Below are 144,179 nucleotides of genomic sequence, written 5' to 3' on the forward strand. Positions count from 1 at the left end.
GTGTGTGTATATATATGTTTTTTTACACACATACATGTATAAAGTTAGTTTTGCCATCACATGCCCACCTTCCAGCTGCCTATGACAGAATGCTACCTGCCTTAGTGACAAAAATCAGCAGCCAGCATGCTTCTCCCTCCACTTCAGTGTTAATGAGCCATCCTGCTCCTTCCCTATTTGGAAATCATGGCCAGATGCCTCTAACATGCCAAAGGGAAGGGTGTAGGAACTTTGGCACCCTAATTTTAAAAGGGTGCCAGTCCATGATGTGAAAAGAAGACTACATTCTCCTCCAAGTGTGGGCGCTGCCTATTTCCTTTGTTGCAGTCATGAGTTGTCTTTGGCAGAGAACAAATCAAGTAAGCTTTTCCAGGACGGGCTTGTATCTTGGAAATACATCTTCCAAAACAAAAAGTCAAACTTCTAATTGTTTCTCACACATTCACCAACTCACCTCATTTTTTTAAAATTTGTTAAGGTTTCTTTGAAGTATAGTTGATTTACAATGTTGTTTTGTTTCAGGTGTACAGCAAAGTGATCCAGTTATACATACGTTAAAATATTTTTGAGCAAAGCAAACCAATGGAGTTCCCTGGTAGCCTAAGGGATAAGGATCCAGCGTTGTCACTACTGTGGCTCTGGTCTCCGCCAAAGTGTAGTTCCATCCCTGGCCCAGGAACTTCCACATGGCATACTCCCTTTTGCCCTTTACAAATGGCAAATCATTCAGATTTTTCTTTTCTTTCTGGACTATTTCCTTTCCCTTCTCAATTAAAACAAAAAGAAAAACTTGTTTTGTCACCAGTCACTATTACATTACCCATTTTCCCTTTTCTCTTCTCTGGCTTCATTTTTCCTGTCGTCCTCATGAACAGAAATTTTTAAAACTCAGCTGAATTGTAGGCAATCTATAATTGAGATTTTAAGGTCACCACATTAAAACTGGGTATGAATAGGATTTGACTCAAGAGATAATTTATTTCTTTATGAATCTGAATGCAGATTATTTAGTATTATTATAAAGTGCTTTTAAGGAGAAATGTAAAATTTTTTCCTCAGGAAACCTTGATTTTGGAAGGTTGCATCTTTGCGTTGTGCCTGCCAATAGCATGTAATGATGAACAAAAAGAAGCATGAGGTACTATAAACTCTGCTGGATTCAGTGACATAAGTTTATCAGGCAATCCAGAGTCCCGACTTCATCGTTAATCAATTCCAATGTCAAATGTCTGATTATCATATGATCTATTTAATGAGTAACTAGCTAGAGAGTAAGATCTCAGCTTGATTGCAGCATGCTATGTACAAACCATATCACTGGATTTTCTATTTTTAACACAGTTAAAGAGTAACAAATATGTTTTTAAAGGCCTTGGAAAAATACCACATAGCTGGGAGAATTGAAAAACTAAAGGCTTTTAATTACAGGTTAAATTACCTCCATAGCCTGGGCTTGATTTTTCCTTAATATCTCAGGAAGATTTGATATATTGGGCCACAGAAACAATAACTGTCTTCCACCAACGTCTACATTATTTAAGCCATGTTTGTCTTGTGTAAGGACTGAGCCAGACAGATTCAAGCATACCCGTGATTTTTATTAAGATGTTCCTCAGAATTCATCAACTTCTACCCCTCAAGAGCCATGTGACACTTAGATTGTGATTAGCTTTTCTGGGTCTCAGTTTTCTTATTTGTAAAACAGAGGTACTTCACAGGGCTGTTGTAGGAATTAATGAGAGAATATATATGATGGATTTAGTTGTGTCTCGAATGTAGTCAATTTCCCCAAAACCTCTCCCCATCTCTAAGCATTCTTACTATTGTGAACCAGTAGGAATGGACATGAGCATCTTTTCTCTTCCTCCACAGCAATGAGTTGAATGAGCATCTTTTTGTTCATAAATGTTCTGGCAAAAACAGTAATTTGTGTGAATGTAATTTTAATTTCTATAGTCTTCTGTGATATATCTCATTTTATTTTTTTATTCTTTTTTTTTGGTTCCAGCTTGAAGGAGTTCTTTACTTCTCATTACTATGGATTGGGAAAAGCATAAAATCTGTTAAATATTAGTCCTTCACAGCTCCTTTTCAAGGGCAAATTCAAGAGCCAGATTTTCTAAGTTAGGTATGCCCAAACTTGCTTGGAACAACTTTATCTGAAGAGATTAGATATACATGCAAAGCAAATACATGATGAAAGTCTGCAGGGTTTGTTTGGGTTTTTTTTTTAATGTAGGTCTTTGTTTTTTTTCTTTTTTTGCAGCGGTGGGAGGGTGGGGTGGATGCCCCAGGTACACAGGGTTGAGTTAATCATATTCTTCACTTCATGGCCCATTATCATCATTGGTTTTGCAAAACCTCGCCTTTATATTTTATTTATTTATTTCCTTTAAACACCAATTCTCAGACCATTCTCCTTTATCCTCCCACAGGCAGCCATGCCAATAAGTTGAATTGGGTTATCTTTTGCTCATTAAGTATACTTAAAAAATATATTATTTTGTATAAACATAATTTTAATTTAGTTAAATAATGTTTTACTCTCCTATATTTTTTTTCACTTGACACTCTGCTTTTTTGTTTTGTTTTGCCTTTTTTTTTTTTTTTTTTTTTAGGGCCATGCCTGTGGCATATAGAAGTTCCCAGGCTAGGAGTCAAATCAGAGCTGCAGCTGCCAGCCTGCACCACAGCCACAGCAACACTGGATCCTTAACCCACTGATGGAGGCCAGTATCCTCATGGATACTAGTTGGATTCTTTTCCACTGCGCCACAATGGAAACACTGACACTATGCTTTTAATTAAGTTCCTCTATCCTGCCATGTGTAAATCTGCTTGACTATTTCTAATTTTTGCCTTGTTCTATGATGGGCAACCACCACACCCAGCCACTTTCCTAGTAATGGACACTCAAGAGAGCATCTACCCAACTACCACTATAAGTAATATTGAAATTAAAACTCTGAGTTCCCCCTTTTACCTATGTGGCATTTCCTTAGCATACATAGCCAAGAGCAGAGTTGCTATATGTGAAGGTATAGAAACTTAATTTTATCAAGTACTGATGGATTATACCTGTCTACTGATACCAGTAGCACCTGAGAGTTCCTGTAACGCCAAACTTGGCATGATATAGCCTTCTAATAAGTGGAAACATATCTCATTGTTTTAATTTGCATTTCTCTAATTATTGATACAGTTCAGCATTTCTTCATTTGCTTATTGGAGTTTCCTATATTGTAAGTTAGACAATTCATGTTCACATCCTTTGCACATTTTCTAATTAGAATTGTTGTCTTAAGAGTTCCTGCTGTGGCACAGTGGATTAAGAACCTGACTCTAGCAGCTTGGTTTACTGCGGGGCAAGGGTTCTATCCCCAGCCTGGCACAGTGGGTTAAAGGATGCAGCACTGCTACAGCTGCAGCTTGTATTTAATCCCTGGCCTGGGAACTTCCATATGCCACAGGTACAACCATTAAAAAAGAAAGGAAGAATTGTTGTCTTAGTTTTCAGAGCATTATCTGTTGTAGAAACTTGTCAAATTGTTCATGCCATGGGAACCTAAGGGTCATTTTCAATTAAAGTAAGCCAAATACGCACATGATCTCTCTAGTAAGCCAAATATGCACAAAATAATGCTTCCCATCTTTTTTCTTTTTAGGGCCGCCCCTGCAGCATATGGAAGTTCCCAGGCCAGGAGTTGAATCGGAGCTCCAGCTGCTAGCCTCTGCCACAGCCACAGCCACAGTCACACAAGATCCGAGCTGCATCTGCAACCTACACCACAGCCCCTCAGCAACGCCAGATCCTTAACTCACTGAGCAAGGCCACAGATCGAATCTGCACCCTTATGGATCCTAGCCAGTTTCATTAACTGCTGAGCCATGACGGGAACACCCCCAGCTTTAAATTGCCCCCAGCTTTAAATTGGAGCATTTGGGTTGCTAAAGGCAAAAAAGAGGACAAAATCAAAGACATGTCATTCAAAATTTCATCCCTTGTTGTAAAAACAGGTATAGGTTATAGTATTAGTAAAAAGTTTGTACTCAGAGCATATCAATAAAATTGATATTTTTAGAAAGAAAGCATTAAGCAAAATTTATTCATCAGAAAACAGTATTGAAATCCGAGTATCTGGAATATAGCTGTGGAAGGCAATTACTGTCTCATAACCAGGTTAGAAGATACTTCACTCTACAGTTGCTCAAAACCACTGAAATTATGAGTTACTTCAAAATTCTATATACATTATACAGGCAATTGATGGCTTTATGTGTTTATCACCGGAAATACCCGCTACGAGGGGGAGAGGCTAGAGTTAGCCATAAGTCTATGAATCTGTGATGTGAAATGGAAAATGTATGGTGGATTTAGCAGTGATGGTATACCAGCTATCTATCAAAGCAAGGGATGTGCTGCTACGTAAATAAAAGAGGCAGTGTTTAAACGCAGGTAAACTACATATAATTCCCAGTCTTCACTCATTGTTACAGAAAATAGTGACAATTGTGACTATGATAAAGAGCAACTAACGAATACTTTGCAATGAGAAGACGTGTGTGCGCGCGCTCGCGTGTGTGTGTGTGTGTGTGTGTGTGTGTGTGTGTGTGTGTGTGTGTGTGTGTTTAGGGCCACACCTACAGCAGATGCAAGTTTCCAGGCTAGGGGTTGAATCAGAGCTGCATCATATGCCACAGCCAAGCAACACAAGATACCAGCGCATCAGCGACCTACACCACAGCTCACAACGCCAGATCCTTAACCCACTGAGCAAGGTCGAGGATGGAACACTTGTTCTCATGGATACCAGTCAGGTTCATTATCACTGAGCCACAATGGGAACTTCGAGAAGACATTTTTCAAAGCATAAAACTTTTTCATGATGAAGTATGCCAGCTGATCACACAAGCACTTAAAATGAAGGCTGAGGAAAAAAAAAATTGGTCTAGATTCTAATAATGCTAGCAAAGACCACTTTAAAGATTTCAAACTCTTTCCTTAAGCTGCACATCTCAGAAATATACCTAGCATCTTGACTAGCCAGAACTTTTCATTTTTAAAGTAAAACTGTCATAATGTTTATAACACTGAAGTTAAAGTACCAAGATTTCATAAGAAAACTGAATTATAATGGCAATGACTCAAAGTCAAGATTTTCACTCTGCCAATACTTGATTCTCTTTACTTTTCAAGAAAAGAAATCTATGGCCTATTAGTAAGCATATTTTAACTACGACCAGATGCTGCAACAGAATATCAAGAAATATTTCTCAGAGCCACATACAACCCAGGAGTGTGTTATTAGACATCCAAATGTTTGAAATGTTTGAAACATTAGCATCTGACCGAGAAGAGAACCAAATGTGCTATTCAGAGGAAAGTCTCTCCTAGATTTTTGCATCTGTGTTCAATCCAAAAATCCAAAACTATCTGACAAAGTCAGCAAACATTTGTTCCTGCTGATGATGACTTAAAATTGTGAAGTAGCATTTTCTAACTCAGAGGAAAATAAAAAGTAAGAAAAGAGAATATTTGCATAAAACCCGACCTACCACCCATGATCAAACAAATCAGAGGTTGTTATTAATAATTTTAATATGCTTTATTTTTAATGCTAATAGATTTTTAAGGCCAAATTTGATTATTTGCATATGCCCTAAAAATCCATTAAGTTGTCCGTGGACATCAAAAATTAGAGAAACACAGATTGATGCTAAGCTTTGATAAGGTAGTGTTTTACTGTGTGCCTCTAGGTACCACTGATTCACAAGCAGTATTCAGGGTTTCAGGTCGGAATCCATAGAAGAGACTCCTTCTTTTTCTAGGTATGGGTCCTGGGAATGCGTGTTATTATTATACTATTCTATTTTTATAAACAGAAAACTGGAATTTGGATAAGGAAAATGAGCAGAGTCATATAGATTGTATATACCAGAAACAGACCTAACTCAGGTCTTCTCCTAACTCAGATTCTGCTTTTACACCATTCCTTCTCAGAACTGGGGCTTTGGGGTGCATAATGCTTTAGTTATTTAAACCATCAATTTAAGGGAACTTAATATTCATCCAGGAACTCTAACTGGGTTTATGACTACTAACTAACTGAACTTCCTACATCACAACTAGGTGCTACTTGTTCAGCTTTCATTGCAAAATTTCCTGCTATTCTGCAAAATGTTTCTCTTCCTGCTACCTTGAAAGAGAGTTCAACACAGCTGAAGGAAGCATATATTTGAGTCCGGAGCTCTCTCTATTCTAAGGGTACTCTATTCCCTGGACCGTGTACAAAGTGCCAATTTCTCTCTCTACCCCACAACTTCCCCCCCTTCACTTTTAGACCTGAGCATAAGATTAGGAAGCATCTGAATACTTTTTTAATATTTCTTTTTAAGCCTTAAACCAACATTGCATTTTGCAATTGGGCTAAAGGTTCATATTCATTCTATTTGCCAGTCTTTGAGTATAGCTTCTTCCACTAGATGGCTGTCTTTACCAAGAACTGTAAGAGCCATGACAGCTTGCAGCAATTTGCACATTTTAAAACTTCCCATTTATAGAGCTAAGTAGATATGCAGTCATTTAGTAGACTTACTAATACAAAGCTTCTATCTATGATTCCATTTTTTAGCCTTCATTTTTTTTGGTGGGGTTGTGACGGGGGCGGGGGGGGGGGGGGGCTTTTTATTGCCACACCTGCAGCACATGGAATTTCCCAGGCTAGTGTCCGAATCAGAGCTACAGCTGCCAGCCTACACCACAGCTTAAGCAACACAGGATCCAAGCTGAAAATGCAACCTACACCATAGCTTATGGCAACGCAGGATACTTAACCTTCACTGAGTGAGGCCAGGGATGAAAACTACATCTTTATGGATACTAGTCGGTTTTATCACCGCTGAGCCACTACAGGAGCTCCTTAGCCTTCACTTTGGAGGAAAAAATGAATACATGTTTAAAATGTAACGTAGAGTTCCCGTTGTGGCACAGTGGTTAACGAATCCGACTAGGAATCATGAGGATGCGAGTTCGATCCCTGCCCTTGCTCAGTGGGTTAATGATCCAGCGTTGCCGTGAGCTGTGGTGTAGGTTGCAGACGCGGCTCGGATCCCGCGTTGCTGTTGGCCCTGGTGTAGGCCAGCAGCTACAGCTCCGATTCGACCCCTAGCCTGGGAACCTCCATATGCCGAGAGAGCGGCCCAAGAAATGGCAAAAAGACAAAAAAAAAAAAGTAACGAACTTTTTTTTTTTTTTTTTTTTTCTTTTTTGGCTGCCCCACAGCATATGGAATTCCCAGGTCAGGAATCAGATCTGAACCACAGTTGCTAGCTACGCTGCAGCTGCAGCAACACCAGATCCTTATTTAACTCACTGTGCCGGGCTGGGGATCAAACCCGTATCCTGGTGCTGCAGAGGTGCCTCTGATTCCATTGCACCACAACGGGAACTCCAAAAATGTAATGTACTTTTTAAAAAAACAAGATAAATTTTATTTCTGGTTGAAACTGTTTTCTTTTTTAAAAATTGTACCTATAATGTTGTGTAAATTTAAAGTATACAACATGTGGATTTCCTGTTGTGGCACAGTGGAAGCAAATCCGACTAGTATCTGTGAGGATGCAGGTTCGATCCCTGGCCTCGCTCAGTAGGTCAGGCTTCCGGCTTTGCTGTGAGCTGTGGTGTAGGTCACAGACACAGCTCAGACCCCAGGTTGCTGCGGCTGTGGTGTAGATTGGCGGTTGCAGCTCTGGTTCAACCTCTAGACCGGGAATTTTCATATGCCTCTGTGTTGCCCACCCCCCAAAAAAAAGTTAATTTGTTATATTTATATATTTTAATATGATTACCATCATAGCAATAATTAGCACTGCTATTACCTTACATAATTACATAATTATCATTTCTTTTTAGTGATTGGATCAATCCAATTCTAGTCTCTTAGCAAGTTTGATATTAATGAACAATATTGTCAATACTCACTACACTGTGCTAATGTGCAGTGCTAATACACACATTTCTAGGACTTATTTCCCAGTCACTGCAAGTTTGTAGTCTTACACAACATCTGAAAATTTTCTTAAAGAAATAAAGAGTTTGGGGAGTTCTCATCATGGTATATCCCTAAAAGGGCAAAGAAAGAAAGAAAGAGAGTGAGTTTGGTGTTCCCATTGTGGCTCAGCAGTAACAAATCCGACTGGTATCCTTGAGAATGAGAATTGGATCCCTGGCCTCACTCAGTGGGTTAAGGATTCAACATTGCTGTGAGCTGCAGTGTAGGTCGCAGATGCGGCTGGGATCCCAAGTTGCTGCGGCTGTGGTATAGGCTGGCAGCTGAAGCTCCTATTTCACCCCTAGCCTGGGAAATTCCATATGCCCCATGTTCAACCCTAAAATGCAAAAAAAAAAAGGTAAAAAAAAAAAAGAATTTCACCCAGAAGAAAGACTGAAAGATATATAGAAAAAGCCTCTCTGTAATTATTGTTCATATTCTCAGATCAAAAAGTACTTGTTGGTTATATAATTAAGTATATTATATCTGGAAGAAGAGATTTGCTATTACCCTTCACTGTCAATGTTTGTTTTGCATTTTCCCCCAGGTGATAAAACTATTTTTAAGTTAAAATATAATCTACTGAGTAGCATTTATCACATGCCACAACTTCTACTCCAATCATAAATGAGATTGTTTCTTCCTCTTAACATGTTTTGTCATTTATTAGTATTTGGTGAGTTGTTATTTGATTAGTAGAAAAACTGCACACCTTATAACTTCTTATTGAAGTATAACTAAAGAAAAGTATAAACTGAAAGCATATAACTTGATAAATTTTCACAGAATGAAATGAATGTAAATGTTTTGTACAATTATAGATTTTATATTTTAAATTATATTTGCTATTTGTTTGATGACACCCAAGTGATGAGCACCTAGATCAAGAATTAGAACACTACAGCTACCCAGAAGCCCATTCAATCTCCCTCCTGGTCACCTCCCAATAGTTGTGATCGTTACCCTGACTTCCAATACTGTAGGTGACTTTTGCCTGTTTTTGAAGCTCATATGAATCTTCTTGATACTTTTAATTTTTTTAATTGAAGTATAGTTGATTTACAATCTTCTTGATTCTTTTGCTTCCCACTGTGTTTGTGGATCTCATCCATGTTGTTTTCACTGCTATATATCACAACTTTTTATTCTATTCTATTATTAGTGGGCATGTGAGGTTTCCAGTTTGGAACTATATGAATAGTGCTTCTATGAAGTTCTTGAATCAAAATGTGTATGCATTTCTTGGGGTGGGTATATATCTAGAAGTGAGATTGTTGGGTCATGGAATTTGTACATATTCCACTTGGGTAGACAATGCCAGTTTTCTGAAATGGTTGTACCAATCTACACTCCCACCAGGAGGATGTAAGTGTGCCATTGTTCTAGATCCTCCCAGCATTTGGTATTGTCATTCCTTTTTCTTTTTTTTTTTTTTTTTTTTTGTGTGTGTGTGTGTGTGTATTTTTAAGGCCACACACGTGGCATATGGAAGTTCCCAGGCTAGGTGTCAAATCAGAGCCACAGCTACCAGCCTGTGCCACAGCCACAGCAATGGAGGATCCCAGCTAAGTCTGAGACCTACACCACAGCTCACAGCAATGCCAGATCCTTAACCCATTGAGCAGGGGCCAGGGATCAATGGATACTATTCAGGTTCATTACCATTGAGCTGCAATGATAATCCCTTGTCAGTCATTTTATATTGCAGCCATTCTGATGGATAAGTAGTGATATCTCATTGTGGTTTTACATTGCACTTCTTAATGAAATTTGTTTGCATTTTTGTTCAGTAAAAATGTTTCAATGTTTTGTTCATTTTTCTATTGTCTTTTGTATCATTTTAAAGTTAATCTATAGGAGTTATTTTTATGTATGTCTGAGACTTGTCAGATAAGTAATCAGACATAAATATATTCTCATTAATGCCTTCCACTATGGGACTTGACTTTTTGCTCTCTTAATGGTATCTTTGATGAACAAAGTTCAGTTTATCCTTTGTTCTTTATAGCTAACATCTTCTTTGGTTCTATTTTTAAAACTCTTTGCTTATGGAATTACTGCTGTGCCTCAGCAGGTTAAGAACCCAACACAGTGTTCTTGAGGATGCAGATTTGATCCCTGGCCTCACTCATTGGATTAAGAATCTGGCATTGCCACAAACTGCAGCATAGTTCACAGATGCATCTTGTATCTGGTGGTGTTATGGCTGTGGCGTAGGCTGGCAGCTGCAGCTCTGATTCAATCCCTAGCCTGAGAACTTCCATATGCTGCAGATGGGGTTGTAAAAAGAAAAAAGGAATCTTTCCCTATTCCAAATTCATGGATATATTTACTGTATGATTTCTTCTTGGAGATTTATTATTTAGCCATTTATATTTAGATATAATCCATCTGCAATTGCTTTTTGTGTATGGTGTGACATGGGAAAAAACTCATTTTTTCATATGGATATCATGTCCCAATACCATTTATTAAATAGGCCATTGCTACTATATACAGTTTCACCTTTGTCACAAATACATTCATTTGGTTCTTTCTGGACTTTCTATTCTTTTTAATTTTTCCATTTTTCTATACTTGTACCCATTATTTTCATTATTGTAACAACTAACAAGTCTTCATATCCCATAGTGTTGGTCCTTAAGCCTTGCTCTTTTTCAAGGTTCTATGGACCACACTTGGTCTTTAGCACTTCCAGATAAACTTTAGAATCAACTTGTCAGTTTCTACAGGGAGAATAAAAGCAACTGCTGGGATTGTTGTTGGAAGTGGATTAAATCAAGAACTGAATTGGGGGAAAATTGCTATCTATGGTGGCTTTATAATATGTCAACTTAGGCAAGCAAAACTTTATCTCACAATATTCCCTTCCCTGTTTGCTTTTTAGTTAGAGTGAGCCATGGGAGACTTTTTTCTCATGAGATTTAAAGGGCAGAAGTGAAGCAATGGTTGTAATTTTCATGTTCAGAATTCCAGAGCAGGTATTGCTAGACCTCCCCCACAATGCCACTTATCTCTTGGCTCCCCTTGCTGGTGTGGGAACAGCAGTCAGGCCTATAATTGCCCCAACTTCCTCTGAATCCTCTTTCAGCTTCTCTCATTCCTGGGCACCAGTATATTCTACAGGATGCCCACAACATCAGGGTTGGAGGCAGTGAGAGCTGAGCTCACTCAAGTGTCCTTGTGTGTTGCAGCTTGGCCTTGTTCTACCCATTTGATATCCATCCTCCCTTCTCCACTGCCTGCCAAAAGGATTCCAAGCTCCATCATGAGATACTAAGACAACAGCTTTACAGAGACTGTTTAACCAGCTCCTGCATTGTGTAATATCAAATTCCTATTAAAAAATCTCATGTATATACACACATATATTATACATACATGCACATGTATGTATATATATTATACATATATAACATTGTGTTATTTCTTTTTTTAATTTTATTGGAGTATCGTTGACTTACAATGTTGTATTAGTTTCAGGTATACAGCAAAGTGAATCAGATAGATAGATAGATAGGATAGATAGATTCTTTTTTCCCATATAAGTTATTACAAACTATTGAATAGATTTCCCTGTGCTATACAGGAGGTTCTTGTTAATTATCTGTTTTCAGTTTCTTTCCCTTTTTTTTTTTTTTTTTCTTGGCTGCCCCACGGCATATGGAGTTCCTAGGCCAGGGGTCAGATATGAGCTGCTGTTGCCACCTAAGCCACAGCTGCAGCAACTCCAGATCCTTAACCCACTGTGCCCACGCCAGGTATCAAACCTGCATCCCAATGCTCCAAAGATGCTGCCAATCCTGTTGTGCCACAGTGGGAGCTCTGTTAATTATCTATTTTATACAGTAGTGTGTATATGTTATTTTCATCCTCCTAATTCCTCCCTCCCCCCAGTGATTTCCCCTATGGTAACCATGAGACTGGTTTTGAAATCTTTGAGTGTCTCTGTTTGGTTTTGTTGTTGTTTTTGTTGTTGTTGTTACTGCTGCTGCTGCTGCTTTTTTGGCTTTTCAGGGCCACACCCTCAGTACATGGATGTTCCCAGGCTAGGGTTCGAATCAGAGCTGTACCCTCCAGCCGACGCCACAGCAACAACAAACCAAATCCGAGCCTACAACCTACACCACAGCTCACAGCAGTGCCGGATCCTTAACCCACTGAGCGAGGCCAGGAATAGAACCTGCAAGCTCATGGTTATTAGTCAGAATTTTTTCCGCTGTGCCATAACAGGAACTCCGTTTCTGTTTATAAATAAGTTCTTTTGCATGATTTTTATTAGGGTCCACATATTAAGTAATGTGATATAATATTTGTCTTTCTCTGTCTGACTTAGTATCATAAGCTCTAGGGCTATCCATGTTGCTGGAAATGGCATTATTTCATTCTTCTTATGGCTAAGTAATATTCCATACACACATACACACACACACACACACCCCATCTCTTCTTTATTCTTCTGTGTTTTTCGTTTGTTTGTTTGTTTTTAGGGCCACACCCACAGCATATGGAAGTTCCCAGGCTACAGGATCCAACACGGACTGCAGCTGCCAGCCTACGCCACAGCAAGAGCAATGCCAAATTCCAGCTATGTCTGTGACCTACACTGCAACTCACTACAATGCCAGATCCTTAACCTACTGAGCAAGGCCAGGGATTGGATCAGCGTCCTCATGGATACTAGTCAGGTTTTTAACGCACTGAGCCACAGGGAACTCAAATCTTTTCTTCAGTTGATGGACATTTAGGTTGATTTCATGTCTTGGCTGTTGTCAGTAATGTTTCAATGAACATTGGGGTGCATATATCTTTTCAAATTTGGGTTTTCTCTGGATAGATGTCCAGCAGTCCCACTCCTAGGCATATATTTGGAGAAAAACCATAATTCAAAAAAATATATTTAACTATTTATCTTGTCTTAGTGGTTCTGCTTTTCTGATTCATCCCTGATTGACACAACATCTTCACAAATTGGGTCTTCCAACTCAAGAACATGATGTAGTTTTATATTACTCTGATCATTTCTCTCAATAATGATTTATAGTGTTTTCATCCCCCCCCCCTTTTTTTTTTTTTTGGCTGTCCTGTGGCACGTGGAGTTCCTGGGCCAGGAATCAGATCTGAGCCACAGCTGCAACCTAAGCCACAACTGTGGCAATGCCAGATCCTCAATCCATTGTGCCAGGCTGGGGATCAAACCCACGTTCCAGCACTCCCAAGATGCCACCAATCCCATTGCACCACAGCAGGAACTCCGTGATTTAGTTTTTTGATGTGATGGTCTTGCCCATCTTTCTTTATATTTATTGCTAGAAATTTAATATTTTTGATGCATTTATAGATTTTGTTTTTTAAATTATATTTGCTATTGTTTCTAAATGGCGTACAGAAATACAAATTGACTTTTATATTTTGATCATGTATCCTGCAACCATGGTTAAATTCAGTTATTCGTTTGTTTTTTTTGTTTTTTTTTTTTTTTGTCTTTTTGCTATTTCTTGGGCCGCTCCCGCAGCATATGGAGGTTCCCAGGCTAGGGGTCCAATCGGAGCTGTAGCCACTGCCCTACGCCAGAGCCACAGCAACGCAGGATCCAAGCCACGTCTGCAACCTACACCACAGCTCATGGCAACGCCGGATCGTTAACCCACTGAGCAAGGGCAGGGATCGAACCCGCAACTTCATGGTTCCTAGTCGGATTTGTTAACCACTGCGCCACGATGGGAACTCCCAGTTATTCGTTTTAATTGTACATGGACCCTTTTGGATTTTCTACATACAAAACCATGTCGTCTGAGATTAATATGTTTCCTTCTTCCTTTTATTGCCTCTTTTGGACTGGCTAGGACCTTCATTACAGTGCTGGGTAGAAACAGTGATAGAGGAGTTCCCATTATGGTTCAACAGAAATAAATCTGACTAGCATCCATGAGGACACAGGTTCCATCCCTGGCCTCACTCAGCAGGTTAAGGATCCAGCGTTGCCATGAGCTGTTGTATAGGTGACATATGCAGCCCAGATTTGGCATTGCTATGGCTGTGGTGTAGGCCGGTTGCTACAGCTCAAATTCAACCCCTAGCCTGGAAGCCTCTTTATGCCACAGATGCAGCCCTAAAAAACAAAAAAAGAAAAAAAAGAAAAAGAAGAAGAAGAAGAAGAAGTAGAAGAAGACAAACAAACAGTGATAGAAGGTACCCTTGTCTCATTGCCCATCTGAAGAGGGTGTTTTTAAATACTCACTCTTATATATTATGTTTATTATATTTTCTTCAGGTGTTTTGGTAAATATTCTTTATCAGATAAGATAAATTTCTTCTTTTGCTAAGAGTTTTTCATCATGAATGATTGCTGCATGTTCAAATGCTTTTTTTATGTTTACTAACATGATCATATGAGTTTTTTGTTAATATGTTGACTTACAGTGATTAAATTTTATTTAAAGCCAATTTGGTCATGATTTATCGTCCTTTTTATATATTGATGGGTTCAATTTGCTAATATTTTGCCCAGACTATTTATACATCTGTTCTTCAAAGAAATTGGCTTATAATTTTCATTTCTTAAATGTCTTTTTCAAGCTCTGATACCAAAACTTATGTTAGCTTCTCAAAATAAGTTGTAAGTGTTCCATCTTTTTCTATTGGAGTTGTATAAAATTAATATTTCTTCTGTAAATATTTGGAAGAATTCACCCATAAGGCCATGTGACTGGAATACTTCTTTATGGGAAAGTTTTTAATTACACAATCAACTTATTTAGCTGGTATGAGACTATGCAACATGTTCTGTATATATCATCTTATTGTATTTTTAATATCAGATCTGTGGGAATGTCTTCTTTTTATTTATTTATTTATTTTTTGTCTTTTAGGGCCACACCTACAGCACATGGAGGTTCCCAGGTTAGGGGTCCAACTGGAGCTGTGGCCTCCCTCCTACGCCAGAGCCACAGCAACACCAAATCCAAGCCACATCTGCAACAGCTTGTGGCAATGCCAGATCCTTATCCAACTGAGAGAGGCCAGGGATCGAACCCACGTCCTCATAGATGCTCGTCGGGATTGTTAACCACTGAGCCACAACTGGAACTCCTTCTTTTTATTTCTAATACTGGAATTTTGTGCTTTCTTTCTTATTTCCCTTGACTTATCTTGCTGGAGGCCTGTAAATTTAGTCTTTTCAAAGATCCAACTTTTTGTTCTGTTTTTCTATTGAGCATTTGTTATATTTTTAATTAATTTCTGCTCTCGTTTATTTCCTTCTACTTTTATAGATTTATTTTGCTGATTTTTCCCTAATTTTTCAAGATAAATATTTATTTATTTATTTATTGGGTATAATACTATTTTATTAACACTTAAAATTTCACAGACAATGCTGGATTCTTGAAATAGACATAGGAACAGAGCTTTAATGGTGCAATGTTAAACACAGCATATATACTAACAAAATTTAAGCGATGGTATAACTATACCTCTGTACACAAGATGGGGACACGTTCTGCAAGGGGAAGAAAAACTCCGGACTCAACAGAGGTCCTTGGCTGCTGACAGAATCTCCCCTTGACTTCAGACACAAGACACACCAAAGAGTCTGTCATTTTATGAAAACCACTGACTTCAGGACCAACAGTAACAGGATTGGAAAGAACTAATTCAAGACTGTGGGAGGGCAGTATGAAATGAGCTAGGTTAGCTGGGGGCTGTTGTAGATAGAATGGTTCATGAATTCTGAAATCGCTGGTTCCCAAACGAGTTCCTGAGATGCTTTTCCCAAACAGAGAAGATGAATATTTAGATTCTTCATTTTCATCTTCCTTCTTTTTTTAACTTTTTAAAATTTTTGTTTATTTATTGTCTTTTTAGGGCCACACCCATGGCATATGGAGGTTCCCAGGCTAAGGGTCGAATCAGAGCTACAGCTGCTGGCCTACACCACAGCCACGGCAATGCCAGATCCAAGCCGAGTCTTCGACCTACTACCATAGCTCATGGCAATGCCAGATCCTTAACCCACTGAGTGAGGCCAGGGACCAAACCTGCATCTTCATGGATCCTAATTGGGTTCAATAACTGCTGAGCCACCATGACAACTCCAAGGCATGCTTTATGACCTAGCATTTGGTCAATTTTGATAAGTGTGCCACATGTACTTGAAACAAATGTGTATTATGTTGTCATGTGTAATGTTCTATGTATGGCAATTAAGTTGTTTTGTTAATCATGTTCAAACCTTCTTTATATTATTGATATTTTGTTTACTTGTTCTAACAGATATTGAGAGATCCCTGTTAAAGTGTTTCCCTATGACTGTGGATTTCCCTATTTTGCCTTTTAGTTCTGTCAAATGTTTGCTTTCTGCGCTTTGAAGCTATCTTATTGAATATATATGGATCTAAAATTGTTATATCTTCCTGAAGGAGTCATATCTTTAAAATTATTCTCTCTTTATTCCTAGTAATGTTTCTTGCCCAAAGCGTTCTTTTCTAATATTAATATAGGTACATCAGTTTTCTTTCATTAATTCTTTTGTCTCAAATTTTCTGTGTTCTTATATTAAGGTGGTTTTTGTTTGGTTGTTTGGTTTTGGGTTTTTTTGCTTGTTTCTTTTGGTTTTTTGCTTTTTTAGAGCTGCTCTCATGGCATATGGAAATTCCCAGACTAGGGATCAAATTGGAGCTACAGCTGCCAGCCTACACCACAGTCACAGCAACCCAGATCCGAGCCATGTCTGTGACCTACATCACAGCTCACAGATCCCCCACTCACTGAGCAAGGCCAGGGTGCGAACCCTCATCCTCATTGATCCTAGTCAGGTTTGTTATCACTGAGCCATGACAGGAACACCAAGGTATGTTTTTATAAGAAGCTATTGGAGGATTTTGTTTTATGTCCGAAATGATAATCTTCTCATTGTCATATTTAGTTAATTTATATTTAATATAATTAAATGTACAGTTAATGTAATGATTAGCATGTAATATAATGGTAATATGTCTACTGTCTTATTTCTTGTTTTACATATACTCAGATGGTTTTTACTTTTCTTATCTTCTTTTGGATTGGTTAAATAATGCTATATTATTCTGTATTTTTTATCTATTATTTATACTTTTTAAGAGATTCTTTTAGTGGTTAGTCTAAATATTATAATTTATTACAGTGTTACTAGTTTTCTAGGGCTGCCATAACAAAATGCTATAGCCTGGATGGCTTAAAACAACAGAAATGTATTCTGTCATAGTAGAGACTACAAATCCAAAAATCAAGGTGTCAGAAGGGCTGATTCTTTTTTTTTTTTTTTTTTTGTCTTTTGCCATTTCTTGGGCCGCTCCCGCGGCATATGGAGGTTCCCAGGCTAGGGGTCGAATCGGAGCTGTAGCTGCTGGCCTACACCAGGGCCAACAGCAACGCGGGATCCGAGCCAAGTCTGCAACCTACACCACAGCTCATGGCAACGCTGGATCCATAACCCACTGAGCAAGGGCAGGGACCGAACCCGCAACCTCATGGTTCCTAGTCGGATTCGTTAACCACTGCACCACGACGGGAACTCCCAGGGCTGATTCTTTTTGAAGGCTCTGAGGAAAATTATCCCGTGCCTTTCTTCTAGCCTCTGGTGATAGCCAGCAGCTATTTGTAGATACATGATTCTAATCTCTGCCTACATTTTCATGTGGCATTCTGCCTATGTCTCTGTGTCTTTACATTACTGTTTTCTGATAAAGACATCCTATTGGATTATGGTCCCACTCTGCTCCAGTATGACCTTCTCTCTGCTTCCTAACTATCATTTGGAAACGACCGTATTTCCAAATAAGATCACATTCTGAGTACTGAGGGTTAGCATTTCAATATACTTTTTGGAGGAACACAAGTTAACCCACAACACAGCCCAAAATTATTGCTTTTACTACTTCCTTGACAGTATGAAGATTTTGGAACACTTTAATCCATTTACCATTTCCTATCCGTTGTGTTATTGTCATTATGGACTTCATTCCACATATTTTAAATTGCAAGGAACATTACCTTTGTTTTTTTTACACTCAAAATCCTTCATATTTAGCTTTTTCATTGTCTTTCACTTCATCCACATTTCTTTTTTCCATCTTGGAGCATTTGCTTTCCCTTTTTCTTCTCATCTGCTTGTACTCCAATAACATATGCCTTAGATCTGTTTGCTATGTCCTATTTGTCTCAGATGAAATTCTCTTTTTCTCAGTCTAGTTCTTCCACCTTTTTCTCTCCTTTCTTTCTTGGATATACTTATCATAATTTATTAAAATTTTTGGTTGAGATCAATAATTCTGAATTGCCTGTCTGATGTTTCCCTTTTGTTTTAGGCCATTTTGTCCTGTTTCTTGGTATGCCTAATACTATGGTTGGCAACCAGATATTGTGTGGAAAAGCTGTAGAAACTCTCAATGGTGAGGGACTCTCCAGAGAAAGTTCACCATTTCCTCTGCTAGGCAGGCAGATATAGGGCTAATCACCTTAATCCAGTCACAGACTGAACTGACTAGAGATTATGATGCAGTTTTACTACAGTTCTTTCTACCTCTCATCACTCGCATCCTACAGCATAGCCTGCAGAGTACCAACCAAAAGCCCAGGTAGTTAATTCCCCAGGGCCCCTCCTGCATGACTTGCCTTGAACTCCAATCCTTGACTGCTCACTAGCCTGGGTTAGCCAGAAACTCTACTCTGCTTTTCAGAAACTTTCTGCCTCATTTCTTAGCCTCCTGTATTTTACAGCTTCAGGATTCAGCAAAATGCTCTTTAAAAACCTAACCAGTTGGGTTCAGTTTTCTGCCCCTCCAGGCTCTAATGTGTGTTCCTTTAGACCCACAGATTACCAAATGCTCTGATAGTTTCTCTGCCTTCCAGCAACAGTCCTTTGCTCAAGACTTTTATTGCATTTTCAGCCAAATTCCTTGAGCCCAGAATTGTGAAATAGCCCTTGGAAAAACATGTTTGCAGAATGTTAGTTCAGCTCTCCATGGTATTCCCCCTCTAGAATCTTGACCTCTCAAGTTCTAAGTTGCCTTAGCTTTCCAGTACCCTTAAAGAGATTTTACTTTTTGTTGTGGTTTTATCCAGCTTCTCTAGCTATTCTTAAAGGATGCATTTTTCTGCCCTAAGTTACTCTATCATACTAAAATTAGAAGTCTCAACAAGAATTTAACAGCTTCCCCCTCAGTGAAGCTATTGATTATGCATCAGGAAATTAGATGGCTGAATAAGAGTTTTTCTCTCTTTTTTAAAATCAGGTATATATGATCTCTACCAGCTGCACAGTAATTAGTGTGCCCTTTGGCAAAAATATAAATTTAAATTAATTATGAAAACTTGTCATTGGAATATTTTTTCAAGAAACAAATGAGGAAAATAAGTGTACAAAAAACAAACATGCAATTAATAAAGCACATTGAAAACAAATTTTATTCAAGATTGAAGCAAAAACAAACTTGATAAAGTTTTCATAGAAATATTCTTATTATGTAAACATATGCTATAGTAACCCAATAAAGTAATTTGCAATTTTTAAAAAAGATGGAAGCAAGATGTTAATTTTACTTCATTTATTTCATATGGGTATAAATGACCTAACTAGAATATTTACAAAATAAAAATAGACTCCTTTCAAAAAGGGTTATATCTTAGTGAACTATTAGCAGAGGCTTTTTTTTAACCTCAGATGTATAAAACTAAATTGATAATATTAATTTAATGGCTTCAGGCTCTAATTTGTGTTCTTTCAGACCCACAGATTGCCCAATGCTCTGATGGTTTCTCTGCCTTCCAGCAACAGTCCAAGTTAAGCCCCCTTAAAATTTTAAAAATATATTTATTGTCTTTTTCTCTTATCTCTATCCCTAGTCCCCAATTCCATTTTCTTTTTTTATTTTATTTTTTTAATTTTTATTTTATTTTATTTTATTTTTCCCACTGTACAGCATGGGGATCAAGTTACTCTTACATGTATACTCCATTTTCTTTCTACATCCCATCGTAAGCTCTGTCTCTTATGTATTTAATGTATGTTCTTCCAGGCTACCTTTCATTCATGTACTTGTCCTTGAAAATATGTGGCCTTTTTTTGTATATTTCTTAATTTACATACATGCAATGATGCTATCAGTTGCATTCTTTCTCAGTTTTGTGCAATCTTGTTTATGAGATCTATCCATGTTGCTCTATGAAAATCCAGTTCATTTCTTCTTATCACTGCATCATATTCAATAATATGCTTATATATTTTCCTTATCCATTCCTTTATGAAGGGCATGTAAGTTGTCTTCAATGCTTGGCTACCATAAGCAACTACCAGGATGCAATAAACATCCTACGTGGTTCTCCTTGTGCAAGAGTTTCTCTGGGTAAAAACTCCTCAGAGGGTTTACTACATCATAGCATATATACATACATTTTATTAAACGTTAGCAGACTGCTCTCCAGAATGGCAACACCATATCATTCAAGCATAAATAATTTCCCAATATCCCCACCTTCACCTAATATAATCTAATAATCTTATGGGTGTAAAGGGGTCTCTCATTCTTTTTTTTTTTTTTTTTTTTTTTTGTCTTTTGCCATTTCTTGGGCCATTCCCGCAGCATATGGAGGTTCCCAGGCTAGGGGTCGAATCGGAGCTGTGGCCGCCAGCCTATGCCAGAGCCACAGCAACGCAGGATCCGAGCCGCGTCTGCAACCTACACCACAGCTCACGGCAACGCCGGATCCTTAACCCACTGAGCAAGGGCAGGGACCGAACCCGCAACCTCATGGTTCCTATTCGGATTCGTTAACCACTGCGCCACGACGGGAACTCCAGGGGTCTCTCATTCTAATTCACACTGTAAATATGTCAGTCTTTCCCTCAGTTAATCAATAAAAGGAACACTGTAAACTAGCTATGATGGAAAAAATAAAAATCATTTCAAAAAATAAAAATTAAAAAAGAATTCTATATATGTATGACTGAGTCACTTTGCTGCACAGCAGAAATTGGCACATTGTAAATAACTATATTTTAATAATAATAATAATAAAGACACTGTCTAAAACAGCATTGAAAAAAAGAAAAAGAAAAAGGCATGGACCTGAATTTGTATTAACAAACATAACCTTGTTCACTACCCTTTTTCTGGCTCCCCTACCCACCCCACCCTCCCCAACAACAACTTCTTTTACCTTGAGCTGTAGATGGTATTTAATGGGGTAGCTTGGACCATTTGGGGGGAATTAGTGTTCCTGGATATCTACCACATATACAAGGGATATATATGTTATTAAATTTCTGGGTTTTTTTAAGCAATTCTAATTGGAATTCCAGGATTTTTGTGGACATAAGATTTTTTCTAATATTTTTTTTTTTTTGTCTTTTGTCTTTTGTTGTTGTTGTTGTTGTTGTTGTTATTGTTGCTATTTCTTGGGCCGCTCCCGCGGCATATGGAGGTTCCCAGGCCAGGGGTCGAATTGGAGCTGTAGCCCCCCGCCTACGCCAGAGCCACAGCAACGCGGGATCCGAGCCGTGTCTGCAACCTACACCACAGCTCACGGCAACGCCGGATCCTTAACCCACTGAGCAAGGGCAGGGACCGAACCCGCAACCTCATGGTTCTTAGTCGGGTTCATTAACCACTGCGCCACGACGGGAACTCCTCTAATATTTATATAGAAAAATAAAGTCCACATATAGGAAAGTCAATCTCATTGAAGAGCGAAGAGGAGGAAACCCATCCTACAAGATATGAAAGTGTATTACAGAGTTATAATAATAAAAACGTGTGTATCACAGGAATAGGTGTATAGACCACAGAAAAGTAAAAATTCAAAAACAGATGATGGATATATGGGAATTTTGAAAATAATACAAAAACAATAATAATGTGGAAAATGACACTGTCACAATTCTTCCTTTCTTTCGGCCACCACCATAGTTTCGCTATGGACAGATATCCTTACCCCCACTGATTTGGAGTTTGGCCTTAGGACTTACTTCGATCAATGCAGTATTAGTGAATGTGACATGAAGAGAGACTTTACATGTGTTTCGTGGCTTGACTTTTCTTGTATATCTGCCAACTGCCATCAAAAAAAAAAAAGATAATTTAATTTAAATTTATTTCATTATATTAAAATTTGGGGTTGCTATCTATAATTCTGAATCACCTGTCTGATTTTTCCCTTATGTTTTTGGTCATTTTGTCCCATTTCTTGGTATGCCTAATACTCTTTGGTTAACAGTAAGATATTGTGTTGAAAAGTTGTAGAAACTCTGGATAATGAGGGAATCTCCAGAGAAGTTTCAACATTTCTTCTTCTAGGCAGGTAGATATAGGGTTGATCACCTTAATCCAATCACATATTGAGCCTATTAAAGGTTATGTTGCAGTTTTACTACAATTCTTTCTATCTCCTCATCACGTCTATCCTACAGCATAGCCTACACAATTAAGGATATACACCAAACATATCAGGGGGGGAAGAATAGGTCTAGGGATTAATTAAAGGGAAAAAATAAAATAAAAGCAAATATTGCCAAAATGGATGGTGATAAATGGCACCACCTTAGTCAGCTTGGACTACCACAAAAATACCAGAGATAGGTGGTTTGAACAACAAACTTTTATTTCTCACAGTTATGGAGGCTGGAGAGTCCAAGATCAAGGACTAGAAGATTCCATGCCTGGTGATATCCCTCTTCCTGGTTTGCAGAGGCTACCTTGTTGCTGTATCCTCAGGTAGTAGAAAGAGAGAGATCCTCTCTTGTCTCTTCTAAAGGCACTAATCCCATTATGAGGACTCCACCCTCATGACCTAATTACCTCCCAAAGGCCCCACATCCAGAAAGCATCACATTAGGGATTCAACCTATGAATTTGGCATGAGGGACACAAACATTCAGTCTATAGCAGCCATGAATGGCAGAACATGAATAACTAAATTTTCTGCACCTATACGTGGTAGATACTGCAATGTGCCACCTGGATGCTTCTTTTGCAACGGAGGACTTATTCCCCTAAGCACTGGAAGTGCTTCAGGAAGACAGCTGCAACTCTCAGCCCTCTTTGGGAATTGCTTTGCCTGCATAAAACTGGCCCAAGATCATACCTCCTTCCAACAGTAGCCTGTATTCAATGACCGATCAAGCAGGAGGTATAAGGGTCTGTTCCCCTTGCCCACATTTAGGCCACTTTTGAAGGGCCATCTGAGAGCCAGAGTTTGTCATCAGGTTGGTTGATTGGGACTGCATCTCAGATCAGTTTCTCCCATTACCCAATCCTGCTTCCTTCTCTTCCCTTTCACAATAACTGATCCCAAGACCATACCTTAGTAAGTGTCCTACATGCTATTCTCCATCTCAGTCAGAGTCAGCTTCCCAAAGAACACAAGCTGTGACATGAACATTAATATGTGTGTGTTTTAACCTTTGTTAACAAATGTTTCCTTCTTCAAACCATTTTTCAAACTTTCAACAACAAATGTTTTATGAAAAAAAAAGGTTTTTTTTAGTAAAATAAGATGAGAATGTATTTCTGTCAGCTTTAGCAATAACAAAACATGCCAGATTTTCTGTGTTGAATATAAAATAGCTGAAAATACCATAGATATTGAATATCAAAAACACCATCCCTATTTATCTAGAGAAATTCAAAGGAATACAAAAGATGAAAAGTAAATAGGCATATACCAGTTTCCATTGGGTAGTGAGTGAAATCATTTTGCAGTTGCTATCTCCTTCCCAAGCTCCTGCAACATAACACTTGAGCAAAAGTCAATTAGTAACCCTTTTTACTCCCTCATAACGCCACAGCCATAGCAACACCAGATCTGAGCCACATCGGTGACCTATACCACAGCTCACAGCAACACCAGAGCCTTGTAACCCGCTGAGAGAGGCCAGGGATTGAACCCACATCCTTATAGATACTAGTTGGGTTCATTACCATTGAGCCACAACAGGAACTCCCATACTTTTAGGTATTTGCTACAACAGCACCCCACTTTCTGGTACCATAACCTGTTGAGTTTCCTATGACTGCCATAACAGTACCACAAACTGGATGTCTTATAACAACTGAAATTTATTCTCAGAATTTTGGAGGCTAGGAGTCTGAAATTAAGGTATTAGCAGGGCTGTGCTCTGAAGGCTCTGGGGAAGATCCTTCCTTCCCTTTTCTAGCTTCTGGTTGTTGCCTAAAATCCCTAGCTTTCCTTGGCTTGTATATGCACCACTCTAGTCTCTGCCTCCATCCCCATATGGTCACATTCTGAGGTTCTGGATGGATATGAATTTGGGGGACACTACTCAACCCTGGCATAAGCTTTTTCTGCACTTTCTTACTTCTGTTTTAACTCACTATCTCCAAATCTAATGTGATTGCTTCCCTTTTAATGAAGAGACAAATAAAGGTTGACAAGGAAAAGCATCTTGCTTAAAATTAAGAAACATGTCAAATTTTGTCCCACGCCTAATTTAGTTATACGTATAAATACCTCTGGAGTTATTTTTTGTGTGCACATTTGTTTTGAGTTTGTTTGCTTGTTCTTCAAGCACCAGCTGATAATACATCACCTTTTTGGATTCCGTTAGCTTATTTTCTATTTAGGAGTTTTACATTTGTGCATCATTGAAAGTGGCCTGTAATTTCACTTTCTTTTCCTTACTTGCTTTGGTGTCAAGGTTATAACAACTTCATAGAATGAATTAGGGAGTATTTTCTCTTTATCTAGTCTCTGGAAAGAATTTGAACAAAATTGAAATTGTCTATTCCATAAAAAATTGACTTTAGAATTTGACTAAACAACTCTCTGGACTTGATGTTTACTTTGTGGGAAATTTTTAAACTATTGATTGGTTTGATATCAGGAAATCCATTAATATAACTGATTACTGAACAGATTAAAGAAGAAAAAAAATGCAACTCAGAGTTCCCATCATGGGTCAGCAGTAACAAATCTGACTAGTATCCATGAGGTTGCAGGTTCAATCCCTAGCTTCACTCAGTGGGTTAAGGATCCAGCATTGCCATGAGCTGTGGTGTAGGTTGCAGACACAGCCAAGAACTGGCATTGCTGTGGCCGTGGCGTATGTCAGCAGCCCTAGCTCTGTTTCGACCCCTAGCCTGGGAACCTCCATATGCCATGGGTGCAGCCCTAAAAAGACAAAAAAAAAAAAAAAAATGCAACTCAATAGGTTTAGGGAAAAAAAGCATTTGATAAAATTCAACATCTTATTATGATAAAAACTTAACAAATAAGGAAGCATTTCATAAAAATTCAATGTTATTCATGATAACAATTCTGAGCACAGTGCACATAGAAGGAAACCTCTTTTACCTGAAAAATGTATAACTACCAAAACACTACTGAAACACTTCTAAACACTGAAACACACTGAAAACATTTATAAACCATTTCAACACACTGAAAACTTTTATAGAAACATCATTCTGTACAGTAAAGGGTTAGATGCTTTTTAAAAACTCAAACAAGACAATATCAATACTTGTATTCAACATCACATTGCATTAGAGGTCATAGTCAACACAGTGAGGCCTAACTCTTACAATGGAAACAGGAGAAACTTTTTCATACATTCACATTCACAAATGACAAGGCTGTCTAGGAAACTCCCCAAACACACTATTAGAAATAGTTTGGCACAGTTCAGTACTGTTGAGTATATTCGAACTGTTGTGCAACAAATCTCCAGAACTTTTTATCTTGCAAAACCGAACTTCTTTTCCCACTCAACAACTCCTCATTTCTTCCTTACCCCAGTCCCTGGTAACCACAACTCTACTTTCTGTGTCTATCTGCACTGGATACCTCATGTTATGGGTTAAATTGTCGCGGTCACCAAAATTTGTATCAGTTCTAAATGTGACTACAGTTGGAGATAAGACCTTTAAAGAGGAAATTAAGGTTAAATGAGGCCATGTGGGTGGCGTCTAATTTAATCTGACAGGTGTCTTTGTATAAAATGAGGAAGCTTGGCCACTTGGACACTGGGGATACCCATGAACAGAGGAGAGGCCAGTGGGATAATGGCTATCTGCAAGTCAAGGAGAGAGACTGAAAGAGAAATCAAACCTGCCAACACCTTGACTTTGGACTTCCAGCCTCAAAAACTGTGGAAAATAAATTTCTGTGGTTTAAGCCACCCACTCTGTTGTATTTTATTACGGCAGCCCTGAGAAATTAATACACCTCATCTAAGTGGAATCATACAGTATTTGTCTTTTTGTGACTGCCTTATTTCACTTAATGTCCTCTAGGTTCATCCATGTTGTAGCATATGACAGGTATCCTTTTTTAAAACTGAATAATAGTCTATTGTATGTATATACCACATTTTGTTGATCAGTTCATCTGATCATGGACATTTGGGTTACTTCTACCGCTTGGCTATTGTGAATAATGCTGCTATGAATGTGGGTGTGCAAATATCTCTTCAAGGCCCTGCTTTCAATTCTTTTGTGCATAGGTCCAAAAGAAGAATGACTGGATCATGTGGTAGTTCTATTTTAAATTTTTTGAGGAAATGTCACATTGCTTTTCTCAGCAGTTGCACCATTTTACAATCCCACCAGGAATGCTCGTTTCCAATTTCTCCATAAATTTCACCAACACTTCTTATTTTCTGTCCTTTTGATAGTCGTCATCCTTATGAGTGTGTGGTATTATCCCACTGTGGTTTTAATTTGCATTTTTCCACTGAGAAATTTAGAAATTTGATACTTTTTAAAATGAGGACTAAGACCTCCTTGAGATACCATTTACACTCCATATGTTGGAAAAAATTAATCAGACAGTATCCAGCATTGATGAGGACAGAGTTTTTTTTAAGACTCCTAAACTCAGCTAGTGTGTCTATTTTAAACAATCTCTTTGAAAAACAATTTGGCTTTACCTTGTAAAGTGAACATTCATTCCTTGTGACTCAGTGATCCCACCCCTGGATAGTCCATTTCCTCAGTGTTTTTCAAAACTTGTGTTACCACTCATTTGTGAGTTCTGTAATCCATTAACTGAAAGTCATAACTAGCATTTTTCTAAACATTGAAGAAATGAATATTGTTTTATTATTTGATGACACTTTTGTTTTATGTATAAGTATGTTTACTGGCTGAAGACACAAAATGCATTTCTTTTTTTTTTTTTTTTTTTTTTTGTCTTTCTTTTGTTGTTGTTGCTATTTCTTGGGCCGCTCCCGCGGCATATGGAGGTTCCCAGGCTAGGGGTTGAATCGGAGCTGTAGCCACCGGCCTACGCCAGAGCCACAGCAACGCGGGATCCGAGCCGCGTCTGCAACCTACACCACAGCTCCCGGCAACGCCGGATCGCTAACCCACTGAGCAAGGGCAGGGACCGAACCCGCAACCTCATGGTTCCTAGTGGGATTCATTAACCACTGCGCCACGACGGGAACTCCACAAAATGCATTTCTTATACTATAGGCAGTGGTCAAAATGTCTGCCTCTCATTTTAAATACTTGTACATGTGCACCAGAAGAATGCATAGGAATATTCATAGCACTCTTGTTCATAACAAAAAATTGGAAAGAAACCAAATGGCAGCATTGTAAATTTGAGCACATTCCCAAGCAAAAACTGAATTTGCCGAAAAAGAGGTTAAGAAATTCAGGGGAGGGGGAATATGCTTGCCTGCATTGCAAAGGTCAATATGTATCCCTTTACGTTTGCATTATCTTTCTTTTTTTTTTTTTTTTTTTTTGTCTTTTTGCTATTTCTTTGGGCCACTCCCGCGGCATATGGAGGTTCCCAGGCTAGGGGTCGAATTGGAGCTGCAGCCACTGGCCTACGCCAGAGCCACAGCAACACAGGATCCGAGCCGCGTCTGCAACCCACACCACAGCTCACGGCAACGCCGGATCGTTAACCCACTGAGCAAGGGCAGGGACCGAACCGCAACCTCATGGTTCCTAGTCGGATTTGTTAACCACTGCGCCACGACGGGAACTCCTATCTTTCTTTTAAAAGTTTCCTAAGACTAAGGTATAGAGTACGGGATGATCATGAACAGCTGCATCAGTACCTTAGGCGTGAGAATTAATAATGTGCTTTTCTTGCTTCCATAGTAAAAAAAAAAAAAAAAAAATCACAATTCATTAAACTGTCAGCAATGTGTATACCCAGGATAAGCACACCTCAGCCAAATCAACATAATATTGATTTATGATGGGCCCTTCAATTAGTCCCGAGCTAATAACTAAGGGAAAAGTAATTAATCTGAGCAATGCCTCTCCGTTATTAATTTATACTTGGAACAAACTTTCATCGCTTTCCTAATTTCCTAAACGATCTGGGGGCGGTTCATCCAAACTTCCCATCAAGCAAGTCATTCATTTCCGAGAAGTGGCTCACAAAAAACAACAAAATAGCAGTTGCCGGGGCAGGGAGAAGGTTGGGGAGGTGGGGGTTGGGGGAGCACAAAAACAAACCAAACCAGAAAAGAAACCCTCAAGGAGAAAGTGATTGTGGAAGCTGAAAAAAATGGAACATTTCCTCATAACAAGTCCAAAATAATATGTAAGATCGGAGAGAAAACTTTCGAGAGTTCTTTCCAGTGTTGTAGCAGTAAGGAAATTCAGACCAGGAAATCCATTCTTTAAACAGAGACAATAAGCAGAATTGTTCGACTCCATCAAAAGCCACCACAAAGATGGCGGTGGGACGAAGCCCCTTCTTCTCCCGCGGCCGGAGGCTCTCGCCTCACATTTCCCACAAGCCCCTCCGCGCGGCCTGGCTCTCCGAAACCCAGCCGGCCGCTCTGCCGCCACTGCGCACGCGCGGCACGACGTCACGTGCGCTCCCGGGCTCAGCAGAGCTGGCAGGAGGGGCCTTGCCAGCTTCCGCCGTCGCGTCGCTTAGTGTCTCAAACGGCGGGTTCGCTGTGCCTCCGCCGTCTCAGGGCAGCCAGGGGTCGTGGGGCTGGGCGAGGGGTGCGCGGCAGCGCGGCCATGGGACTGAGTCGAGCCCGGTGACAGCAGGGAGTCAAGCGGCCCGGGCCCTGAGCTCCTCTCCTCCCGGGGCCCTCGCCCTCCTGCTCGCGGGGCCGGGGCTCCTGCTGCCGCTGCTGGCGCTGCTGCTGGTGGCGGCGGCGGCCAGGATCATGTCGGGCCGCCGCTGCGCCGGCGGGGGCGCGGCCTGCGCGGGCGCGGCGACCGAGGCGGTGGAGCCGGCCGCCCGCGAGCTGTTCGAAGCGTGCCGCAACGGGGACGTGGAGCGAGTCAAGAGACTAGTTACGCCCGAGAAGGTGAACAGCCGCGACACGGCGGGCAGGAAGTCCACGCCGCTCCACTTCGCCGCAGGTAACCCAGGCCATTGCCGCCTCGACTCGCCCCAGACCCCACCTGCGCACCCAGGCTCGCAGGCCCCAAAGCAGACATAATGCTCCTCTGACCCCGGCCTTTCCCATAGGACCCCGGTCCCATTCATCTCGATGTTGTCGAATGGGAACTGAGGAAATGGGGGTAGGGGAGTAGGGGCGAGCGTGCTGAACTCACTGGAAGTTTTGTTTTTGTTTTTGCTTTGTTTTGTTTTGTATCGACAATACCTGTACCAACTTCCGGTCTTACTAACCTGAAAGGCCTTGTACACACAGAGTAAGAGATGTAATAGACCTTGTGATTTTAAAGGCCAGTTAACTGTAAAATCTATCGTTCTTGCACGTTCCACTGTAACACTTAACAATCCTTTGATATACAATCTTAAAGGCTTTTATAAAACGCAGGAGTGTAATTCAAGAAGAGTAGCTTAATTGACCATTGACACATTACCCTTAATGAGTTTATCAGGGTAGCAAGTTTCTAGAGAGACTAGAACTGGAAATAGTCAAGTTTGGGAGAACTGAGATCTGACTTAGGCTGGGTGCGATTGGGTAGTCCCTGCCAGACTCAACTTAGGGTGGAAAGTAGAATGAGAGGAAAGACGGTGCAGGTTCTCTAGCTTGGATTTAGAATTTAAATTGGTACTAGCCTCGCCTCATTCTGAGATTTAGATTGTTTGAAGTACTTTATTTTAATTTTTGCTAGGTTCACTTTGTAATATAAGCTTTTTAAATTTAATTGAAAAATTAAAAAATTAAAGATGAAACAGCTCATTTCTACAAGGCATTTATGCTTTTCTTTTTGAGGAAAGATCGTGATTATCCTCAAGGGAGCCATGCACGATTAAAAGTGGGAATAGAGTGTCATACTTCCGTTAGTCCTGGTTTTTCATTTTGGGTATTACATGCTTGTTTAAAATAATTTTTTGAAAAAGCAGAACTATATGTTTTAAAGCACTGTTTTTTGGAGTAGGAATGATGTGCAGAGAAGGAAAGATTTCCGTATTCACAGACATTGTTGGGCTCCCACTGAGAAGCCTTTTAAGGGAGAAGATTTAGGAGGCCATTGGTGGGAGAAGTAGAAACAAGACTGTAGGCAGCAGAAAGGGAATGGGGAAGAATTCTAAAATCAAATCTCCTTTTTCACCATTTTGCCTAAAATTTTGGTGATCAGTGCTGCCTTTCCTCAGCTAATTTGGATTGTCGTTTTTGTCCATGTAGTCAACATTTAAACAACTGATTTGGCAAACTTTCATACCCAACTGATACGTAATCCAAAGGGTAGTGTTACTTAGATTCTGTTCACTTGATCTGTGGGATAAAAATAACCAAGGAAGATCTTAGTTGCTACCTTTCAAGAATTTGTTGTATTAGTGAGTTCATCTCTGAAAATAGTAATATTTGGAGGTTTAAGGTTATGGATTAGCTTCTGATTGACCTTGTTCCTCCCAACCTTCCCACCCTCAGTTCTGTCCCAGCATTTCAAAGTACTTTTTAATGTAGATTTCATGTAGTTTGGTCAGACTGAAAAGGAGAATTTTATTTTAGGAACCAACTCACCCATCATAATTTACCACATACAGGTTAAAAGATTAAGAATTTATGGTATAGGAGTTCCCGTTGTGGCTCAGTGGTTAACGAATACGACCAGGAACCATGAGGTTGCAGGTTCAATCCCTGGCCTTGCTCAGTGGGTTGGGGATCCGTCATTGCCTTGAGCTGTGGTGTAGGTTACAGACGCAGCTCAGATCTGCCATTGCTGTGGTTGTGGTGTAGGCCGGAGGCTACAGCTCTGAGTCGATCCCTAGCCTGGGAACCTCCATATGCCACAGGTGCAGCCCCAGAAAAGACAAAAAGACAAAAAGACAAAAAAAAAAAAAAAAAAAAAATTAAAAGAATTTAAGGTATGAAAGTAACAAAATAAAAAAATTACTGATGGCCTGCATTAAACCTGAGCTTTAAAGCCTTGCATTTAAATCTAGATAGATACTTTTTTAAAAAATTAGTCTTATAAATTTAAGTTAGTAGTTCGATTAATGAGAAAGAACCTGTTTTAATTTTTAAGTAAAATTAAAGGAGTTCCCTAGAGGCCTAGCCGTTAAAGATTCAGCGTTGTCACTGCTGCAGCTTGGGTCATTGCTGTGGTGCAGGTTCCATCCCTGTCCCCAGGAACTCCCACATGCCATGGGCACAGCAAATAAATACGTACATACATCCAGCTGCATTTTCTCTTAATATATGGAGAATACATTTTATAAACTCTTTGTAGGTGGTGAGTTATCAGTCATGCTAATGTGCAGCATGTCTTTGGAAGCTCAGTGTAGGTGGGACTGCGTAGCTGCCTGACCAAGCAGTTTTTTATGTTTGTACATTATAGGGTAAGTGTGGGAGTGGGAAACTCTTTTTCTTTTTTTTTTTTTTTCTGCTAATTAAATTTGTAGGTTTTATGGGGGTAGGCTAGACATGATTTTGTTTTAAGTTTGGTTTTAGTGAAGCAAGTAAAGCATTTATTAGGAGAGAATGTATGTGCAGAGAAAGCACAGGTGGGCTCAAAGAGAGGCAGGGAGGGATAGCCTTGGGCTTTGGGGGTTTAAATCACTTATATGGGGTTTTTGCGTTGATTTCTAAGGAATAGAAATGAGAGATCTGTGCAGACCAAGGAAAATGAATTGTGATATAACAGTTTAGAAAAAAACTTGGTTTGTCCTTTCATCTAAAATATTTAGTTCAGCAAGTTTCTGCTGTGGTGCAGTGGGTTAAGAATCCGACTGCAGCAGCTTGGGTGGCTGCAGAGGTGCAGGTTCAATCCCTGGCCTAGAGCAGTGGGTTAAAGGATTCCAAGTTGCAGCAGCTGTGGCTCAGATTCAGTACCTTGCCTGCCAACTTACATATGCCATGAGGGTGGCTAAAAAAACAAACAAACAAATACTAAGTTCAGTAAAAGGAGTAATCAGTTGCCAGCCCTAAAGGAGTTAAGGTCTTCTGATAATTAAAAAAGTAATCAATATAAACAGGAACTTTTCTCCTATTAGGTGCTTTGTATTATTGTATTAGATTACATTTCTTAGATAAGCATGCTTTCAGAAGTCACTTCTTATGAGAAAAATTGTTTCCTCTTCAGTCCTCCTGCCACCAGCCCCCTGCCTACCCACCCCCACACACACTGAGGGTATGAGTGATTTTTTTGCGACACATCACAAAACTTGTAGAGGCAAGTTGGTGGTGGGGAGACTGCAGCTCCAATTTGCCAAAAGCAGTAGCATCTGAAATTCTTGACAGTATAATCCCTTAGAAAACAGCAGAGTTCAGTAAAGGAGATGGCTTCTCTGAACTTATTTCTGAAAAATGAAGAAAAGGGACGGAAACTTCAGGAGAAAGTCATCTTATTGTCCATCATGGCCAAAGAAAGAAATGCAGAGCATTCTTTAGAATCTTAGAACTTAAGGGGACAGGAGTGAGGGATATAGAATGCCCTGGCTTAAGAATCTTAAATATTCTTTGGGGTGTGCAGAAAGGTGTCATTCTATAGAAAAATAGGCAAAATAATTTATTAGGTTCAAGAAATTCAGGTCCAGAGATGGTGGAAAGATGGTGTGTGTGTGTGTGTGTGTGTGTGTAAAATTGGAGAATGACAGGTTGAAAAAGGATTTGCATTGTTAAGAGTTTAGTGAAACAAGGTAATACTTCTTTTGTATATGTAGTATGTTTTGTTACTGTTCTGTATTTGTAGTATGCTACTCTGCCATGAACTTTGGACTAGTCAAACTTAATTTTGATTACTAAGCATCTGGAATTTATTATACAAGCAGCTGATTTGAAAACTAGAGCTGCTTATTCTCGAGATGAAAGAAGACTAAAGTTAAACAGTGTTGCTGTCTTCACATGTATGTAAGATAGGTAGAAAAGTGAGTGGATACCACTTGTGTGGGCTTGGCAGTCAAAACTAGGGCTAATAGGTGAAAGGTTACGAGAAGTCAGACTGCCTTTAATCTGCTCAACCATGGAATTACCTGGAAATCTCCAACAGTGGCTGGATTGGCATCTTTCAGAGATGTTGTAGGGAGTTCCTGTTGTGGCTCAGTGGGTTGAGAATCCAGTTAATATGCATGAGGATGCAGGTTTGATCCCTGGCCTCGCTCATTGGGTTAAGGATCTGGCGTTGGCTGTGAGCCATGGGGTGGGCCGCAGACATGGCTCAGATCCCGCGGTGGCTGTGGCTATGGTGTAGGCTGGCAGCTGCAGCTCCGATTTGACCCCTAGTCTGGGAACTTCCATATGCTGTGGGTGTGGCCCTAAAAAGACATACCCACACACACACCAAAAAAGAGAGAGAGAGAGATGTTGTAGAAATGATTTCTCTAAAATGTAGGCCATTGGACCAATGCGTCAGAATCTGACTGGTGTAAGAAAGTGGCATGATTCCTCCAGTTGAAGATTTTAACAACTGAGCTACCAAAGGTGTTATAACTTTTGTGATTATCATTGATATCCTTTTCCAGAGTGGTGCTACTGAGGTACCCAATAATGTTTCAAAAGCATTTCCTTCTTTTGTCTGTAGGCCAACGTCATAATTATGGGAGATGTACAAAATGTACCAATATTTTTTACCTAGGACAAAAATTAGAGACTCCTGTTTCCAGGATTGGTTTTTGTTTTGGGGATAATTAAATCCTATATCAGTAGAAAACCCCAATATCAAATAAAGACCAGTCTATTTAGGAATTCACAATTTTTTCTTTTTGACTTGTCAGATCTCTTAGTATATTATCAAGACTTAAGCTACACCTTTTTCCTCAGCCCTTGCTGGATTTAGCGGTAGGCAGTGATTTCAGTAACAACCAGTTTGGAGTACTTGTTTCAATACTGCCACATCCATATTGTCAGAATGCCATCACTCCAGAGGCCCTGGTATCCTTTTCTAAGTCTCGCCAGACTCTCTTTCCCAAGTTGACCTAGGCAAAACTTCTCCATGTATTCCTCATTCTAAAAAAAATATATATGCCGGAGATACTTTTTTCTGGATCTTAGTAAACTAAAGTTAATAGTAAATGAGAAGTTTAAAATGACATCTTTTAGAAAAATCTGACAAGAGTCCTGGCTGTGTAAATCAAGCTGAAGGCTGCTGCTTGATTATCTATTTCCATCTCATAGACCTCAGGAGTCTTCTTCATTTTGTGGCATTTGTTGACATTTACTGTTTCTGAACGTTTCCTTCTGACAAAGCCCTACTTGATGCTAGGCTACCTTTACATTGGCAAGACATCACTGTCATTTCATTTTGGACAGCTGCCTCACCAATGGCCCATTCCACCTTTGAACTATAAAAAAGGGGAGATGGTGGCACTCAGTGAAACTTCCTAAGAGTCTAAGTTGGTTTCTCTGTATTGACTTCCAGTGCTTTACAACTTTTTGGAAGCCATTCAGATAAAAGTATGTTTCCAGTATAGCAGCAAAATATGATACTGTTACAGTAGTCATGGTTGGCAAGACAGTTCCAGAAACTATGGCATCTAGATAGTAATGAAACTTGACAAAAGAGAAATTGAATAGATTGCTTTTGCCAGTTGTCACAAATTATTAACTTCATATTTTCCTTGGGGGTCATTTGCTTACTCTTCCAACAAAATATCAGACATGCACTAAACACGTGTTTATCAAGTCCTCCTATGTGCCAGATACTGGCCTTGGCCAGTGAGCAGAAATGAACAAGATACAATACCTGACATTAAGTAACACAGCTTATTTATTTATTTGGCTGCACCCTCAGCTCGTGGAAGGTCTGTGGGCCAGGGATTGAACCTGCATCACAGTTGCAGCAATGCCTGATCCTTAAGCTGCTGCACCACGCAGGAACTTCCAAGTAACACAGTTTATTAATCAGCAAATTTATTTTCTAGATAAGCCTGTTTTGTTTCACTGTCAGTGCTTTAGATTCATTCATTGTCTCATTTCATCAAGTATTTTGTTTGTTTAAAGATGAGTGCTGTTCCATAATTATAAAATAAACCAGCCATAACTACTAACTGAAGGCTTCTGATTCCTTTATAAAGAGATCCTTAGGATATGGAGATTGGCACTTACTCTAAGAATATGCCTATTCATGTTTTACTTGACCAGCGAGAACATGATCAGAATATATCTTGCAAAGCTATTTTTTTCTTCCAAGAAATAAGTACCTAACAGAAGTGCTTTGAACTATTCTTGAGATCATAAGAATGGGGATTTCAGGGGTTCCCATCATGGTGAAGTGGAAACAAATACGAGTAGGAACCATGAGGTTTCGGTTCCATCCCTGGCCCCGCTCAGTGGGTTAAGGATCTGGCGTTGCCATGAGCTGTGGTGTAGGTTGCAAATGTGGCTCACATCTGGCATTGCTGTGGCTGTGGTGTAGGCCGGTAGCTTTATCTTCTATTGAAAGCCTGGAAACCTCCATATGCCTCAGGGGTGGCCCTAAAAAGCAAAAAAAAAAAAGAATGGGGGTTTCATTAGGGATTGGCCTCAGTTTGGGAAGCCACTTAAATCTAAAGGTTTCACCAAACTTCCAAAGTAGATTTTAAAGGCTGGAATAAATGCCTACTGACCTCTCTAAATAATGCTCTTTCATGTCAAGAAGTGGCTTCAAACATTAAAAATCTCAGACTCTTTATCTACTCTTAGGATAGCAGCATGACCTCTGACACATATTGTAGTCCTTACACTGTGACTTGGAAAACATGCCAGTTTCCTGATGGGTTTTAGACATCGTAATGGCTAGAGAATCATGTTGATAGTTTCTGAGGTAGAAGTCATCTGTGTCTTGGACTGTTAGTAACTATATAGATGAAATCATCTTAACCTTTTCTAACCATATCATTTCCTAAGCTAAAACTTCAATTTCAGTGTTTCATCATACACATCAGTATTGATTCTAACTCTGGCTTGAAGCAACTGTCTCTTCCCAATGATTCTTTTCTCTCTCTCTCTCTCTTTCTTTCTTTCTTTCTTTCTTCCTTTCTTTCTCTTTCTTTCTTTCTTGGGCCACACTTGCAGCATATGGAGGTTCCTGGGCCAGGGGTTGAATTGGAGCTACAGCTGCTGGCCTATGCCTTGGCCATAGTAATGCGGGTTCCAAGCTGTATCTGCTACCTATGCTGTAGCTTACGGCAACACCAGATCCTTAACCCAAAGCAAGGCCAGGGATCAAACCCACATCCTCATGGATACTATGCAAGGCTCTTAACCCACTGAACCACAACTTCCCAGTGATATTTTAACAAAACACTACTGTGGACCTTTTTTCAGGGTGATCACTGATCTTTGGGACAGATATCTTCCTAATTTGACACTATCTCTTATAACAACTAGATGTTAAACTCCAGCTATTTCTTGTCTTGTCTTGTCTTTTTAGAACTGCACCAGCGGCATATGGAAGTTCCCCGGCTAGGGGTCAAATCGGAGCTGCAGCTGCCAGCCTAAGCCACAACCACAGCCACACCAGAAACGAGCCACATCTGCAACCTGCACCACAGCTTATGGCAATGCCAGATCCCTAACCCCTCAAGGAAAGCTAGGGGTCGAACCCAAATCCTCATGGATACTAGTCAGGTTCATCACCACTGTGCCACAATAGGAACTCCTACTCCAGCTATTTCTGTGCCAACTTCACACTCCTTTTTTGGGAAGTTACTCTGTAAGTCACCACTTTGATTACTTCAAATGTGTTGATTTCTACTGAAGAAATAATGATCCTTCTCAAAGTGCTTGGGTACATGAAGTAACTTTCCAAAGGAAGAGGTACCTTTACTAATTTTTCTTTATTCTGATTCCTTTTCTCTTGATCTCCAACTTAAGTCTTTTCTGAAAGCATTTCTTCAAGATGGGTGCTGAATGACTGAGATGTCAGAACCACTGATCGGGGCAGCTGTGGGTGGCTCACTTGGGGAGGGCAGTGTGATCAACAGTTCCCAGGCTGTGATAAGGAAGGTTCGAGTCAGAGCGTAGTGGCAGCAGATTTGGCCTTTCCCTCCTTGAAATTTTCCCTCTTGGCTTCTGCAGTACCATTCTTAGTTTTACTTCTCAGTCTCCTTTTCTCATACCATAATGTATTCAGCAAATTGCCGTGTAGCCCACAGTGTGAAGGACATTGGGGAAGTAATGATGAACTAAGATAGACATTGGTCCAACTCTTTATGGAACTTAAAAAAGTTCAGGAGATAGCTACTGAACAGTAATTACAGATTTTAATAAGTGCCGAGGGATGCTGCTATGGATAACAAAGACAATCCCTGTGGGGTTTTTTTGTTTTTGTTTTTTTTCCTGGAACTTACATTCTAGTGGAGGAGAGGGGGAAACCAGCTGAATTGAATGTGTGGGTGTGCAGAATGGACTGCTTTAAATAGGATCATCAGGGATGGCCTCCTTAAGGTGGAGACATTTAAACAAATTTGATAATGAGTAGAAATAAGGAAGCAAAGGGCAAGGGAGAAGCAGTCCAAGCAGACAGGTGACATGTACCACTGAAGTCATGTTGGCATCCTTAACTGAAAGAAAGCTGGATGGTAGCTCAGAAAGGAAAGAGTGATATGAAACAAATTTTGTAAAGTAGATAATGGCCAGTTCATGTAGCAGGCCTTGTAGGCCATACTAGTGTGATTAAATTTTATTCAAAGAACATCAGTGGAAAAAGCCCATGAATTATTTTAAACAGGACTATGATGTGATTGTTTTTATTTGCTTATTTATTTTTGTCTTTTTGCCTTTTCTAGGGCCGCTTCCCATGGCATATGGAGGTTCCCAGGCTAGGGGTCCAACTGGAGCTGTAGCCACCCGCCTACACCACAGCCACAGCAACGTGGGATCCGAGCCACATCTGTGACCCACACCACAGCTCACGGCACCACCAGATCCTTAACCTACTGAGCAAGGCCAGGGATCGAACCCACAACCTCATGGTTCCTAGTCAGATTTGTTAACCACTGAGCCACAACAGGAACTCCTGATGTGGTTGTTTTTAAAAGATTACTTGGGACAGAGTAGAAATGAGAAGCCAGTTAGAAAACTTTTGCAATAGTTCAGGCTAGAGACAAGGGTGGTTAGGTTGGGACAGCGTCAGTGGAAATGAAGAGAAGGTAGGAACATGTTGAATCTGAGATGCCTTTGAAATATAAGGTGGAGATAATGTCCAGTAAACAGTTTGGAATTCAGGTGAAAAGTCTAGACTGGAGATTTAAATTTGCAGGTTGTGTATCTAGATGGTATCTAGGTAGTACTTAAAGTCATAGGAAAAGATGAGATAATCTTAAGAGGGGAGAAGAGGGTAGAGAACTAAATCTTTTTTTTTTTTTTTTTTTTTTGTCTTTTTGCCATTTCTTGGGCCGCTCCCATCGCATATGGAGGTTCCCAGGCTAGGGGTTGAATCAGAGCTGTAGCCACCGGCCTATGCCAGAGCCACAGCAATGTGGGATGCGAGCCGTGTCTACAACCACAGCTCACGGCAATGCCGGATCCTTAACCCACTGAGCAAGGCCAGGGATCGAACCTGCAACCTCATGGTTCCTAGTCAGATTTGTTAACCACTGAGCCATGACGGGAACTCCGAGAACTGAATCTTGAGGAATTCTTGCATTTAAAAATTACATGAAATAAGCAAGAAATCCCCACAGAGATAGGACATGTCCAAAACTTGAATTCGTCTTCTGCCATGAACCTATTTTGTCTACAGCCTTCCCCATCTGAGTTGATACCAACTTCACCACTCCATTTGTTAGTTCGGAAGACTTGGAGTCATCCATGACTCCTCTCTTGCCCCTCCCCTCTCTTACCTCCTCACCCCACATCCAGTCTGTGAGCAAACTGTGCTGGCTTTACCTTCAGAGAGCCACTTAATATTCTGACAAGTGCTACCATATAATGGTCTAAACCACCATAATCTCTCATCTACTACCTGAACCCCCTTAAAACTAGTCTCAAAGCAACAGCCAAAGGGTACTTTTCAAATGTAAGTCATATTATGTAATTGACCAGCTCAAAACTCTACAGTGACTCTCCATTTTCCTGACAGTAAAAAAGCCAGAGTTCTTAGAGCCATCCTCAAGTCTTTCTAGCTGTTTCTCATTTCTTCTAACCTCATCTCCCACCATGCTACCCTTTCTCTCTCAGTTCCAGTCACTCTGGGCCTTCTTATTTCTGGTCAATAAGGCTTACTTGCTTTCACGTCTTTAATCAAATGTCACCATCTCTAAAAGGCCTATGGTGATCTCCCTAGTCCACTTTATGACCCCCCCACTTTACTCACCCTTATGACTTCTTAGTCTATTCTTTTTCTAATTACCTCCTGATATACTTATTTTGTGCATTTATTGTTCATCTCCCCTACCTCCATAGAAGTTCCTCAAAGGCAGAGATTTGGTCTGCTTTGTACAGTAGTATGTCCCAGGCACCCAGAAAAGTGTCCATTACATAGTTGATGTTCCTTTATTGCTTAGGAAGTGAATGGAGGAGACAAGAAAAACCAGTAGTGTGGAAACTCTGGAGAAGATATTTTGCAGAGGAGGTAGTAGCCATCCAGTGTTGCTAAGAGGCCTAGTCAGATGGGGACAGACATATGTCCTTTAGGTTTGGCAACGTGGAGATTGTAGGTGACCTTGATGAAAGCAGTTGTACGGAAGAAACAACACTGAATTTTGGAAATAGAGAATTGATGACAATCCTTAGAGGTTTGAATATTCAGGGAGCAGAGGAATGGGTGAATTCAGGAAGAATATTTTTAATAAAATGGAAGATATAGAATATGTTTACATACTATTAGGAATGATCTGGTGGAGATTGATGGGGAAAGAGCGAAGACCTTGAGAATAAGACAGGGTACTGCCGTGCAAGCTAGGATTGATCTTTGATAACAGTACACTTATTTCAACAAAACAGAAAACTAGTGCTCTCTAGTCAATTTCATTCATTTTTCACACATGGCTTCAGACACCATTCTTGTGGTGGTGACTTCAGAATGTCAGCCTCTAGTTTAGACTAATTTCCTTTGTTCAAAATCCACAGAACCTTCTACTTACTGGGCATTTGTTCCTCAGGCTGGTCATTTCCAAAAACAATCTTATCTCCCAAAACATCCTGTTTTACTTTGTATCTGATAGTCCTCCTCCATACCTTATCTAGTTTCCCTAAATTAAAGAAGTCACCAGATAGTGTCAGTTTTCTCTTTTCTCCTTAGTTATTCCTGGCAACATTGTGTGTAGTAGCAAAAGATTAGAAACAACCTGACTACTCATGGGGAAGGAACTAAAAGAACTAGTGAAATTGTGATACTTGAAATCAATAAAATATGTGCTGATAGTTGATTTCTAGGATGTTACTAGGGTTTTGTTTTGTTTAAGGAAGATGCAGAACAGAATATGTGTGTGTGTGTGTGTGTGTGTCTAAGTATTTGCTTGTCCTTCAGTATTTTTCATACCCATTCTAAAGGTTACATCTGGAATAGAGGGATAATTCCCTTTGGGTCTTTGTGAAGGAGAAGGAGAATTCAGCCTAAATAGTACTGTTTTAAATTGAATTCAGTTAATTTACAGCTCTATGAGTGCCAGCTGTGTACCAGGCATTGGGTATTTTTGCAGTGAACAGGACATATGTTGGAATTTTATATAAGATTTCGTTAGGAAATGCTCACTCAAAAAGATCTTATGCACCGCTATGTTCATCACAGCATTCTTTCTTTCTTTTTTTAATTGAAGTATAGTTCATTTACAGTGTTTCTGGTGTATAGCAAAGTAATTCAGTTTTATGTGTGCATGTATTCTTTTTCATTATAGTTTATTACAAAATATCTAATATAGTTCCCTGTGCTATACAGTAGGACTTTCTTGTTTATCAGTTTTATATATAGTAGTTTGTATTTGCTAGTCCCAAACTCCTAACTTATCCCCACTTTTCCCCTTCGGTAACCGTAAGTTTGTTTTCATGTCTGTGAGTCTGTTTCTGTTTTGTAATAAGTTCATCTATAACATATTTTAGTTTCCACATGTTAGTGATATCATATGATAATTGTCTTTGACTGATTTCACTTAGTATGATAATCTCTAGGTCCGTCCGTATTGTTGCAAATGGCGTTATGTCATTCTTTTTTTTTTTTTTTTTTTTTTTTTTGGTCTTTTGAGTGCTGCACCTGTGGCATATGGAGGTTCCCAGGCGAGTGGTCAAATCTGAGCTGTAGCCTCTAGCCTACACCATAACAACACAGGATCCAAGCCTCATCTATGACATATACCACAGCTCATGGTAATGCTAGATCCTTTAACCCGCTAAGTGAGGCCAGGGATGGAACCTGTGTCCTCATGAATGCTAATCAGATTTGTTTCTGCTGAGCCATGACAGGAACTCCTATTTCATTCTTTTTTATGGCTGCGTAGTATTCCACTGTGTGTATGTGTATGCGTGTGTACACACGCACACACACAACCCATCTTTTTTTTTTTTCTAGATTGGAAACCATGAACTTTTTTGCTTTTGTCTTTTTGTCTTTTTGCCATTTCTCGGGCCACTTCCATGGCATATACATATACACACACACGCACACACACAACCCATCTTTTTTTTTTCTAGATTGGAAACCATGAACTCTTTTGTTTTTGTCTTTTTGTCTTTTTGCCATTTCTCGGGCCACTTCCATGGCATATGGAGGTTCCCAGGCTAGGGGTCGAATCAGAGCTGTAGCCCCAGCCTACGCCAGAGCCACAGCAACACGGGATCTGAGCCATGTCTGTAACCTACACCACAGCTCACGGCAACTCTGGATCCTTAACCCACTGAGCAAGGCCAGGGAGGATCGAACCCGCAACCTCGTGGTTTCTAGTCAGATTTGTTAACCACTGAACCACGACAGGAACTCCTGGAAACCATGAAATTTTATTGACATCAGCTACATGACTTTTCTCAGTAGCCGTATGGTATTGCATAAAGTGGCGTTACCAAAGAAAACAGTACCACTGATTAGACTTAGCAGTATTCCCCCCCCCCAAGGTGGCTTAGAGAGAGTTCATTATAGTCACAAACTAATACATAAAACATTTAAAATTTTGATCTAAGTTTTTTCCTATCCTCCCACACTTGAAAGGTATCTCATGGACACCAATTTCCCAATCCTACCTATCATTACTAGCTTACAAACCTTAAGGCTAGTAACCCTCATCTCATTTAATGTTCAGTTTCCATCAGTTTCAGTATATACCAGTATAAATACCATGACTACTTTGCAGTATTCTACAGATCTGAATCATGGGATTGAACCACAAATTCCACCTTTTATGTGACCTTCAGTGGTACCATGGAGGCCAAGGCAATTTAATTTAGGTTTACCAGGATTCATTTCATTTTAAGAGAATCCTCTTGGAACAGGTTTATTCACTTCTCTTAAAAATGGTGGCATTCTTTTACTTTTCTCACTTTTGAATCAGCAGTTATATAAACAGATTAGATTAAGTCTAAAAACATGGGCCTCAGTCAACTTTCATTATTTTTCTGCATATGATCATGATAACGGATTAGGACATCCTTTACATTTTAAAGAATTCAATTTATAGTTTGTCCCTGCCCAAATCCATAAAAACAGCCACTTTTAAAGTAAATTAGCAGACCATTGCATCACCCCCAGTGAAGCTGTAGGTTTCATCACATGCACCAGCAAATCTGCATGGCTAGTTTTTGCCTCTTTTACAGAATTTTACACCTGTTATTGCAAACAGCATTTTAAACAGACATCAGCTCCCTAATAAAAGCAAGGCATTTCCTTTATTAGAAACAAGATACACCGTCACTTAAAATCTTCAAACATTATTGTACTTTAACTTTGAAAATTTGACCATGCATTCAGTGAAACAATATGCAGACAACTAGTTTTAACAGACAAATTAAAAAACACTTCTAAGCAGACATGAATGTCCTGAATTGTTTATTAGGTAAGAATTTTACAAACATTACTTGGATTAGCAGTAATGGTGGAGCTGGAGAGTATTGGCGCCTTCTCCAAGCTGCATGGCCAGAACCACCAATAGTCTGGTGGAACTTGTGGCCCTTCTCGAGGCCTCGGCTCTTTCTGCCTGCAGAATTCAGCCCTCACATCTCCCTATGCTTGTGAACTGGTTTGGTGATCCACTGGGTGTCAGGATTTCTTCTGACAGCTTTATGGAAGGAATCAATGAATTTGTACATAGAATCTTCACCAACCCAGTAAGAATTCAGGACCTTCAGAACCCCACAGTGGTGTCCAGCTCGCTCCTCGGCAACAGACTGAAGGCTTTGAGCAAACTTTAGCTGGTTGACACCATGGTGGACAGGCTTGCCATTGGTGGCACCCTTAGGAACTGGGCATTTGCGGCCACCGCGGTGCACACAAATCCGATATATGACATAACCTTCCTTGGCCTTGTACCCCAGCCTACTTGCTCTGTCGGGCCGGGTGGGGCAGGGTGCCCTGTGGAAGGCGGAGAGCTGGTGGTACTGCCAGCAGCGTACCTGGAGGAGAAAGCACATTATGTCAGACTGCTTCTTCCTCCATAGCTCTTGGATGTACTTGTATGCGCCCATTTCAGCTTACTTGATGGCTGCCGCCAGATGGAAAGGCACACCACATCTTCTTTGTCTACCTGTTGATGGATATTTAGGTTGCTTTCATATGGCTGTTGGAGGTAGTACCATTGCAGCATTATTTACAATAGCCAAGACATGGAAAAAACCGAAGTGTTTATCGAGGGGTGTATGGATAAAGAAAACGTAGTGTATATACATAATGGAATATAATTCAGCCATAAAAAAGAATGAAATCTTGCCATTTGTGGAAACGTGAGTGGACTTTGAGGGCATTATGCTATGTGAAATAAGTTAGCCAGAGATCAACAAACTCCAAGATCTCACTTAGGTGTGAAATCTTAACAAAATAAAACAAAAAATCCAAACACACAGATACAGAGAACAGACTGGTGATTGCCAGAGGTGGGGGGGATGGGCACAATGAGTGAAGATGGTCATAAGATACAAATTTCCTTTAAATAGAATTCCTTATGGAGTTCCTGTCATGGCGCAGTGGTTAACAAATCCAACTAGGAACCATGAGGTTGCAGGTTCAATCCCCGGCCTTGCTCAGTGGGTTAATGATCTGGCATTGCCGTGAGCTGTGGTGTGGGTTGCAGACACTGCTTGGATCTGGCATTGCTGTGGATGTGGTGTGGGCCGGTGGCTACAGCTCCGATTAGACCCCTAGCCTGGGAACCTCCATATGCCACAGGAGTGGCCCTAGAAAAGGCAAAAAATTAATTAATTAATTAATTAATTAAATAGAATGCCTTCTTATAAAATAAGTCCTGGGGATATAATGTACAGCATGGTGGCTATAGTTAATAATACTGAATTATATATTTGAAAGTTGCTAAGAGAGTCTATCTAAAAAGTTCTCATCACAAGTTTAAAAAATTGTAACTGTGTGGTGATAGATGCTAACCAAATTTATTGTGTCCCTGTTGCACACATAGCAAAACCTGAAACTAAATATAACCTTATATTTCAGTTAGATCTCAATTTTTTGAAAGCACCCCCCCCCCCAATAAAGATTTCATTAAAATCTGTTGCCTGGAAGCAGCTTAAAAAACTCTAGTCTGTAGGATAAAGTCAAGACGCCACCTTAGTGTGACATGTAAGTTTCTTCATCTGGCTTCTGCTTAAATCTGTGTGCTGACTGTTGTGAATGATTTTGCTCTTTCATGCATCCATGCCTGTTTACATTTTGTTTCTTCTACTTATGATCTTCCCTTGCTTAGCTTTTTCCCATTCTCCACCTCTCCTCTCCTCTCTGTTCATTCTAACGACCCCTTAATTTTTCTGTAAGCCTTCAGCCTAGATGTTATCACTGGAATCTTTTCTGGGATGTTCCTTCCTAGTCTCTGCTTTCTGCTAGTTTAGGTATTCATGTCTTTGAACTCTAGTGGCATTTTATGTATACCTCTTTTATGACAGTTATGTATATTGAAATTATTGGTTCTTAATGTTTCTCTACATCTTAAATTGTAAGCTCTTGGAGGATAGAGAGAATCAAAGATACTCATCTCTATGTTATAGAGCCTAGAAATATTTAGATGAAATAAAGAATCCAGTTAATCTCTTGAATCATCTAACTGTTCCCTCAGCTGCAACCAGACCAGCGCCAGACATACACCTTGGAAAGACTGTATGTCACTCACTGCTTTCTGATTCAGCTCCACTCTGGTCTTTCTTAGGACTACATTCAGGCCTGGTGATTTTAAGAATATTTTGGTCAAATTTCACATGAGTGAGGTCTTCTCTCTCTCTGTCCCAATACACACATATACTTACCTCCCCATCTGCTTTAACATATGCCTGAAGTCCTTTTCTTTTCACAGTTAACTGTAAAAAGATTTTAGGTGCTATTGTGTGGGAATGGTATGAGATTAAAACTCTCATACTGAATTTGTGAAGCAGTATAAATGAGTTATCAGACTTTTTTTTTTTTTTTTTTTTTTTTAATGGAGCCAGTTGCAGCAGAACTATGGGACATGGGTTTCTAAAAGAGGCTTCCTACCTAGGAAGAAGTTGCTTGTGTTGTGCAAAGTGGCAAAGTAAGGGCTTCTTTGAAGACACCTGATTTCATACTTTGCCTCTATCTTCACTACATAGACAAATATAAACTTTTCTGCTGCTATCTTACAGTCTCCCAGTTTAATAGAAACATGTTATGAGATATGGAAAAGGGATTCTGGAGAGACCCTTTGGTTTTCCCATTAAGATTAGCTAGTGATATATTTCACCTTTTCACCAGTGAATTCTTGAGTTAGTGAATCTGCTACTATTTTTGCATAACTTGTACTTAGTGATTCGAATTTGATGTATTTTCTCTGGAGAACTTAAATATGGATAATTCATTTTCTTCTAGGTTTTGGACGGAAAGATGTAGTTGAATATTTGCTTCAGAATGGTGCAAATGTCCAAGCACGTGATGATGGGGGGCTTATTCCTCTTCATAACGCATGTTCTTTCGGTCATGCTGAAGTAGTCAATCTCCTTTTGCGACATGGTGCAGACCCAAATGCTCGGGATAATTGGAATTATACTCCTCTCCATGAAGCTGCAATTAAAGGAAAGATTGATGTTTGCATTGGTAAGACTTTTTTTTTTTTTTTTTTTTTTTTGTCTTTTGTCTTTTGTTGTTGTTGTTGTTGTTGCTATTTCTTGGGCCGCTCCCGCGGCATATGGAGGTTCCCAGGCTAGGGGTCGAATCGGAGCCATAGCCACCGGCCTACGCCAGAGCCACAGCAAGGCGGGATCCGAGCCGCGTCTGCAACCTACACCACAGCTCACGGCAACGCCGGATCGTTAACCCACTGAGCAAGGGCAGGGACCGAACCCGCAACCTCATGGTTCCTAGTCGGATTCATTAACCACTGCGCCACCATGGGAACTCCAAACTTTTTTTTTTTTTTTTTTTTTTTTGTCTTTTTTGCCATTTCTTGGGCCACTGCCGCGGCATATGGAGGTTCCCAGGCTAGGGGTCTAATCAGAGCTGTAGCCACCAGCTATGCCAGAGCCACAGCAACACGGCATCCGAGCCGAGTCTGCGGTAAGACTTTTTACATTTCAGCGTTTTTCTGAAATAGTTTGTTATTATTCTCAATCTAAATTGAATTCGTTTGTTAATGTGATCAAATTCTGCCAGGCCTAATTTAAATATTTAAGAACACTTTGTGATTAATTGGATCACAGTTTACTGAGTGTCTTTTTTGTGTGTGGTACTGAGCTTAAATTCTTTAGAGAACAGAAGTTCTCGTTGTGGCTCAATGGCCCCATATAGTGTCCATGAGGATGTGGGTTCAATCCCTGGCCTGCTCAGTGAGTTGAGGGTCTGGTGTTACCGCAAGCCACGGCATAGTTCACAGATGCTGCTAGGATCCTGCATTGCTGGGGCTGGGGCCTAGGCCGGCACCTGCAGCTCCAGTTTACATATACTGCAGGTGTGGCTGTAAAAAGAAAAAAAAAATTTAGCAGACTACTAGAACATTTCTCCTCTCTAGAAGTGTGAATTCTCTTGAGAATAACACACACAAAGAACCAGACGGAGGCCATGTAGAAGTGAACAGTGTTAGAGGATCATGAGTGCAGAGACTGCACTGGAGTTGAGTCCTTCCTTCCTGAGCCTTTCCAGGAAGTATTGGGGAGAAATGTTGAAAGGTAAGTAGTGACTTTGTTAAGGAGCTTGATGTTAGGTAGGTAGTGTGGAATCATTGGCTTTTTTTTTTTCCCCCAGCTGTGGCCTATGGAAGTGCATCAGAGTAGTGACAATGCTGGATCCTTTAACTCTAGGCCTCAATGATGACTTTTAAGGAGAGGACAGTGTGATGAGAGTAGTATATTTTAGAAAGAGTGATCTGGGAGAGGGCTGAGTAGAATAGATGGCATTACAGAGATTAGCTCAGAAGCGTAGAATAATGCAGATTATAAATGATGAAGGCATGAAGTAGGGTGGTTGGAGGAGAATAGAAATTGTAGAATAAGTAAAGGAGCATTTGAAGGAAAAATTATTGGGGCTCTGTGTTAGACTTAGGTTGTTCTTTCTCCCCCCACCTCTCCCTGCCAAACCCCAAATCACTTTATGTTAAAGTCACCATCTTAGTGTAAATTAGGTAATCTATAAAAATAACTGAAGGATTACCTAGTAACCTCTGTCTAGTTGCTTCCTATGTATTAAGTTGCTGCTGCCCTCTGCTCCAAATTGAGATGTATTGTAAGGAAAAGATGCATACCAGATTTCAAAGACTTAGAACAAAAAAAGGGAATGCAAAATATCTCCATTTTATTTTGCTTATAGTGTAAATATTGAAATGACAGTATATAGGTATATTGGGTTAAATAATGTTAAAATTAATATAACCTGTTTCTTTTTATTTTTATAATGTGGAAACTTTAAAATTACTTTTATGGCTCACATTTTGTTTCTGTTGAACATCACTGTTGTAGATAGGAGTAGAGTGGAGTGAACATTAACCCTGTCAAAGAACAGGAGCTGAGCTTCCCATTTGGCATGTATTTGCCTGTATTTCCTTAGCTCCTTATTTATAGAATGTGCTGGAATGTCTTTATATAACCAATAACATTATGTACAGAGGATGGCACAAGTCTTCTCTTTTTATGTGCTTTGGGTTGTAATGTAGCTTTTTTTTTTTTTTTTTGCTTTTTAGAGCCGCACGCATGTCAAATGGAACGTCCCAGGCTAGGGGTCAAATTGGAGCTGCAGGTGCCGGCCACAGCTCTAGCAGCTGTGGGATCTGAGCTGCGTCTGCAGCCTGCACCAGAGCTCACAGCAACACTGGATCCCGAACCTACTGAGCAAGGCCAGGGATCGAATCTGTATCCTCATGGATACTAGTTGGATTTGTTTTCTCTGGGCTACTAAGGGAACCCCCTGCAATGTAGCATTTTTGATTGGGGCTTCGTTAACTCTATAGAGATGTGGGGAATTTTTTGTTTTTTTCTTCTATCTCTATTTTTAACTTTTTTTAAGAATTTATTTGAGGTGGGGTTTTTTGTTTGCCTGTTTTTTTGTTTTTAATCCTACAGATCCCTGTTCCTGGGCTATTCATAGCTTTAGAAATTTCATTTCCTGTTATGATAATATTATCTTTCTAAGATAGGCAGTGTTCATTTGGAATGAGAAAACAGAAAACAAGCTTTCAAGTAAACTTGTCTTTTTTTAGTTCCTTATGCACTCTATCTGTCCTTAGTCACTTGTCTAACAAAAATCTGACATTGAGCTTAGGGGACCTTTATTAAATGTATCTAATACATTAAATAATGGAATATTTTATATATTCTTCAGAATACATTTACCATATTATCAGGATATGTGAAAAAAATATTTAAATAACTTTGAGAGTCAAGACCAGAATTTTTTGAGAAAATGATTTGCTAAAATCAAATTGTCACAATTACTGTTTTGAAAGGTAATGTTATTTTGCAGTGCTCCTACAGCATGGAGCCGAGCCAACCATCCGAAATACAGATGGAAGGACAGCATTGGATTTAGCAGACCCATCTGCCAAAGCAGTGCTTACTGGTAAGTCTCTGTACTCTTGTGAGTATTCTGGAAAGAATATGAAGAATGAGCTTGCTAGGAAGATAGACAGTTTCCTGCAGTTAATGACCTCAACTAGATTTTTTAAATAGTGTCAGTTCAGTTGCTAGTCTTTTCTGTGTCTGGACAGTTGACATTTGATTCTTGTCTAAGAAAGGTAAAGCTTTTTTTCTTTTGTGTGTGTGTTTAAAGTTGTGATTCCTGCCTTTTTGGTGGCAGAAGCAATAGATAATTGTGTGTTACTAACCATTCCTTTGCTTTTCTAAACAAAATTCTGGGCACACCCGTTTCAGTACCATGAAGAGTGCCAGTTACTGTGCTCTACTAGAGCATATTCATGTCCTTGGAGCCTATTAAGATACATAAGGCCAAGTTTAGGTTTATTTTAGACTGTCAAGCTTTTTTGTATGGTGGTATCTACCTCACATGTTTTCTCCCTTATCAGAGTGTTTCTTCATAAGCAACTCTCTACTATATTATTTTCTGAATTTTTGTATACTGCATAACTAACCATGTAGAACCCTGTCTAATAGTCAAGAGTCATGGGAGTTCCCCTCGTGGCGCAGTGGTTAACGAATCTGACTAGGAACCATGAGGTTGCGGGTTCGATCCCTGGCCTTGCTCAGTGGGTTAAGGATCCGGCGTTGCCGTGAGCTGTGGTATAGGTTGCAGACGCGGCTCAGATCCAGCGTTGCTATGGCTCTGACAGGCTGGCGGCTACAGCTTCGATTCAACCCCTTGTCTGGGAACCTCCATATGCCGCGGAAGTGGCCCTAGAAAAGACAAAGACCAAAAAAAAATAATAATAATAATAGTCAAGAGTCTGAGGGGCTCTGTTGTGAGCTCTTGTGCTTGGACTTTGTGATATTTCTTCTCTGTTACTGAGAAGATTTAGACTAGTCCCCCAAAAGGGTTCTAAAAAAATGAGCTGTTATTGTAACTAACAACTCAGTGATCGTTTCCTCCTTCATTATTCCATGCTATTCCCTAGTTTTATCTTTTTAAAAAATCTTGGGGCTCAAAAGAGCCTTACGCAACAATCCATACACAATTTGTATTGGACACCAGTTAGGATTTTGTTTAAGCAAATCAGTAAACATTATTATTGTACTTTAAATTGTATTAATTTAAAGTTTTATTTTAGTATAGAAAAATCTTCTGAATTCATAAAAATTCAATGGTTATGTTCATTTGGTAATGCTGTAGAGTATCTTTTATAATTTCTGTAATATTGGTATTTTAAATTTTGTTTTATTTTTATTTTGAATGAAGTTGTGGATGCATTTTGCCCGTTAAATAACATTGGTTTTAGGAAATTTGAGAAGGAAAAAAAAGAGGAAAAGATCACCACTTAAGACAGACTTTTGTTAAAATTTTGGTTTATTTCCTTCTTGGCTTTCCTTTTTCCGTGCATATTATTTTCATACAGTTGTGGTCGTATTTTGTTTTATAACATTGAATCATTTTTTTCCACTTTAATAGCACAGATATTCCATGTTCTCCATATAAATATTTTTAAGCTGCATAGTATTCTGTTGATTAACCATTCTCCATTTCTTGGAAATTTACTTATAAATTTTTCTATTTTGAATATAGTTCAGTGAGCATCTTTATGTGTAAAACTGGCATTACTTTTTAATAATTTATTTTTTTAATTTCTGCTCTTTTGTTTTTCTAATTCACAGGTGAATATAAGAAAGATGAACTCTTGGAAAGTGCCAGGTATGTACTAGTGTTATAAATATGTACCATCAGAGTTCCTATTGTGGCTCAGTAGGTTACAAACCTGACTAGTATCCATGAGGATGTGGGTTCAAACCCTGGCCTTGTTCAGTGGGTTAAGGATCTGGCATTGCTGTGATCTATGGTGTAGGTCACAGACCTGGCTTGGATCCCTCGTTGTTGTGGCTGCGGTGTAGGCTGGCAGCTGCAGCTCTCATTTTACCGCTAACCTGGGAACTTACGTATGCTGCGGGCACAGCCCTGGAAAGCAAAAATAAATAAATAAATATGTACCATAAATACTCCATTATTTATTTATTTATTTTTACAATAAGCAAACTCTTTTTTAAAAGAGAATTTTTTTTTAATGGTCACATGTTTCTAGATAGGATCTGATAAAAGAATACAAAATTCTAATACATTTTTTATATGTGCTAGGAGTGGCAATGAGGAAAAAATGATGGCTCTGCTCACACCATTAAATGTCAACTGCCATGCAAGTGATGGCAGAAAGGTACTTCCTTTTGCAGCTAAGTTTGTATGCATCTCTTGGTAACATGAAATTATGTTTATCTTTTAACTTAAAACATTTGACGAAAGTGCTGATATTTTTTAAGCAATAACTTGGATTAAGTCTTAACCTTAGTAAAACTTTATTAGTAAACATTTAGTTTTCTTCCTATTAGTAGTAGTGAACGTATAGACTTTTGTACTATGCCTTTGGTATACATACTGGATTTTGTAAAACCAAATTATCGCTGTTATTTAATGAAGTTATTATAAAGTTTTTTCTGGATTTCTGGTTTTATATTTTGAAATTTTACCTCTTAATGTCTATTTTTTAGCTATTATTTGAATTTCATTAATTCGTCTGTTTAATATTTCAGTCAACTCCATTACATTTGGCAGCAGGATACAACAGAGTAAAGATTGTGCAGCTGTTGTTGCAGCATGGAGCTGATGTCCATGCTAAAGATAAAGGGTAATAATAAGCATTTGAACAAAAATGAGGATTTCTGAAGTGTTATTGTCCTTAGGATAATCTCTGTAATCTCGTAAAAGTCATATTTCTTTACTAAACAGCATAAACATTTATTGAGTTCTAAAACCTTAAGGGCATGACTTATAGTGCTTAACTTTAGCAGCCATGAAGAGATACCTAACAATATAAATTCTCTACTAAGTTTGGAGTGATAAGTAGAAGGAGATAGTACTGCAGGAGTTCTTAGAGGACATGCTCAGTGCTGGCTGTAGCATTTGGGAAATCCCTCAGGAAGAGGTGATACTTGACATGGACTCAGTTCAGGAAAATAGTGTTTAGGAAACATCACTCTATGCAAGAGAATTGGTTTGAGAGAAAATGCTAAAGCAGATATTACAGCATATCTAAGAAAGTGACTAGACCAGCTTGGCTGAAGCAGATGATTCACATAGGGGAGAAATAAAAGTTAAGTTTGGAAAAAATGGGTAAAAACTAGCTTTTAAAGGACTTCATATTCTAGCCTAAGGAATTCAGACTTGATTCTGTGATCCACAATAGCCACTGAAGGATCTTAACCAGGGGGAATGATTCTTCTAAAAGAGGAGTTTTAGGGAGCATATTTAGGCAGCAGTATATAGCTAGGGTAGATGGAAGGAGACTGGAGGCCAAAAGAGCAGCTAGGAGCTGTTAACTGTAAGAATGCATAAGATTTGTTGAATATCTGGACACGATCAAACAAAAGAATAAGAGAGATTACTACATTTCAGATTCTAAAGCTGAATGAGGGAAACCCAATGGTAATGCATACTGAAATCCAGGAGGCGAAATTATTTTGAGGGGAAAACACTGAGTTCACTTTTAGAAATCTTGGTTTTGGAGTTCCCATCGTGGCGCAGTGGTTAACGAATCTGACTAGGAACCATGAGGTTGCGGGTTTGGTCCCTGCCCTTGCTCAGTGGGTTAACGATCCAGCGTCGCTGTGAGCTGTGGTGTAGGTTGCAGACACGGCTCAGATCCCGTGTTGCTGTGGCTCTGGTGTAGCCCGGGGGCTACAGCTCTGATTGGACCCCTAGCCTGGGAACCTCCATATGCCGCGGGAGCGGCCCAAGAAATGGCAAAAAGACAAAAAAAAAAAAAAGAAATCTTGGTTTTATGAGATGTTGATGGAAACTCAGGTGGAAGTAGCTAGTAGATATTTGGAAATGAAATTAGTACTCAGGTAAATAAGAAATCATATAATCAAAATAATGAGGAAAGCCTTGAGCCTTTAAGGAGAGGACTTTTAGAACCAAAGACTAAGCCATGGTGACCATCACTCAGTAGAGGCCATTGTGATAATGTCTGTGGTAATTAGTGATTCCCAAAGTAGAGCTGCTTAAAGATATGTCAGGATTGTAAGGTTCCATTGTACCTTCCTGTGTGGAAAATTCTTCCTCCATTGCCATGAAGGAATTGTGTTTTATATTAAGGAATATAGTAATATACCTTAGAGAATCTCAAATAAAAATGCTTCAAAGAAGAGCCAGTGTTTGAGCTCTGAGTTTGGGAAAGACGTAGAGAAGGAAGTAAGAAGGGAGGGAAATCTATCCTCTCATACCCAGGGGACAGTCTGGCATTGAAGGAACGCCAAGTGATTTAGTATACCTTTATCGAAGGGAAAGGCTAGGGAGGGTCAGATCATTGTATGCCAGGCTGAACATTTGGAACCATCTTTTGAAAGCAAGGAAGAACCAGTGAAGGACAGTAAAACGAATCAGATTTACCTTTTAGAAAAATCTGGCTGTAGCTTGGAAGATAAATTGAAGTGGGGGCTCTTTCAATAGTACAGGGAGAAATAGTAAAGGCCCAGACTAAGGCTTTTGCGGTAGCAGTGGGGGTAGGTAGGGAGGTAGGTGATAGATTTGAAGAAGACTTGGGAGGTAGAATTGTTAGGACTTAGGGTTCAAATGCATATTAGATTTTATACATTTTTGATTAGGCGGTCACGTAAGCCATTTACTATTTAAATTTTTAAGTATACATTTAATTAAAATTAAATACCTAGGGAATCTGTAATAATACAGGGTTTTCCTTCCCCTCTCATATTGTAGTGATCTGGTGCCCTTACACAACGCCTGTTCCTATGGTCATTATGAAGTAACTGAACTTCTGGTCAAGGTTAGTTCTTGTGCCCTTTTCCTCTAGTTCTATAAAATGCCTTGAAATACATAGTATATATGTTTTCTTTGTGTTTTTACTGCTTGGTGGATAATCATTATAAAATGTGGGTGATTGTTTGGTCAGCATCTGACTGCTTAATTTGTGGCCAAAGGTGAAGTTTCAACACTCTTGAAAATATCAGAAAGCAGTTTTTAGTGAACCGTATATTATTAAAAGCGCTAGCTACCTTTCCAGATCCTGCCCGGTTGTACTTGGGGTTGGAACAGGTTCACTTGGTAAGCTTTACTTCTTCCAATATGCTGGATAGCTGTTGTTTAACAAGCAGGTTCCAGGGACTGGCAAGAAACTTCTTGTTTTGTTCCCTGTTGGGTAATAGTAGAAGCTACATATTCTCCTTGAGAGTAGATCCAAGGATGTTACCCACGCCCATTTCTTTTTTGTCCCCCAGCCTCACATATGTATTTGACCACATTCTTTGAACTTCTCCCACTCTGTGCCCATTCTGCCCCTAAAACTTTGCTCATTCTTCAGCAGCTGTCTTGGAACGGGAAAGAGGAAATTTGTTCGTTAATGCGTCTGTGCTTCCTTTTGGGCATGAGCTACCACAGAATACATTTTTCCACAGTAACAACTTTATTATAATAATTAGATACTCTGAGTAGTTCATAAGCCTTTTAATTATTACACTTTTTTCTTTTCTTTTTTTTTTTTTTTTTTTGGTCACACCTGCAGCATGTGGAAGCCCTCAGACCAGGGATTGAACCTGAGTCATTGCAGTGACAATGCTGGATCCCTAATCCGCTGCGCCACAAGGGAACTCCATGTTACACATTTTTAACTAATTCTTTTGCTTATTGTAAAACTGAATCTTTGGATTCAATAGAACATTTGGAATGTAATTATGGATGAGAGTGAAACATCAGACAGATTGTATTGGGATTTGCAGAAAACTGAATGGTGTTTTCCTAAGATGTAGTATTCGCCAGAGAATAGTGGGAGGCTGTCTAGAGTTACATATATATATATATATATATATAAAGGGCATTAACTGAGGTAAGGGTGCAGTTTCCAGAGAGTCAAATTCGAAGAGTCGGGAGTTACCTGGTAATTTTAAAAAGCCATGTTAGTTGAAAAATAGTTTGCCACCATTGAAAGTACTAAAAGAGGAAGTAACTGGTTTGCTTTCTGAAGCAATGCCATGGAAAGGATTTTGTGTTTGATAAGTTGAACTAAAGTAACATCTGGGGTCCATCTAACTCCAGTGCTTGAAATGTCTAAAATTAAAAACTAACAATATCAAGTATTAGCAAGAGCGTGGAGCACTGGAACTCAAACATTGCTTATGACAATGCAAAAATGATACAGCCATTTTGGAAACCGTGCGGCAGTTTGTAATCAAAGTAAACATGTAGGCGTTCCCACTCGCGCGACAGGATCAGTAACATCTTGGGAGCATGGGATGCTGGTTCAATCCCTGGCCTGGCACAGGTGTGTTCGGGATCCACATTGCCACAACTGCAGGTTAGGTCACAGCTACAGCTCGGATCTGATTCCTGGCCTAGGAACTCCATATGCCGTGGGGTGGCCAAAAAAGAAAAAAAAGTAAACATACATCTTCCATATGACCCAACAGTTCTACCCTTAAGGATGTAGTAGTCAAAAACAGGAACAAACTTGATAGAACAATATAAATGAATCTCAGAAACATTGTGCGAAAAAAACGAGACATGGAGGTTCCCACTGTGGTACAGTGGGTTATGGATCTAGCATTGTCTCTGGAACGACACAGCTTCCATCCCTGGTGCAGCACAGTGGGTTAAAGCATCTGGTGTTGCCACAGCTGTGGCGTAGGTCGCCTGCAACACAAGTCTGTACTGTGTTACTCCATTTTTGTGAAATTCAAGAACAGGTGATTCTAATATATAGTGCTTATATTGTTATCAGAATGGGAGCAAGAATTGTCTATAAAAGGAGCTTAAGGGAACATCCTAAGATAATGAAAGCATCCTGTATCTTGAATTGGGTGATGGTCTCATAAATATATGTATATGTCAAGACTCATCATACTGTATACTTAAGGAACTGTGTTTTACTATATGTAAATTAGAGCTTAGAAAAGAGAAAAAAATAATTCCTGGAAAAGATGCAGGTTAAATTTAAAGCTTCATTTTTAACCATTTTTAACAATAGAAGAGTTAAATAGGCACTGTGGGTAGGCCAAGCAACCAGTGATTGTTTTTGTGTGGGTGAAAAATGTTTTTTGTTTCTGAAATAATTGCTTCGGAAAGTGACTTTGGGGGACAGTAATCTTTTTAAGCTTGCATGATGTTAAATTACACAGCATTAATAATTCTAAATCCTCTTAAAATTCAAGCTCTAAATGTATGCTTTATCTGCCCTACTCCTAGCATGGTGCCTGCGTAAATGCAATGGACTTGTGGCAGTTCACTCCTCTTCATGAGGCAGCGTCCAAGAACAGGGTTGAAGTGTGTTCACTTCTCCTAAGTTATGGTGCAGATCCAACACTGCTGAATTGTCACAATAAAAGTGCCATAGACTTGGCTCCCACACCACAGTTAAAAGAAAGACTAGCATGTAAGTATAAAGTGATGAATGTTAGCTAAGCTTTTAGATCGGTAAACTAAAATTTTTTCTCTCTTGTTTGTTTTTTTGGAAATTTTAAAATAACAAAGTATTTTCATTAGTTATGGATATCTTGTTCAGAGTAGCATTTAATCATTTAAAAGTTTCTACTCATTTTGTTCCTAAGAAGCTATGAAAAGAAAGTGTATTTGTATTTATTTTTTCAAGTCAAGTTAAATGCTTTTTATATGTGTTTGTCTTATAGATGGCATGCTTTTGGAAAGAAGAAATTTGAGTTTTGTTTCTGTCTTTGATGTGACTTTGTGTTTATCTGCTGTGAAGGAAAAGTGTTATTTGTAGGACTGCTATCTTGTAAACATAGTCCCCAGATCTTACCATCTAATATTCTTTGGTATCTGGACAGTCCTTTGCTTTTCTAACTGAAATAGATGTAGTACTGAGAAATAGCTACCTAGTTCAGACATAGTATTACTATACATAAATAGAAGCTTGTGTTAAGCTTGCATTATTCTGAAATAGTAAAGGATAGTGGGTGGTTTTTCAAGTTCCATGAATAAAGAGAAATTTTGAGAAAATACCCTCTTTCATTTGTTCATCAGTAATATCCACCTTGTCTAGTCCCAAGTTTGCTGATGAGTGAGCAGAACCATCTGCTACTGCTATAATGTTAACAGAGGGACTGAGATCACCTTTTATTTTATTTATTTACTGAGAAAAGCTCTATGCTTTGTAAAATTCTCAGAACTCTCTGGTCTGGGAATGCATTGCAGTAATCCAGATATCAGACCAAAACAGACTTCGAGTTGGCCATGGGCTAAATCTCTTGTATACACATGGTGGTGAATTGGGTCATAACCCAGGCGAACTGGAGTATCACTGTCTCCCTTTTCAGTGGTTATATTTGGAGAATCTCTTTAGAGCCTAATCTGGCTACTTTCATAGATAACTTTGAAAATAACTTTAAGAAAAATGTTTTTTACAGATAAGTACCATAAATTTGATAATTCTCATGCAGATTTAAATGCTTTTTCTTCATCTAGATGAATTTAAAGGCCACTCATTGCTTCAGGCTGCACGGGAAGCTGATGTCACACGAATTAAAAAACATCTCTCTCTGGAAATGGTGAATTTTAAACATCCTCAAACACATGAAACAGCATTGGTAATGTTTCAGGTTTAAGTTTTTAAAATGAAATAACTAAAACATGCTCAACTAATTGTAATGTCCTACTTCTTTTAATGATACAGGATAACCAACATAATATCCTACCCTTAATAATAGTAGCATTGTTTTTAAAATATGTGGTTTTTAAGAATTAACACCTGCAGATATTAAAGAAAAAAATTTCAAATATTACAGAAAAAGTCAGCATTATATTCCCTCAAAAGGCAGTACTTTTGTTAATTTGAGCATCCTTCCAGACAAAAATTTTATTCACATACTGGTATATGTATACTTTTATTACCATAAATTATATATATCACTTTCTTTTTTATTAAAAGAGCATAAATATTTATGCCTGAAAATTTGGAACCCACTGAAAAAAAAATTCTGCCATCAAGATAAAGGCCACTTTGGAGTTCCTCTGTGGTTCATCAGGTTTTGGACCTGGAGTTGTCACTGCAGCGGCTCAGGTTACTGCTGTGGCACAGGTTCAGTCTCTGACCCAGACACTTCCTAAGTGCCATGGGTTCAGCCTAGGGGTAGGGGTAGGGGTGGGGACGAGTTTTCCTTTTGGTATTGTAAGTTTTTTCAAAATTAAAGTCTCTATATCTTCCCTGTATACTGTGTGAATAAAGTATCTATGAAAGGAGGCTATTCCCTGATAGAGGTAATATCAACCCTGATGCTGTAACAAAGTGTGAGAATCGGGCAGTCAATGGAGAAGCAGTCAGAAAAGAATGGGAGCTAGTAGGGGTAAGTGGTAGAAGACAGAAAAGGGAATGTTGTGATCAGAGACTACCTTTGAAGTAGAAATTTAAAAGGAACAAAGCTGTTTGAGTTGCAGAATGTACTTTGGGTGAGGAAAGATGACTCTAGGTAAATTAATGTGTCTAGGGACAGATTTAACTCACAGTAGCCTTACTTACCTCGTATCTTTTATAGCTAATTTTCTTCCTTATGCCGTGATGTAAACTCTGTGAAGTTTATGTGGAAACCTATCTATAAAGCATTTTAGACCTTTTTGTTACCTATGTGTAAAAGAAAATTCATGTTAAAAAAATAGCAAAGTTTCAGACTCATAAGAAAGGCCAGTGCAAAATCAAAATCATAACAGCATCAAGGCAATACAGAGAAACTTGGAAAAACTGACATGGGAAATTTTCTGGTCTGAAAAGTTAATTCCATGTGTTGTTTTCCTCTACGTACTTTGCTATTAAACCACTCATTTTTGTTATTAACCTTAAAACATACAAAGAGTTGAAACTGTTGGTAGGTAGTTGTGTTGCAGAAGCAGTGTCTTCTAGGTTTCTAAAGCTTACAGGCTCTGCCTGTAACAGGATGGGGCAAAGGAGCAAAGGTGCAATTTAAAATGGATGAGCTCAAGAATTCTTGCATATAAGCTATTTCCATTATCTGTGCCATCCTGATAGATATCCTGGGATGATAATTCAAAACATACCCAAAGAGCTATGTTCACCAATTACAAATGGTTTTATTGAGGGCAAAAGAATGATTTTTGTGATAGCAACACCATCAAAAAAAATGAATCTGAAACAAAGTCTTAAAGATCAGATAAGCATTAACAACAGGTTAAAATCAGAGAACAAATTTCATATGTACTGTGTTTAGATGTGTGCACAGTTTAGCTTGACAATTCCATGAATTCTCAGGTTTCAGTTTTAACTTAACATTCATACTTTGATTTAGTCATTCACTTATTCTGACGTTTATTGAACATCTTTTGTGAGTATAATCCTGGATGTTGGGGAGACAAAGATCTGGTGCATGATCATGAGATGCTTAATGGGTTTAAAACTGTCAAATCACTGCCTCCTGTCTCCTTTCTTCCTTGATGCATCATAGGCATAGATCCTGCAGCCTCCAGCTCAGAGTGTCTCATTTTCTATCACTGATTTTACCAAACAGGTCAGATCCTTATTCTGCAGGAGCAATTCATGGAGAGAGAAATAAATACCACCCAGTTTGTCAGCTCTTCCATCAGTGTTTTTACGAAGTATAATCCAGAGCTGATGCATACTCTGTTATTTCTTTATATAAAGAAATCCCAACCATTGGGGTGTTTTATTAACCTTTAAAAATTACCATAAACACCACACTCTTTGGGAACAGTTTTGAAGGACTGTTGGTCACAGTTTAAAGTTTTCATCAGAGCAGTAGTAACTTTTTCACAGATGTAGGACAACTATATAAAGCTTGATCAAAATATTTAATAATATACCACTTGATGGGCTTTTTAGGCCCTGTCAGAATTTGGTAATCATTACACATTCTGTCCAATGGAAAGTCTTAGAGCAAAATTAGGTCAAAAGTGAAACAAAGGCATTAAATAACTTCTTGATTGTTCTTAATTGGAAACACAAATATTCTTAATAAAAATAAGTTATGTATAGTCCTTGATTAATGCTGCAATTTAAATTATCTAGCATTGTGCTGCCGCGTCTCCATATCCCAAAAGAAAACAAATATGTGAACTGTTGCTAAGAAAAGGAGCAAACATCAATGAGAAGACTAAAGAGTAAGTATGCTTTTAATGATTAAAAATTATTGATGCTTTTATTTTTTGGAAACTACATTCATTGTCTGGCTTTTTCTCTTTAAGATTCTTGACTCCTCTTCATGTGGCATCTGAGAAAGCACATAATGATGTTGTTGAAGTAGTGGTGAAACATGAAGCAAAGGTATACTTAATTTTTGGTAGTCTTTGGTAATCCAGTGAGTTATTTTCTATTTAGGGGATGAAACGCCTGACTTCCTAAACTATTTACTCTCTCATAAGTATAACTTTTTTCCTTAAAATAGTCCTGCAGATACTTTTTTATATCTTTTTGATAGAAAGTCTGTGGATTTACTTAAAGATGTGTTATTCCTATGTATCCTACCCTCTCCCTTCCTTTTTTTTTTTTTTTTTTAATTATTAAAGTATGGTTGATTTACAATATTGTGCCATTTTCTGCTGTCCTCTCCCTTCCTTTTAACCACATTCAGCTCTGGTCACATTATCCTTCAGGTCTTTTTCTAACAGTATACTCTTCAGAGTATTCCCAGCTAGACATGTTTATCCTGACCTATCATCTTTTCCAGGATTTTCTTCTGGCATCTTCTGTTCCTTGGTAACTATGATAACTCCTTTTGTTTACCCCAGCCACAGCCTCTTACCCTCTGTTATTTCATGACTAGGCCAAAGAACATGGAACAGTAGGAAATAAATTATTTAAATAACTTGACTAAAAATATAGCTCCTCATATTGTGAAGTTACTGTTAGTTGGCATTTGTACACAGTACATTTTATTCATGGAATGATTAGGTTTTCATCAAAGCTAAAAGTCACTGCTTACTGAGGAACTTTGAAAAAAAGCTCCTCACTAAGTGGTATCCATAGCATCTCAGATTGGAAGCAATAACAGTCACCTAATTCAATAATTATCAGTTTTTAGCCATAGATCCTTGCTTGCTTCAGACAAAATCTTTGGTAGAAATTCATTACATAGCAGAATTGAGCTGCTCTAATGAAGGGAGAAGAAAGAAATAGAGCTCCCTTTCCCCTGGGGGCCTCTGAGGCTCTTTTCTAAATGAACTTTGCAGAATGGCTTTCTAATCTGTCCTTCCTTGGGTTTCCACTCAAGGATCACTGTAGAATTTTATAGTTTCTTTTTGTGTTACCTCTCTTTGAATTGGGGGAAATTCTTGATAATGTGTAATCTCAATCCTTCTTATTGTAAAGTATTGAAAAAATAAAGTTTATTTCTGCTTGACTACTTGGCATATCTCATTTGTCTCTCTCTTCTATAACTTTTCATTGATTGCTCTTTTCTTACATGTGGTGCATTACTTAAAGATCTGGATGCATATTAAATTTGAGGTGTGAAACTTGGTGAAATAATCTTGACTAGGGTGACCAACCATCCAGGTTTGTCCTTGACTCAGGGATTTCTGGGAACACAGGACTTCCAGTGCTAAAACTGAACAGGTCCCAGACAAATCAGGACAAGTAGGTCACCCTAATCTTGACACAGAGTGGTACCCAAATAAAATTTTCAGGCAGATGTAATTCATATTTCAGTGGGTTTTGGTACATGAATAAATAGATTAATTGCCCTGAGCATTTTAAGTTGATTTTCAGATTCCGTAAGCATGGAGACTAATTCTTTATAGGCTACTTTTAGATTAAATGAGAAAGTGCTATAGTATACTCCTCTTCAGATATTCTCTGATTCCTTGAATATGAATTGCACAGTGTCTCAAAACACACTAGTGGTCACAGGATTGATTACTGAGGAATTTGAGTTCTCAATTATGTTTTGAAGAATTATTTTTCAGGTTGAAGGGTGGGGATGAGATAGGAGTCTTCTAGGTGATTTTTTTTTTAATTATGGAAAATTTCAGAAATACAACCAAGTTGAAAGAATTTTATAGAGAATGTGTATACACACACACACACTCACCACCTAAATTCTGTCACTAGCATTTTAACATATTGTTTTCTTATATATTTGTCAATTTCACTCTCTATCCATCAATATCTTATTTTTTGACACACTTCAAAGTAATTTGAAAATTACTGTACATGTCTCCCTAAATTATTTGACTAGACATCAACCTGAGGTCAATATTTTGACTATAGTTTTTCTTTGGATATGAAATTTACATGCGAAGAAGTGTACAAAATGTACATTCACTGAATTTTGCGTAATGCATACGCTTGTATAAGCAAAACTCATGAAGCTGGATAACATTACCTCATGGCAAAGGCAGTGTCCTTGCAAAGAAGTAACGACCATTTCGATTTTTTTTTCCAACATAGATTTGCCTGTTTTGGGCCTTCATGTCCATGGAATCATACAGTATACACTCTTTCATAAGACTTTCTGTTTAGGATAATATTTAGGAAATTCAGACGCATATTAGTAGTTTGTTCCATTTTATTGCTGAGAACTATTCCATTGTGTGAATATATCATAGTGTCTTTATCTATACAGATTATATTTTACATGGTAAATAAGATCGAAGATTAAGCCAATAGAAATGAGTGTTTAATGCTAATTTAGTCTCTGGTTTTGTTACTGTTATCTTGGGGTTGGTCTCCACATTTCTGCAACTCAGAGATGCATTAAAAATACATGCATTGGAGTTTCATGGGCATGTCTAGCTCCAAGTGGGGTGAATCTGTGAATACGTTATTGCTAAACACAGCTGTTACTCAACATTTCATCCTTTTAATCCAAAATTGGGTCTTCTGATGTCAGCCTTCATGAGTTGGTAACTTTCTACTCTAGATTTGAATAAAAATACTTGCTTTGTTACTAGATAATTGGCTTCATAAGAGAATAATAGAGATTTGTAAATTAGTAACAAGTGCTAAATACATGAGTGGATTGTTTAAATTTTGCACCACAGGCTAATTTTGGCTTTTTCTGATTGTTAAGGTTAATGCCCTGGATAATCTTGGTCAGACTTCTCTGCACAGAGCTGCACATTGTGGTCATCTGCAGACCTGCCGCCTACTCCTGAGCTATGGGTGTGATCCTAATATTATATCCCTTCAGGGCTTTACTGCCTTACAGATGGGAAATGAAAATGTGCAGCAGCTTCTTCAAGGTATCAAATGCTTCCATGCAATTAGTTTTTTTTTTTTTTAATTAACCTTTAAATTTTTCTCACATATCCTGTAGGAGTTAGTAGTAAAAGAATTTTCAGAATTGTTGGCTGTTATTTCTTCTTAATCGACTCATTGTACTCAGTGCCCAAATGTTAAGTCTTTTATGATTTTGTTCCAGTAGCACTTACCAATTTCTCCGAGTTAATACCTGGCTCTTAAGTTTTTATCTAGAAAGGTTTTAAGAGTGGGATACAATAGTTGCTATTTCTTTTTCTTTTTAGAATCTACTTGAAGAAAAATTTGTGTTGAAGTACAGTTGATTTACAGTATCATGTTAGTTTCAGGCATATAGCACAGCAATCAGTTATGCCGATATACCTCTGTGTGTGTGTGTGTACATACATCAGTATCAATATATACACACAAACACACACATATATATATACATACTCATATACATATTCTTTTTCAGAGTTTTTTCCCTTACAGTTAATTACAAAATACTGAGTATAGTTCCCTGTCCTATGCAGTAGGTCCTTGTTGGTTATCTATTTTATATATTGTAGTGTGTATATGTTAATCCCAACCTCCTAATTAATCCCTCCCCTGAACCTCCTTTCCCCTTTGGTCACCATAAGTTTGTTTTCCATGTCTGTGAATCTCTTCAGCTATTTCTTTTTAAAGAAAAGAAAACTGAGAAAGGTAGATGTCTCTTAGTAGAGTAGCCATAGTGATAAAACTCTAAAAACTGGCCTTGCCTCTTCACTCTGTTTTAGATCCTTCACATAAAGCATGTAGAATTTGTACAGGTTAACCAACTACTTGACTTATTGAACATATTTAGCTATTGAATTCACTGATACTCATTACACTTTAAAAATCAAATCAATTTAGATTAAATGTCTACGCATACGGCATAGGTTAAACATTTCAGCCTAGATGTCTGGTTCCATAAATTTTAAAATGTCTTTGCCTACATCTTTATTTAACTAGAATTTAAGCTCTAAGCTCAAATGAGAAGAAATGCAACAGATCAAACCTTTTGTACCTTTAACAGTCGCTGTTGATTATTATTATGCCTGTGATCTGGAAACCACATTTTAAAGAAAAACACTGCTTGACTAGATGAAGGCAAATTAATAGGATAGATCTCCTGGGAACTGCTAAAACTGAACTAACTACAAGACTGCTGTCATGATTCCCTTTACTTCCCCGTATACCACAGTATTCATTTCAGTGTCAGTTTGGGGGATAATAACACTAGTTTTATAAAGTTACCTGGTCATGGACATTTACAATCTTGGTAGGTTTATGCTTAGTGATGCTACTTGCCTTTCTAGCCGATTTCTTAGAGTAAATTATCAAAGATTGAATTTTCAAGTCAAGGAAATGTAATGATTCTTAATCATTTCCTTGGGTGAATATGTGTGTGTGAATTACAGAAGTAGTAGATGTCCTTTTAAATGCAGATTTTGGAAATGTTGTCACTGTAGTAGCCCATTTGCTCTTTTCCCAATAATGGATGAAAAAAAGCCCAATATCTCATTATTTTAATTTGCATTTCTAATATGTATGTTGCAGTATTTTTTCCATTTTGATCTTTGTCTTTCATGTTGTGTAATGCAGTGTTATTGCCTGACAGATATTTTTCCATTTCAGTTTTGGTTCTGCTTTTGATGTAATACTTTAAGATATTTTTCTACTCGCAGATAAAAAATATTCACCTATATTTTCTTACAGTATTTTTAAGGTTTAATTTTTTTATGTTTTTAATCCATCTGAAGTTTATTTGTTCTAAGATACAAGGCACATATTTTCTTCCTTTTCTATGAGATTTAAAATGAGCTATGATTGGGAGTTCCCCACTGTGGCTCAATGATAACGAATCCGGCTAATCCACGAGGAAGCAGTTTCAGTCTCTGGCCCTGCTCAGTGGGTTAAGGATCCGGTGTTGCCATGAGCTGTCGTGTAGATTGAAGATGTGCCTGGGATCATGTGTTGTTGTGGCTGTGGTGTAGGCCGGCAGCCACAGCTCCAGTTTGACCCCTAGCCTGGGAACTTCCATATGCCACAGGTATAGCCCTAAAAAAACAAATAGAATTTTAAAAAGAGCTATAAAACATAGAATTTCAGATCCGAAAATGACTTCACATATCTATCTTCTAGTACACCTCTTCAGAACTGAAAAAAAATCTGAGGCCCAAAATGTTCAAGTAACTTGCTGCAATTCGCATAGTTAGTTAATGGTAGAACCATGGTTAGATCTCTAGGTTTTGCTATCCTCTTTACACCAGTCAACAGACTTGGTTATAGAGCAGGCCTCTTTCATTACCTATTTTACAGTTTTTACTGCTTTTTCTCTACTGCCGTGGAAATTTCCTGCATAATTACCATCAAACTGTAAAAGAACTTTAGTCTCAAATAAGATGCTTCCCTTAAAGCTTGATCCCACTTTAATCACTTTGCTTCTCTTTCTTTTTAGAGGGTATCCCATTAGGTAATTCAGAGGCAGACAGACAGTTGCTGGAAGCTGCAAAGGCTGGAGATGTAGAAACTGTAAAAGTAAGAAATGATCTTATGTTTTTTATTTTGACAGTTTTTAATGAGTCTATACTGTTAAAGTAAAAAATCTAGTTATTTATATGAGTGTTTTAAAAGGTCAGTAATGCTAATCTAGTTCTGCTCTGCAAATAAGAATCATTATGAAAAAATGAAGGAAACTCTAGTTTCACATGCATGTCAATAAATACATCACAGTAACAAACTTAAATAAACTGCATGTTTATGAAAGTGGATTTTGTTTTAAGAACCTATTGGGGAGTTCCCGTCGTGGCGCAGTGGTTAACGAATCCGACTAGGAACCATGAGGTTGCGGGTTCGATCCCTGCCCTTGCTCAGTGGGTTAACGATCCGGCGTTGCCGTGAGCTGTGGTGTAGGTTGCAGACGCGGCTCGGATCCCACGTTGCTGTGGCTCTGGCGTAGGCTGGTAGCTACAGCTCCGATTCAACCCCTAGCCTGGGAACCTCCATATGCTGTGGGAGCGGCCCAAGAAATAGCAACAATAACAACAACAACAACAACAAAAAAAAAAAAAAAAAAAAAAGAACCTATTGGAGTTCCCGTCGTGGCACAGTGGTGAACGAATCCGACTAGGAACCATGAGGTTTCGGGTTCAGTCCCTGGCCTTGCTCAGTGGGTTAAGGATCCAGCGTTGCCGTTAGCTGTGGTGTAGGTTGCAGACACAGCTCGGATTCCACATTGCTGTGGCTCTGGCGTAGGCTGGCGGCTACAGCTCCGATTCGACCCCTAGCCTGGGAACCTCCATATGCCGTGGGAGTGGCCCAAGAAATGGCAAAAAGACCAAAAGGAAAAAAAACCTGTTTGTCCCTTTAAGGATTAAGATATATCAAATTATTGTCCGTTATTATTTACATATAACACATAAGCGGGAAGGGAAGAAAAACAGTGTCACTCTGCATACATAGTTCTGGTTTTTTCATTTCTTTGCCCTTCTGTGAGGACCTGGTGTTTAAATCTAGTAACAACACAGTGTCACCACTTTCAAAGCCCCTGTCTCCTAATCTTCAATTTTTCTGGTCTGAATTTTTTTTTTCTTTCTCAGAAGAGCCAACTTGAGCCCTTCTATGGCCCATCTCCTATAATGGCCTTCACTGGAATAATTTTTGCTTTTACTGTAGAGTCGTATGTAATGTCTTAATGCCTATACCACGTATTTCTGTTGCCTACAGAAACTGTATACTGAGTAAATAACTCAGAAGACTCACATAACAAAGAACAAGACTACTTTTCAAGTCAGCCACTTCAGCATATTTCATGAATTAAATCTTTAGTAATGCAATAATATTAATTTCCAGAGCTATTAGGGGGAAAAAGCCTTGTTGTGTCCTCCCTCCCCACCATACACAGATTTTTTTGAAAACGGTAATTGGTCCTATTTGAGGGGGCACTGATGGTAAGAAGTTTTATAATAAGCTAAATTTATTCATTTGAGTCATGGCAAAAGTCACTCTTAGAAGCAATTTCACTGTATTTCTATACGATGTTCTTAATCCTAAACAGTCCTACCCCATAAAGTCAATTTTAGATTTTCTGAGAACAAAATGTGAACATTGGTCTCATCTAAACTTGAGCTCTCAGGAAGTTTATTCACTCTTTTCAAATAGATTTCTAGAATTTGATTTAAAAGTCTGTGTGATCATTTCCTACTGCTTTGTCTGTGTAGATAGTATAGTCATCTTCAAATAACTTCAGGTTTATTTTTTTAATAATTTAATTTTTTCGGAGTTCCCCTCGTGGCTCAGTGGCTAACGAATCCGACTAGGAAGCATGAGGTTGCGGGTTTGGTCCCTGGCCTTGCTCAGTGAATAGGGGATCCAGGGGTTTTTGTTTTTATCAGGGTAGAAGGAGCCCAGAGGAAGAAGTAGATGAAAAGAAGAGACTCGGGGCAGGAACTGGACAAACTTGAGAGCTAGGCAGTTAGGGTAGCCAGTGATAACTACCAAACCTACCAGAACTTGACACATTAAAAATACTCATTCCTCGGAGTTCCCGCTGTGGCTTAAAGGAAATGAATCTGAGTAGCATCCATGAAGATGCAGGTTCAATCACTGGCCTTGCTCAGTGGGTTAAGGATCCACCATTGCCATGAGTTGAGGTGTAGGTCGAAGGTGCGGCTCCAATCTGGCATGGCTCTGGCATGGCAGTTTCCAGCTCGACCCCTAGCCTGGGAACTTCCATATACTTCAGGTGCAGCCCTAAAAAGACCAACAACAACCAAAAAAAACTCATTCCTCAAGCCTGACTTCAGACCCATGAAACACCAACTCTCAGTGATGGGACCCTGACGATGTATATCTAACAAGCTCTTGTTTGGGAAGCTCTGAAAAGCTTTATCAGACATGTTATTAAACGTGTTAAGGTAAGCCCACTGATAGCTGGTTCCTTTGGTTTATAAGGCTTAAGTTATCCTCAATCTTAAGGGAAAGGGTTTTTACTAATATTCTTTACTAAAATACTCTTTTGACCTTTTTTTAAACACCATGATTTATTTTCTATATTGCTTTCCTTCCCCAGATTTTCGCACTTTTCATGCAAAATACTCTTGAGTATTTTGAGTGATACTCTTATAACCTTTCTCAGCTAGACTCCCTCTTCTGAACAAAAAAAAAAACCACAAATTATTTGAGTGACTTTTCTTAATTCTCCCAAGGATGGTATGTAGCCAATGTCATTCTATTAGTTAGTTCATTCCATTTTATACAGTATTAATTCTCTAAATGTAATTCCTTGACTGCCAGCATCAACTTCACCTGGTAGCTTGTTAGAAGTGTGACATATCAGGCCTCATCCTAGCCATACTGGATTAGGAAATCTGGAGGTAGGACCCAGTGTACATGAAAATTTGACAACTATTGTTCTAGAACAGTACCTCTCAAACTTTAATGTGCTTACTGATCACCTAGAGGTCTTGTCCGAATACTGATTCTGATTCAGTAGGTGCAGGTCTAAGTTTTCAACAAGTTCTCAGACGGTGCCAGTACTCCTGTGATCCACTGTATATCTACATATATTTGCCACAAAATGGAAGTTGCAGTTGCTGCTAATTGGTACTTTAGGTAAATAGTGGTAGTGGTAATAATAAAATTTACTTACTAGCTTTAGTAAAGAAGAGAGTTATAGATAAGAGAACTAGAGGAACAAGAAATGACAAGATGAATTAAGAATAAATAGCAAAGAGTTTCTGAGAATAGCAATATGATGAGACAAAAAAATAAATCAGGCATTTGAAATTTCTACTAGGTAAAGGAAAATAAGAAATCAGAGTGTGCAGCATCATGTGTATACTGTGTTTCATCCTGTAGAAATTGTGTACTGTTCAGAGTGTCAACTGCAGAGACATTGAAGGGCGTCAGTCCACACCACTCCATTTTGCAGCGGGCTACAATCGGGTGTCTGTGGTGGAGTATCTTCTGCAACATGGAGCTGATGTGCACGCTAAAGATAAAGGGCAAGTACTAACAATCGTCATGGCCTTGCTGACCCTTTATCAGACCATTTAAGGAAAATCTGAAAATGTTAATGACAGTTGGTAGCTCTTTTATTTTCAGAGAAGTTTGTTTCCTAAAGTGGCTTAAATATAACTTCTTCATTTCAGTTATGATTTTATGATAATTAGCATTTTTACGAAGACTTCTTGGTTGCATAATACCTTTTAATTTTATAATGGCTAAGGAGATTCAGCATTAGTGTATACTGATTTTTAATGTAGTAGTTTAATCAGTTTGTAGTGGATACTTGAGATTTTCCAGTTTATCTTAAAATTTTTTTTAAATATGTGATTCTCAATTCTAGATATTGAATATATAGATGTTATATTCTCTGCAGTGTTTTGTTTTTTGTTTGTTTGTTTGTTTTTGGCTGTGCCTGTGGCATGCAGAAGTTTCCGAGCCAAGGATTGAACCTGAGCCACATCAGTGACAATGCTGGATCCTTAACCTCTAGGCCAAGGAACTCCCTCTGAAATTTTTTTTTTCTTTTTACAGCCACACTTGGAGCTCAGCAGTTAATGAACCTAACTAGTATCCATGAGGATGCAGGTTCGATCCCTGGCCTTGCTCAATGGGTTAAGGATCTGGCATTGCTCTGAGCTGTGGCATAGGTTGTAGACGAGGCTCAGATCCTGTGTTGCTGTGGCTGAGCTGTAGGCTGGCAGCTATAGCTCCAGTTTGACCCCTAGCCTGGGAACCACCACATGCCACTGGTGAGGCCCTGAAAAGACCAAAAAAAAAAAAAAAAAATACAGCCACACCCGTGGCATGTGGAAGTTCCCAGGCTAGGGGTTGAATTAGAGCTGCTGCTCCTGGCCTGTGCCACAGCCACAGCAACTCTGGATCCTTAAGCTGATGAGTAAGACCAGGGATCGAACATGCATCCTCATAGACGCTATGTAGGGTTCTTAACCCCCTGAGCCACAATGGAAACTCCTCTGCAGTTTTAAATATTTTTAAAATTTCTTTCCTGCCTTTTCCTGCAAAGTTAATTCCATTTCTGCTTTAGATAAATGTTTTGGGTTCTATAAAATACAATCAGGAGTTCCCATCATGGCACAGTGGTTAACGAATCTGACTAGGAACCATGAGGTTGCAGGTTCGGTCCCTGGCCTCACTCAGTGGGTTAAGGATCCAGCATTACCGTGAGCTGTGGTGTAGGTTGCAGATGCGGCTCAGATCCTGAGTTGCTGTGACTCTGGAGTAGGCCGGTGGCTACCCCTCCTATTCAACCCCTAGCCCGGGAACCTCCACATGCCGAGGGAGCAGGCCTAGAAAAGGCAAAAAGACAAAAATTAATTAATTAATTAATTAAAATACAATCAGGAAAATGCCTTATGCAATTCAAGAAATTTATCAACTAAATGCAATTAAGTTAAAATATATTTTTGTGTTGTGTTACTTATTTAACTTTTCATTTCAGAGGCCTTGTACCTTTACACAATGCGTGTTCTTACGGACATTATGAAGTTGCAGAACTTCTTGTTAAGCATGGAGCAGTAGTTAATGTCGCTGACTTATGGAAATTTACACCCTTACATGAAGCTGCAGCGAAAGGAAAATATGAAATTTGCAAACTTCTGCTCCAGGTATATTTAAGAACTTACTGTGGACAGGACGCATTTTGTAGAATATGGTATTTCAATACCTCTGATGTAAACTTAAACCAGTAAGGGGATAAGAATCAAAGTTAGCCAATTCTGTACCTAGATTTCAGAATAAATATGAATACTCTAAGCCAGGTCTTTTGTTTTGGGGAAGGTGTTTTTTTTTTTTTTTTTTTTTTTTTTGGCCCCCACAGCATATGGAGTTCCCGGGCCAGAGATCAGATCTGAGCCACAGTTGCGACCTATGCTACAGCTGCAGCAATGCCAGATCCTTTAGCCCACTGTGTCAGGCTGGGGATTGAACTGCATCTTGGCACGGCAGAGATGCTGCCAATCCTTTTGCACCACATTAGGAACTCCTGTAAGCCAGATTTTTTTTTTTTTTTAAGCACTAATGAAATCAGTAGTACACTGATAGATCTATACTGGCACCATGTAGATATTTTACAATAAAAAGAAGTGTAGTTAAATTTATACTTTGTACAAACATTGAAATATGGTTGTAAAATCTAAAAATAGCATGTGCAAAAGGTCATTTCTAATGAAATACTACCTTGTTTTGAATGTAGTTTAAAGTTTTGACTATATTATTATAATTTTTTGCTTATTAAACTAAACATGAATAACAGTCACATTAATCTTTAAGGTGGAATCTCTGTTTAAAATATGGTATGGTTACATTGACTGTTTTCTCATTGACCAAGGGCAAAATTAAGCCAGTTCCCCCCTTTATGTTTTTCACATGCCCAGCATGGGGCAGACCCCACAAAGAAAAACAGGGATGGAAATACTCCTTTGGATCTTGTTAAAGACGGAGATACAGATATCCAGGATCTACTTAGGGGAGATGCAGCTTTGTTGGATGCTGCCAAGAAGGGTTGTTTAGCCAGAGTAAAGAAGTTGTCTTCACCAGATAATGTAAATTGCCGTGATACCCAAGGCCGACATTCGACACCTTTACATTTAGCGGGTAAGTCAGTGCAGTGTCACAGACTGAGGCTGGTGACCTCTATGCTTCGTTTTACCTGAGTAAAATGCTTCCTCTAAGTAAACTTGAATGATTCAAATCAAATATCCTCTAATACCACCATTATACTCTAGTACTAGCATGTTGTATTTAGTAAGAACAGTTGAAAGAGGCTCTGCCAGTCACTGTGTTTTGGAACATTTATTCTAGGTAATCATAATATTTGAATCATCTTTGATGAGTGTGTTTTGTCTCTCTCTTTTTTTTTTTTTTTTTTTTGCTATTTCTTGAACTGCTCCCACGGCATATGGAGGTTCCCAGGCTAGGGGTCGAAAAGGAGCTGTAGCCACCAGCCTATGCCAGAGCCACAGCAGTGTGGGATCCAAGCCACATCTGTGACCCACACCACAGCTCACGGCAACACCAGATCCTTAACCCACCGAGCAAGGCCAGGGACCGAACCCGCAACCTCATGGTTCCTAGTCGGATTTGTTAGCCACTGCGCCATGATGGGAACTCCTGATGAGTGTGTTTTGCCTACAGAAACTAAAAATATGCTTGCTTGAGCTGGCCTTCCTCTTGGGAAGCTTTCCATTCTTCTGATGATAGCTGTTAGGCACAAGCCAAGACTTTTCAGAAGTTACATAAACCTCTTGCCAAAGTTATTTGTTGTATTAGTTTGTTAGGCCTGCCTTAAATTACCACAGACTAGATGGCTTAGACAACAGAAATGAATTTTCTCACAGTTCTAGAGATGTTGGCAAGGATTGGTTTCTCCTGAGGTCTCTCTTCCTGGCTTGCAGGTGACCACCTGCTCCCTGTGTCCTCACGTGGCTTTTTCTCTACATATGTGCATACTGATGTCTCTCTGTCCTAAAAATCTTCCTTTTATAAAGACAACAGTGGGTTTAGAATAGAGCTGACCCTAATAGCCTTGCTTTTAGCTTAATTACCCCTTTGAAGGCCTTACCTCCAAACACAGTCACATTCTCAGGTACTAGTGCTTAGGGCTTCAACATAGGAAATTTGCTGAATACAGTTGAGTACATGACATTTGTTCTAAGTTTTCACTCACAAAATTGTCATAGTGTATGTCTTCCTTGCAGGTAGGCGTATTGTGATTTCAGTACAACTTTTTCAGCTGCATTGACGATACTAGGGAATGAGCCATTAAAATCACTGAGCTGCAGCTAATACTTAAGTGGAGTTGCAGTATAGGCATATTTGACTCATACAAGTTTATCTAAATACACATGGTTTAAAAAGAGAAAGGGGGAGTTCCCACTGTGGCATGGTAAGTTACGGACCTGGCATTGCTGCAGCTGTGGTGTAGGTCACAGCTGAGGCTCAGATTTCATCCTTGGCTCAGGAACCTAAATGTGCTGCAGGTTCTACCCTTTTGTGAAGTGTGGGAGACTGAAGTATACGCTTCTTACAGTTCCTTTTTAGTCTCCCACTGCACCTAGTGTTTAAGAAATTGTTTTAGTATATGTGGTTTATATCTTTAAAGTATGACCCCGTGTAAGTTGGGACCCCTCTGTTCAGGGGAAAGAATTACTCCATCTATGTGTCTTTTTGAGCATTTTGGAAGTGATGAGCCACAAATACTAACAAGGTGAGAAAAAGCTTTTCTCCTTCACTGGCAATCAGGAATTTCTAGTCTGTGTAAAACAAGATGTGGCCTGACCTCTGATTTGAATTGTACTGTCCATATTTATTTATATTGACTTCACGTATCTTTATGGTAGCTTATCTAGAACATTTAAAGTTTCAAGTGATTTCTGGTTTTATGTTGGCAAAGTTAAGTTCCAGATTTGCTTTTCACACTATGATTATATGTCAGATAAAATCTAAGTACTTGACCCATGAACATATACTAAGATAGCTGACCATTGCTAAGATGACAACTGGAGAGTTATGGTACATTGTATTTTATTTTCAATGATTTTTATTATTTCCATTATAATTGGTTTACAGTGGTCTGTCAGTTTTCTACTGCACAGCAGAGTGACCCAGTCTCTCTCTCCCCCCCACACACACACATACACATTCTTTTTCTCACATTATCCTCCATCATGTTCCATCACAGGTGACTAGTTATAGTTCCCTGTGCTATACAAAGTGGTACATTTTACTAAGTTTTACTTCATGGTTTTAGCAGCAATAGGTTCTGCTGCCAGACTTGTAGAAATGTGTACCCCTATGTTCTCTCCAGCAAAAAGCATGTCCTACATCGTAGCCTCCTGGGAAAATGGGACCCTGAGACCCACACTGGTGTGTTGTCTTCTGCTCTGCCAGCCACTTGTGTTCCTAAGTTGACTTTTATATGATTGGATGCCTTTTGCTTGCAGCCTTGAGACCATGTACCTGAGTTCAGGAAGTTGTGTATACAGCAACCATGAAGGCAGGGACTTTGGTAAGAAGGTTTTAAAAGGAAAGATTTAAGTAAATCACTTAATATAACTTTTGAGTCTCTAAAACAAATGGGTATCATCACTCAAAGCTCCCAGTTCTTGGGAGTTTTCTGGCAGTTAAGGATCAGGCATTATCACTGTTGTGGCTCAGGTTGGATCCCTGGCCCAGGAATTTGTATATGCCACAGGCACATGGCCCAAAAAAAAAAAGTCTGCTCTTAATATATAAGTATATACATATATGTAACTACTTTTTATACTAACAGGTGAAAGTAATTTTACTTCTTTTCTAAATTAGCTGGTTATAATAATTTAGAAGTTGCAGAATATCTGCTACAACATGGAGCTGATGTGAATGCTCAAGACAAAGGAGGACTTATTCCTTTACACAATGCAGCATCTTATGGGGTAAGTTCTTTTGTGTTACTTTTAAAAATCTGAAATTTTCAAAATGAAAGTCATAATTGCCGTTCAAAGGGAATTAAGGTTGACTTTCTCATTTTACAGAGAAGTAAATAAGAGAGCTAAAGAAGTTAAGTTAACTTTCAAGTTTCAATTCTGAATCTATTGTAGCTCTTAGCACAGGTCTGAGTGCACACAGTGAGTCCAACCAAACCGAAATAGAAATGTTGGAGTTTGGAGCAGAGAAAGGTGTATTCCAGGGCCATGCAGGAAGACTGGTGGCTCAAGCCCCCAGAATATCCCAAACTTCCCAAACCAAAATTGCAAAGCATTTTTAAAGGCAAGGCGAGGGAGGGGCATTGTTGGTTGCTGCAGATGTCTTGGTGCAGAAGTCCTTTGTTCTTGTAGCTGTCTGCAGAGGGTCCTGTAAACCTCCAAGAAGCAGAGGATATGGGGGAAGGGGCTGCCCCAGGAAAGCCTCATGGGTTCCTGCTCCTTTACATAGAATGCAGCATGTTTTGTCTTTTGTCACTACGGTCTTTAGCACGTACCTCATATTTTCAGTGAGATGTTGCTGATCTTGTTTATTTGTTAGGGCCCACAAAACCCACTAGAATTCATACAAATCTTTAGAGATCAGATTTGTTGTTTTGCTTTTTAATAACTTTCAATGTTAGTCATCAGTATTGACCATTTTCAAATGAATAATTGAGGAAGGTTGCTATTTATAACAAATAAATGAGAAATTATTAAGATCCTAGGAGTTCCCATGGCTCTGGTTAACGAATCCAACTAGGAACCATGAGGTTATGGGTTTGATCCCTAGCCTCTCTCAGTGGGTTAAGGATCTGGCATTGCCGTGAGCTGTGGTGTAGGTCGCAGACGCAGCTCGGATCCCACGTTGCTCTGGCTGTGGCGTAGGCCGGCAGCTACAGCTCTGATTAGACCCCTAGCCTGGGAACCTCCATATGCCAAGGGAGTGGCTCTAGAAAAGGCAAAAAGACCAAAAAAAAAAAAAAAAAAAGATCCTATTAGTTTAGTTCCCTCCTCTGTAGAATTCTTAACTATTTTCTAGTTTCTCAAGTTATTAAAATGTCTACTGTAATTTTTAATTAACTGCCCATAAGTTAGGGTGATGAGTTTTTCATTTCTTAAGTAAGTTTGAAACCTTGGGGGGGGGAAAAATATATATATATATATATATATTGAACTAGTTTCTTTTTAAGAACTAAAGTGTGATAAAATATATCAGACTGTGACAGGAGTGTTTTCTTTTACAGCATGTAGATGTCGCAGCTTTACTAATAAAGTATAACGCATGTGTCAATGCTACGGACAAGTGGGCTTTCACACCTTTGCACGAAGCAGCCCAAAAGGGACGAACACAGCTTTGTGCTTTATTGTTGGCCCATGGAGCTGATCCTACTCTTAAAAATCAAGAAGGACAAACACCTTTAGATTTAGTTTCAGTAAGTGATGGACTCTGAAAAAATCTCAGTGCTTTCCTGACTTTTTAAAATTCACTTGGTATGTACAAAATGTCTTTACAGTGAATGTGGCAAAATCTGGTCTTTAGCCTAATTTAAATTTAGGACCTCTTTGGTAAGTAAATAAGTAAGTAATAGTAGAAGTATCCCTTAGTTATTGTATGCTGAGTATTTTTAGAAGTGGGAAGAGAAGAATAAGATATAGATGTTTACATCAGTTGGGAAACAAAACAGGCAAGGCCCTCAGTGAATGCCATTACAGTGCTTAGGGCACAGAGTACATCCCTGTGGGTCCTTAGGAACTTCCCCAGCTAGAAACATTGCCCTCAGGGTGCAGTCGCAAAGCCTGCCTCAACAGAGCTTTCTTCCCTCCAAACAATGTCTCATCCCAAAGATTTTGTTGGAAAACTGTTCATGAAACAAATTTGTTCCTCCACTTTTCCATGGGAAGTCCTTTTTTTCCTTCCTCTCCCAAGGAAGCTCCTGGAGGTATCTCCATTGTGGCCTCCACCCATCCTTTGGCCTCTGTGATTCGGGTGCCTGTCTTGCCTCTGCCAGTGAGGACATTGACCCAGAACAGTGGAGGGAAAGAGAGAAGAAATTCTTCTTGAGGTGGAAAGGAAGGGGAGTCTCTCCTGCAGACTACTTTCTACTGAGAGTGCAATTCCACTGTTGCAATTACATTGAGGGATTACATTGAGCGCCTGACCTAGTTGGGGTTGAATAGAATTTTCTCAGCAGGTTGACACCCAACCATATTTGCAACATTATTTCTTCAGGGAAATGTCCTTCCAGTTCCAAACTGCTTTAGAAGTGAACTTTTCTAATTCATTCTGTGAATATGTTAGTCCACCATATATAATTAAGTGACATTGAAACAGAGTATTCTAGAGAACATGCATGGGCTTTAAAGTCAAACAGACTTGCCTTAGAATTCCAGCTCTACCACTTAGCTTGCAAATTGCCTAACCTCTAAACCTCAAATTATCTAATCTATAAATGGGGATAAAATGTATCTGGTTAATCTGGTAATAAAACGAGGTGGTATACTTAAAGTTCCTGGCATGGTATCAGGTACATAAAAAGCATCCAATAAATTGTGCTAATATTATTATTATTATTTTTTTTTTTTTTTTTTTTTTTTTTGTCTTTCGTCTTTTTGTTGTTGTTGTTGTTGCTATTTCTTAATATTATTTTTGAGTGCTATATGCCAACTCAGTGTCATGGGAGTCCTCAGATTCAGGGGAAGAAAAAGATGAGGATTAAAAAAGTATAAATGATTAGCCATAAAAACAAGTACTGATTTACATCTTGCTAGATGTTAACTACTTAGTGTCTTAATTGAGCATTGTAAAAGAGTACTATTTGTCACTAATTAAACAAACTAATATACCAATAAATTTGGGGTTTTTTTTTTCCATTCTTGCAGATTTGATTAAAATGATTATCTTTGTTTCCTGCCCTTCCACATGTTCAATTTTGAGGGACAAATATATTGCTGGATATTTTCCAAAAAAATATAAAGTTATTTTGTTTGCTAAAGTTTTGTGTAAATTGAATTACTTCTTCAGAATGATTGCCTTTAAAAGTTTGGGTTTTTTAAATTTTTAAATTTTTTTTGTTTTTTTAATTGTTATTTCCCCAATACAGTTTTTTTATCTACTCTGCAGCATGGTGCCCCAGTTACACATACATGTACACATTCTATTTTCTCACATTATCATGCTCCATCATAAGTGTCTAGACATAGTTCCCGGTGCTACACAGCAGGATCTCATTGCTAATCCTTCTTGCCTTTTAAAATTTATATAATTCATTTCAGTGCTTTTCAATCATGGTATCTTAGGGTTTTTTTTTTCTTGCTTTGTTACTTTTAACTGTTCTGTTTTGTATGTCGTGGAATAGATTTCTGTATTATGTTTTATGTTTAATAACAGTTTAGCTGAATAGCACTTAATTTGGTTCACATTTTTAAATAACTTTACGTAACAAGCAATACTAGTGTAAATCTGCTGGATTTTTGTCATATTTTTTAATGTTATATGGGGTATAGTAGAATTTTTAAACTCGCTTATTGCAGATTTCATCTCTCTCTGACATGTACCCTAGGCAGATGATGTCAGCGCTCTCCTGACAGCAGCCATGCCTCCTTCTGCTCTGCCTTCGTGTTATAAACCTCAAGTGCTCAATGGAGTGAGAAGTCCAGGGGCCACTGCAGATGCTCTATCTTCAGGTCCATCCAGCCCATCAAGCCTTTCTGCAGCCAGCAGTCTTGACAACTTATCTGGGAGTTTTTCTGAACTGTCTTCAGTAGTTAGTTCAAGTGGAACAGAGGGAGCTTCCAGTTTGGAGAAAAAGGAAGGTGAGTCATTCAGCCAAAATAATTAGTATTATAGCAAAAAAGTCATTTTTTATCCTTAAATACAGCTGTCAGTATCGGATTAATTACCATAGCCAAAAAGTTTTAGTCTTTTATTGTTTTCGTCACATTGTTATTAGAATTCTTTTTTTTTTTGCTTTTTTTTTTTTTTGCTTTTTTTTGGGCCATACCTGTGGCATGTGGAGGTGGGAACTTGGGGTCTAATTGGAGCTGTTGCTGCTGGCCTCCTCCACAGCCACAGCCACAGCCACGCCAGATCCTAGCCGCGTCTGCAACCTATACCACAGCTCACAGCAACTCTGGATCTTTTAACCCACTGAGCAAGGCCAGGGATCAAACCCGCAACATGGTTCCTAGTCGGATTCATTTCCACTGCACCACACACACGGGAACTCCCTAGAATTCCTAATGAAATTTCTCCCTTTAAGTTCAGACTTGATGAGTGTTCTGTTGCTAACCTGCTCTATAGATGTAATAAATAGGCATTTTGGAAGATATAGAAGTCTTTTTTGGTTGAGTAGTTATGCCTTTATTTACCTCTTCCAGTGTGTTATTATAGAATTATGAAATATTTTTAACCCCACATCAAAATATCTAATTTTGGATATTGCTTTTTTTTTTTTCCTGGCAGGCCCACAGCACGTGGAAGGTCTTAGGCCAGTCTCTGTAAAGCTGTTCCCTTTACCTTTTGCCTGTTAAAATTCATCTTTCTCTTGTGGAACATGTTTTCATAAACCTTTTTTGTAAAGTAGCTTTACATCCTCAAAGATAAGGAAACTTTGTTTTTTTAATTAAGATATGATTGACATAACATTGTTAATCTATGTAAAAACTTATTTTAAAGATACAGTTAAAAATACAAATTTTGGAGTTCCTGTCGTGGCGCAGTGGTTAACGAATCCAACTAGGAACCATGAAGTTGCGGGTTCGGTCCCTGGCCTTGCTCGGTGGGTTAAAGGATCCGGCGTTGCCCTGAGCTGTGGTGTAGGTTGCAGTTTCGACTCAGATCCCGCGTTGCTATGGCTGTGGTGTGGTGTAGGCCAAAGGCTACAGCTCCAGTTAGACCCCTAGCCTGGGAACCTCCATATGCCGCAGGAACGGCCCTAGAAAAGGCAAAAAGACCAAAAAAATATATATATATACAAATTTTTTTAAAGACTAGATTTCTTTGTAACATGCAAGTGCCCCCATTGGTTAACTCTTCTAATGATGTGGAAACTTTATAGCTTTCTCTGAAATTTTTGATGTTATGTTTAATATTATATCCTGAATGCTATTAATATTTTGTTTATTTTTATACTTTTCATGCATATAATAATAGTACAAAACTTTGCTTTATAATGTTAATATACATTATTCTGATATGAAATTCTGTGTTCTGATTCTTTTATTTTCTAGTGCCAGGAGTAGATTTTAGCATAACTCAGTTTGTAAGGAATCTTGGGCTTGAACACCTAATGGATATATTTGAGAGAGAACAGGTAAATAGCATGAATTGTTTTGCTTGGTTTGGTGTTTTTTGGAACCTCAAAGGGAAAACAGGCATACTTAAAATGCTCTGAACCATTCAGCCTATTGGTGAGGAGGGTGTTTGTTTTTTTTTTAGCCTGGAAATCAGTCACTCTTCTAATTTGGCTTTATCTTACAATATTTGTTTAGTTTATTAGCACCTAAAAATTGATTCTCATGTTGTAACAGTAAAATAGCTTTCTTGAATTTGAAAATATTTAGCTTATTCAGTTCTTAAAAGTGAGTTCTCCTTGAGCTCAATTTGTTCAGTTCACTTGTGTCAGTCACTAGCCACTCTAAGCCTAAGACTTTGCTAGCCACTGTGAGGAGGCATATAGATAGACCAACTGTATATCTGGGCTTTTCTAGAACAGCCCCAATTTAAAGTTTTAAAGCCCCAATTTAAATTTAAACAGAATACATTTACTGATTTTTTTTTTAATTTTAGAAAATATAATTACTATAGACTCAAACCCCAAAGGAACTTTTGATCTAGTTATAGAGCTATAGCAAGAACATATGAAGATTTAAGTGTTTGGCTTAGAAATTAGAAATTCAAAGAAAGGAAATCTTAATTGTCGAGGATTTTTTAAATGTCTTTAGTCTCACTAAGTGGGAATAATATATTTGAGGTAAAAGGAATAGTTTGAACAGTGCTGCTGAAATATCAATGTAGTTCAGTTTGTAGAAACATTACATTAAGACATTGTATAGTTTGGATGCAGAGTGATGGTGAAAGATAAAATAGTGTGCCTAAATGTGATTAATTTGAAAAAATGTATTTTTGTTTTGTAGTTCATTTCTGTTCAGGTTCTTATGCTGAATGAAAATACTGGTATTTTTGGTAGTTTTTGACTCAGCGTTCTGTTTAATTAGCTGCAGCTTTTCAATTTCAGTTTAATAACTAGTGTGATTTTGTTTATAAATTGTTCAAAATAATCTGAAACACATGTATGTCTTAATACATTGTGAGACCACTAATACATGAATGTCGTCTAAACAAGTCTTCTAAACAGTTTCATCCTCTTTTGTAAGATCACTTTGGATGTATTAGTTGAGATGGGGCACAAAGAACTAAAGGAGATTGGAATCAATGCTTATGGACATAGACACAAGCTAATTAAAGGAGTTGAGAGACTCATCTCTGGACAACAAGGTATCTCATTTTAAATCATTGCTATTATCAGTTTAACAGTTTGCAAAAAGGCAGCCCTCGGCTTACTGAATGATTATTTTAAAAATTCATAAGAGTGTATTTAATAAGAAGAGTACTGATTAGAATTCCTGAAACCTGGGAACAAATCCTAAGTGTACTACTGTTAGGCTTCCTGAGCTGCTGCCTTTAACTCTATGAACCTAAGTAAACTTTCTTGGCCATTCAGAAATGTGGGCATTGCTTCAGCTCTGAAGTTGTTTCTGTTATTTCCATTCACTTTTGAAGTTATTATAGCTCTAAAACTGTACGGTTTTAAAAGATCTGGAACTTGGATCTCTCTTAACTTAAGGTAATGTAATAGGTGATGACTAGGTGTTCAAGCCTGCCTATGAAGTAATGTCGTAAATCTCTTTTGTTGTAAATAGTTAAATTCTAAACTGTTGCAGTAAAATTGTTGGAAAACAGCAATGAGGAAACTTAGTGAAACAACATTGAATAATATTTTTATTTCTCTTGAATGTTGATAGTTAAGGAAAATGAAAATTGTATTTGTTTACCAGTTGTTAACATTTCCTGTATGTAAGGTTCAGGGTATAAAAGTTGAATTGTTTTAGGTGTCGTAACCACATTTTAGGTTCATTGTTAAGCTGTGAGAGAGTGATAGACACCAAGGTTAGAAGTATCCTATAATTGAAGACCTGGCTGTACAGCTGAAGTTAAAGATACACCTCCATTAGCAAAAATGAGGGAATTTTTAGGGAAGAATGTATGCTATCCAGGATAGGGCCCATCTCTGGAAGAAGAAAAAAGAGAGCTTTGAAAATTAGGTGGGGAGTTCCTATTGTGGCTCAGCAGTAGCAAACCTGACCACTATCCATGAGGATGTGCGTTCAATCCCCAGCTTTGCTCAGTGGGTTAAGGATCTCGTGTTACCATCAGCTGTGGTATAGGTCGCAGACATGGCTCTGATCCCAAGTTGCTATGCTGTGGTATAGGCTGGCAGCTGCAGCTCCAGTTCAACCTCTAGCCTGGGAACTTCCATACGCCATGGGTGCGGCCCTAAAAAGAAAAAAAAAGAGAAAATCAGGTGGTACAAGCTAAGGAATGCTTTAAACTGGAATTCTAGGAGAGGATTGATTAAAGGTAGATATACTTTACTTGCCTGGGATATACTAGGGCAAAATGTTTAAAATTTGAGATAACCTTTGACATTTCTAGTATAGAAAATAAAATTTTATGAGATAATCTTTATATGATAAAGAGGAGGGAAAACTCATGGCTCCTTAGAATGTTAGTATGAAGAGGAACTAGACCTTCAGTTTTGTACTGACATTGTTACTCTACTAGAAAACACATGGATCTTGTAGAAATGCAATTAAAACTGTCTTGAAAGGCTCAGGAAACCATGACAGAGACAAATATGCTGCCCCTAAGAGGCAGAGCTACCAGCTACAATTGGATAGGAACATTCGTTCCTACATGGAGTAGCAACGTTATGGCACAGAATGACTGTGTCTGATCTACCACATCAGGGTCACTTTCCTACATAAAGTTACCACCTTCCTCATCTTCATTTGAAGGCAGGATTCTATATTATACCCAATATGCTAAGTGGAACCGGTGGCAAGCTCCTGACAGTCACTCACCTTGCTGACGTGGTTATTTTGGGCTGATGCTAATTGGTTTTGTTTACCTTTTTTTTTTTTAATTTCTGATTTCATTTGCTAGGTCTTAATCCATACTTAACTCTGAACACCTCTGGAAGTGGAACAATTCTCATAGATCTGTCTCCTGATGATAAAGAGTTTCAGTCTGTGGAGGAAGAGGTAAATACCTTAAATAAATGCTGGTTTAGTAGCTAAATTTCCCAGAAGCTTCCAGATCTACTTGAACATTTTGCAGGGTTTTTTAAACTGTCACTATATTCTATACCACCTGGAAAGCTTCTGAAATCAGTATTTAAGCTACACCATTTCAGTAAACCTTAATCCTAATAATGTGGTTCAGCATTACAGTTAATACTAACATAGGATTCTGTTGAAGAAATTGCTAATATTCCCTCCCTTCATGAAGGCAGTTGCAAAGTCCAGGATCTTGACAAGACCCAGAACATGTGGATGCTACTTATCCAGGAAATTTTTTTTTTTTTGGCTTTCCCAAAAATTCTTGAATCTGTCAAAATCTTTGAATAGTGTCATGCACTTCGAAGAACACCACACCCTGTATGTGTGAGTTGAGCACTAAGATAAACAGTTGACTAAAACTTTATAGAGCTCTAAAGCTCAAGAAATTCCCAACTCTCAACAGAATGCAAATTGTGCTTTATAGGTTTAGTGCACCTATGCACTTGCTTGTTTCTTTTTCTTCCTTTAGTTTGTGTGTGTGGTTCTTTCTAGCTTATTGTTTAGTTGAAAGACAGGCTCTTTGAATTGTACCATCTAACAGCTATCTCTAGAAAACAGTATTTGTTTTACAGAACTTACAGAACTCATTCCTTAAACAACAAAAATATTAAAAACTGGTTTTGTATTCTCAAAAATAGAATCATGAGTCAAAAATCATGTTCTCTAAATCAGGAAAAACATAAAAGCTAATGCACATATATTTGAAATATTTTTTTCCATCAGATGCAAAGTACAGTCCGAGAGCACAGGGATGGAGGCCATGCAGGTGGAATCTTCAACAGATACAATATTCTCAAGGTAATAAGTTTGTGAAAATAATTTGCTGGGACCATAGTTTTCAAACCCTGAAGCAGAGAATAGAAGGATCTGTGCAGCACAGTAAGTCTTTCACATGGTATCAAAGGATATTTTGGAGAAAGAATATGTCCTTGGAAGTTTAAGATCCTCAAGTCCCTGTACTATTTTCATAAACAGTAATTCAGCCCCTGCGGAACATATTTAAGTTTAAGGGTAAAATTTATCATAGGGTAAAAATAAATCCTATAGGTTTAGGACTTTAAATATATAAGCTACTATTAGGGCACTCCATTGTAACAAGGTTGAATTTTTTTTGCTTTTTAGGGCCACATCAGCAGCATATGGAAGGTCCCAGGCTAGGAGTCCAGTCGGAGCTGCAGCTGCTGGCCTATGCCACAGCCACAGCAATGTGGGATCAGAACCGAGTTTGTAACCTAGACCACAGTTCACAGAAACGCCAAATCCATAACCCACTGAGCAGGGCCAGGGATCAAACCCACATCCTCATGGATACTAATTGGGTTCATTTTCTGATTAGTCACAACAGGAACTCCCACAAAGTTGAAATTTTTGTGGCTCATGGGAGGACTCCTATCTTTATAGATATTTTTTTTGTTTGTTTTGAACTTATCCTATGTGTAACTACTCCAGATTTCCGAGAGTCCCCATACATACCACTTTTCTGTAATTTCAGTAATATGCCCTCTATACCTTCCATCTTTCCCAAAACAGTCTTTTACAAGTAATTAAAGAATCAGTGCAGTTCCCATCATGATTCAGTGGTTAACAAATCCAACTAGGAACCATGAGATTGCTGGTTAGATCCCTGGCCTTGCTTAGTAGGTTAAGGTTCTGGCGTTGCCAGTGAGCTGTGATGTAGGTCACAGAGGTGGCTTGGATCCTCCGTTGCTCTGGCTGTGGTGTAGGCCAGCGTCTACAGCTCCAATTAGACCCCTAGCCTGGGAAACCTCCATGTGCTGCAGGTGCAGCCCTAGAAAAGACAAAAAGACAAAAAAAAAAAAAAAAAAAAAAAAAAGAATCAATTACTCTTCTCAGGACCTTTTCCAACTTTGCTGGGGGTTTTTTGGGAGGGGGGTTGCTATGTAGCAAGCAAAAGTGCATACTCTACTTGAGATGTATAATGATGTGTGTGTGTGTGTGTGTGTGTGGCCACAGCCACAGCATATGGAGATTCCCAGGCTAAACTCTGGGTCCAAACTGTTTCTGCAACCTATACCACAGCTCACGGCAATGCCAGATCCGTAATCCACTGAGCAAGGCCAGGGATCAAACCCACGTCCTCATGGATACTAGTCGGGTTTGTTAACTGCTGCGCTGTGACGGGAATTCCAAGATGTATAATGATTTTATATTAACCACATTGATATAGTCTTAATAATCATAAATATGACTTAGAATTAAAAAGTAGCCAATATCTTGCTAATACCTGAAGTTTAAACTCAAAAGTTAATAGTATCAAATCTCTCAGCTGCGTTGTACTACCATTTCATAATAATATACTATTATGAGTATAGTAGTAGATGTTATTTTTTTTGAATCAGCGAATACTTCAAAATATTCATCAGGATTGCTGTGTTCATACTATTAAAAATCAGTTGATTTAAAATGAGTGTACATTATTCAAGTGAGAGGGTCATTATTTTGAGAGCTGTTTTCATTACTTCATATCATAGTATGACATAAGAATGACATCTTGGAATTTCTATTCATCAACATATGTGTCAATTTTTAGCAAGACAAATAATTATGCCTACTACAGGGAAATTTCAGTCAAGTCCATATTGTCTGCAAGCAGGAACAAAATGTGTAGATGTTTGTTAAAGGTAAGGGCAAGAGAGAATATGTGTTTGATTTCCAGAGTTACTGAATTTGAAAAAAAAAGTTCTTTCCTTCCTCTTTAAAAGTACGTTAATACAATATTTAATGAATTTTTTTATCAGTTGCGATTATAAAACTTATTTTTATTCCTTTTTTTTTTTCAACATTAACTAGATCTGTTTATGTCAGTTTTGTTCCTTGATTTTATGGCTGTATGGTACTCTGAGTTAATTTCAACCAAGACTAAAACCACCAGCTGCTGTTGTCGGACCAGCAGGGGGCTGTAGCACCCTTAAATATAGCTAGGAACCAGTACTAAGATTGTAAATTTCGACCCTGGAAATACTAATGAAACTAGCATCCATCTTTAACTCTCCTCCAGATAAAAATTATAGGACTCGGAGAGATAGGGAAAGGCAGAAGGAGCAGATAGGGACATTGGTGTGTATGTGTTTGGTGTGGCTATTTCAAATGCTTTTAATTAAAAACAGAGATGGTCCTTTGAGCCAGATAAAGCAGTGGGGCAAAGATGCTCTTCTCTTTCTTATACTTCTATACAGAACTCAGCCTGTCTTATTTGGAATTTTTTAGTGATGATACTAAAGTAATGAGAACAGAAGTATTTTAATCAGCTTACAGTTCTCTTGACCTTTATATAAGACTCTATATAGCTTTTTTGCCCTTTGTAGTTTTTGATTTTGAAAATGTAACTATTTTTGTCTTTATAGTTGGGCCAAATTTTTTAGCTGACTAAAAATAACACATAATTTGTCTTTCAGAAAAAAAGTTTAGCTTCTTTTCTAGCCATATGGGGCTCATTTTTGGTTAAAATTAACAAGTGGTTAAACAATTATTGTGACCTGAAGATTTTATTTTTCTCGTTTCCGTTTATAGATTCAGAAAGTTTGTAACAAGAAACTGTGGGAAAGATATACTCACAGGAGAAAAGAAGTTTCTGAGGAAAACCACAACCATGCAAATGAAAGAATGCTATTTCATGGTAAGATTCCTCTCCTCTACTGTACCATCATCCTCCTCTACATCTCATTTTTTTTTAATAAAAATTATTTTGGTAGATTTTAACATTTATATTTATATTTTCAACCTGTTTTGAATTTCTGTATTTTACAATGAATGGTTTATAAATAGGCTATCTTAATGGGGAAAATATAGAGTAAGAATGTTGACTTATTCATTTTTTCTTTGTATAATAGGTTTTATTATATAGTTACTCTGAAAAAATGGTGCGTTTTACTTTTAACTGCTTGATTGAATTAAAATTAAAATCAAAATAAGCTCTGAAAATTGCCTTAGAAGAATGTATACATCCTATTCTGACTTTAAATTATTCTCTTAAGTGTCAAGACTGCATTTAACTTCAGTTAAAAGAGCCGTTATCATTGAATCTGAGGAGTTTTCTGAGAACTTTTGTTGAATTGAAAGCACCATTACTTGTCATTCTTGAAATTTCCTGTTTATGTTGCAAGTTGGCAGGTGTTGATTGGTCTTTCAAGTTTATGGCAAAGATGAATGTTAATGTAGTGTTTATCAGGTCTTCAAACACGTTGCTTATAATAGCTCCAATCTGTGCCTTCATTTGCCTTTGATTGCAGAGTAAAGTTTTATAAAACATAGCATTTAAATTTCACAATCCCCTGGTAAAATCGCCATAGCAGACTGAATTGGTATATAATATCTAAATGTTACTTCTCATTCCAAAACCCTAAAAATGATCATGGTAATCTCTTGGCACAGAGCATAATATTTATTTATGTATTGGCCTGATGGTTGTAATGAATGATTTTATTCTATTTTATAAAAAGAAATGGTTTTGGTTTTTCCAAGTTAGATCAAGTAAGTTATTCTATTCAGCATTTCTGTAAAATGGAATTCAGTGTATTTTCCAGTCTCTGCACTGATCTTAATGAATCTGTTGTTATATTGCCTTTTCTACTCACTTCCTCACTCCACTCCCTGGCCCGGTTCCCTTGCTCAGTATCTCCACCCCTTTGGTTAAGCTTCTTTTTTTTTTTTTTTTCTTTTTTTTTGCCTTCCATTTTAGAAGTTTTATTGAAAGGTATAGTTGACTTACAAGGTTGTGATAACTTCTGCTCTACAACCAAGTGATTCAGTTATACATATACAAACATTCATTCAATTTCAGATTCTTTTCCTAAGTAGAACACAGAATATTTGGTAGAGTTCTCTGTGCCACAGCAGGTCCCTGTTGACCAGTCATTCCATATACCTCAGTGTGCATATGCCAGTCCCAAACTCCCAATCCATCCCTCCCCCTCCCAGGTTAGGCACCTTCTTGACACACATGCAAGGAAGAAGAAGAAAGTCAATATGTAGGGAATGAAGGAACACGCCACATTTGCAGATGGAATCCGGTATTAGCAAGTGATAAAAGGCAGAGAAGTGGATGGATAGGAGAGAAGAGGTATAAAGAAGAGAATGAGCGTGGAAAGATTACTTTGGCCACTTCTAAGCTGCAGCTCCAATTTGCCCCCTGGCATGGGAACTTCCATATGCTATGGGTGCAGCCATAAAAAGAAAAAAATAAATTGTTATCCATTTTAGGGTCTCCCTTTGTGAATGCAATTATCCATAAAGGCTTCGATGAAAGGCATGCCTACATAGGAGGCATGTTTGGAGCTGGGATCTACTTTGCTGAGAACTCTTCCAAAAGCAATCAGTATGTTTATGGAATTGGAGGAGGTACTGGGTGTCCAGTTCACAAAGACAGATCTTGTTACATTTGTCACAGGTAAGAGATCACTTGTTTTCATTTATTTTGATAAGAATCAAATAAGAACTGGTTTTACATTGGAGGCATTTTCAGGGCAAGGCATTGTTTCTGACAACTTTAGATATCCAAGGTAGGCATGCTTCAGGTTGCTTTTGGCCCTCTCATCAGTAATAATAGCTAATAATTAAATGATCTGTATAGGCCAAGCACAGTTCAAAGCACTTGGTCTCTTCAGCTTATTTAACCATTAGAACACATGGTGCTTTAAAGAATATGGAATGGAAAATATCACTGGGCATGAAAGAGATTTTATTGTGGCCCTTGAAAATATGAGACTGTGGACTCTAAAAAATCTAGTATTCAGGAGTTAGTAGTTACCCTGGTGGCCTAGTGGTTAATAATCTGGCCTTGTCACTGCTGTGGCTCAGGTTCAGTCCCTGGCCTGGGAACTTCTGCATACCGCAGGCATAGCCAAAAAAAAAAAATCTAGTATTCAAATGCTAAAATGTCATTACTTGCTAGACCTAATCATTTCCCGGAAATGCATGAGGGAGTCTCTCTTCCACTGTGGAAGAGTGGAATCCTCAATTTGTGATACTATTACTTTAAAAAGTTATAATAAAAGACAACAGTCCCTTTAGAAAGCACATTATTACCAAGGAACTACTTTGTATTTTTTTCCTACTTCTAGTTACCCTAGTCTAACTCAGTTTTTAAAATCATTCAAATAACGTGGCCCTAATTGATAAAACCATCAAGTAAGATTAATTATTGAGAATTATTCTGTAGTTAGGGTACTGCTTGTAAAGATTCTAAACAGTAGCCATCAAACATTGCAAGCTCATAATCAACCTAGAGGGCTTGTTAAAACACAAATTCCAAGACCATGCCTCCTGAGTGGTCTGGGGTAGAGCCCTAGAACTTGAATTTCTATCAAGTTCCTAGGTGATGCTTCTGACCTGGATACCCTAGAGCCGTAGTTCTCAGCTTTGACAGCACATTGGAATAACCCAGGGAGCTTTAAAAACTATTAATGCCAGAGTGTCTTGTGGCTTGGTGGGTTAAAGAACCTGACGTAAGTGTCCGTTAGGATGCAGGTTTGATCCCTGGCCTTGTTCAGTGGGTTAAGGATCTGGCATTGCTGTGAGCTGTGGTGTAGGTCACAGACGCTGCTCCGATCCTGCATTGCTATGGCTGTGATGCAGGCTGGCAGCTGCAGCTCTGATTGGACCCCTAGCCTGGAAACTTTCATATGCCACAAGTGTGGCTCTAATTTTAAAAACAAAAGAACAAAAAAACCTACTAAGGCCTGTGTAGATGCCACAGACTGGTGGGGAAAAAAAGTGTTTGTATATAAATGCATTAAAAGGCTTATGCAGTGTATGTAAGATTGTCATATACTGCTTTTTCTTGAGAAAGTGATTTTCCTTTTTATGTGTTACAGACAGCTGCTCTTTTGCCGGGTAACCTTAGGAAAGTCTTTCCTGCAGTTCAGTGCAATGAAAATGGCACATTCTCCTCCAGGACATCATTCAGTCACTGGTCGACCCAGTGTAAATGGCCTAGCATTAGCTGAATATGTTATTTACAGAGGAGAACAGGTAATTCCATTCTATTTGTTCATCTTCAAAAAGGCTTTAGATATTTAACCTCTTACTAATCTTTTAAATTGACAAAATATATTACCTTAAGAACTGAATTTTAGACTTACAGAAAAGTTGCAAAAATAGTGAAGAGAATTCCTTTATACCCTTTACCCAGATCTTCCACATGTTAACATTTTAGCATTCTCTCATTCTCCTTCTTCATTCTTTCCCTCCTGAGTATGTGTGTACGCAGGTTTTTTTCCTGAAATGCTTTCAAGTAAGTTATAGCCATGTTCCTTTACCTTAAATACATCAATGTGTATTTCCTAAAGACAAGAGCATCCTCTTAAAGTTGTTAAAAGTCAGGAAAATACCATTGATACATTTTTTTTTTTTTTTTTTTTTGGTCTTTTTAGGGCCATACGTGTAGCATATATGGACGTTCCCATGCTAGGGGTCAAATCTGAGCTATAGCCACTGGCCTACCGCTCATGGCAATGCTGGATCTTTAACCCACTGAGCGAGGCCAGGGATCAAACCTGCAGCCTCATAGATACTAGTCAAGCTGGTTTCCACTGAGCCACGACAGGAACTCCATGTTGGTATAATATTATATCTAACCTATAGACCTTATTCATATTTTGTCAGCTATACTGGAGGGAGTTTTTTAGCTTTTGTAAAAATATAGTTAATCAAACTCCTATATTTAATAGTTATGTTGCAAAGAAATGTATAATTCCATCTTGCTCTTAGTTACACAGACCCAGTCAAAAGCATCTCTAGAACAGTGTTCTGAAGTGGGAATATATATCATAATCACCTCAGTTATTGGGAGTTCCTGTTGTGGTTCATAGGGTTAAGAACTCGACTAGTGCCCATGAGGATGTGAGTTTGATCCCTGGGCTTGCTCAGTGGATTAAGGATCCAGTGTTGCCCCAAGCTGCACCATAGGTCACAAATGCAGCTCGAATCCAACGTGACTGTGGCACAGGCCAGCAGCTGCAGCTGCATTTTGACCCCCTAGTCCAGAAATTTCCATATGCCCCACATGCGGCCCTAAAAAGAATAAGGGAAAAGAAGAAAAGAATCACCTCAATTATTAAAAACAGACAAACACATGTCTAGTACTCATCCTAGAGTTGCTGATTCAAAATCTAAGGGATCGGAATCAAGGAAAGGCTGTTTTGAGAAAATGCCCTTTGATGATTCTGATCCACACCACTAATTTAGAACCTCTTCCCTAAAAATTAAGAATTCTTATAATTATTTCAAAAAAATTGTTTACGAATATTTGAATTAATCTTTCTCTTTCAGGCTTATCCAGAGTATTTAATTACTTACCAGATTGTAAGGCCTGAAGGTATGGTTGATGGATAAATAGTCGTTTTAAAAAACTAACACCACTGAACCTAAAATCATCTAAGCAGCTGGTGGCCTCGTAAGTTTTACTCCTTTGCTGAGAAAAATCATCTTGTCCACAAGCCTATGGCAAAAGTATAAAAAATGTGAAAGAGTTTTAGCATTCTGACTTGATAAAGCTTTAATAATGTACAGTGTTTTCTAAATATTTCCTGTTTTTTCAGCACTTTAACAGATGCCATTCCAGGTTAAACTGGGTTTGTCTGTACTAAATTATAAACAGAGTTAACTTGAATCTTTTATACATTATACATTGATTCTAACAGAAACTGTAATTCCCCTCAACAGAACTCATTTTACTAATAGAGTACTGTGTTCTTTAAAGCACAGCCTTTACACTGAATACAGTTTCATTTGTAAAACTGTAAATAAGAGCTTTTGTACTAGCCCAATATTTATTTACATTGCTTTGTAATATAAATCTACTGTTTAGAACTACAGCGGTTTACAGATTTTTTTCATATGTCCTGCTCATCTGTACTTCATCTTGCATCATCATGATTGAGTGATCTTTTTACATTTGATTCCAGAGGCTATGTTGAGTTGTTAGCAGAGACATTGTCTGTTGGGAAAGACTGATTTATCAGATTTAATTTGCTAATGGAAGCATATATCTCTTATTAGAAGTCTTTCCTATTTAACAGCTTGTTTCATGAATACTCTGGGAGTTTAATTTGTGATAATTTTTTATGTAAAACACACATTCCAAAGAGCTCTAACTATCATGGTCCTGATTATTAAAGACACTTTTTTACTGGCCTCAAACTCTGGGTCGCACATTGGAAAATTTTTCTCACATCATTTTGGGAAAATTAGAGCAAGTTCTTCTATTTTTTAGAGAGGCTAAATCCTGCCACTCAGCAATTATAGTATTCTCTTCATGGAATGTAAATAAGACATTGAATTTCAGAGGTGAGAAGGGTAATCCTGAAATTTTTCTAAACTGTTCCTTAAATCTAAAGAGAAAAAAAATAGCAAATGGGAGTGGGTAGTTTTTTCTCCTAAGTATTTTTTTCCTGTTCTTTTTCTTCGTCCTTACTCTTACACACCATAGGTAAGCTCAGCCCAAAACCATGAAATATAGGTGTCCCAGTTCTCTCTTGGCCTCCTGAATGGGCAGGAGCAGTGAGATGGGTGCTTCTGCTCCTGGGTTGCCTCCTTAGGACGTTATGCCCGATTGGAAATATGCTTTGCTTGTGTACCACCTGGTGACCAGGCTTGTTTGGCAGCTGTAGAGGGGAATACTGTCCCATTAAATGCCATTCCTGTTTTTTAACGTAAAGCTATCTTTTCCATGAAATATGCTAAAGCATCTTGGTTCTGAGACATGAGTTACAGCTTGGCAGTCTATTGACTCTTTTTCCCTCAGAAGTCAAGGCAAGATTGTTAACTACTTAAATCTTTGTTAATGAAGATGTTCTCCTTCACTCTCTGTGCCAGTGCACATTTGTTTTTTACATTTTGTTCAAACTAAATTAACTGGGCCTCCGCAGTAACTTGTACATAAAGTGCTAGAAAATCATGTTTCTTGTCTTGAGTAAGAGTTAATCACAGTAAATGCATATCTGGAGTTGTTCCTATGATGTAAATTGTGATCATTATTTAAGAGGTCAATTCCTGATCATGAAGTGCTTTTATATGACTCTCTATTAATTGCAAATACGATCCTAAAGTCATTTCTTGGAGTACAAGTGGAGTATGCCAAATTTTATATAATTTTTCAGATTCTGGAAGCTTCCAGGTTTTATAACTAGAAGATAATGAGATGCATTAATGGAGTTAATATTTACGTATTTTATCTCTCAACATTTAGCCCATATTATTCACTATATGAGTGAATCTGGAATTATCATGTAAAATCATGTGGTCTTTGAGTTTATGATATTGCAGCCTATGTTGTTTCATCTGATCCACTGCTTAATTAGTGTGTTGTTTTTCTATGAATGATTATACTGTGGGTAATATGTTAGCATGGCAATATTTCAGATAGCTTTTTGTTTGTTAGGAGCTTGAGGGATTTGGGGGGGCTGGGGATTTCTTTGAAGATTTTGCATGAAATATCTTACTTTATAATGATGAAATTGTTTTTTCTTTTGTCTTGTGATTTTTTTTTTTTGGAAGGGATTTAACTTTTTGTGTGAGTAGTACTATAATACCCATCTTGAGTGTCTTACTTGTACTGTATCACATTCCATACCCTCATTTAATTCTTAATAAACTATTCACTTGTTTTTCTGGGTAGCGTGGTCTTTATTAATTCTTAATAAACTATTCACTTGTTTTTCTGGGTAGCATAGTCGTGCTGTGGGTAGCATAGTGTAAAAATGTTGAATGGTCTTTGGGGGAATGGATTTAGATTACAATAAACCACACTTGTAGGAAAACAATGTAGTTCTCAGTCTAATAGTGAAAAAGACTGCAGTTTAAAAGTTTGAAATAGGAGTTCCCTTCATGGCTCAGCCATAACGAACCCAACTAGGATCCATGAGGTTGCGGGTTCAATCCTTGGCCTCGCTGGTTTAAGGATCATCGTTGCCATGAGCTGTGGTATAGGTCACAGACATGGCTTGGATCTGGCATTGTTGTGGCTGTGGCGTGGGCTGGCACCTACAGCTCTGATTCGACCCCTAGGCTCAGAACCTCCATGTACAGCTGGTGTGCTCCTAAAAATAAAAATGAAAAAATGAAAGTTTGAAATATTGGAGTTCCCTGGAGGTCTAGCAGTTAAGGATCCAGTCGTTGTCACTGCCGTGACCTGTGTTCAATCCCTTGCCCAGGAACTTTGCACGCCGTGGGTATGACCAAAACTAAAAAAAATAAAAGTTTGAAATATTCAATGTCGTGACCATACCTGCCTCAGATGCTTTAAGGTGAAAGTAACATAAGATCATTTTAGACATTTAGTCCACCTAACACATATTTTGGCAAACCTTAAAGCTTATTCCTGGGGAGTTCCTGTCGTGGCGCAGTGGTTAACGAATCCGACTAAGAACCATGAGGTTGCGGGTTCGATCCCTGCCCTTGCTCAGTGGGTTAACGATCCGGTGTTGCCATGAGCTATGGTGTAGGTCACAGACATGGCTCGGATCCCGCATTGCTGTGGCTCTGGCGTAGGCCGGCGGCTACAGCTCCAATTCAACCCCTAGCCTGGGAACCTCCACATGCCGCGGGAGCGGCCCAAGAAATGGCAAAAAGACGAAAAATAAAAAAGCTTATTCCTGGGAATTCTGTCGTCTTAAGTTGGTGATGTTTACGACTCAAAATATAATAAGGTGTGCATTTTAGATTTCATTATGCTAAGTATATGTGTGATCCGTTCCCTGCATTCCATAATGAGAATAATGGTGCAGATAACCCATAAGTCATTTGGCTTTGAAATATTTTTCATCAGTTTGGTCTTCCTGCTTCAGTTGGGATAATATTAAGTGTTCGCTTGCTAGTTCCTAAGCATGAATGCCATTGTATGATGTGATCCTCTTGTTTGCCAGGGGATGAGGAAAGAGAACTTGCAAATAAATTTCTGTAAGCTTTTATTATTAGTATCCTTTTTCGTTGTTGTTGGCTGGGCCTGCGGGCATGTGAAAGTTCCCAGGCCAGGGATTGAACCCCAAGCTACTACAGTGACAATGCTGGATCCTTAACCCTCTGCGCCACGAGAGAACGCCTGTTATTAGTATCCTTCACTGGCCCTTTGCCTACTGTCCTATCCTATTAGAGGACTAGAGTAATGGAGGAAGCAAGTGATAGTAAACATTCTTCACCAGGAGACCTGTCAGATTTTTTATAAAGTTACACTGTAATGTGGCCTTTTCAATACCTGCTGAATTCCCACCTGCCTCCTCCTTTTCATGTTGCCAGCTAAGGAAGACTGTGACCTGAAATAGTTAATTATACCTTCTTAAGAGATTCTTGCTCTCCACATACAAGCCACCATTGTCAGAAGTGTCTTCTCCACTTTGCTGTCCACCCACAGTTGTCATCAATGTCACAAAAATCTGCACAGAGAGCCCCCCAGATGTTCTTCTGACACATTGTAGAGCAGTGCTACGTGTAAGTAGCCTGCAGGTGCAGTTGGTCTGCACACTTTGTTATTCCACACATGTAATGCAGGATAACTATGGAATAAGAATGTTTAAAATGATTGATGGGAATCTTTTAAAAAATGGAGGGTAATGTGGAAAAAAGAATATATATGACTGGGTCACTTTGCTGTACAGTAGAAAGTAACACTGTAACTATAATGGAAAAAATAAAAATCTTTTTTAAACGATTGGTGGGGAGAGGAAAGCATAAAAGTTGTTAGAAAAGATGGCATTATGAAAAAGACCAAGTAGATTTGCAAAGCTAAGTATTTTAAAACAAAAAAGTCCATCATTAAAGAAATTAAGAGCTCAGAGGAGAGATTAAACCAAAAATTGGACATATATGAAGAGAGAATTGGTGAAGTAGAAGGAACATACCCAGATTAGAACAAAGGAAGGGGTAGGAAATAGGAAAAGGCTTAGAGACATGGAGAATAGAATGAGTTATTCCAATATAAAGAATGTCTACGGGAAGAGATTTGAAGATTTTTCCAGAATTTATAAAGGAGATATGAATCAAAGAAGCATAGGAGTTACTGTTGTGGCTCAGCAGGTTAAGAACCCAACATAGTGTCCTTGGGGTTCAATCCCTGTCCTCAGTGGGTTAAGGATCTGGTGTTGAACAAGCTTCAATGTAAGTCACAGATAAGGCTCAGATTTGGTGTGGCTGTGGTGTAGGCTGGGCAGCTCCAGTTTGACCCCTACCCCAGGAGCTTAAATATGCTGCAGGTGTAGCCATTAAAAAAAACTAAATTAAAAAAGCACAGCAAATACTTAGAGTGAGTAAAAGCAAGTCTGCTTCTAGGCAAAATGTACAGTTGCAAAAGATGGAAAGAATCTAAAAGACATTATCTACAAAGGAATAATTACACTGGTAGCAAGCTTTTCAGTGACAGCAATATAGGCCAGAAAACAATAAAATAACTTGTAAGTGCTGAAAAAAAATTGATATTAGCTTTGAATTTTATAGAGTTATTTTAGCATTCAAAAGAGGATGAAAAACTCATTTCAGGTTTTCCTGAAAGAATTTAAATAGGATTGTTCTTCAGGAACAAAGGCAGTTGAATCCAGAAGGAAAGAGTGGACTGCAAGAAGCACATTAAACAAGGAAATTGGTGGAGTTCCCATCGTGGCTCAGTGGTTAACGAATCCGACTGGGAACCATGAGGTTGCAGATTTGATCCCTGGCCTTGCTCAGTGGGTTAAGAATCCAGCGTTGCCATGAGCTGTGGTGTAAGTCACAGACACAGCTCGGATCTGGTGTTACTATGTCTGTGGCATAGGCCAGTGGCTACAGCTCCAATTCGACCCCTAGCCTGGGAACCTCCACATGCATGCCATGGGTGGGGCCCTAAAAGGACAAAAAGACCCAAAAAAAATTTTTTTGGTAAACATGTTGGTAAACAGACTGAAATCATACTCATATGTAAAAAGAAAATATGTACTTTATTAACTGATAAGGAATAAACCTCAAGATTAAATAAGAAGTTGACCAGTGTGTATGATTTGCTACTCTTTGTATTAAGTAGGGAAAAGTACAATATAAGTGTCCTTTTTTACACATTTAGTACCTCCAGAATACACTATTGGGAGGACACCTAGGTGTCAGAGGGACAGAGGTGTTAAGGAGACTTTTTACTGTATGTTCCTTTATTCCTCTTGAATTTTGTAGCAGGACTAGCTTTATCTATTTAAAACTATAATTAAAATAAGCATTGTTGGAGTTCCCATCGTGGCTCAGCAGTAAAGAACCTGACTAATATCCATGACATGTAGGTTCGATCCCTGACCTCGCTCAGTGGGTTAAGTCAGTGGGTTGCGATGAGCTGTGGTATAGGTCCCAGACGTGGCTTTGATCCTGCATTGCTGTGGCTATGGTATAGGTGGGAAGCTGCAGCTCGCATTCAACCCCTAGCCTGGGAACCTCCATGTGCTACAAGTGTGGCCCTAAAAAGCAAAAAAATTTTTAAAAATAAGCATTGTCTTTAAAAATACCGTAGAAGTAATAAGTAGATTTGGGATTTCTTAAAAAAAAATGGAATTTAAAGTATTATTTGACAATAGTATAAAAGATGGGAGAAATTTTAAGATGTTGATGAACTTCAGAGTTTGTTAACTGCATATTAAAATTTTTAGAATAATCACTGTTGAATAGAAATAGAAAAAGGTAAACAAATGAACACTCCAACAGAAATGGAATTAATAGATGACTCATGTACTTTTTCTTTCCCCAAAGGTCTGAAAGAATCTAGGGTGAATAGAAAATATCTGTAAAGAGCTAAGAATAGGCTAGACATTCCTGAAGGGAAAAAAAAACATGAGGACCAGACATCAGGAATAACATTAATGCTCTAGTAACTAAGTATACTATTCATGCAGGGATAAATTCATCTGACCAACTGAACAGAGTATAAATGGGGTTTTTGTATGCACTGGAGGCAGCACTATAGATCACATGGAAAGAAGGGACAGTTCAGTAAATTGTTATGGAACAACAATAAATTGCATATGGAAAAAATGTATCTGGATGCATACAGAAAAATAAATTCCAGATGGATTTTATATGCGACTTAAGATGAAAATCAAAATATAGAGGACTTTCTGACTTGGAAATAAGAGCTTTTAACTGAACCTCGAAAGAATGCTAATCCTAAAAGGAAAAAATTGATAAATTTGTATTAAAATTAAGAACACCTGTTCATGGAGTTCCTATTTCAGCTCAACAGGTTAAGGATCCAACATTGTCTCTGAAGATTCAGGTTTGATCCCTGGCCTGACTCAGTGGGTTAAAGGTCTGATGTAGGTTGTAGATGGAGCTCAGATCCGGGGTTGCTGTGCCTGTTGCGTAGGCCAACAGTTGCAGCTCTGATTCGACCCGCTATCCTTGGAACTTCCATGTGCCACAGGTGCAGCCATATAAAAGTGAGAAAAAAAAAAAAAAAAAGATTGCCTGTTCATCAAATGACCTCTGTAAAGAAAATAAAGAGGTAGATCACAAAATGTGAGAAAATATTTGCAACACATTTAAAGGGCAAACAATTCACATCTAGGATGTATTTAAAACTTAAAAAAAAAATGAGTAAAAGATAAATAGTGGGGAGTTCCCATCGTGGCTTAGTGGTTAACGAATCTGATTAGCATATATGAGGACGCAGGTTCGATCCCTGGCCTTGCTCAGTGGGTTAAGGATCCAGAGTTGCTGTGAGCTGTGGTGTAGGTCGCAGACACGGCTCGGATCCTGTGTTGCTGTGGGTGTGGTGTAGGCCAGCAGCTACAGCTCTGATTCGACCCCTAGCCTGGAACTTCCATATGCCCCAGGTGCGGCCCTAAAAAAAAAATAATAAAAGACAAATGGTGGAGTTCCCGCTGAGGTGCAACAGGATCAGCAGCGTCCCTGGAGCCCTGGGACACAGGTTTGATCCCCAGCCCAGCACAGTGGGTTAAGGATCTGGTGTTGCCACAGCTGTGGCATAGGTCACAACTGCTGCTTGGATCTGATCCCTGACCTGGGAACTCCATATGCCACAGGGTGGCCAAAAAAAAAAAAAAAAAAAAAACTGTAGAAAAAAATAAGCATTTCTCAAAATGGGAAACTCTGCTAACTACTAAGCATTCCAAAAAATGCTCAGCTACAATGGTGATCAGGGAAATTCAAATTAGGTAACCTGCTTATACCATTTTATACATGCTGGAATTAACAAAGGTAAAAAAATTTGGCAATGCAAGTATTAGAAGATGTGGGGAGTTCCCGTCGTGGCGCAGAGGTTAACGAACCCAACTGGGAACCATGAGGTTTCGGGTTCGATCCCTGGCCTTGCTCAGTGGGTTAAGGATCCGGCGTTGCCATGAGCTGTGGTGTAGGTCGCAGACGTGGCTCGGATCCCACGGTGCTGTGGCTCTGGCATAGGCTGGTGGTTACAGCTCAGATTTGACCCCTAGCCTGGGAACCTCCATATGCCGCGAGAGCGGCCCAAGAAAATGGCAAAAGGACAAAAAAAAAAAGAAAGATGTGGATTTCTTACTCATTGCTGTGGGTCCAAGTGCTTTGGAAAACAATTTGGCATCACGGGTAAAGTGAAAAATCCTACTCCTGGTATAAAAAGAAGCTTTGCTCAGGGGCTCCAGGATGCACATAAAAGAATGCATAGCCTCGTTAGCGATAATGTTTATGTGATGACTATCTTCTCTTTGCTCTCTCTCCTTTTTTTTTTTTTTTTTGCTATTTCTTTGGGCCGCTCCCACGGCATATGGAGGTTCCCAGGCTAGGGATCCAATTGGAGCTGTAGCCACTGGCCTACGCCGGAGCCACAGCAACGCGGGATCCGAGCCTCGTCTGCAACCTACACCACAGCTCACGGCAACGCCGGATCCTTAACCCACTGAGCAAGGCCAGGGATCGAACCCGCAACCTCATGGTTCCTAGTCGGATTCGTTAAACACTGCGCCACGACGGGAACTCCTCTTTGCTCTCTTGATCCACTTTTTACTGTTCTCCACCCTCCTCTCTGCCTTGGAATGCTGCACTTCACAGATCCCATGGACAGATTCACCTGCCCCCTGGCTTCCTGTTGGGTTTGGCCAAAGGGGAATCCCACCAGGATTCTGGAGGGAGGAAGGGGTGAGCTTTGACATTTATTTTCCCAGCTTCCATCCTGCCCAGGTGTCTCAAGACAGCCTTGGCCCTGTTTGCTTCCCCCCCCCTCCCCCAGATACTTGGATTTGTTTCCACTACGCTATGACAGCAACTCCCCAAATTTTTTTAATTAAAAAAAAATGTTTGCAAAGCATATCTACTGGTACTAATTCCTTTAATTTTTTTTGAAAAAGTTTTTATTTCTCCTTCTTTTTTTTTTTTTTTTTTTTTTTGTCCACGCTTGAGTCATGAAGAAGTTCCCAGGCCAGAGACTGAGCCTTCACCATAGCTGTAATCAGAACCACAGCAGTTACAACCAGATCCTTAACCAGCTGAGCTGTGAGGGAACTCCTCTCTTTCACCTCTGAAGGATAATTTCACAGGGTACAGAATTCTAGATTAGAAGGAGCAGTTCTCTTAGCACTTGAAATATTTCATTTGGAGTTCCCATCCTGGCTTAGTGGTCAACATATATGACTAGCATCCATGAGGTTGTGGGTTCGATCCTTGGCCTTGCTCAGTGGGGTAAGGATCTGGCATTGCCGAGAGCTGTGGTGTCGCTTGCAGACACAGCTTGGATCTGGCATTGCTGTGGTTGTGGCATAGGCCAGCAGCTACAGCTCTGATTTGACCCCTAGCCTGAGAATCTCTATATGCTGCAAATGTGACCCTAAAAAGTTAAAAAAAAAAAAAAAAAAAAAAGAGAAAAGAAAAAAAAAAATACTACTTTTTTTTATGGTCTTTTCTAGGGCCGCACCTGCAGCACATGGAGGTTCCCAGGCTAAGAGTCAAATTAGAGCTGTAGCTGCTGGCCTACACCACAGCCACAGCAACATGGGATCCAAGCCATGTCTGCAACCTACACCACAGCTCACGGCAACGCCGGATCCTTACCCCACTGAGCAAGGCCAGGGATGGAACCGACAACCTCATGGTACCTAGTCAGATTCGTTTCCACTGCACCACGACGGGACCTCCATCTTGCAAGATTTTTATTTTTGAGCTTCTGTAGTTTGAAAATGATGCGCCCAGGTGTAGTTGGGGTTTGGGTTTTTTGCTTTTTTTTTTTTCGGTTTGGCGGGGTTGCATTTATTCTACTTATTCTCTGAGTTTCTTGGATCTGTGGTTTTGAGTTTGACCTTAATTTGGGGAGTAATTACCAGTTACTGTTTCAAATATTTCTACTGTTCCTTTATGTCTTCTCCTTCTGGTATTCCCATTATGAGTATGTTACACCTTTTCTAAATATCCAACAGTCCTCGGATATTCTATTCAATTTTTTATATTCTTGGTTGCTTTTCTTTCCAGTTTTTTTTGGTTTGTTTTTTGTTTTTTGTTTTTGGTGTTTTCTAGGGCAGAACCTGCAGTATGTGGAGTTTCCCAGGCTAGGAGTCTAAACGGAGCTGTGGCCACCAGCCTATGCCACAGCCACAGCAATGCTGGATCCTTAACCCACTGAGCAAGGCCAGGGATCGAACCCACAACCTCATGGTTCCTAGTCGGTTTTGTTAACCACTGAGCGACGCGGGAACTCCTTCTTTCCAGTTTTCAAAGATTCTATTGATATATCCTCCAACTCAGAGATTCTTTTCTTAGCTGTGTCCAGTCTACTAATAAATACATCAGAGACATTTTTGTTTTGTTAGTATTTTTTTATCTCTAGCATTTCTTTTTGGTCCTTTCTTAGGATTTCCCTCACTTTGCTTACATTGTCCATCTGTTCTTGCATGCTGTTCATTTGATCCTTTAAAGCCCTTATCATATTAGTGGTAGTTGTTTTAAATTCCTGCTCTGATAGTTCCAGCATCCCTGCCATGCCTCATTTTGATGCTTGCTCTGTATCTCTTTATGTTTTTTGCCTTTTGTATGCCCTGTAATTTCTTCCTGATAGCCTGACATGATGTACTGAGTAGATAGGCCGTTAGTGATGTGGTGGTGAGGTGTTGGGGGAGGAGGCATTCTGTAGTTTTAGGATCAGGTCTCAGTCTTATGGTAAGCCTATACCTCTGGACTGTGAGTTTCACAAGTGTTTCTCTTTTTTTCTACCTCCTTAGGTGGGAATGGATGACTAGGGCCAGCTGGAGTTGAGTATGCCTCTTCCCCTAGATCAGTTAGGTTCTGATATTATCCCAGCAGGTTAAGCTCTGTTAACTAGTTTCTCCTGAAGGCAAGCCTTATTAAGAACAGAGGGCGTTGATGAACTTCAAAAGGATTGCCCTTCTCTTACCCTGCTGGGGGCCTGTGAGGATTTTTCTCCAGTATTTACTGGGTCTGTTTGAGCTCCTAGAGATAAATCTCACAATATCGTGGGAGCTTTCCTTTGACAGGTTCCCGTATGACTTGTCTGCACTGAACCTCCAGCTATTCATCAATTACAGTTCAGGATTTCCTTCCCAGAGCTGGTTCCCCTGCAGTTTGCCCTCCTTGAGAGTCTCTGCTCTGGTAAGTCCCAACTCCCTGTATTCACCTGCTCGGCTCCCCAGTCTTGGGAGCTGGGGTTTGCTCTCTGTCCTCCCCTTTATTACAAGTGCAAGAAGACTTGATTTTTTTTCAGTCCGTTAGCTTTTTACTAGTTTGAATAGACTGGTGACATTCCAAGTTCCTTAAATAGGCAGCTGGAAACCGACCATTCCTAGTCCTCTGTTGATGGACATCTGTTTCCAGTTCTTCACTTTAAGAAATAATGCTGCAATGAGATATACTCATGTACGTCTCCTGTAAGATATTTAGTTACATATAACTAGAAGTAGTGTCTCTGGCTTATAAGATGCTGTGTTGTCAACTCTAGTATACTTTACCAAACTTTTTTTTTTCTATTATAGTTGATTTACAATGTTTTGTCAATTTCTGCTGTATAGCAAAGTGACCCAGTCATTCATACATACATACATACATATATATGTATATATTCTTTTTCTCACATTACCTTCCATCATGTTCCATCACAAGTGACGAGATCTAGTTCCCTGTGCTATACAGCAGGAGCTCATTGCTTATCCACTCCAAATGCAATAGTTTGCATCTATTAACCCCAAATTCCCAGTCCTTCCCACTCCCTCCCCTCCCCCTTGGCAACCACAAGTCTGTTCTCCAAGTCCATGAGTTTGTTTCTTTTCTGTGGATAGGTTCATTTGTGCTGTATATTAGATTCCAGATATAAGTGATATCATATGGTATTTGTCTTTCTGTTTATGACTTACTTCATTTAATATTAGAGTCTCTAGTTTCATCCATGTTGCTGCAAAGGACATTATTCTGTTCTTTTTTTTTTTCATCTTTTTAGGGCCACACACCCCCCAAACTGTTTTCAAAGGTTAAAGCAAATTACTTTCCCCTGAGCAGTGCTTGAATGTTCTTATCTCATTTTCTCAATACCACCTCGCATCATCAGGTTTTTTTCTTTGTTGGTATGTTAGGTGTGAAATATTAATTGTTATTTTAATATGTTGGTATCACATTCTTATTTTAAAAATGGAGATGTTGGGAGTTCCTATTGTGGCACAGCAGAAACGAATCTGACTAGGAACCATGAGATTGCGGGTTCGGTCCCTGCCCTTGCTCAGTGGGTTAACGATCCAGCATTACCATGAGCTGTGGTGTACATCGAAGATGCAGCTCGGATCCCACATTGCTGTGGCTGTGGCGTAGGCCGGTAGCTGCAGCTCCAATTAGACCCCTAGCCTGGGAACCTCCAAATGCCACGGGTGCAGCCCTAAAAAGACAAAAATAAAAATAAAAATGAAGACATTAATGCACAACAGAGTGGCTTTTTGGTTTTCATTTTTTTAAGTTTTATTGTGGTTGATTTACAATGTAATTTCTGCTGTACAACAAAGTGATTCAGTTATATATATATATATATATACATATATCCATTCTTTTTCAGATTCTTTTCCCACAGAGGCTATCACAGAATCTTGGGTAGTGTTCCCTGTGCTATACAGCAGATCCCTGCTAACCATCCATTCACATAAAATAGTTAAAATAGTGTGCATATGCCAGTCCTGAACCCCCAAATCCATCCTCTCCCCACCACCCTTCACCTGTCCCCTTTGGTAACCACAAGTTTGTTTTCTATGAGTCTGTTTCTGTTTTGTAAGTAAGTTCATTTATATCATAAGTGACATCTGTCTTTGTCTAACTTAGTAGACATTCACTTAGTATGATAATCTCTAGGTCTATCCATGTTGCTGCAAATGGCATTATGTCATTCTTTTTTATTGATGAGTAATGTTCCATTGTGTGTATGTGTGTATTATCTTTATCCATTCATCTGCCGATGGTCATTTGGGTTGTCTTGGCTGTTGTGAGTAGTACTACAGTGAACATTGAGGTGCGTTATCTTTTCAAATTACGGTTTTCTCCAGGTATGTGCCCAGAAGTGGAATAGCTGGATCAAGTGATAATTCTGTATTTCGTCAAAATTCTCCTTCCGGAGTTGCTGTCATGGCTTAGCGGAAACAAATCTGACTAACGTCCATAAGGACGCAGGTTTGATCCCTGGCCTCGCACAGTGGGTTAAGGATCTGGCATTGCCGTAGGCTGTGGTGTCGCTCGCAGATGTGGCTTGGATCTGGCATTGCTGTGGCTGTGGTATAGGCCAGCAGCTACAGCTCCAGTTCAGCTGGGAACCTCCATATGCCACAGGTGTGTCCCTAAAAAGACAAAAAAAAAAAAGCGTTTTCCTATTTATTTCTTCTTGGCTTTTTTATTTTTCCTTCCTCAAATTGTGCTTTGAAATTCTTCTTCTGAGTCTTTGCTTTTAGAATATTGTGTATACCCCATAGTTTCATTGAACAAGTATAATCATAACACAGCCAGTCCACTTGCTTGTTCTCTTTTCTGCCTCCAGGAGGCATAACATATTCTGGTGACAGTAGAGTTCATGGAAAGATTAATATATATGTATTTATGAATAAACAAGTATTTATGTTCATATGTAAATTTTTTACATTGATATCTCACTTTTTAGGCAGTAAACGTTCCCACAGCTTTTTGGAAATGACCAGATAATTCTTTGTCGTGGGCAGTGTCCTGTGCCTTGTAGGATGTTTAATAGCATCTCAGACCTCTAACCACTAGATGCAAATAGCGTCTTACTTCCCCAATTATGACAACCAAAAATGTCCCAGAAATTCCCAAATGTTCTTTTGGGGGCAAAATTTTGCCCTCAGTGAAAACCACTAGGTTAGCTGTCCCCTTGAATTAAAAAAAAAAGGTCTCCACGTCTCACATAATGGCCTCCCCTCTCACACGACTCCTAGATTTCAAAACCACTGCCCCCACTTACGTCTTTGGGCCAAGGGGTAGAAACATTGTCATTCTACTGCACTACCTCTTAACATTTCCCTGTACCCTGACTGTATCTTTGTAAATAGTTTTTTTTATTAAATCTTCCTTGAATTATTGCACTTTGACTGTGGCATCTCTCTCTCTCTCTCTTTTTTTTTTTTTTTCTTTGCTTTTCAGGGCTGCACCCTCAGCATGTGGACATTCCCAGGCTAGGGGTCAAATCGGAGCTGCAACTGCCAGCTTACACCAAAGCACAGCAATGCGGAATCCAAGCCATGTCTGCGACATGCACCACAGGTCACAGCAATTCTGGGTCCTTAACCCACTGAGCGAGGCCAGGGATGGAACCCGAATCCTCATGGATCCTAGTCAGGTTCATTAACTGCTAATCCATGAAGGGAACTCCGGAGTATGGCATCTCTTTTCTACTGCAACAGTAATAAAGAATAGTTACTAAAGCAATAAAGAATTGTTACTCCATACCTCTTCCTGATTGTTTCTTCTTTGCCAGGCTCTAGGCAGGCACTAGACAGAAGGCCTAGAAAGGATGTGGCACAGACTGCCTTTTGGGGGAGAGGTGCACAAGTAGGCATGCCCCCTAGTCATCTGACGCTTTAGACTGCAAAGATTCATAAAACCAGCCTCTAAACTTGTGACTCACTAAAAATCTGTGACTTCATGTTAAAGTGAATTTAGTAGTTAAAAGTCAGCTCTGAAGCAAAACAATTTTTGAAGACTGTGGAAGCCGGCTCATAAAAGACCTGGCGTATGGAAAACCCCTGTCATGGTGCCTAGCACATGGTAAGTGCTACAGAGTGGTTAATTAATCAGAAGGATACCTAGGATGTTGAGTCTGTCAAACAGATTTAGGCATTTACTTAAGACATTTACATGACAGGTCAAGGAGACAAAAAAAAGTAAAGATACAGGAGACCTAAATAACATAATAACATAGATCTAATTGGTAATATATATATAGCTGTATTCCCCAAGTGCTTGTGGAAAAAAAATCACAAAAATTTTCTATGCATTTGACCATAAGTGTTTATAATTCACTCTATCAGTAACTCACAGGGCAAAAATTAGATAATAATTGTCCTGGATGGTAAAAAAAAATCATTTGACAAATAATAATAGAAGTATATACTCCCTACTATGTATATATAAATCAATTTTATATGTAAATCAAAAAACAGGCTCATGGAGAAACCCTAGAAGCATTTAAGTCAAGAGTCAAATAAGACTGTCCATTATCATTGTTTAACATTGTTCCAGAAGTATTAGCTTATGCTGTTAGTCGGGGGAGGGGGACTGAATTAAAATGTTATAAAGGAGAAAGTAAAAAGTGTTTGTACTTAAAATTGATACTCTCTGAAAAAACAAAAAACTCAACTGAAAAACCATTCCAAACAATTATAAAAAGGAGTTCCCGCTGTGGCGCAGTAGGTTTAGATCTGGTGTTGTCTCTATGGCGGCACAGGTTCCATCCCTAGCCTGGCACAGTAGGTTAAGAATATAGCGTTACCACAGCTGTGGCACAAGTTGCAGCTGTGGCTTGGATTTGATCCCTAGCCTGGAAATTTCCGTATGCCACAAGTGTAGTCACTAAAAAAAAAGTTAAGGAGTTCCTGTCATGGTGCAGCGGAACCGAGTCCAATTAGGAACCATAAGGTTGCAGGTTCGAACCCTGACCTCAATAAGTGGGTTAAGGATCCAGCATTGCCTTGAGCTGTGGTGTCAGTCTCAGACTCGGCTTGGATCCTGTGCTGCTGTGTCTGTGGCAAAGGTCAGCAACTGTAGCTGCAGTTAGACCCCTAGCGCCTGGGAACCTCCATATGCTACAATTGTGGCCCTAAACAGCAAAAAAAAAAAAAAAAAAAAATTTAATTTAAAAATTAAAAAATTGAATGAGTAGGTATAAAATTAATAAAAAAAACTAATAGACTTACTATTTACATGTAAAAAGTAATTGTAACATGTAATGGAGGAAAAGATCCTATTTATAATAAATATGTAATACCTAAGAATAAACAAAAAGACTGGCACAAATAGAATACCATAAGCTATTCTCGGACAGAAAAGTTTAATATTGTAATGATTTTGATTCTCTCTAAATATATATATTTTCTATGACCTAATAACATACCAGCCCTTTTGAGGGAAGGGGTAGGAAAACTGAATCTAAAGCTACTGTGGAAAAATAAATGTACAAGGATTCTTATGAAAAGTATCTGGGGGAGTTCCCATCATGGCGCTGTGGTTAACAAATCCGACTAAGAACCATGAGGTTGCAGGTTCAATCCCTGGCCTTGCTCAGTGGGTTAAGGATCTAGCGTTGCCGTGAGCTGTGGTGTAGATTGCAGACGCGGCTCAGATCCCACGTTGCTGTGGCTCTGGCGTAGGCCAGCAGCTACAGCTCTGATTAGACCCCTAGCCTAGGAACCTCCATATGCCTCGGGTGCAGCCCTAGAAAAGGTAAAAAGACCAAAAAAAAAAGAAAGAAAATAAAAGTATCTGGGAAAGAAGAGTACTAAAGGGCTACTAGCCATATCACATATTAAAAATATTTTAGGAGTTCCTGTCATGGCTCAGTGGTTAACAAATCCAACTAGGAACCATGAGGTTGCACGTTCAATCCCTGGCCATGCTCAGTGGGTTAAGGATCTGGCATTGCCGTGAGCTGTGGTGTAGGTCGCAGACTCAGCTCAGATCCCGCGTTGCTGTGGCTGTGGTGTAGGCCAGCAGCTACAGCTCCTATTAGACCCCTAGCTTTGGAAACTCCATATGCTGCAGGTGCGGCCCCAGAAAAGACAATAAATAAATAAGTAAATAAAAATAAAAATATTTTAAAACTATTATTAAAACAGCAATACTGGCATATAAGCTAATCACTGGAATGGAATAGAGAGTCCAGAAATGTTCTAAAATCCGCAGTATATGGTGAAGGTAAGATATGAAATTGTGGGAAAGATAATATTCTTGCAACAGCTGAGGAGCCATCTGGACAAAATAAAGTTAGACCTTTGTTTCACTTACATCAGAATATTTCAGTCAAGTCAAATATGTAATGATAGGAAATGAAACCACAAATTACAAGAAGAAAAATGTAACAGATCAATGTTAATAGCCTTGATACAGTGACAAAAGCCAGAAGCTTAATGAGCAGAGAGTTTGCTAAATCCAACTTCACAAAAACATTATGTCTGCAAACAAAATTAAAAGGTAAATGGCAAACTTGCAATTTTGTAAGAAATATTTGCAATACATAAACAAAGAGTTTATTTCTTGACTTTAAAACCTCCACAAAATCGAGACTTGAAACAGCAACAACCCAATAGAAAATGAACAATATACAGAAAAGGAAATTAAAATGGCACTTAAAGGAGAGAATTTCAGCTTACCTATATATTGTGATACCATTTTCTACCTCTCCTGTTAGTAAAGATGAAGGAATGATATTCAAAATATTTAACACCCAGACACTGGCCAGTCAGAACAGACTCTGAAGACTCCCTCTTCTGCCTGGTGTTAATCCTTTAGCTGCTGGATTGTCAGAAATTATGGGGGAACTACAGCCCCTGAGATATCAGAGAAGAGCCCTCAGGGGACTTGGAGCAACAGCTAGTTACCAGCAGGTAAAATAGTATGCGGATATTTAACAACCAGAACAGTCCTACTGGTGCAACAGAGCTTACCTATCAGCCCTGGTGGAAAATAACCTCTCTCGCTTCTAGAAAGAAAACTGAGCATTATTTGTCCAAATTTTCAATGGGTATATCCTTTGAGTAAAAGGATATATGATAAGGAAACATATTATAGCATTATTTGGAAAGACAAAGTTATAAAGAACACATCTCTCCATCAATAGGAGACTGGTTAAATAAATTATAGTGCATTCATACACCAGGAAGTCTGGAGCCATGAAGAGAATGAGCCAGTCCCACGTATACTGATCAAGATAGAGTAGAAAAAAGAAAAAAAAAGAAAAAAAGCTGTGTTCAGAACTGTGTATATGGAGTTCCTGTTGTGGCTCAGCAGAAACAAATCTGACTAGCATCCATGAGGACGCAGGTTCAATCCCTGGCCTCGCTCAGTAGGTTAGGGATCTGGGATTGCTGTGAGCTGTGGGGTAGGTCACAGATGTGGCTCAGATCCCATGTTGCTCTGGCTGTGGTGTAGGCCAGCAGCCACAGCTCCAATTCAACCCCTAGCCTGGGAACCTCCATATGCCGAAGGTGTGGCCCTAAACAGACCAAAAAAAAAAAAAAAAAAAAAAATCATGTGTATAGTAAGTTACCACTGTAAAAAAAAAATAGAAAATATCAATATAGAGGCTTATTTGTACATAGGCTGGGAGCTGGGAATGGAACGTAAGTGGTAGCAGTGGTCTGAGGAAGAGCTCTGACAAAAGAGGTGGAATGAATAATGTTCCCTTCTGTGTTTATCACACTTATATTTTGTACTTTGTGCACTCATTTAAGAATGTGATTTGTTGGGAATTCCCTTTGTGGCACATTGGAAACAAATCCTTCTTGGAGAGGAAAATGGAAAGGCTTGGGGGACTTAATTCAGTTATGGTCATGTTCTTGCAGACTTATAGCTTAAAAGAACTCTCAGATATTACCTAACTCAAATCTCATCTTTTTGGAAGTTCCCAGGCTAGGGGTCGAACCAGAGCTGTAGCTGCTAGCCTATACCACAGCCACAGCATTGCGGGGATCCTTAGCCCACTGAGCGAGGCCAGGGATTGAACCCGCCTCCTCATGGTTACCAGTTGTGTTGTTACTGCGGAACAACAACGGGAACTCCCCACCTTATTTTATTTTTTATTTATTTTTTATTTTTTTATTTTTGTCTTTTGTCTTTCTGGGGCCACACCTGAGGCATATGAAGGTTCCCAGGCTAGGGGTCTAATCAAAGCTGTAGCTGCCAGCCTATGCCACAGCCACAGCAGCCACAGCCACAGCAACACAGGATCCGAGCCATGTCTGCAATCTACACCACAGCTCACAGCCACGCCAGATCCTTAACCCACTGAGTGAGGCCAGGGATTGAACTCTCATGGTTCCTAGTCAGATTCATTAACCACTGAGCCACGATGGGAACTCCATCCCCCACTTTATTTTAAATTCCATTCCATCCTCCCGCTTCTTCCCCAGCTCACTCCCAATCTTCCTGACCCTGCTCTCTTTTTTCCTATCACACCAAACATGTTCTAAATTTATAAAATCTACTTAATATGTCTAGTCTCAGTCTCCTCACACTAAAAGGTAAATTTCACAAGGGTGCATTCCACTGATGTAGCCCCACTGCCTGAAACAGTGCCTGGCACTTAGATGGTGCTCTATAAACAATTGCTCAGGGAGGGAATGGGCTCATAGGATCTTCACTCAGTTCTTTTAAAGTCTACTCACCATTAGATGGAGAAATAGCCAGTAGTGACGTTATAACAGCAACAGTAATAACAACGACTGTTATTTATCAAATCCGCTACTGCAATAACAATACCAATAATCAAGTATTATTTTAATATTCACCACCAGAATAGTAACATCAATAATCACAAGTAGTTATCAATTCACTCTCAGTTGTATCAGTAACCGCGTTTAACTGTGTATTAAAGCCCTGCATCATGAACCAAATAATCCCATATGGAGGGAACTGGAGCTCCAGAGTTAAAGAAACTTGTCTAAAGCCATGGCTGATAAATCTTTCAGATGCCCTTTCTCCTGTGTTCCTCGACCCTCCTAAGCGTGCTGTGCTCTTGGCAAGCAGTAAGTCAGCCCTGGGGAGTAAAGGCCCTGTGGGAATGTCACTGGGCCTGTTACCATACAGAGATGTAGGATGAGCAGGTCTCTGACTTTCCTGACACTTCCAGTCTTAGGTCATGGAACTGCCATGTGTCTCTCCTGGAGCCAAGTCAGTGTGTAGAATCAGTCAGAGGAGACTTATGACCCTAAAAAGAAAAAGCACCAACATGCCTTCAAATAGGCCTGGACCGTGAAGGAAGTTGATAGCAATCTGACTGTGCCTGCGCGTGTGTGCGCACGCACACACACACACACACCTCAACCCCAACCCCCCCCCCCGCCACCAACCCCTTTGAAGCAAATGCTGGAAAGGATGTTTTTACTTAGAGTTTCTAATCAGTTCAATCGTAAAGTGACCTATTGGAGAAACAGATGGATTCCGGATAAAGCTATAATCTAGAGGCTGAAACTGATTTCTTTGATAGTTTCAACCCTGCATTTTTGTCAGGAGAGAATAGTAGGAATTCTATTCTGGGTGGGGGGGGGGCGGTGTTCTGTCCCAGAAAGAGGAGAACGTTTCTGCTCTGACCACTAAATAAAGGGAGAATAAATCTAGGCAGAAACATCTAGGCTGAAGTTTAGTAGATTTTAATATAAACAGCCTAGCAGATTCCAGTGGAAGCGAATACAGTCAACTTGGATTTATAGTCAGGAATTAAACGAATCTGACGTGAGTCAGTACGGGCAGTTGTTTGGGAACAAGATAGATCCATCTGCGTGCAAGGATTGTGAATGAATGAGAACCCATGGCTCAGTGGGCAGGCGGGGCAGAGGGGAGACCACCAGTCCAGATAATCAGACATTCACATTTCCCACTGTTTTGTTCTATTGTATCCAAATGTGAGAAGCTGCTTTCCAGTCCCCCACATACAAAGCTCTTTATTGGACTTTACTGAGGCATGATCCCAGCTGCTTTACTCAAACTGCCAACCTCAGAAGGAGTTTTGCTTGATGGAGTCTGGCAGTTCGGCTTTGCCCCTAAGTAGATTTATGAGCTGTGAAAGATGGTCAAATTAACACCCCAAGCATTCCTGATAGGATTAGAGGGTAGGGAGACATGCCGCATTTGCATACCACCCAGAGGTAGCACAGCATCTTTGCGACTTCCCAGCCCTCCTGGGTGGGGTTCGGAGAGGGCGAGGAGGAGGAGGTGACACCCACAGCCTTCTCCCAGCTGGCAACACAAAGGGTCACCAGCAGATTCCAAATGATGTTATTTTACATTTAACATGTTCTAATGGCAGCATCTCTCAATCAAAAAGCCTGAACCAAAGTGGTAAATGCACACCCTTTCAGGGCTGGATGCCCATCCCTGACTCCCTCTGCAGAGAAAGAGCCAGATTCTTCTCTGGGGTGGGATTGGCTCCTCCAGCCACCCTGACAAACACTGGGGGTGGGCCCTAAAGCATCCATTTAGTAATACTAATTACTCATTGTTCTGATTGTAACAGTAAAGCACATTCAATGCAGAAAATTTAGGAAAGACTGAAAAATACAGCTAAGTAAAAATTACCCATTACTTAGCAACAGCTTACCATTAACATTTTAGAGTATTTACAGCCTGTTTTCTATGCATATTAGACAGGTAATTTGTTAGATTTGTTATAACCTGAATCATATTGTTCTATCTGAATCTTTTAATATTATATCCTTAATATTTTTCCATGTTAATAAATATCTCCTTTTGGAAAAGCTCCTATTTTTTTTCTGTCTTTTTAGGCTTGCATACGTGGCATATGGAGGTTCCCAGGCTAGGGACTGAATTGGAGTTGTAGCTGCTGGCCTACGTTACAGCCACAGCAACATGTATCTGAGCCACAACATACGCTACGCTGGACCATTAACCAGCTGAGCAAGGCCAGGGATTGAACCCATATCCTCATGGATGCTAGTCAGATTCATTCCTGGTGAGCCATAAAGGGAACTCCAGAAAAGCTTCTTTTTAATGACTGTGTAGCATACCATCATATAGAGCATCTCAACTTGGGTTGCATCACCCAAAGTAATATGTTTTATTTTAAGAAACAATGTACATGAACAAGTATGTGACATGTAAACAAGATGCAATATCAAGATTCTCACTCTGAATTTGCACTACTTGATACTAAAACATATTGCAAGGCCACAGTATTAATTAAAGTATGTGCTATTATTATAAGAAGAGACTGAGGAGTTCCTGTCGTGGCGCAGTGGTTAACGAATCCGACTAGGAACCATGAGGTCGCGGGTTCGGTCCCTGCCCTTGCTCAGTGGGTTAACGATCCGGCGTTGCCGTGAGCTGTGGTGTAGGTTGCAGACACGGCTCGGATCCCGCGTTGCTGTGGCTCTGGCGTAGGTCGGTGGCTGCAGCTCCGATTCAACCCCTAGCCTGGGAACCTCCATATGCCGCGGAAGCGGCCCAAGAGATAGCAACAACAAACAACAACAACAAAAGACAAAAGACAAAAAGACAAAAAAAAAAAAAAAAAAAAAAGAAGAGACTGAAAATTTTTGAAAGAGAATAAAACTGGTATTTCCAATCATTAGGGAAAGAATGAATTATATAAGGGATCCTAATCAAAGTGATTAACTGTTTAAGGAAAAATTTAAATTGAGTTAAATCCTTGTTTTACATCATATTCTAAAATAAATTCCATGTGGGAGCTCCTCAGTAGGTTAAGGATCTAGCATTGTCACCACCGTGGCTCTTGTCACAGCCATGACATGTGTTTGATCCTTGGCCCAGGGACATTTGCAGGCAAGGACAAAAAAATTAAATAAATAAATAAAATTCTGGAGTTCCCATCATGGCGCAGCGGTTAATGAATCCAACTAGGAACCATGAGATTGCGGATTTGATCCCTGGCCTTGCTCAGTGGGTTAGGGATCCGGCGTTGCTGTGGGCTGTGGTGTGGGCTATAGGTGTGGCTCGGACCAGGTGTTGCTGTGGCTCTGGCGTAGGACGGCAGCTATAGCTCCGATTGGACCCCTAGCCTGGGAACCTCCATATGCCACTGGAAGTGGCCCTAGAAAAGTCAAAAAAACAAACAAACAAGCAAACAAATAAATAAAATTCCATGTAGATTTAAACATCAAATATTTTGTTAAAATAGAACTAGAAGATGATAAAGGCGAATTAAAGGTGAATATTTGATCTCAAGATGAGGAAGGATAAAAGCAAAAGAAAAAGTTGTAAATCAAAAGACTAAGAGGTGATTACATTTTTAAATATTAATTTGATATGCAAAAAATGCATAAATATTAAAAAAAAGAAATACGGGAGTTCCCTGGTAGCTCAGCTGGTTAAGGATCCAGAGCTGTCACTGCTGTGGCTCAGGTCGATGCTGTGACTTGGGTTTGATCTTTGGCCCAGGAATTTCTGCATGCAATGGGTACAGGAAGAAAGAAAGAAAGAAATATAAAATAAATCAGAAAATATGACAGGGGAAAACATTCAACATTACAATTAATAAAATGAGTGAAAGTTAAAACAATACTGTTTTTTGGCCATGCCCATGGCATGTGGAAGTTCCTGAGCCAGGGATCAAACCCTTACCACAGCAGGGACCCAAGCTGTTGCAGTGACAGTGCCTACTCCTTAACCAGCAGTGCCACAAGAGAACTCCAACACCAATTTTATCTATGAAATTGGCGATTTTTTTTTAAAGAAGGATACGCTGTGGTGCAAGTGCTAAAAATGAGTCTTCTCATAGACGGCCAGTGAGGGCTACATTGGTGCAACCCCTCTGGAGGTTAACTTAGAAATCTGTAAATCCTAAAACAGCATTCCCTAGCCCTCCTTTTCAGAGATTAAAAGAAATAATAACAAATATCCTCAATTGTGTGGTATTACATACCAGACCCTTTTTCTAATGATAACCACTCATTTTCAAAGCAAACCTATGTTGTTTTATCTATAATGATGCCCATTTTATAGAAAACTGGAGGTTAAATCATTTGTAAAGCTCTGTGTGTTTAATTCTTCTGACCCTATTTCCCATGTGCTGCTATTTTTCTCTTTTGGTTTGATTAGACCCCGGTAGGGATAATAAAAGCATTAATGCCCGCAGCCCCAAATAAAGTTGAGAGTCCTCATTTACAGTTCTTCAGCTGCCTTCTGAAATCTTCAGAGCTGCCCACCAGAGAGGCTGTGGGAGGAGCGATCCTCTGGCCTATGAGGTCCACTGACTGAAGAGTCACATCATCACAGCACCACATATTCGGGCCCCCAGCCATAGAGGCAGCAATGACTGGGCAGTTGAAATTCCCCTGGAGCCCACTAAGGAATGGAGAGGAGCCAAGATATACTGCGAGAAAACCTTGTGAGTTAAGAAGGTTGGAAAATACCTTCTTGATTCCCCAAGAGTCTCCTTGGGGATTCTTACCCCCAAGGTATTTATCCTGTCTCTCCTATATAAGCTCTGATCACTCTATAGCATGTTATGACATTGTATGCCTGCCCTTGCATTTTTTTTTTTTTTTCTTTTTAGGACGCACCTGCAGCGTATGGAAGTTTCCAGGCTAGGAGACGAATTGGAGCTAAAGCTGCCAGCCACAGCCACAGCCACAGCAATGCATGATTCAAGCATATCATGGATATTCATCAGGTTCGTTTCCACTGAGCCACGACAGGAACTACCAGCTATTTTTTTTAAAGCAGGTATTTGGCTTCTTGTCATTTATTTTCAGGATTAAATTATTGTTTGTAGTGTGAAATGAGTTTTCAGAACAGTGCCCTAGTTTCTAGCCTTGTATCTATAGAAAATAAATTCAGTTTTTATGATTCAATTAAGGACTGTCATCCAGGAATCATTTAGATTGTATTATTTAGTTCTGGGAATCAGTTGTGTTAGAGAGAGGTTCTCAATGTTGGTTGCCATTAGAATCACCTGGGGATTTTTTTTAATTCAGTGAATTTTATTACATTTATAGTTGTACAACCATCATCAAAACCTAATTTTAGAACATTTCCATCCCAATCACCTGGGGAGTTTGAAAAATATTGCTGCGTGGGCCTCACCTTTAGAGGTTTTGATTCAGTTCGTCAAGAGGAGACTTAAAGAGTAATGGCATTTTTAAAAGGATCCCAAGAAATTCTGTGCAGCCAGAGTTAAGAGCCACAATAATTGATCCCTTGTTCAACTGAGCTTCCACCTAGGCTACTAGGTTCATGTAGACAAGGATCACTTTAGTCTTGTTCATGATTGTCTTCCAGGCCTCCAGCCCAGGGCTGTGGACATACGTTTTAAATGAATGCAATGATATCAATGGGAGTTGGTTGATTCAAGACCTGAGTTGCAGCCTGTTAGACCCACCATTGGCTTTTGGGGGGATGTGGTTCTTGAGAACCAGTTTGAGCCATGTTTGGAGGTAACTGGAAGAAACAGTGAAGATAAGCACATGATGAGTGACTAGGTTTGTGGGGGTTTTAGCAAGGGTCGGGGGTAGGCTCAGCTGGACTTGGTGTAAGAAGACTGATTCAGTGTAAAAGGCAATTATTTATCCCTTGAAAGACCCAGGGATGTCAATTGTATGGGGCCATTTAAGAGCTTGCAATGGAGATGGGAGGTGGCCAAACCTAGGGAGCTGTTGAGACACCCATGTTCACAGCTGTGCTTCTATTTTCCTATAATTCCAAGCACGAAGTTGTGCTATAAATCAGAGCTCTGTGGCTACAACAACGTTCAGAGGAGAGGGCCAGGAAAGATTGATGAGGATAAGGGGGAACTTAGAAGAAAGAGGGGATAAATAGCACCGATCAGTTGCGAAGACTCAGAAGCTATAGGGAAGAGATGCTGCTTTGGATTTTCTGCAAATCACTATTTGAAAGGATGAAGGAAAGCCCAAGGGCTGGCTTCTTTAAAAGAGTGTTTTATTTTTTTTTCCTGGCCCTGAAGCGAAACCATAATGGCCATGCCTAGTATAAAGAAGGGAGAAGTCAAAGTACAATCTTTATATCTTTGTTTGTTTTAAAACATTATTTAATTTTTGAGTAGGTATTATATTTACATGGTTCAAAAATATTAAAGTACAGGGAATTCCTACTGTGGCACAGTAGGTTAAGTAGGAATCCAGTGTTGTCTCTGTGGTGGTACAGGTTCGATCCCTGGCCTGGCACAATGGATTTAAAGATCCGATGTTGCTGCAGCTGTGGCATAGCTCACAGCCACAGTTCAGATTGAATCCCTGGCCCGGGAAGTTCCATATGCCATGGGTGTGGCCAAAAGAAAAAAAAAAAAAGAATTAAAGTACCAAAAGATATTCAAGAGTTCCTTTTGTGGCTCAGTGGAAGTGAACCCGACTAGTATCCATGAGGATGTGGATTGATCCCTGGCCTTGCTCAGTGGGTTAAGGATCCAGCATTGACATGGCTGTGGCATAGGCAAGCAGCTGCAGCTCTGATTTGACCCCTAGCCTGGCAATTTCCGTATGCCATGCAGCCCTACAAAGCAAATACATATAGAGAGAAAAAATATATATATCAATAAATTCTCTCTTCTATCCCTATTTCTCAGTCACCCAGTTCTCCCACATTAGATAAATGCTATTATGTGTGTCTAGTGTGTGTACCCTACCAGAGATTTTCATATGTGGACAAGAAAATATGAATGTGTGCATATTTTAACCCTCTCAAAATTCATATTATATACACTGTTCTGTATCTTCCTATTTTTACTCAACAACGCATCTTGTGGCTCTCTGCATAAATAGTACCTGGAGAGCATCCTCAGCTTCTTCACAATTCATGACATTACATTTTGTGGATGAGCCGCAGTCTGTTTTGCCAGTCTCCTACCAATGGATATGGACAAGTTTTCAAACATTTGCCATTTTAAAAAAAATTGCTTCAGCAAACAACAATATGGTCATATCATGTTTTGAATGCATGAGTCTATCTGTTGGATCAGTTCCCAGAAGGGGAACTGCTGGTCAAAGGATCAAAGGGAGTGATAGGGGATACCAAAGTGCAACTTAAAAAGGTAAAAGGTGGGAGTTCCCTGGTGGCCTAGCAGCTGGGGACGCAGCGTTGCCACTACTGTGGCTCTGGTTCAATTCCTGGCCCAGGAAATTTTATATGTATCAGGCACAGCCAAAAAATAAAATGAAATAAATAAAAGGCACACAGCAAAAATCAAAATGTATAAGAGAGTGAAAAGTAAGCCTCCCTCCCACAACTTCCCCTGCCACCCAGTTTCCTTCATGGGAGTAACCAGCATTAATCACTCTCCTGTGTGGTTCCCCAGAGTCTGTGAGTAATCAAATATATTTATATGGATCTCTTTTTTCTCTTATTGTTTAACACAAGTACATAGTGGTACACAAGACACCTTGCTTTCTACTCTCTCTACAGTATATCTCCAAGATACTTGCATGTCAGTATCATATTGTCACAGTCTCAAGGGGAATTTTCTAATCATACGCCAGTATGGTACAGTTGTAATTATTCTTTTTTAAAATTTCTTTTCTCATCCAGCTAGAAAGCAGTTTTGCTGACATCTGAGATTCTCATACAGTGGAGGTTACCTCTGTTTTGAGGATGTGTTTAACTTGGGTTTGGTGGTATTCGCATCTCCATCTCTGTGAACCATGGGGTCAGGGAAGAAAGGTGATACTGTTTATGTTACCAGCATATCACCCAAACCCAACAAACTTCATATGTCTTTGCAGAAGAACCACTGGGAGGATGTTAGCCATCTGAGCTCTCCAGCAGCACCCAGGGCTAATTGGTGCAAGGCCAAGGGAACACTGGACCCGAGAGCTCACAAGAACCTCACATCAAAATGAAACACTCCAGGGTCTTGTCTGGGTGACCACTTACCAAATGTGATCCTTATCAGAATCATCTGAGCTATCCGCAGGTTAAAAATAATCTCCCTACTGCTGCCCCAGATGGTCACTGATCATCAGAGTGGAGTCCAAAAATCTGTGTTTTCATGAGCTCCATGGATGACTCAAAAAGAGCTAATAATGCTCAGCCCAGATTTGAAGAAATGCTAGTGAGTAGAAAGAGCACTTCAGAGTCATGCAATCATTGGATTTCCTGTCATGGCTCAGCAGAAATGAATCTGACTAGCATTCATAAGGACGCAGGTTCAATCCCTAGCCCCGCTCAGTGAGTTAAGTAAGGATCTGGCATTGCTGTGAGCTGTGGTGTAGGTCACGGACGTGGCTCGGATCTGGCGTTGCTGTGACTCCTAGACTAGGAACCTCCATAGGCTGAGAGTGCGGCCCTAAAAGGCATTAAAAAAAAAAAAAAATAGAGTCATGGATTCCAGGGGCAGCTCTTTTTGTATAAGACACTCACTCTCAGACTCAGTTTCTCACAGTGTTAAATGGAGGGAAAGAGGTTCCCATTGTGGCTCAGCAGGTTAAAAACCCGACATAGTATCCATGAGGACATAGGTTTGATCCCTGGCCTCACTCAGGGTGTTGCCTCAAAGCCGCAACATATGTCACAGATAAGACTTGGGTCCTGAGTTGCTGTGGTGTAGGCCTCAGCTGCAGCTCCAATTAGACCCCTAGCCCGGGCACTTCCATGTGCTACAGATGCAGCTGTAAATAGAAAAAAAAAAAATTGAGGGAAAGAGCATGCATGCCATGCCAACCTCGCAGGGTGGCTGTGAGGCTCATGTGAAGTCATGTCTGTGAAAACACTTGGCAGATTACAAGCTGCATGTAAATGTGAGGAGTTGTTACCTTGCTGTGCCCAAGAGGAAAAGATATTTGGAAGAGCCTGATTCATTTTCAGGACTCAGCAACAGTTCCCAGCTACCCTTAGGGAGCCTGCTGCCAAATGCACAGTTGTGACTGTGAAATGGGGTTAATAGATGCAAACTATTGCATTTGGAATGGATAAGCAATGAGATCCTGCTGTATAGCCCAAGGAACTATATCTAGTCATTGTGATGAAACATGATGGAGGATAATGTGAGAAAAAGAATATAGATATGTATGACTGGGTTACTTTGCTGTACAGTAGAAATGGACAGAACACTGTAAATCAACTATAATGGAAAAAATTAAAATCTCAAAAAAAATGCACAGTTGTTTTCTTGCTAAACACCCTCTTCTTCCTTGTCAATGGACTTTGCCTGGGACTCCCTTTACTTCAATTGGCTTCTGCTTTTCAGGGTTTTGTGCCGATCAGTTCCAGGAATACAGACTCCTTGTTACATCGGGTACTCTTCCTTCAGACCATTCTTGGCCCTGTCCCCTCAGAGTCCCCTGTATTGGGGGGCACTTTTGTGACTTGAACCTCTGTTACATGATTGTCTTTGTTAACCAGATGGCATCACAGTTGCACCCTGTCCTTCAGGGAAGGACCAATGAAACAGAATAAATGTCTTGCATTTGCCTTTCTGATTTCCTCCAGAGAGATGCAAAGGCTCCCTGGAGTTAATAAGTTACAGCTCTGTGGGGTTGCTCCCTGGAACTCTCCATGAGTGTTGTGCCATTGTGCTGTTTCCTCAGGGCTTCAGTGCGTCACCTAGAAAGTCAGAGACTAGCACCACCCCTCACAAAAAAGGAATTCATAGTCTGTGGTCTCTACTGACAGGGCAGCCTGCCTCAACCTGGATTAAAAGAGGTTTTTGGAAATTCCCTGGTGGCTAAGGGATTAAGAATCCTGAGTTGTCACTGCTGTGACGAGGGTTGCTGCTGTGGGGCAAGGGTTCAATCCCTGGCTCAGGAATCTCTGCATGCCGTCCAAAAAAAAAAAGAGTTCCCATTGTGGCTCAGTGGTTAACAAACCCAACTAGTCATAAGGTTGCAGGTGTGATCCCTGGCCTCACTCACTGGGTTAAAGATCTGCTGAGCTGTGGTGTAAGTTGCAGGCAGACGTGGTTAGAACCCTGAGTTGCTGTGGCTGTGGTGTAGGCCAGCAACTGCATCTCCAATTAGACCCCTAGCCTGGGAACCTCCATATGCCTCAGGTGTGGCCCTAAAAAGACAAAAAAAAAAAAAAAAAAAAGCTTTTATTTCCCCTCTCCCTTTTAAAGTGCCTGTAGGCTTGGAACTGCCATTTAAAACAAGAGGTAAATTGCAAGAGCCCATTTCATGCCAAGGTGGAGAAGCATCTCAAAAAATGCTTAGCTGGGAGAGCATGTTGGACAAAGACTTCACCACCTGAGAGCAGCAGGTGGAGAAGGTGGCTCCTGGGTGGAGAGAGCCCTAGGTTCTAGCCCCCTACAGCTTGCCTCGTCTAACTTGAAGGAATATACTTTTTTTTTTTTCTTTTTTCTTTCTTTTTTGGCCACCCCATGGCATATGGAATTCCCAGGCCAGTGGTCAGATCTGAGCCACAGCTGTGACCTATGCCGCAACTGCAGCAACACCAGATCCTTTAACCCACAGTGCTGGGCCTGAGATCAATCCTATGTCCTGGCGCCACAGAGTCGCCACCAATTCCATGTGCACCACGGCGGCAGCTCCAGAAGGAATATTCTTCAGAGTGGCCTCCTCCTTGGGTTGCACTTAAGCTTTCTCGATTAATGTAGTCATAAATTTGACAGGCTTTGTGCTGTTTTAATAAAGAGAGGGAAGCCACTTCAATGGCTTTAGAAACAACAGCTCTTTAACTATTGCCTATGATGTGACAATTACAGGATTTTTTTCACCAGGTGTCAAAATGTTGCTTTTTCACCTTCTCTTTAGGGGAGGACCCTCCACTGTAAGTTTTAAACCCTAATTAGTCAACAGTGAGTGCTAACCAGCATTCTTTAGGACAGCCTGGTTTTCTTATACATCCAGATATGGATTTGTTTTGCTCCAACTTCGATAACATTTCCTGAATGTGTGCTAGAGGCAAGGCAGTGCAAAGAAGTTGGAAACAAGAGCGATGACCAGTAACTATAACATGCCTGCTGGGCAAGCATCTTCCTTGAAAAAACTAAAAAACATCAGCTTCCCTCCCTTTGCTTTAGTAATTCCCCAAACTTTGCTCTTCATTGGGTTTACCTGGGTTTTAAAATAGTTTTTAAAAACACTGTTGCCAGGCTTTCACCCCCAGACATTGTGATTTAACTGGGCTGTGACCTGGGCCACAGGGAGTTGTAAAAGCTTTCCAGGTTAGGGAACCACTGGCCTAACTTCTTTCTTCAGGTTTCAGCTCAGGATCTCTTCCTTCAGGAAGCCTCCCCTGATTCCCCCTCTCCCATCACCTTCACCCACACCCCTAAACCTGACCCATGAGCTCCTGTAATACCTGGTACTTACTCTTTCATAATACTGACCACTTCACTCAAGGCTCTTCCTCAGGAATCCTAGGAAATTCTCAAGGGCAAGATGGGTGTCCCACATACTCTTGTACCCTCAAAGCCTGGGGCATTTGGGGTTCTTTAGTTACTAAAGGAGTGAATTAATTTTCTATTTGGACATTTCATTTTAGTCATTCTGTACATGCCAATTCACCTTTTCCAGGGATAAGAAATCCCAAATGTCCATTTAATGTATTGCCCACTTAGTCACACTTTCTCTTTCATGGTCATTGGATAGGTAATAAAAATGAAGCATTTACATTATGTTTTATAGAATATTTTAAGAAATATTGTCAGCTGAAGCTATCAAAGATCAAAAATAAGGTTTTTACAAGAAGAATAAATTATTAGACTTGGTGCAGGAGCATTATTTAGGAAAAGAATATTATTTCCATTGACGTTACTATAAACTGAAACCTGGTTCTTCTATTATTTTGTAAAGCATATATTATGAGATATGCTTTATAAAATTAGACAAGGGCAAAGCAGTAAAAGTGTCTCGTTTTTGTTTGGTTCATGTGCATTCAATGAAAAGACATTGTGCGTGAACACACATTTCTGAAGTTGTACCATGCCTTATTCCAAAATTTAGACAAAGAAATGGATCTGCAAACACAAGCCTCCTGTCACATCACAGAAGGAGTCGGATTACAAAGCTGCTGGGGGTGGGAGGGTGGGGGGACTCTTCAGAACCACAGTAATGGTCTGCACGTTCTTCGCCCAGCATTTCTAGATTCTGCGACATCCCCAGACTTCTTAATGTCTCGCTTTGTAACCCTGTGGGGACTCGTGAATGGTGGCTAAGGTAACGTGACTGTGGAGCTCAGGGTCGACCGGGAGGGGCGCGGGCCTGACCAGTGGGAAGGTTGGAAGCAGAGGGCGACATCACCCCACCGGCATCAGGCCATCGCCTCCATTCAGCAGCGGAATGTGGGCGGGCAGAGGATGTGGGGGCCCCTCTGCCTGCAGTTAACCCTGTGCGCGCCCGCAGTGGAGCATCACTCAGCGCAGCGCGTGGCATCACCGGACACGTGGAGCACCATTTGCTCCAGAGCACCTCTCACAGTGGCTTCAGCTTGCCAATTCACTTCCCTCTACATACATGCACAGCTCTTTTGGTGGCAAACTTTTTTTTTCTTTTTAATCTTGCAGTTTAATCACCATGGTTACATTCTTCAAGACCACATTTTCTCACTACAATTCAAAAATTTAGAAAATATTTTAAGGTAATCATGAGGCCTGAGAAGCATCCCTTGAACAGTGTCCACAAGAGAGATGCCAGAGCAGCTATATTTCAATTAAAATAATAATGACAATAATAATAATAATATTTTTTAAAGAGAAGGAGGGGAGCCAGCAAATCAGTGATCGTGTCTCTCTTTTCTTCCTCTCTGTAACTTTCTTTCTTTCTCTCTTACTTTCTCTCTCTCTCTTTCTTTCTTTCTTTCTTGTCTTTTTAGGGCCACACCCAGAGCATATGGAGGTACCCAGGCTAAGGGTCAAATTGGAGCTATAGCTGCTGGCCTATACCAGCCATAGCAATGTGGGATCAGAGCTGTGTCTGTGACCTATGCAACAACTCATAGCAATGCTGGATCCTTAACCTACGGAGCAAGGCCAGGGATCAAACCTGCATCTTCATGGATACTAGTCAGATTCGTTTCTGCTGAGCCATGACAGAAACTCCCCTCTCTGTAACTTTATTATATTCCTAAGTAGAGGCATGATCAGTTTTCACTAGTTTTTCCTCAGACTTTTTATTTAGGAAATATTTAAGAGTTCTCTTGTGGCATAGCAAGTTAAAGGATCTGGCTTTATAACTGCAGCAGCTCCATGACCATGGCAGTCACGGCTATGGTGCCAGTTTGGTCCCTAGCCCAGAACTGCCACATTCTGCAGATGTGGGGGAAAAAAGGAAGGAAAAATTCAAATCTGCTGAAAAGTTAAACGTGTATTATAATAAGATAAAGGAGCTCCTCTAGCCTACATCTACACTCACCACATGGTATGTTTTGCAATGGCTTTAGCATCTACCTGTATAGAGTTTTCTTTCTCCTGAATTACTTAGTAAATTGTGGATCTCATAACATTTTGCCCTGAAATAATTCACATGAAGGAATTAGGCATAGGACGTTTTTCATCATAACCACAATACTGTTATAACATCTAAGATAATTTTGAAAAAAATGTATTATAGTTGATTTACAGTGTTCTGTCAATTTCTGCTGTACAGCAAAGGGACTTAGTGATACATGTATATACATTCTTTTCTCACATTATCCTCCATCATGTTCCATCCCAAGTGATTAGATAGAGTTACCTGGGCTGTACAGCAGGATCTCATTGCTTAGCACTCCAAGTGTAATAGTTTGCATCTACTAACCCCAAACTCCCAGTACATCCCACTCTCTCCTCCTCCCGTTTGGCAACTACAAGTCTGTTCCAAGTCCATGAGTTTGTTTCTTTTCTGTAGATAGGTACATTTGTGCTATATATTAGATTCCAGATATAAGTGATATCATATGGTATTTTTCCTTCTCTTTCCAACTTATTTCATTTAGTATGAGAGTCTCTAGTTCCATCCATGTGCTGCTAATGGCATGATTTTGTTCTTTTTTATGGCTGAGTAGTATTCCATTGTGTATATGTACCACATCTTCTTAATCCATTCCTCTGTCAATCGACATTTAAGTTGTTTCCATGTCTTGGCTATTGTGAATAGTGCTACAATGAATATATGGGTGCATGTATCTTTCTCAATGAAAGTTTTGTCCAGACATATGCCCAGGAGTGGGATTGCTAGATCATATGGTAGCTCTGTATTTAGTTTTCTGAGATAACTCCATACGGTTTTCCATAGTGGTTGTACCAATTTATATTCCCACCAACAGTGTAGGAGAGTTCCCTTTTCTCCACACCCTCTCTAGCATTTGTTATTTGTAGACTTATAAATGATGGCCATTCTAACCAGAGTGAAGTGGTACCTCATTGTAGTTTTGATTTGCATTTCGCTAGTAATCAGTGATGTTGAGCATTTTTTCATGTGCCTGTTGGCCATCTGTATGTCTTCGTTGGAGAAATGTCTGTTCAGGTCTTCAGCCTATTTTTCAGTTGGGTTGTTTGTTTTTTTGTCGTTGAGTTGTTTGAGTTTTTTGTATATTTTGAAGATGAAGCTCTTGTCAGTTGCATCCTTCGAACCTATTTTCTCCCATTCCACATGTTGTCTTTTTGGTTTTTTTATGGTTCCCTTTGCTGTGCAAAGGCTTGTAAGTTTAATTAGGTCCCATGGGTTTATTTTTACTTTTATTTCTTTTGCTTTGGGAGACTGACCTAAGAAAACATTTGAAAACATAGGATGTTTGTCTATGTTCTCTTCTAGAAATTTGATGGTGTCTTGTCTTATGTTTAAGTCTCAAAGCCATTTTGAATTTATTTTTGTGCATGTTGTGAAGGTGTGTTCTAACTTCATTGACTTACATGCATCTGTCCAGTTTTCCCAGCACCACCTGCTGAAGAGACTGTCTTTTTCACATTTTATAGTCTTGTCTGCTTTGTCAAAGATTAATTGTCCATAGGTGTCTGGGTTTATTTCTGAGTTCTCTATACTGCTCCATTGGTCTGTAAGTCTGTGTACCAGTACCACACTGTATTGATTACTGTAGCTTTGTAATATTGTCTGAAGTCTTGGAGAGTTATGCCTCCTCCTTGGTTTTTGTTCCTCAGGATTGCTTTGGCAATTCTGGGTCTTTTATGGTTCCATATAATTTTTGGATTGGTTATTTCTAGTTCTGTGAAAAATGTCATTGGTAATTTGATAGGGATTGCATTGAATCTGTAGATTGCTTTAGGTGGTATGGCCATTTTAATGACATTAACTCTTCCAATCCAGGAGCATGGGATATTTTTCCATTTCTTTGAATCCTCTTTAACTTCCTTGATTAATGTTTTATAGTTTTCACTATATAAGTCTTTCACCTCCTTGGTCAGGTTTGTTCCTAGGTATTTAACTTTTGGGAGTATGATTTTAAAGGTATTATGTTTTTATATTCCTTTTCTAATATTCATTGTTAATATACAGGAGGGGGACTGATTTCTGAATGTTAATCTTGTATCCTGCTACTTTGCTGAATTCATTGGTCAGCTTGAGTAGTTTTTGTGTGGAGTCCTTAGGGTTTTCTATGTATAGTATCATGTCACCTGCATACAGTGACCATTTTACCTTTTCTCTTCCAATTTGAATACCTTTTATTTCTTTTGTTTATCTGATTGCTGTGTCTAGGACTTCCAATACTATGTTGAGTAAAAGTGGTGAGGGTGGGCATCTTTGTCATGTTCCAGATTTTAGTGGGAAGGCATTCAGCTTTTATCCATTGATATTATATTGACTGTGGGTTTGTTATAAATGGCTTTGATCATGTTAAGGTATGTTTCCAGTATACCTTCTTTGATAAGAGTTTTTATCATGAATCGATGTTGGATTTTCTCAAATGCTTTTTTTCTCTATCTGTTCAGATGATCATGTGGTTTTTGTCTTTTCTTTTGTTAATATGGTATATGACCTTGATTGATTTGCAAACATTAAACCATCCTTGTGAACTTGTGATGAATCCCACTTGGTCGTGGTGTATGATCTTTTTAATATGTTGTTGGATTCAGTTGGCTAAAATTTTGTTGAGAATTTTTATGTCTATATTCATCAAAGACATTGGCCTGTAATTTTCTTTTTTGGTAGTATCTTTGTCTGGTTTTGGTATTAGGGTAATTGTGGCTTCATAGAATGTCTTTGGGATTATTCCTTCTTCAAACCTTTGGAAAAGTTTAAGAAGGATGGATATAAATTCTTTGCATGTTTAGGTGAATTCACCTGTGAAGCCATCTGGTCCTGGACTTTTGTTTGTAGGGAATGTTTTTATTACATATTCAATTTCATTTCTAGTGATATGTCTGTTCAATTTATCTATTTCTCCTTGATTCAGTTTTGGCAGGCTATATTTGTCCATTTCTTCTAGGTTCTCAAATTTTTTGGCATATAATCATTCATAGTATTCTCTTATGGTTTTTTTTTTTTTTTTTTTTTTTTGTATTTCTGCAGTATCCATTGAGATTTCTTTCTTTTTTTTTTTTTTTTTTTTTTTTTTTTTTTTATCTTTTTAGGGCTGCACCTGCAGCATATGGAGATTCCCAGGCTGGGGTCAAATCAGAGCTGTAGCTGCTGGGCTACACCACAGCCATGAAATGCCACATCAAAGCCACGTCTGTGACCTACAACAACAGCTCACAGAATCTCGAGATCTTTAACCCACTGAGCGAAGCCAGGGATTGAACCTGTGTCTTCATGGAGCCTAGTTGGATTGTTTCCACTAAGCTATGGTGGGAACTCCTCCTTTTTCATTTCTTATTTTGTTTATTTGAGTTCTTTCTCTCCTCTTCTTGGTGAGTCTGGCCAGAGGTTTGTCAATTTTGGTTCTTTCAAAGAACCAGCTCTTGGTTTTATTGATGTTTGTCATTGTTTTTTGAATCTCTATTTTATTGATTTCCTCTCTGATCTTTATGATTTCCTTCCTTCTGCTGACTTTAGGTTTTGTTTGTTTTTCTTTTTCTAATTCTTTTTGGTGGTCAGTTAAGTTGTTGATTTGAGAGTTTTCTTCTTTTTTTGAGGAAGGCCTGCACCACTATGAACTTCCCTCTAAGAACTGCTTTTGTGGCATCCCACAGATTTTGAACGGTTGTGTTTTCATTATCATTTGCTTCATGGTAATTTTTTAATGTCCTTTTTGATTTTCTCATTGACTCATTGGTTTTTTAGTAGCATGTTATTCAGTCTCTATGTAGTCAGTTTTTTCTCATTTCTTTTCCTGTGGTTGATTTCTTGTTTCATGCCATTGTGGTCAGAGAAGATACTTGAAATAATTTCTATATTCTTAAATTTGTTGAGGTTAATTTTGTGACCCATTATGTTGTCAATCCTTGAGAATGTTCCATGTGCACTTGAAAAGAATGTGTATTCTGATTTTTTTGGCTGTAATGTCCTGAAAATGTCAATTAAGTCTAACTTTTCTATTAGGTCACTTAGGGTCTCTGTTGCCTTATTGATTTTCTGTCTAGAGGATCTTTCCATTGATGTGAGTGTAGTGTTAAACTCTCCTATTATTATTGCATTCCCATCAATTTCTCCTTTTATGTCTGTTAGTATTTGTTGTGTGTATTTGGGTGCTCCTATATTAGGGGCACATATATCGATGAGTATAATATCCTCTTCTTGAATTGATCCCTTTTATCATTAAATAATGTCCTTCTTTGTCTTTCTTTATGGCTTTTATTTTAAAGTCTATTATTTCTTGATATAAGTATTGCAACTCCTGCTTTCCTGTCTTTTTCATTTGCATGAAATACCATTTTTCATCCCCTCACTTTCAGTTTATATGTGTCCTTTGCCCTAAGGTGAGTCTCTTGTGGGCAACATATCGTAGGCTCTTGTTTTTTTAATCCAGTCTGCCATTCTATGTCTTTTGATTGGAACATTCATTGACATTTAAGGTAATTATTGGTAAATATTTATTCATTGCCATTTTAAACCTTGTTTTCTAGTTGATTCTATGTTTCTCCTTTGTTCTTTCTTTTTTTGGTTGGATGATTTCCTTTTATTTTATGCTTGCATTCTCTTTTTTTTAGTTTCTTGAATGTATTATTTGGTTTTGATTTGTGGTTGCCCTGTTTTTCAAGTATATTAACCCCTTTCTATATCTGCTTGCTTTAGCCTGATAGTCATATAGTCTCAATCACATTCTAAATTAGAAAAAAAAAAAAAGTTTCTTATTTTCCTTACCCACCCCACATATTATGATTTTGATGTCCTTTTTTAACATCTTCCTGTTTATCCTTCTACTATTCCTTGTGTTTATCATCGCTTTTACAATATTTGGGTTTTTTTTCCTTTTAGATCTGTATACTGGCTTTTTTTCTTTCTTTTTTTTTTTTTCTGGTCTTTTTGCCTTTTCTAGGGCTGCTTCCTGCAGCGTATGGAGGTTCCCAGGCTAGGGGTCTAATCAGAGCTATAGCTGCTGGCCTACGCCACAGCCACAGCAATGCGGGATCTGAGCCACGTCTGCAACCTACACCACAGCTCACAGCAATGCCAGATCCTTAACCCACTGAGCAAGGCCAGGGATCGAACCCACACCTCATGGTTCCTAGTCGGATTTGTTTCTGCTGCACCACGATGAGAATTCCGGTTATCATTTTCTTTCTTTCTTTCTTTCTTTTTTTTTTTTTTTTTTTTGTCTTTTTTTGTGTAATATTGGCTTTTTTAAGTGATTACTTTCCAGGTGTGATTTCCTCTGTCCTATTTCTTCTAATTTCTTTTTATTTAGAGGAGAACCTATCAATATTTCTTTTAGAATGGGTTCAGTATTGCTGTAATCTTTTAGTTTTTGTCTTTTGGAGAAATTCTTTATTTCTCCTTCTATTATAAATGATATTCTTTCTGAGTAGAGTATTCTAGGCTGCACATTTTCCCCTTTTAGAACTCGGAATATATCTTGCCACTTACTTCTGGCTTGTAGTGTTTCTATAGAGAAATCAGCTGATAGCCTTATGAGGGTTCCCTCTTTTAATTAACTCTTTGTTTTTCTCTTGCTGCCCTGGTAATCCTCTCCCTGTATTTAACTTTTGCTATTTTTATTATAATATGTCTTGGTGTGGGCCTGTTTGGGTTCAACTCGTTTGGGGCCTTCTGTGCTTCCTGTATCTTGATATCTGTTTCCTTTAGATTTGAAAAGTTTTCTGCTATAATTTCTTCAAATATATTTTCAGTCCCTCTTTCTCTTTCCTCTCCTTCTATAATCCCTAGTATGCATAGAATGGCTCACTTTATATTATACCATAGATCTCTTATATTGCTTCATGTTTTTTCCTTTGGTTTTCTGTCTGCTATCCTGATTGGGTGATTTCCATTATTCTGTCTTCCAAGTCACTAGCAAGTTGGACTGAGGACTCAGTCCATCGTTCCTTCACGTTTTTCATTCTGCTCTTCAGTGCCTTTAACTCAGCTTGTGTCTCTGCAAATGAATTTTATATTTTTTCTTTGCTCCTCCTTATATTTTTTAGTTCCTTTCTAAAGTGATCTGCATTTCTGTTCATTTCTGCTCTTAATTCCCTCAGTATTTTCACTATCTCTCTCTCTCTCTCTCTTTTTCTTTTTCTTTTTTTTTTTTAGGGCTGCATCTATGGCATATGGAAGGTCCCAGGCTAGGGGTCAAATCCAAGCCATAGCTGCTAGGCTATTCCACAGTCACAGCAATGTGGGATCCAAGCCGCATCTTCAAACTACACCACAGCTCATGGCAATGCCAGATCCTTAACACACTGAGTAAGGCCAGGGATCAAACCATCATCCTCATGGATCCTGGTTGGGTTCATTACCACTGAGCCACATTGGGAACTCCTTCACTATCTCCTTTTTGAACTTGGTATCTGTTAGAATGCAGAGGTATCTTTCATTGTTTGCTCCTTCAGGGGAATTCTCCTGTTCTTTTAACTGGGTATGATGCCTGAGCATCTTCATTTTGCTTATGTTATTCTGTGAGTTTAGGGAAAAGAACTACTGCAGTCTTAGAGGGCTATTTATATGCAAGAGCACACTTGGGTATTTTGTGAGGTCTTACTAAGTTTTTTGGCATGAGGGCTGATTTTGGTTTGGATGCTTGCTGTCTCTTTCTTCAGTGTGGGCAGGCTGTTATCCCCTTGATAAGCTGCTAAATGTGCTTCCAGGGAGATGGAAGCACTGGGCCTGGTAGCCAGTGACTGGTCACTGGGCTCTTGACAGTAGCAAGGACCTGCAGAGAGGTAGTGCAAGCTGCTCCTAGTTGCAGGCCCTCTGGAGCCTGAGTCTTAGCACCCAGCCCCCTTCTGACCAACTCAGGCTGTGATGTCCCAGAAGGTGGTACTGATGGTCTGTGCACCTCTCTCTACTTTGCCCTCCTCAGTCCAACTGCTGCACTTTTCTCTGAGGCTCTGAGGTTCCTTTGTCTCAGCTGATCAGTTAGGTGGCTTCCCAGCATGTGGGTAACTTTCCTCTTTCACAGCTCCCTCTCTGGAGTGATAGTCCCATTCTTATTCTTTTCTCTCTCTCTTTTTTCCCTTTTGTTCTACCTGGTTCATGTGGAGGATTTCTTGCCTTTTTTGGAGCTTTAAAGTCTCCTGCCACATCTAAGATAATTAACTCAGCTTAATTAATGTCACTTAAAATATAGGCCAGAAGTTCCTGCTGTTGTACGTCAGGATTGGCAGCATCTCTGGAGCACTGGGATGCGGGTTTGATCCCTAGCCAGCATAGTGGGTTAAGGACCCAGTGTCGCTGCAGCTGTAGCATATGTCCACAACTGCGGCTTGGATCTGATCCATGGCCCAGGATCTCCATATGGCTCGGGGTGGCCAAAAAAAAAAATGTGTGTGTGTGCCATATTTAAATTTTCTCAGTTCCAAAAAATGCCTTTTAACTAAACTTTTAAAAAATTCAGAATCCAATAACATTTCATGCATTGCATCTATTTATATTTTTTCACTTTATGGTAATTTTGTTATATAATAATTATTATTATTTTTAGGCTCCTTGGCACATTATTGGAGTTTAAATTTGTGGACTGTGGTTATTCTAGATCTGTCTTGTCCCCAAGGCTAGTTAGCACATCTTTAAACCAACCTTTGACAGAAAGCCTTTATTGCTAAGTTTCTGACACAAATTGTGGGTTTCATATGCAGACCAACGTGCTTCCCTGCCCTGGGGGTCTGACCCAACTCTGATGCAACAAACCTTCCTTTCCCAGGTCTCTCTAGAGCCATGTGTCCCATAAAGGCTTTTGGTCTTTCCATTTTCTCTTGCTTCCCCTTTGGATCCCAATGATTCCCTTGCTCTCCAACTCTGATCAACTCCAAATAAAACTATTCTGTTTTCTCTTTTTAGGTTACTTTTAAAAACAAACATGTTTAAATTCCTCAAGTCCTGTCATTCTTCTTGTCTCATATCTGGACCTCAGAATTCTTTTCCTGTAGTCCTTATTGCCTGTCTCTCGGGTCTGTTTAAAATAAATGCTGCTATATGCCAGACACTGTGTTAAATCCTCTTTATATATCTCATCTAATTTCAGAGCAATCTTATAAAACTAGTGCTATTAATGTCACCTCCATTTTATTTAGTTTTAGTTTTAGTTTTTGGCTGTGCTGCAGCATATAGGGTTCCCAGGCCAAGCTGCAGTTTTGACCTTAGCCTCAGCTGCAGCAATGCCAGATCCTTAACCTGCTGTGCTGGGCTGAGGATGGAATCTGTGATCCAGCACTCTATAGACCCCTCTGATCCCATTGCACCTCAGTGGGAACTCTGACATCATTTAAAAATTAGGACATTGATGTAGTTCCTGCTGTGTTTCATCAGGTTAGGAACCTGACTGCAGTGGCTTGGGTCACTATAGATCCATGGGTTCAATGCCCAGCCTACCACAATGGATTAAAAGATCTGGTGTTGCTACAGCTATGGCTTGGATTCAACCCCTGGCCCAGGAAATTTGGTATGCTGTGAGTGTGGCTGAAAAAATTAAAAAAAAAAAAAAAAGATTAGGACATTGAAACTTAGAATAAGTAATTTATCTAGGAAGTATGATATGTAAGATGTAAAGCTTGGACTTGATCCTTGGTGATGTAAATTTAGAGTCCATGTTCTTTTTTTCTTTTTCTTTTCTCTTTTTTTTCTTTCTCTCTCTCTCTTTTTTTTTTTTTTTTTTTTTTTTTTTTGGCTGCCCTGTGTTATTTGGAGTTCCCAGCCAGGGATCAGATCCAAGCCATGGTTGCAACCTAAGCTGGCAATGCCAGATCCTAAACCCACTGCACTGGGCCAGGGGTCAACTCTGCATACAGGGCTCCAGAAATGCCACCTATCCTGTTGTGCCACAGCAGGAACTCCTAGAGTCCATGTTCTCCTAGTACCAGACAAAGGTAAAGCCTGCACACTACCTTTGAGACGTTAGCACGTCTAGAACCCTCCTTTTTTGTTATTGTTTTTGGCCATACCCATAGCATTTGGAAATTTCCAGACCAGGGGCCAAAGCCAAGCCACAGCAGTGACCACACTGGGTTCTTAACCCACTGAGCTACCAGGGAACTCCTTTAGAGCCCTCCTTTTATTCAACATGTAAAGCGCCTGTGTAGTTAGGAGATGTTTCACCCATTCAGCTTACTTTGCTGTGTCACTATTTTCATTTGGTAGAAATTAGTAACCCTCATGTGCAAGAGCTGTGTATTGAACACAAGGCTAACATTTTAAGCAAATGATAGTTGGAGAGTCCATATCAGGTAGCTCTTGGCTCACTGAGGCCACAGTGTTCTATAGTCCCACTGGTGACACTCTTGATAGTCGAAGACTATTAAATCAAGGGTTCTCTCATGGCTCAGCAGGTTAAGGATCCAGTATTGTCACGGCTGTGGCTCTGGGTACAGCTATGGATGGGTTCAGTCCCTGGCCCTGGAACTTCCACATGTGGCCAAAAAATATGTAACGTTTTTTAAATTTAAAAATTAAAAAAAAAAATTTAAGAACAAGAATGTTAAGTCATCCCCTAAACCAGTGATCTCTCAATACCTGGAATCTCAAGACTATTACAACCTCCTAATACATTTTGGAAGGAAGACATAATGTTGCCACTTGGTTAATTTGCCATGTGAGGACATTCAATTTTTTAAATTATCATCTATAATACTAGCACCATCATTTTATAAAAGAAAGGATATTTTAAACCTATTGTCCTCCTCGCCCCCCACAAAAAGATAGGAGGGACATCATCTCGGAATAAAGGATATTGCTTAATGTGATATATTCAGCTCCAACAAAAGTCACTACATTTTCCTGCTTTTCTCATTTTGTGGTAGACAAATATAAGCCTCATGATGAACTGACTTTGGGTTCATCATTTTGCCCATAAAGATATATTCATTGGACACATCTTTATGTTAACCAGACCACTATCATGAAGTGTGCAGACCAAGATGGAAGGGACTAGGCACATTTGTCTAACAGAATTACTGATGGCGTTAGGTAAGGGGGAAGGGCTGATGCATATAAGGGATGTGGGATTAGCAGAAAGTCACTCTGACTCAGCAGAATTAAGGATTCATAGCAGGTGAAGGACTGAGGTATTGCTGGAGGGTGTTCAAGTTCTGTGGCCTAATGATGCGACAGCTGTGAAGTAATAGAGCTCGGTTCAAGTTCCAGCTCTGCTCTGTATCTTTGAAGAAGTCACTGGATGTCTCTGAACCTGCTTCCTCACTCATAAAATGCCATCTCAGGAGGTAGATAAGAGGCATAATTGAGCCTCACTTTGGAGACGGCCCTGCATATCACAAACACATTTAGGAAAAAATGATTAATGACCATGTGAGTACCTCTGCTACCTGGGAGCATACCATGACCTATAACCTTAAACATCACTTTTGTGACAACATTGTTTAGCATTCAGGGGAATTCTTCTCTGTATTTTTTGCCCTGTGTCCTCAAAATAAAAGGAGACTGTGTGTGAATACTTCTGATGTTGGAGATTGAATTACTTCAGAGTATGAGGAAGTTCGTCAGCAGAAACCCTTAGGTGTAAAAAGATATAAATTAACTTGTCAAGCTCTTCCTCTCAGATAGCAGGAATGTAGTAAATTCTTATATTTGACCATTATATTCTTAAATATTTCCCAGTAGCACCAAAAGACAATTTTCTTGCCTCTCTTCTGTGTTCCAATTCATGATTCCAGAAGAATATGTATGTACAGTATTCGCAATATACATGCTAACATGCCAACTAAAATTTTTTTCAGTAATAAGCAATTCATATTATTCTTCAGTTTGCATATATGTGGGTTGGATCTAACATGCATGAAGCTTGACAGCAGTGCCTTACCCTGGCAACTAGAAATGGACACTAAATGCCAGAATTGGAATTTTTTTTCTTTCTTTTTTTTTTTTTTTTTTTTTGCTTTTTGTAGGGCTTCATGTGCAGCAGGTGGAAGTTCCTAGGCCAGGGGTCAAATTGGAACTGCAGTTGCCAGCCTACAACATAGCCACAGCAATGCCAGATCTGAGCTGTGTCTGCGACCTACACCACAGCTCATGGCAATGCTGGATCCTTAACCCACTAAGCTGGGCCAGGAATCAGACCTGCATCCTCATGGATACTAGTTTGATTCATTACCACTGAGCCACAGTGGGAACTCATGGAAATAATTTTTATACAAATATTTAATAAGATTTAATGAAATTTCAAAAAATTAAATTACCATTTTAAGCTTTATTTAAATAATTTTGATTTTAAAACTTGAACTTCCTTAGTTATAATTTGTATTCTCCTTTTAATTTAATAATTAAATTCAATATCTTAGGGAAAAAGTAACTTTTTTTCTTTTTATGACTGCACCTGAAGCATAAGAAAGTTCCTGGGGCTAGGGGTTGACTTGGAGCTGCAGCTGCAGGCATACACTACAGCCACAGAAATGCCACATCTGATCTGCAATCTAAGCTGTAATGCCAGATCCTTAACCCACTGAGTGAGGTCAGGGATTGAACCCACGTCCTTATGGACACTATGTTGGGTTCTTAGTTCCATATGCCACGGGGCAGCCAAAAAAGAAAAAAAAAAAAGTTTTTTTCATTGTCTTTGATGTTTTACCAACTTATTCATATAAAAATTATAGTTTTCGCAAATTTATGGTTACCAAAGGGAAAAGGAGAGGTTAAATTAGGAGTTTAGGATTAACATATACACACTACTATACATAAAATATATAACAAATAAGGGCCTGGTGTATAGCACAGGGAATTATATTCAATATCATGTAATTACCTCAAATGGAAAAGAATCTGAAAAAGAATAGATTTTTATATATCATGTATTTATTTTATTTATTTATTTATTTATTTATTTTGTCTTTTTAGGGCCACATCTGCAGCACATAGAGGTTTCCAGGCTAGGGGTTGAATCGGAGCTGTAGCCGCTGGCCTATGCCACAGCCACAGCAATGTGGGATCTGAGCCATGTCTATGACCTACACCACAGCTCATGGCAATGCTAGATCCCTAACCCACAGAGCAAGGCCAAGGTTCGAATCTGCATCTTCATGGATACTAGTTGGGTTCGTTAACCACTGAATCAGGATGGGAACTCCTATATCATATCTTTATATATATAAATGAATTGCTTTACTGTACACCTGAAACTAACACGATATTGTAAGCCAACTATTCTTCAATTTAAAAATTTTAAAATTGTACTTTTCATATGTATATATTTAAAACTTTTTGTTCGGTGAGCTCCTGTTGTGGCGCAGTGGAGGCAAATCCGACTAGTGTCCATGAGGATGCCGATTAGATCCCTGGCCTTGCTCAGTGGGTCGGAGATCTGGCGTTGCTGTGAACTGTGGTTTAGGTCAGAGATGCGGCCTGGATCCTGAGTTGCTGTGGCTGTGGACTTGGCTGGCACCTGCAGCTCTGATTCGACCCCTAGACTAGAAATTTCCATAAAAAAATAAAAAGCAATAAAATAAAATTTTGTTGTTCAAAGATATAGTCAATATATTTATTAGCTGGTATTACGATTATTTAATACTTAGGCATATGAGAAGCAGACCTCCCTCCATTGGAACTCTTGCCTCAGACCCTGCAAATGTTGGAGGAGAACCTCAGAGGGAACTACGATTTGGTGTATTGTCTCTGCCTAAACAATCTCAGTATTCCCACCCCTAGTTCCACAGCTCTGAGGACCAATCCCTTATCTCGATGGCCTCCCCTGGTGGCTTGCCCTCTCCCTCTAGCATTTCCACAGAGAGTCTGGTGGGACAGACCTTCTTTGGGATGTGCTCCTAGATTTAGCACACCCCACCCCTCCTGGGGACTTGGCATGACTTCCTGGGAGTTAGGTGGGAAGTCAGTTTAACCAACAGCACATAGTGCAGGAGGAGGTCTTTGATCGCCACCAGCTGTTCCTCCAGGAAAGTTAATAGGCAGCAATTGTTCCCTAACATATGTGGGGTTCAGACTTGGGAACAGGCACATCAACCCTTCTCACTCTTAGATCTGAGCTTTCACTTTCAATATTTAACAAGGATCAGGATGTCTGTGAATTTCAATGAAGATCTAACGGCAAAGTTTGAGATAAACAAGAAAATGATAAACAAAGGCACTTGTGTTATGGATATCGAATTTTGTAAAACCTTGGTCATTACCAAAATATGCAATATTTTCTGCCTATTTCTGCGAAACCCGTCATGTCTGGTTTTCTAAATTATTTTCAAAATTCAAAATCATTGATGTTAAACAGTAGTTATCATGATTAATTTTTAAATGCCAAATGAAACTGCATCACTCTAAGAGAAGGCCTCCTCTGCTACTTTGAACAAATTTACCGCTAAGCAGTAGCCAGACTCAAGGCTGCAGCCAACTGCTCCAGCTGGCCCCTTCCGGCCCCTCCCCGACCACATCCTACAGCTGATCCCATGAGGCTGATTATCCCTCCCACAAATAACTTCAGCTCTCCAGCCTATACTCCACCCTGGCTCTTCCTCAGGCAGCCTACTGGCATTTAGGCACACATGCTCTTATTTTACACTGAGGGCCTCCTTCATTCTGGGGGACTTGAGTTTTTGTAACAGTGGAAGTGCCAACCATTATTCAAAATGACTTCCCCCTCCAGATTTTCTGGAGGGTTTAAATTTGTGGATTTTCAAAGGGCTTTGCAGGAACATCCAAACCCATCTAAGAAACTGGTTGCATACCCACCTGGCTGAGACAGCTGGTGTGAGCTAAGGGGTGAAAGACGTGACTGTCTGAAACATCTTCCTTCCTCAGGGCACAGGGCTGGCAGCAAGTTTTCAAAATACTCCAATCTTCTGTATGTGTCTACATCAGTGTGTTTGTGTGATGTGTGTGTGTGTTCTGTTGTGTCATGTGTCCTTTTGGTTTGATTTTTTAAAAAATTTAATTGAGAGCTCTCCCACGCCTTGAGAAATCATTGGAAGAGAGAAAAGGAAGAAGGTAAAGAGCTACCTCTAAATGCTGGCAACTATTTCATCCTGCGGCACCCCAGGAATACTTAGACATGGTTAAACTTAAACGGTGACATCTCACCCTCCCAGGGATCACCACACTGGCCACCTTCCCTTCACCATTCCCCCCACATCTTAAAATTAATGTGTGAGGGCCCTCTCCCTGTCTCGATTCGGAGAAGAATCGTTCTCATTGTGATCATTGTGCGTGGGAACAAAAGAACATATGGATCAAAGGTTTGAGGTCCTCAGCCCCACCACAATCACATGACCACCCAGCTCAAAGGCAGCAACTGTCAACCCAAGGGCTGGTTGGAAGCGTCTGGCCTTTTATGGAGAGTCCCTGTGGTTACCTAGAAACAGTCCCCTCATGTTATTTACATGGTTTTGCACTGTGCTGCCAACAGTCTTCTGGGAGATTCTGTATTTAGCCATTTCAAGTTTTACCCTTAATGAAAGCCTCCTTTTTTCCTTCTCTTTCTGAAACATACAATCCTGCATCCCTCCAGTCTCCAAATTCATTTTGGTTTTCCTTTAGAACTTTAGAACCAGTTTGCCCAGTTCTCAAGCTACAAAATCCTCTTGGTAGTTTGTTGTACTCCTGTTTAAATGTATAGATTATTTATAACTTGGCTTTTTAACGTTAAGCCTTCCTTAATGATATTAACACATTATGTTTTCATTTACTCAGGTCTTTCTGTTCTGCCCTCAGAACTATTTCTGTGTTCTTCATATAGCTCTTGCATATTCCCTGTTGAGTTTATTCTCAGGTATTTTACCTTGGGTTGCTGTTATTAACAGCATTTTACATTATTTTTTCTAACTGATGTTGCCTGTGTGTAACAACCACCTAATACTTTTAATATGGCTGAAGCAGCATCTTGCTTTAAAAAAGGGAGAGGAGGGCTTCGGTCTTCTTTTATGCCTGCTTTGAAATTTTGAGGGAGGGCAGAGTTTGTATGTGGTAAGCCAGAGGTCACAAGAGGGACAAACTTGGGATAAGTTCATCAAAGCTCTGCAGCTGGAAATATCAGGCAGGAGTCAGGAGAGCTCTCTTTGAAGCTGTAAGAAAGCCGTGGAGTTGGGAGGGCAGCTCCCAACTGCCCTCGAAGCCCCGAAATATTCTCATCTCCTTTCAAGTCACTTTCACTGAAGGACATCTTACATGTCCCCTTACTTCCACTAGGGATGCGAGCGCTCTATTTTGTCCTCCTCATAATTCTCTCTTCTATAACTACATATGTCTTGCTTATCTCTTTTTATGCAGTTCCCAGCTGAGATGGAGAATTCTCACCACTATTTTGCATAAGTGCCCTTTAAGACAGAATCCCTTTAGACTGGGCTCATCCAACTCCAGGAGAACTTTATCATAACCGATTACATCTGCAAAGAGCCTACATCAATATAAGGTCAGCTTTGAGGCCCTGAGAAGGGTATGAATCTTTGAGGACACTGCTCAGCCCAGTATAATCCCCTTCCTCCACACTTTCGTAAAGAGTTCTGTAGTTAAATTCTTCTATTGCCCTTTTCTGTGTCATGTGTTTCCTATAGGAACACTGATGATACAATGTATACCTTAGAACTAATAAATGTGGAATTTATTTCTAATAAAAACAACATTGTAACCTTGTATTAGTTAAGGCAAAGGTTAATCTCAAACTACAGAGGCTTAAATAAAAAATACAGTCAATTCTCACTATTTGCAGTAGTTATGGTCTATAAAATTGGTGTGAACACAGAATTAGCAAATACTGACCCATTCCTTCCTGGTGGAATATAGATTTGGATTTCCACACACCTGTGGCCACAGCATTCTCCTCAAATGGCCCATTCATGCCTTGCTTTATGTGTACTTCTGTTTAAAGACACTATTTAATATATATTGCTGAGCTATTAATATTGAACTCATGACCAACAGCATTCTCACGCAGGTCTGAATTAAGCTTATGCAACATGTATTTTCTCTTTAAGGCATATTACAGCTTTCTTACACGGGAACACTAGACAGCAGCAATTCAGCACTGTGCTTAGGGGGCATTTTAACCTGTGAAATCACCAGCAAAGGACACAGAAATGTGACAGAACATAGATATACACATACCAGGAAAAAGAAGCTTGTTTACAGTGTAAGAGCTGAAACAAGAAAGCAGAGCTTTGCTTCCTTCAACCTCAGCTAGGAAAGTGCATGCTGGACAACTCCATGCAAGCATTGTCTACAAATGACTGCAAAGGTGCCATGGAGTATTGATTTGGGGGTTCTAAATAAGTATCAACAAGTAGGAGAATTTACAAATATGGAACCCACAAATAATAAAGATTGACTGTATGTCATCTTTTTCTCTCAAGTAAAAGTCTGGCCCATGTAGAATACTGAAGCTGTTTTCCATGAGGTTAATCAGGAACCCAAATTCTTTCTATCTTGTTGTTTTGCCACTTTCTAGGGTATTATATTCCTCTGCATGGTTAAAATTGAGTTTCCAAAATATCTACCTTCCACCTCCAAAAGGGGAAAGGAGAGGAAGTCCAAAGCAAGTGACTCTTTTAAAACATATCGAAGTTGCACACATCACTGGCAAAACTTCATTTGATCACACTTAACTGCAGAGAAGTCGAGAAAGGTATCAGGCTAGCATGTACACAGGAAGAAAAAAGAGATTAGATTACATTTTGGGTAAATAACTGATAGTTTACCAAAAAGAGTAATTTCAAAAATAAAAGAGGGAGTTCCTGTTGTGGCTCAGGGTAATGAACCTGACAAGTATCCATGGGGATGTGGGTTTGATCCCTGGTCTTGCTCAGTGGGTTGAGGATCTGGCATTGCCGTGAGCTCTGGTGTAGGTCACAGACGTGGCTCAGATGTGGCATTGCTGTGGCTGTGGTGTAGCCCGGCTAGAGCTCCGATTTGACCCCTAGCCTGGGAACTTTCATATGCCGTGGGTGCAGCCCTAAAAAAAAGCAAATAAAAAAAAACATTAAGATATATTTTAATCCTGAAATTATAAGCATTATCATATCATAAAAATCCTCAGGAGTTTTGTTCTAACCCTACCACCACCAAGCCACTCACCTTCTCTAATAAATGTCTTTAATGCTGTAAATTTCTCTGTAGGTCCTGCTTTAGCTACAACTCATGAATTTTGATATGCTCTGTGTTCATTTTTATTCAGTTCAAAATATTTTCTAATTTCCACTGGGATTTCCACTTTGACCCATGGGTTGTCTAGGAGTGTGTGGCTTTATTTCCAAATATTTGGACATTTTCCAAATTTCTTCTTGTTATTGATTTCTAGCTTAATTCCTTTATGGTTAGAAAACATAGTTTGTTATCATTTAAATAATTTTAAATGTGTTACAATTCGTTTTATGGCCCAGATTGTGATCTTTGTGAATATTTCATGTGTATTTGAAAACATCGTGTATTCTACTATTAAGGGATGAAGTGTAACATACTTGTCATTAGGTAGAGTTTGTTGTTTTTTTTTTTTAGGTCTTCTATATCCTTAGGGATTTTCTGTCTTCCTCTGTTAACTGCTGAGTGATTAAATATTGAAGTCTGAAGATGCAATTCTGGATTTATCTATTTCTCCATTTATTTATTTATTTTATTATTATTATTTTTTTTTTTTTTGGTCTTTTTTAGGGCCGCACCTGTAGAATATGGTAGTTTCCACTCTAGGAGTCAAATCGGAGCTGTAGCTGCTGGCCTATGCCACAGCCACAGCAATGCCAGATCTGTGCCATATCTGTAACCTATAGCTCACGGCAATGCCAGATCCCTAACCCACTGAGCGGGGCCTGGGATTGAACCTGCGCCCTCATGGATACCAGTCAGGTTCATTACTGCTGAGCCACACAAGAACCTCTCTATTTCTCCTTTTAGTTATATCAGTTTTTGCATCATGTATTTGTAATTCTCTTCTTAGATGCATTTATACTTAAATTGTTGTGTCTTTTTGTGAAACAATTTTATCACTATGCAATGTTCCTCTTTATGCTTGTTGTTTTGGAGTTTAATTTGTTGAATACCACATAGCCACTTGTGACAAGCAAAAAAATGCCACTCTACCAAAATTGTCTGTGTCTTATCCCAAAGATTTGTGAATAAATTATTTTAGATGGCTATGGGGAATTAAGGCTGTAGATGGAATTAAGATTGTTCATCAACTGACCTTGAGATGAGGTTATCCTGGATTATTGGGATGAGATCAACATATTTATAAGACTCCTTTTAGGTAAAAGAAGAAAGCAGGAGAATGAGAGTCAGAGGAAGATATGGTGATTGAAGCAGAGGTCAGAGTGAGATGATTTCTGACTTTGAAGATGGTAGGGGGTAATGAGCCAAAGAATATGGATGGCCTCTGAAAACTCTGAAAGACAGGGAAACAGATTCTCCCCTGGAGTCACTATTGTTTATCTCCTCATAGGCTGGCCTGAATGTCTGCTGATTCTAGCTTGACATTTTCAGGGAATCTTGTTTTGGCCTTGAACCTTGTCCTGTTGAAATATACCCCTGGATTTTTCTTTCAGTAAGCAGAATGCAAAAAGTTAGGACACATCTTTCAGGTAACAGTACACTCGGGCAAAGAGATATGGTAGAATGGTAGAAGACTGGCATTTTATGAGCCCAATAATATCCCTGTATAGATTAGCTTTTTGGATTGAAAATGCAGGGCAGACTGACAACATGCCAAGCATATTGTGACCAGCCACTTCCCAGGACTTCCAAGCACATTTACAGTCAAATTGAAACAGGCTTTTAAAGCAGACATCTCTTTGCAGACAGAATGAAAGAAAAAAATAAATGGAAACCATATCCATAGAAAAAGGGAATATATTTGTATATAATCAAAAAGGACTTTTTTGTGTGTGACAATTGAGGGGGAAAGAGACAGAGAGGTTTATTGTTATTGCCGATGAAAATTCAATTAACTATAAAGTTAAGAAGAAAAAAAAGGAATTTTGTTTGAACCAAACTGAAGATTATAACCTGAG

General features: G+C 39.3%; 1 protein-coding gene and 1 pseudogene across 1 annotated transcript; one reads left to right on the top strand and one right to left on the bottom strand.

Annotated features, from left to right (window-relative positions):
* On the top strand, window positions 28,901–94,307 carry TNKS2 (tankyrase 2). Its single transcript, XM_001926556.7, has 27 exons — window positions 28,901–29,398; window positions 46,337–46,561; window positions 49,415–49,510; window positions 51,214–51,250; window positions 51,689–51,764; window positions 52,138–52,232; window positions 54,323–54,389; window positions 56,801–56,987; window positions 58,037–58,158; window positions 60,606–60,697; window positions 60,782–60,860; window positions 63,607–63,778; window positions 66,262–66,341; window positions 69,663–69,808; window positions 71,272–71,437; window positions 72,206–72,425; window positions 75,135–75,244; window positions 76,519–76,707; window positions 78,835–79,087; window positions 80,504–80,586; window positions 81,650–81,770; window positions 83,499–83,596; window positions 84,398–84,472; window positions 87,206–87,311; window positions 88,895–89,081; window positions 90,508–90,664; window positions 91,964–94,307. The coding sequence occupies exons 1-27, from the start codon at window positions 29,200–29,202 to the stop codon at window positions 92,024–92,026; spliced, it is 3,501 nt and encodes a 1,166-aa protein (XP_001926591.3). The 5' UTR covers window positions 28,901–29,199; the 3' UTR covers window positions 92,027–94,307.
* On the bottom strand, window positions 43,198–44,363 carry LOC102161122 (annotated as a pseudogene).

Source organism: Sus scrofa, chromosome 14 (genome assembly GCF_000003025.6).
Source record: "Sus scrofa isolate TJ Tabasco breed Duroc chromosome 14, Sscrofa11.1, whole genome shotgun sequence".
Lineage (NCBI taxonomy): Eukaryota > Metazoa > Chordata > Mammalia > Artiodactyla > Suidae > Sus > Sus scrofa.

Excerpts from the sequence above, each read along its gene's own strand:
- TNKS2 (XM_001926556.7), top strand. The coding sequence starts at position 29,200 with ATGTCGGGCCGCCGCTGCGCCGGCGGGGGCGCGGCCTGCGCGGGCGCG. Across the intron at positions 84,473-87,205 it reads ACAGATACAATATTCTCAAG|ATTCAGAAAGTTTGTAACAA; the intron begins GTAATAAGTTTG and ends TTCCGTTTATAG. Across the intron at positions 87,312-88,894 it reads TGAAAGAATGCTATTTCATG|GGTCTCCCTTTGTGAATGCA; the intron begins GTAAGATTCCTC and ends TATCCATTTTAG.